Here is a 131,730-nt window from a genome sequence, read left to right as displayed (position 1 = left end):
TCTAGGCCCGTATATAATTGTGTTTTCCGCTTCAAAACCACCCGAAATATAAATATTTTTTCTTGAAAATTGACATGCACACGTAAATTTATATTTTTAATAAAAGCTTAAAATGATTTTTAAAAATATTCATTAGTTTAAATTTTATGTCTAGATTTTGCCTGCCACTTGAAATTTCTGCCCATATAAACTCTGGCGAAATCATCACCCGTATACGTTTTTCGTTTCAAAACCACCTTATATATAAATATTTTTTCTTGAAAATTGACATGCAAACTAATAAATATATTCTTAATAAAAACCTAAAAAGATTTAGAAAGAAAATTCATCACTTTAGATTTTATATCTTGATTTTGCCCGACACTTGAGATTTCCGCACATGTAGAATCGGGCGAAATCTAGACCGGTATACGTTTTTGCTTCAAAAAAACGCTAAATATAAATATTTTTTCTTGAAAATTGACATGCACACGTAAATTTATATTTTAATAAAGCTTAAAATGATTTTTTAAAAATATTCATTAGTTTAAATTTTATGTCTAGATTTTGCCTGCCACTTGAAATTTCTGCCCATATAAACTCTGGCGAAATCATCACCCGTTACGTTTTTCGTTTCAAAACCGCCTTATATATAAATATTTTTTCTTGAAAATTGACATGCAAACTTATAAATATATTCTTAATGAAAACCTAAAAAGATTTAGAAAGAAAATTCATCACTTTAGATTTTATATCTTGATTTTGCCTGACACTTGAGATTTCCGCGCATGTAGAATCGGACGAAATCTAGACCGGTATACGTTTTCGCTTCAAAAAAAACGCTAAATATAAATATTTTTTCTTGAAAATTGGCATGCAAACGTAGATTTACACTTTTAACAAAAGCTTAAAAGGATTTTTAAAAATATTCATTAGTTTACATTTTATGTCTAGATTTCGCTAAATTGATTAGATTTCGCGAAATCTACTAGATTTCGCTATTCAGTCATACCCTCACAAGCAGGCACATATGGTATGTAAATCACTGGTCCATAGCTTGAACTTTTGACTGCACCATAGCTCAACATGGGTTTACTGGGCTATTTAAAGCAAAAAGTGAGAGAAAAAAACTTTGTAAAGAAGGGATATTTTAGGCAATCACTGATCAGACACCTGATTAAAGTGATTTTTTTAGTTCAGAATGAACAAAAAATATTAAACTTCTTCCGAACTTACAGTTCTTCCTTTTGGTCAATATGAATTGTTTTGATGCTGCTACTTGATCCCGAACCCATTTTAATTAAAGGCAGTCACAACAAAAGAGAAATCAAATGTTTTTTTTACACATATTTGGCCGCCATTTTTGTATACTTAGTAACGAGACTGTGCCTAGTGTTTTGTATGTAAAACAGAATGCAGACTTTGAAAATAATTTCAGACAGTCAAGCACTTTGCTTTCTTTTTTAAAATCCAGTAGTCGGTCTAATCCGTACCAGTTTGAAAACAAATCCACCTATGGTGGCATATTTCTCCCAACCACATATCCACTTATTTATGTAGACAATTTTCTCTAAAAATTCACATATCCAGTTACCTGTTAGTGCCCACTACTGCCATCCACATATTCACATAGAAAAGTTGTCAAAAGGGTAGCGGTGGTCTACTGGTTACGTTCAACCCGGGGGTCTTGGGTTCAAGCCCCACTGGGGTCACGACCATGACTTCTCATATGACTGTCAGACACCAGTACTGTTTTTTTCCAGGAAGCGGACTCGAGAGTGGTTCAAATAAGCTTAAAGCTTTCATCACAACCGAGCTAAAATAAATAGTATAAACTAAACTAAAGAAGTGGATATTGTGAAAATTTTCCTTGGCAATTAACAGTTAGACTTTTAGTCCCCTATAAGTAATGAATGAGTGTATATTCATCTCGTCCCAAACCAACATCCCTAATGGTTTGTGCAACTTATAGATATGATTTATAACATTCAGAAGGAATGATAAATTTGCATATTTATAATACCCCTTATGCAATTTCATTCATTCCGTAATGATAGGGGACAATTACGGAATACTGCCAATTATAACTGACTAAGTGAAAATAATCAAGATACAAGATACATGTACCTAGTTAACGTAAGTGAATATGTGGATGGCTGATAAAGGTGATAAAGATAAACGATATATAAAGAATTGGCGGCCCATTTCCTTACTAAATGTATCTTATAAAATTGCTTCAGGCAGCATTGCCCAACGTTTGAAAACAGTATTAGGTAAACTCATAAGCGAAGAACAAACTGGCTTTTTATCAGGAAGGTATATGGGTGATAATATAAGGTTAGTGTATGATGTTATGCAATATACAGAAGAACACCAGTTACCAGGAATGCTCTTGCTAATTGACTTCTCAACGGCTTTTGACTCTGTTTCTTGGACATTTATGTACACGGTCCTAAGATTTTTCAATTTTGGAGAAAATATTATAAAATGGATTAAATTATTTTATACTGATATTGTATCAAGTGTAACCATTAATGGGCATTTATCAGATTGGTTCAGGGTCCAACGTGGCTGCCGTCAGGGAGATCCCCTTTCCCCTTATATTTTTATACTTTGTGCTGAGATACTAGCAATTTTAATTGAACAAAATGAAAATATTAAAGGAATCAGATTAAACAACATCGAATTTTACTCTCCCAATATGCTGATGACACTACTATAATGTTAGATGGAACTGAAAAGTCTTTGAAAAATACAATGCAAACTTTAAATGTGTATGCTAAACTTTCAGGTCTTAAAATCAATGTAGAAAAAACTAAAGCTATATGGATTGGTTCAATGAAAAAAAAGCAACTTAAGCATTTGCCCTGAACTCAATTTACAGTGGGAATCAGAATCTTTTAAGTTACTTGGAGTTATTTTCACTGTTGACCTGAACAACATTATTGAAACTAATTATTTGTTGAAAATGGAAGAAATTAAGAGATTATTTATTCAGTGGTCAAAAAGAAAAATCACTCCAATTGGCAAAAATGTGGTGATTAAGACTTTAGCATTACCAAAAATAAACCACCTCATTATGAGTCTACCAAACCCTAGTGATGAAATTGTCAAGACAATTCAAAATATGTTTTTCAAATATTTGTGGTCTGGGGGCCCAGACAAAATAAAACGTAATATCATAACTCAGTCATATGAATATGGAGGTCTCCGAATGGTAAATCTGGAGGTTTTCATGTCAGCTTTGAAGATAACATGGCTTAGAAGATACCTTAATTACAATACTAAATATTTTAATCTAGTGAAAGATATATACCCTTTCCTGGAAGATTTGACAAAATATGGAAATGATTTTTTGAAAAATAAAATAACTACTGTCAAAAACATGTTCTGGAAAGATGTGTTCATAGGTTTCACACAATTGAGCTTACAATGCCCAAACTCATGGAGTAAATTTTGCTCCATACCTGTCTGGTATAACAGTATGTTTAAAGTTGGAAGAACAAGTATTTGTTTTCCAAGATTTGTAAGAAATGGCATTATTTTAGTTAATGATTTCTTAGATGGAAATGGAAATTTTTTGTTCTTTAATGACTTTATTAATAAGCATAATATAAACACAAATTTCCTACAATATCAAAATATTGTAGAATCTATTAGAAGTTTTCTTAACAGTCTGAGAATTCCTCATCATGCAAAAAAAAGAAGACAGTCCTGTACAACCTTTGTCAGACAAAATTGTCAATAGTAAGAAGAAAGGTTGTAGATTTATTTATGACTCACTGCTAAAATCTAGTAAATTTCCATGTTCTAATAAGAAAAATGGTGTGAAGAATTAAACCTGAATGTTAACTTTAATTGGTCATCTATATATAGACTCCCATTTATTGTCACTAAGAATTCAAAGTTGCAGTGGTTCCAGTACAGAATAAACCATAGAATACTAGGAACAAACTCTTTGTTAGAAAAAATGGGCATTAAAAACAATAATTTGTGCAGTTTTTGTAACAGACAAAGTGAAACTATAAAACATTTGCTATGGGACTGTGAATTTACTACTGCTTTTTGGAATGATGTAAAAAGATGGCTAAGGGAAAAATGTTCCAATTTAAATACAAACTGGTCTATTGTGGATGTGATTTTGGGAAATGAAAAATTTAGTCAAGCTACAACAAATCTAATTTTAGTGGCTAAATATACAATATTTAAATGTAGAATGAATAATATATTTCCAAATACAGTGATGTTCAGAACCGAAGTGGAATTTCTATTGAAGACAGAGATGTTTAATGCCAAAAAAAGATAATAAATTAAATAAATTCAGAGAAGTATGGAGTGAATATGCTTCTTTGCTTTTGAATAGAGATTAATTACATATTTAGAGTCTATTATCTTTTTCCAGCGCTGCACTGAACTTTTTCTGTTCATCTATTTTTTTCTCTCCCTTTTTTTCACCTCCAGTACTTATAGTTTGCTTTTTGTTTTCCACCTTGTTCAAGGCTCCATTTTACTTTGTAAATGAGTCTTGCAACAGACTCTCACTGATCTTGTCTCCTTTATAACATGTTTTTTTATGTGTTTTTTTTTCGCCCTTATATGTCTTCCTATATCATAAATTGCCAGAAGTAGTGGTATCCTTTTACTGTTGTAGTGTACTGTCTTGTTTATGTGTGTATGTATGTTGTCCGTTCTTTTTTGTGTAAAAATTGGGTAGACATTTATTCATAAAAAATTAACATTAAGATCTGTCAAAAGTAACATGGAAATTGCCTAGTTTGAAATGCTTTACTATTATCTCTTAGATAAAAGCAACTTTAATGTTTATCATTCTCCTTTCACCATTTATAACAAATTAATGTCTAATAGTAAAGAACTTATTTTATAATTTAGTATCTCCCTTACTGGTTGCTTGAAAATACATATTTTTGGTTTACATCTTAACCATTGCCTAGCTTGGCGCGGTTGGTTTTTACCTTTGCTGGCTGTGTAGAGCATTGTCGGACTGCATGGATGTGCAGGCTGATGGTGATCTACACTGGTTGCGGGTGTGGAGCCAACAGCGTCCAGCATGGTGCAATCTGATGGGCGTTTGCATTGATCTCTATTCAGCCAGTACCTTTTTTTTTGGTAAATACCCCTTAGAATATGGTGCAGTCTGATGGTTATTTGCATTGATGTCTATTCAGCCAGTACCTTTTTTGGTAAATACTCCTTAGAATATGATGCAGTCTGATGGTTATTTGCATTTATCTCTATTCAGCCAGTACCTTTTTTGGTAAATACCCCTTAGAATATGGTGCAATCTGATGGTTATTTGCATTGATCTCTATTCAGTTAGTACTTTTTTGGTAAATACCCCTTAGAATATGGTGCAGTCTGATGGTTATTTGCGTTGATCTCTATTCAGCTAGTCCCTTTTTAGGTAAATACCCCTTAGAATATGGTGCAGTCAGATGGTTATTTGCATTGATCTCTATTCAGCCAGTACCTTTTTTGGTAAATACCCCTTAGAATATGGTGCAGTCTGATGGGTGTTTGCATTGATCTCTATTCAGCCAATACCTTTTTTGGTTAATTACCCATTAGAATACTTATTAATATGGTACTCCGCCCAAGATTGGAGAATTACGTCTATATAGAAATTTAGTTGTCTTTATATAAAAGGTTATGATATTTTAAGTAGTTCCATAACAAACATTGTTAATGTAGTCTTTTCAAAAGCCATAGAGCTTGTATGTTATTATATGTGTGTGATTTGTGGAATAAAATATATGCCCATAAAAAAAAAAAAAAAAAAAAAAAAAAGAATATGTGGATGGCAGTAATGGGCACCAACAGTCAGTTTTGTCCTATTAAGATGCTTATGTGGATAGCACGACGTTTTGTCACTTGCCAGATAATAACTGAATAAGTAACATTTTCGAGATAAATAAGTGGATATGTGGTTGGTAGAAATATGCCTACATGGTTATTCCAACCGAAGGCAGAGGGATATATAGGGTATACAGAAGTAAATTAATTTGCGATATGTTCTATATAATATCAACAATATTCTGGGCGCTGTAACACATAGCCAGGCCAATTTAGAAAAGGATTATACTAGCCTTACGTTCTGAAATGACATGAAAACCACGAAAAAGACCAAAAAGGTATGGGTCATTTATCTCCAAAGGGAATGGATTGTTTATATGACAGGTCAACACTGTAGAATATCTTTCAAACAAATAGCTAAAATTTGGGAATGAACACATGCCAAAAATAAGGTTTGTTAGCATTTTTATAAATGCAAAATATCTTGAAAATGCTGCGGATATGTCTAGAACAGTACAACATTACCTGGAAAAAATGAGGATTCCGTCTTTCCGCCATTACCTGGAAGTGCTGCTTGATAACTTTTTTCGTACTATTGTACCTATATTGTACAGTCTGTTCGTCCGTCCGAAACCATTTCAAGAAGTGGAGTATTAAATAAAACATTGTAGAAATGCTAAATGCTCTAGGGAAATGCAGATTACATGAGTAAGACAAAAGTTATGGCTCTTTGTACAGACACAATATTATGTTTTATAAAGTAAAAAAAAGTCGAAAACCATAGGTCGTAACACGACGTAAACAAAAATGTAGCAGTTTCGGTCACAAAAATTAGCACACATTATATAGTACAAAGTAAAATAATTTTAACAAATAAAATAGATTAGATAGACATTTGAATAAAATAACAGAATTTCTACTGCACGGATTAAATTTGATATATTGCAATGTCAGCATTCTTAAAAGCAAAAGTGATAAATAAGAGCATAACTTTTTAAGAGCAATAATTAGGTTAAGAACATATTTTCGTATTGAGTTTACAAAACTTAGGTAATATAAATATGATCTATGGTTGCATGGATAACTCATTAAGCCCGAAAGCTTATTTCCAATGGGGTACAGTTTACCAAAAAAGAAATAAGATGGAACCAGAGAAGTAACGAAAACTAATTTAGTAATTCATAAATCATATTCCTTTGACAATGAAAGCCATATAAAACTAAAAAGATTTATATATAAAAAATATGCTCTCTATATAGGTATAAGATGTTTAAATACTACATACTAGTAACACTATCACCAAATGTTTATATTATATCACAATTAAGTTAAAAAGCTAGTGTCAACAGCCATAAAATTAGAAATATAAAAAGCAATCTTCAGTTTGTGACTTCCATTTAGTTGCAAGGTGGCTTTTGACAGAAGATTTAAACAAGGACGGATTTCTTATGCACTTAACACTATCTGGCAAATTATTCCAGTCTTTTGTACCATTGACAAAGAAAGTACCAGTACAAGAACTATTGCAGTGTGTGCATGAAGGAAAAATTAAACTTATTTGATCTAGTGCCATAATTATGAACATCAGACTGTCGAACAAAATTTTGTTTCATATACATAGGACACTTGTTGTAAAAATTTATGCATGTGATTTAGTCTTAATTGTTTAACTCTGTTTTCCATATTTAGAATATTAACATCTAAGAGATCTGAAGGAGTTTGATTGAGCCTGTTTATGGACGGTTGTGGAAATGCAAGCTACTGTCTGCGCCCTATAGTCCCGGGTTGAGCAGAACCCAACATTTACACATGTTATAAGTACCGGACTGAAATTTAGAGAACCAGCAGATGTAATTCCATTGTAACCGGCAGTGCACATGGGACCTTCAATGATAACAGAGTGCAATTCAATGTAAAGCGGCGTATGATCCTCAATTAAACTAATGGCTTTGCGCTAAACGAGTCAACAATGGGTAGAACTTAACAAATTGGACTTTAGGTAGGGGATCTGAGGTTATGGAGCCTGCATATAACAGCAACTCCCCCGCACCCCACCAAAAAAATAATTAAAAAGCAGGTACCATATCCAGTGAGTCATTAAACGGTACCCAAAGCTAAAATTTTAAAGCTGAAAAACAGTAAAGTAACACAAAATAAATGTCGTGCTCAACGACCTGAAGAGGTCGAAATATAACAGCTCTGATTAAAGGGTACGGGGAGACTTTATACAGCCGCCACACGGCACAAACAACGCTGTTGTAATAATAGCATAGAAAAAAAGTGGAAATCCACAGTGCCTCTTCAATGGTAAAATCTTTTATCCCATTCGGCGGGGTAAACCAATTCACTGAATTTGCATGTTTTTCTATCATTGTTGCACAATCAAGATAGAGTTATTTTAACATAATTTTATAGACATATATATGGATACTTACCGGTACAATAGACTACTCAAATGGTTGCACTTTGCCAAACCATATTGCAAACATTACAAAGGCCTAACAAAAAAAAAAAAAAAAACAACAACAACAGTGTTTGCCGCATTAGTGAACATCATCTAGAATATGGCTCATTCATATGGAACCCATATTTAAAGAAATATGTTGATTTACTGTGCAGAATTCAACGATCGACTTGGTTCCCGTTTTGTTCTAAATAACTACAGGTCCACAGAATCCCGCAACTTTCCACCTCAAATATCTTTGATAGTCATATCAACTAATTCTTGTACAACATAATCCCAAGACTCTCAAACTTAACAATATAAACACTCTTTTTGGCAGAAAATATTTGTTATTTGCACTTAACAGAAACACTGCTGAACTGGAACCATCTGGGACATTGTATCGTGAATGCATCGACAACAGAAGATTTTAAGCAAGCACTTTCATATAGTTTCCAGACACGTCAACTTAGGAAATATACGTACACAAGCTATCCTACTACGTAAACGAACAGTTACATAGATGGTGTTTCCAAGCACCATTGAAGATACAAGTATTGGAAAATCCATGTCTGGTATGAGTAAACTTGGTATAATGTGTAAATATTTCTCATTCCGTAAGACATATTTTACAAACAAAAATTATACATTTACACTGCAGGTGATGAAACGAAGGCAGCACTTGATCTTGTTTGTTTTCGAAATGTCGTGACGTCTTCCGAAAGTTTATTTCCCGTGCTTTGTTTGAATAAGGAAGAAATGAAATAGAGTTGCCAATTAAATCATTCGTTTGATTTTTTTTCTACTGTTATTTGTTGATGTCGACATGCAAGGAAAATATTATGTCGGTTGTTGCGGGTGCAGATGGTAATACTTGAAATAATCTGAACTAAGATGAACTGGATGGAGACTGAGAATGTACATGTGCCCGATTTGCCTATAGTCATGGCTTCTAAATATTTAAGAAGGCAGAAAGACACAAAATGACGGTATATCTTGTCAGGTAGGTTCCTGGCAAACTGAACAGAAAATGGGCCATATATGTATCTTGTAGAATATGAAAATTAATTTTGGAAGCTTAATCTCTGTTCTCAAGGATACGTCAGTAAAGGGCGTTTTGCAATGTGTTACACTTGTGAGTGTATGTTTATGTTTTCCTGTCTGTGTGGTGTCAATGCAGATAAAGCATATTCTATCTAAGGTCTGACAAGTGTTTTTTTTATGAAAGCGATCTGGCATTTTCAAGTGATATATTTTGATATAGCATTTGAAGAAACCTAGTGTTCTGTTCTTTATCAAGATACATTTGTTATAAATATATACCTTTTTTCATGACATTCATGTTGATGCTAGTAAAAGTTTAACTTTTTGGGGCTTTGTTTTGTTGACTCCTGAGGCATAAGCAGTCAGTCAAGTCCAAAAGTCATATAAATTAATATATTAATTAAGCTTGGAAGGACTGGTCTATTGCATATATAAAAGGAATTTATTGTCCTTTTTTATAGTGGTCCCTTAGTTTAATATATTTTATTGCATATCTTAACTACATACAAAATATAACATATCTAATACAAACGTATGAAAATTAGTAAATGGGTTGGACTTTAAGTCATACCAACATTATAAACACCCTTCCCACAGTGGTCCCTTTGTTGCCACTTAGTGGTCCTTATTGGTGCTGAATGAACTGAAAACTATAACACCCAACTTTCACTATTTAGAATAATCAAAATAATCTATGACCAATATTAGTCCTTAGTGCCTCTTTAGTGGCCCTTTGTACCCTACTAGTGCTTGGTGCCCACCGCTTCGCCTTGGTCTTTTACCGGTAACGTTAACCGTAATTTATTACCTCCAGTAAAAACAATAACAATAAAAATGGCATCAGTCATCATCTGCGACCGAATCTCTCAGGGAAACACTGGCAGAAAAGAGTTGACTGGGGTTAGATTAGACCAGGATGTTAAAATTTTAAAAGAGAAAATAGCAGCGGACTTAAAAATTACAGAAAATTTATTTGGTATGGTACATTTATTTTGGAAACAGGCTGATTCGGACCGTGGCTGATTCGGCCCATGGCTGATTCGGACCAAATATTTTGGCTGATTCGGACCACATACTTTGAATAAAAGTACATAATGACCATATATTTTGGCTGATTCAGACCACAAACTTTTATTTAACAGTCAATAATGACCATAAATTTTGGATGGTTCAGCAATTTTCAGAAAATAATGTTGATTAGCTTATATAGATGTTTAACTTGAAGTAAGGACATAAAATATACACCATACAAACAGGTAAGAAGTTTTGACAAACTAAAATGCATCATTTATGCATTTTGATAAGGACTTTAATTGTTCTTTGCATCAGACATTAAACTTAATACTCATAAGTATTACTTTTACTCATGACATTAGTGTCAGGAAAACTTAAACAATTTGGGCCGAATAAGCCAAGTAAATTTGGTCCGAATCAGCCATGGTCCGAATCAGCCTGTATTCATTTATTTTGAATGCTAGATAGATCTAGTTCGATCCCGACCCAAGACACTTCGACCCCAAGATACTTCGAACCCGTTCGCTTAGCTCAATAGGGAGAACGCAGATCTACGGATCGCGGGGTCGTGAATTCAATCCCCAGACGGGCTGTATGTTCTCCATGACGATTTGATAAAGGGAGTGTCTAGTTGTCCGGTAACCGGACGCCTAGCCTGCGTTCTAGCCGTCCGGTTACCGGACGACTAGCAAATCCTCAATTGATTTTCTAGCCGCCCGGTGATAGATTTCCTAATGAATAAGTAATGATTTTTATATAGTTTTAATGTTATTTACTTAAGATATGACTCATTACCTGCAAACAAAATTCTGTGTCAATACATACATTTTGTACTAAAGATAAACAACAAATCACTGCATTATTCAGTTTGCCGAAATTACTTAATGGCGAGATCGCCGTGACGTCACCCATTAAAATCTATACATCAAGTGGTTTTTATGGATCGGAATTTTTATATTTTAACAACTTTTTCACTGGATTTTCAATATCAAAACTGTAAATTTACAGTTTAAAAATACTTACAATTTTCATATTTTAGTATTCAAATATTATTTAATGAATAACTGTTTTGAATGACATCTAATTTCAATAGCGGCAGTATGATGTTCAACACTTTTAGAAATAATTAATCCATTTTTATTTCGAAAAAATAGTCAAAAAAAATTAATGAATGGTTTGTTTTATAAGCTTTCCATTCTTCAAAAATAAATAAATAAAATATAAATTTGTGTTTTAAGAATTAAAGTTTAGGCCGTAAGAATAACATTACTTTTTAAACAAAGTAACATAGACGTTCGGCGATCAATGTTTTATCATTTAAAAAAAAAAGTAGAATATCAACGGATTTATATTCAAGCACGATCTCATTCGTTTTATCGATTGGAAAATCAGGTAAGTATTTATATCTTAAGTAAATAACATTTAAAACTATATAAATTCATTACTTATTTATTAAGAAATCAATTACCGGACGGCTAGAAAATCCCCTGAGGATTTGCTAGTCGTCCGGTAACCGGACGGCTAGAATGCAGGCTAGGCGTCCGGTTACCGGACGGCTAGACACTTCCTTTGATAAAAGACATTGTGTCTGAAATCATTTGTCCTCCACCTCTGATTCATGTGGGGAAGTTGGCAGTTACTTGCGGAGAACAGGTTTGTAGTGGTACAGAATCCAGGAACACTGGTTAGGTTAACTGCCCGCCATTACATAACTGAAATACTGTTAAAAAACGGCGTAAAACCCAAAACAAACAAATTTCGGACCCAAAATTGAAATTACTTGGTTAATTCGACGCAAATACATTTCGTCCTGGCAGAAATATTTATGTGTTTTTGATCCCATGTTACTATGCATTTGTTTCAGAGGGTTAGTATGCATTTTTTACAGTTAGAAACAATATCCAGGATATTCAAGTTCTTGGCAAAGCAAAATTATGTTCCAACAGCTTTCAACAGAATAGGAAATTACCACATTTAATTGGTAATTAAGCATAATCAAATTTGTAGATTAAAAATAAAATCTTTAAGAAGGTCAACAAACATGACAAAATTATATTGCATTTTCGTAAATTTAATTCTAGTGATAAATCCACATTTATATCATATTTTTTAATTAAAATAAATACCAAGTTATTAAATAAATAAACATCATTAAGTTTTTAGCTCGACTATTCAAAGAATAGTAGAGCTATTGGGCTCACCCGTGCATCCGTGCCGGCGTCGGCGTCCCGATTTGGTTAAGTTTTTTGTATGTAAGCTGGTATCTTAGTAACCACTTGTGAAAATGGATTGAAACTTCACACACTTATTCACTGTGATAAATTGACTTACATTGCATAGGTTCCATAAATCTGTTTTGCTTTTTTACAAAATTATGCCCTTTTATTGACTTAGAACTTTTTAGTTACGGTTTTGTCTGTAAGATGGTACATGTATCTCTGTACTCACTAATGGGAATGGATTGAAACTTCACACACTTGTTCACTGTCGTGATCTTACATGCACTAAGCAGGTCCCATAACTCTACTTTGTTGTTTTTTACAAAATTATGCCCCTTTTTCCACTTAGCAGTTTTTAGCTCATCTGATTTTTTGAAAAAAAATGATGAGTTATTGTCATCACTTGAGCGGTTGTCGGCGTCGGCGTCGGCGTCGGCGTCGGCGTCTGCGTCGGCGTTGCCTGGTTAAGTTTTATGTTTAGGTCAGCTTTTCTCCTAAACTATCAAAGCTATTGCTTTGAAACTTGGAATACTTGTTCACCATCATAAGCTGACCCTGTATAGCAAGAAACAGAACTCCATCTCGCTTTTTGCAAGATTTATGGCCCCTTTTGTACTTAGAAAATACCAGATTTCTTGGTTAAGTTTTATGTTTAGGTCAACTTTTCTCCTAAACTATCAAAGCTATTGCTTTGAAACTTGGAATACTGTTCACCATCATAAGCAGACCCTGTACATCAAGAAACATAACTCCATCTTGCTTTTTGCAAGATTTATGGCCCCTTTTGTACTTAGAAAATATCAGATTTCTTGGTTAAGTTTTATGTTTAGGTCAACTTTTCTCCTAAACTATCAAAGCTATTGCTTTGAAACTTGGAATACTTGTTCACCATCATAAGCAGACCCTGTACATCAAGAAACATAACTCCGTCTTGCTTTTTGCAAGATTTATTGCCCCTTTTGGACTTAGAAACTTTTTTTTTTATGGTTAAGTTTTATGTTTAGGTCAGCTTTTATCCTAAACTATCAAAGCTATTGCTTTAAAACTTGCAACACTTGTTCACCATCATAAGTTGACCCTGTACAGCAAGAAACATAACTCCATCCTGCTTTTTGCAAGATTTATGGCCCCTTTTGGACTTAGAAAATATCAGATTTCTTGGTTAAGTTTTATGTTTAGGTCAACTTTTCTCCTAAACTATCAAAGCTATTGCTTTGAAACTTGGAATACTTGTTCACCATCATAAGCAGACCCTGTACATCAAGAAACATAACTCCATCTTGCTTTTTGCAAGATTTATTGCCCCTTTTGGACTTAGAAACTTTTTTTTTTTATGGTTAAGTTTTATGTTTAGGTCAGCTTTTATCCTAAACTATCAAAGCTATTGCTTTAAAACTTGCAACACTTGTTCACCATCATAAGCTGACCCTGTACAGCAAGCAACATAACTCCATCCGGCTTTTTGCAATAATTATTGCCCCTTTTGGACTTAGAAAATCATTTTCTTGGTTGAGTATTATGTTTAAGTCAACTTTTCTCATAAACTATCAAAGCTATTGCTTTAAAACTTGCAACAGTTTTTCACCATCATAAGTGGACACTGAACATTAAGAAACATAACTCTATCCTGCTTTTTGCAAGAATGATGGCCCTTTTTAGACTTAGAAAATCATGGGTAGGACAATATTTCTATTACACAAAAAAAATCAGATGAGCGTCAGCACCCGCAAGGCGGTGCTCTTGTTGGTTAAGTTTTTGTATGTAAGCTGGTATCTCAGTATCCACTAATGGGAATGAATTGAAACTTCACACGCTTGTTCACTGCCATGATCTGACATGCACTGTGCAGGTCCCATAACTCTACTTTGATTTTTTTAAAAATTATGCCCCTTTTTCGACAGCAGTTTTTGGTTAAGTTCTTGTATGTAAGCTGTTATCTCAGTACCCACTAATGGGAATGGATTGAAACTTCACACACTTGTCTGCTGTCATGAGCTGATAAGCACTGTGCAGGTTCCATAACCCTGTTTTGCATTTTTACAAAAGTATGCCCCTTTTTCGACTTTTGTATTCATTCAGTTGACAAGGCTTTTGAATAGTCCAGCATTGCTGTCCTCTGACAGCTCTTGTTAATAATGATATTTGTAATGAATTAATACTGACTTTCTCATGGGGCTTTGTCACCTTTGTGTGATGCATGTCACATATTAGGGTCGAAATGTCTTTGGGTTGAATTGTCTCTTGTGGTCAAAATGTCTTGCTAGTACCATTTGCATTTTAACCGACTGACAATTTTTTGTATGACTGATTTGGTAGAGAAAACAAATCTGGACTGTATGTTGAATTATGGATAACCAGGACCATCAGACAACACTGACCATAGGGACCACCTGGACCATGTTTAAAGATGACTTGGGCCATATATCTGAATGCTCTAGAACACTGTTTATTACTAAATGTGTTTTATTTTGATATTTTACTAAAGCTTTAGAATGAATAGAATTTTCTTGTATTTCTGAGCAACAATCATAGTTTGGGATGAAAGTTTTTCATACTTCACTAAATCACTGCATTTCATGACAGAGTGTTTCATGACATATATATTTAAGGTCAAAGTAAGGTGAGTGCCTTTAGGGTCATTATGAGCCTCTTGTTTAAAAACAAAGTAGTAAAAACTTAAAAAATTATTCTGAATTTCCTCATTTGTAATTTCAGATGTTATATATTGTGGCCAATGTTTGAAGGAGGGTGCTAGTCTTGAGTCAAATGGTGTCCATCAAGGATCAACTGTTCATGTTGTAGCCAGACCAGTGCAAGACCAAAACTCACCTGGTAAAGGTAATAACTTCATTGCCCTCACAGATGTGGGTTCTTTGCTTGGGTGTTGAATTCTTCATGTGAGGAAGTCATTCTGTAGACTTGGGGGTGGTCAGGGGTTCTGACCAAGTCTTCGGGTTATCAAAAGCTGGAAAAGTCGGTATTTAAAGTAAAATGTGTCAGTGTTACATTTGTACTTTAAACCTAGCAAAAAAGAAACAAAAAGTCAATGAGGCCCCAAAAGCTCTGTTTTGGTTTTGAGGGCCCATTATAGCCTAACCACCATTGTCAGTTATTGTTGAATTAGTGTAAAACATGTATATTTATGGTTGACTTTATTTAGCAGGTTTTAACCGATAATTTGATTCAGTTTTGTTGTATTAATAGGTGAGATAGCAAATACAGAGGTGAAACAGTTGCTAAGTCTTCTACAAACAACACTGAAGAGTCCAGCGTATAAATCTACTGTAGGTTATAACATCAATTTATCAGCTTCTTTAATAGATATATTAACGAAAACTTTATGATTATTTATAATAATACACTTATATTTGTGTAATTATGGGGTACCATTAATTGTATATTCATACTTTGGTGCATCTTTTGCCTTGTTGCGACTTTGTCGAAAAGTCAGTACTAAACATTAGTAGGGTACACATTTTATTATCCACCTTCAGGGTGTTGATATTCTCCAGTTTTGGCAGCTTGTGTTTACTAAATTTTGTACCCTTTGTGATTAATTTTGAGATGGTGCAACTTGCTTTTAGGTAGAGAATATAGTAAATTCACCGGACCTGTTACATGACATAGTGAAAGATGTTCCTGGATTAGACAGCTCCCCGTCAACAATCAGTGAGTAACCACTTTCAAGGATATAATTTTCTTAATGTGATCTTTCAGAAGAAATATCTAGGCTCTACATGTATGTGTAATTTCTTAGTACATTGTATCTTTGAAAATTGTAAATAAAGGGTATAAACAAAGCAATTTAATGAGTACCAGAAAACATATACATTAAACACAACACTTGTTTAGTATGCAAAGGGAACAGAAAAGCTATATTCTTTGTTCACATATTAAACATTTGATGTTAAAAAAAGAAGAAATTTAGCTGTACCTTACAATATACCCTGTTTTGCAGCATATATCTTGTACCATTGTAGGAATGTGTTAAAAGACACTTGAGAGAGTATATGTATTTTAGATGCAATAATATGGTACTGAATTTACTTTATTTGAAAGAAGATTTAATAAAGTTGTAAGAGGATCAGTTGCAAGCAAAGAATGCAGCCAAGCAAAATACTTGTAATTCTGTTTGCCTCTGTTTATGAGAGGTAATGAGAATTTCAGCATCTCTTACAACCCTCTAGCATAGGCTTAAGTCAAATTATATTATCACATTGAATGGAATCTATGACTCGAAACATTCAGAAATGGCAATAACAAAAGTACATTTCTAATACAGAATGGTATGTGTCACCACATATCATACAGTTCTGCAAACCTTTTGCACTACAAGAGATAGTTGTAAGTTAAAATACCCATAAATTATTATATATTTACAGCACTGTTTATGGATCATGAATTATTGACTGTCCTTGCACACCCTGGAAATATCCGGAGGTAAGATTTTATCGAAACAGACGTTACTGAAAAACATCAAAGTTGATAGTGGTTAATATCTAACTAATTATCCATTGTGACTCTTGTTGCAGAACATTTTTATGTCCCCCTGCTCTTGAAGATCAGGGAGGCATGTAGTGTTTGAACTGTCTGTCAGTCTGTCTATAAATAGTGTGCACTCAACTCCTCCAGCCAGTTGAAATGAAGCTTGGTATACATCGTCATCATGGAATGGACATGCCCACATTTTGGTGATTTTTATGTCTGATTATCTTTTCTTGAATTGTGCTCCATTTTTAATGGCCAGTTTTGAAAATAACAGGATGTGTTATGGAATAGCATTGCGTGTCCATCATTTTCTTTTTCTGGAGTTAAAACGTTATGATAGCTGCAGATGACGATTTTAAGTACTACTAGAGAAGGATGCCTGTTGTTTTGGGGATCAACATAGAGTGATATGGTTCCTGGATATTAGTAATAAAATATACAGCTACTGCTTTTGAAATTGACTAATGACTAAATACTACTAGAGGCAGATTCATATTGATTTTGAAGTCAATGGCTGAAAGTTCAGTTACAGGGATCTTACTTAATTTTTAGCTCACCTGTCACAAAGTGACAAGGTGAGTTTTTGTGATCGTGCGGTGTCCGTCGTCCGTCAGTGCGTCCATGCGTCCGTAAACTTTTGCTTGTGACCACTCTAGAGGTCACATTTTTTGTGGGATCTTTATGAAAGTTGGTCAGAATGTTCATCTTGATGATGTCTAGGTCAAGTTCGAAACTGGGTCACGTGCCATCAAAAACTAGGTCAGTAGGTCTAAAAATAGAAAAACCTCGTGACCTCTCTAGAGGCCATATATTTCACAAGATCTTCATGAAAATTGGTCAGAATGTTCACCTTGATGATATCTAGGTCAAGTTTGAAACTGGGTCACGTGCCATCAAAAACTAGGTCAGTAGGTCTTAAAATAGAAAAACCTTGTGACCTCTCTAGAGGCCATATATTTCATGTAATCTTCATGAAAATTGGTCAGAATGTTCATCTTGATGATATCTAGGTCATGTTCGAAACAGGGTCACATGCCATCAAAAACTAGGTCAGTAGGTCAAATAATAGAAAAACCTTGTGACCTCTCTAGAGGCCATATTTTTCATGGGATCTGTATGAAAGTTGGTCTAAATGTTCATCTTGATGATATCTAGATCAAGTTCGAAAGTTGGTCACGTGCCATCAAAAACTAGGTCAGTAGGTCAAATAATAGAAAAACATTGTGACCTCTCTAAAGGCCATATTTTTCATGGGATCTGTATGAAAGTTGGTCTGAATGTTCATCTTGATGATGTCTAGGTCAGGTTCGAAACAGGGTCATGTGCGGTCAAAAACTAGGTCAGTAGGTCTTAAAATAGAAAAACCTTGTGACCTCTCTCTAGAGGCCATACTTGTGAATGGATCTCCATAAAAATTGGTCAGATTGTTCATCTTGATGATATCTAGGTCAAGTTCGAAAGTGGGTCACGTGCCATCAAAAAGTAGGTCAGTAGGTCAAATAATGAAAAAACGTTGTGACCTCTGTAGAGGCCATATTTTTCATGGGATCTGTATGAAAGTTGGTCTGAATGTTTATCTTGATGATATGTAGGTCAAATTTGAAACTGGGTCAACTGTGATCAAAAACTAGGTCAGTAGGTCTTGAAATAGAAAAACCTTGTGACCTCTCTAGAGGCCATACCCTAGAATGGATCATCATGAAAATTGGTCAGAATGTTCCCCTTGATGATATCTAGGTCAAGTTTGAAACTGGGTCACTTGCCATAAAAAACTAGGGCAGTAGGTCAAATAATAAAAAAACCTTGTGACCTCTCTAGAGGCCATACTTTTCATGGGATCTGTATGAAAGTTGGTCTGAATGTTCATCTTGATGATATCTAGGTCAAGTTTGAAACTGGGTCAACTGCGGTCAAAAACTAGGTCAGTAGGTCTAAAATTAGAAAAATCTTTGAGAATGTTTACCTTGATGATATCTAGTTAAAGTTCAAAACAGTGTCACGTACCTTTGAAAACTAGGACAATAGGTGAAATAATAGAAAAACCTTGGGACCTCTCTAGAGACCATATTTTTCAATGGATCTTCATGAAAATTGGTCAGAATTTTTATCTTGATAATATCTAGGTCAAGTTCAAAATTGGGTCACATGAGCTCAAAAACTAGGTCACTATGTCAAATAATAGAAAAAACGATGTCATACACAAAACTGGGTCATGTGGGAAGAGGTGAGCGATTCAGGACCATCATGGTCCTCTTGTTTGTAACTGTCAGACTGAACATTTTTCCAGACTGTGTAATAGCCACGCCTTTCAAACTTTACACAATGTCTAAGTGCCACTAAAGGAATTGCAATGGCAACAAACAGTCCACAAATATGATAAGAAGTCAATAGATCTTTTTATGAAATTTGGTCAATAGGTCGAAGACAATGTGGTGAACATAGATACCGTTTTTTCTCTCCATTTGACCACCTGTTTGTCAGTCTGTTTATCCTGTAATTCACAAATGGTGGATTCTGTCATAACAAAATACAAGAGATTTTTTCCTGAAACCTTGGATATTGATAGAAAGCAATATGTTAAATATACAGATGATTTTATTTTGGCATTTTCACTGTCTGTTCATCTGTCTGCCTGTTCATCCATCAGTCACATAAGATAGATCCTATGTTCAATGTAGCTTGACTTACAGGTGGTAGGTTATTTGGAAAATATACAGGTTCTTCAGTTAAATTTCAATATTAAAATGTGGTTTCTATGGCAGCAAATATGAAAAGTGCCCCTTCTGGTAGGAGGCTGTTATTGCTGGGCAAGTCTTTTTTCTCAGTGGGCCTGCTATTTGGACTTCTTTCAGGCATTTTCAGGGAGCATGTGTCTTGTAGTCTTTACTTCATTCTTGCTTTGTAGTATAAGCTGAAGCTCTGTAATCACAAAAGGTAAATTTTCTCTGCAATTTCTACCAAGAGGTTAATATCATTCCCATTGCTAGTATCTTCTAAGAATTGAACCAGCCCTTATGGATCAAGTGCAGCTATTTCTAATAACCAGTTTAACACTACTGTTGATAATTGCTCTCTCTCTGTCATAATTTAACAGTGTAAACTGTCCAGACTGTTTGTGCAACACCACTTAAAAATTTAGATCAAATTTGGGATTGTATATATATAGGGTTATAGAAGCACATGCCTGTTTTCCTCAAGTGGCCAAGAAGATAGCAGAAGCTGTGAAAGAGGCTGATAGTATTGGAGAGTATACACGCAGTTCAACAGGAGCATACTCACTAGATCAAATGTCTGATGATGAAGACGAAATGCCAGGACCAGTGAGTATTTTATAATTTTGTTTATCAAAGTTAAAACTTTGAGAACCTAATGGTAGTTAAAACTTTACCAACAGCTCACCAAGAGCATACTGCATAGAGCAGATGTCATATGGTGTGTATATACTAGAATTACTGCTGTGCTAGTTTTTTTCTTCAGTTTAGTTATTCATAGCCTTCCTAAATTCAGGTGTTTATCTTATTTAATTGCTCATTACCTTACTGATGTTGGTTTGTCTGTTTCAGAGTGGAGGACAAGCTATTACATCATCTCAGTTAGCAGCAGCACTTGCAGCAGCAACAGGCTCCTCAGGACAGGTAACTTATGTACTTGCTTTTAGGTCAAGGTAAACTGTTGTTACCACTTCCCATCTGTCATCATTTCTTATTTCTAAATTGGTTATTCAAAGAATAGTGAGATATTGTATTCACCTGATAGTAGGCATTGTGTCAACATTGGCGTCACATCTAAACTGATCTCTGGTCACCTTTCCCTATGTGTATGAAGTTTGAATTTTAAAAATCATTTTGTCAGAAACTCAGACACAATTTCCAGGTGTTCCTTTACCAAGACTTTTTAGATTATTCCAATTTAAATCAAAATATGGCAACCAGAGGGTGTGGCTAACATTCCCTATTTGTATGTATTAGAAACTCAAAAATCCTATTTTTCAGAAATTTCTGGCCTGATTTTGAAATAATATCACGCAAGTGTATCTTTTGTGGCCCTCTCCTGCTCAAACCATCTCAGATAAAATGGTTACCAGGGGTAGGACAAGTTTTCCCCAGATTGCTACACTGAAAATCTCTGAATCTGCTTTCAGAGTAATTTGGCGGAAATGTTTCTCGGATGACTTCTTTCCAAATTTGTTCAAGCTGTTTCGAGGGGGTGGTTCTCTTCTTTTTCTTTTTATACATTAATTGAATAACTTCTTGTTATGCCCCCACACATGACATTCACAGATGAACATGCTTGATGTGCTGATGACCATAAAGGAAGGAATTTTTTTTGTGACTATTTTTAGCTCGACTTTTCGAAGAAAAAGTAGAGCTATTGTAGTCGCCCCGGCGTCGGCGTCGCCGTTGGTTAAAGTTTTGATAAAGTCAAATATCTCTGTTACTATCAAGCTATTGACTTGAAACTTAAAATTATTATTTACTATCAAAGTCTACATCAGGAGAAACAACCCCCATAACTCTGATTTGAATTTTGACAGAATTATGCCCCTTTTTAACTTAGAATTTTTGGTTAAAGTTTTTGATAAAGTCAAATATCTCTGTTACTATCAAAGCTATTGACTTTAAACTTAAAATATTATTGTACCCCCCGACAACAAAGTTGTAAGGGGGGGTATACTGGTTTCAGGTTGTCTGTCTGTCTGTCCGTCTGTCCGTCTGGCCGTCTGTCCGTCTGTCAATTACACAATTTAATGAAACTTCACACAAGTGATCAGTAACAACAGTAGTTGTGCATGGGGCATGTTAGGTTCTTTCAGCGACAAAAATTGCAGAGTTATGGGACTTTGTTTCTTGTTAACATACTATGTACATACAGTCTGCATATGCAATCTTGTGCGTGCCTAATGTACCAAACCCTTACACACAATTTAATGAAACTTCACACAAGTGATCAGTACCAACCCTAGTTGTGCATGGTGCATGTTACATTCTTTTAGATAAATATTCTGCATAGTTATGGGACTTTGTTTTTTGTTACTAAACTGTATACATACAGTCTATATACATACAGTCCACATAATTATGCAATCTTGTGTGCATCAAATTGCAATGTACTGTGTCAGTGCATGCGGGGGGTACATTCATCACCTTTAGTGATAGCTCTAGTTTACTATGAAAGTCTACACCAGGAGAAACAATCCCCATACCTCTGATTTGAATTTTGACAGAATTATGCCCCTTTTTAACTTAGAATTTTTGGTTAATGTTTTTGATAAAGTCAAATATCTCTGTTACTATTAAAGCTTTTGACTTGAAACTCAAATAGATATTTACTAACAAAATCTACACCAGGAGACACAATTTCCATAACTCTGATTTGAATTTTGACAGAATTATGCCCCTTTTTAACTTAGAATTTTTGGTTAAAGTTTTTGATAAAGTCAAATATCTCTGTTACTATTAAAGCTTTTGACTTGAAACTCAAATAGATATTTACTAACAAAATCTACACCAGGAGACACAATTTCCATAACTCTGATTTGAATTTTGACAGAATTATGCCCCTTTTTAACTTAGAATTTTTGGTTAAATTTTTTTATAAATTCTAATATCTCTGTTACTATCAAAGCTTTTGACTTGAAACTTAAAATACTTGTTTACCATCAAAGTCTACACCAGGGGAAACAATCCTTATAACTCTGATTTGAATTTTGACAGAATTATGTCCCTTTTTAACTTAGATTTTTTTGTTGATTTTTTTGATAAAGTCAGATATCTCTGTTACTATTAAAGCTTTTGACTTGAAACTCAAAATAGTTATTTAGTATCAAAGTCTGCACCAGGAGACACAATTCCCATAACTCTGATTTGAATTTTGACAGAGTTATGTCCCTTTTTAACTTGGAATTTTTTTTTACTGGCAAAGCTCTAATTCAGAGTCAAGCACTGAGAAAAGTCGAGTGCGCTGTCTTACGGACAGCTCTTTTTAGCTCATCTGATTTTTTGAAAAAAAATGATGAGTTATTGTCATCACTTGAGCGGTTGTCGGCGTCGGCGTCGGCGTTGCCTGGTTAAGTTTTATGTTTAGGTCAGCTTTTCTCCTAAACTATCAAAGCTATTGCTTTGAAACTTGGAAGACTTGTTCACCATCATGAGCTGACCCTGTATAGCAAGAAACATAACTCCATCTTGCTTTTTGCAAGATTTATGGCCCCTTTTGTACTTAGAAAATATCAGATTTCTTGGTTAAGTTTTATGTTTAGGTCAACTTTTCTCCTAAACTATCAAAGCTATTGCTTTGAAACTTGGAATACTTGTTCACCATCATAAGCAGACCCTGTACATCAAGAAACATAACTCCATCTTGCTTTTTGCAAGAATTATTGCCCCTTTTGGACTTAGAAAATCAGTTTTCTTGGTTAAGTTTTATGTTTAGGTCAGCTTTTATCCTAAACTATCAAAGCTATTGCTTTAAAACTTGCAACACTTTTTCACCATCATAAGCTGACCCTGTACAGCAAGAAACATAACTCCATCCTGCTTTTTGCAAGATTTATGGCCCCTTTTGGACTTAGAAAATATCAGATTTCTTGGTTAAGTTTTATGTTTAGGTCAACTTTTTCTCTTAAACTATCAAAGCTATTGCTTTGAAACTTGCAACACTTGTTCACCATCATAAGCTGACCCTGTACAGCAAGCAACATAACTCCATCCTGATTTTTGCAATAATTATTGCCCCTTTTGGACTTAGAAAATCATTTTCTTGGTTGAGTATTATGTTTAAGGCAACTTTTCTCATAAACTATCAAAGCTATTGCTTTAAAACTTGCAACAGTTTTTCACAATCATAAGTGGACACTGTACATCAAGAAACATAACTCTATCCTGCTTTTTGCAAGAATGATGGCCCTTTTTAGACTTAGAAAATCATGGGTAGGACAATATTTCTATTATACAAAAAAAAATCAGATGAGCGTCAGCACCCGCAAGGCGGTGCTCTTGTTTTACTGCAGTTCTGGCCCTTTGATAGTTTTTGCTATATGGAATTTAGAGAAAATCTTGTGTCCAACTCCTCCCACACTGTTAGCTTGATTTGCTTCAGACTTTCACAGATCAAAAAGCTTGAAGTGCAGATGACCATAAAGGAAGTAACTTTTCTGTGAATATTTTTACTGCAGGCATGGCCCATTTATAGCTTTTGCTATGTAGAAGATGGCACAATATGGGACATCCGTGTCCTATGGACACAACTCTGATTTTAAACTGTTGGACAATCCATATAATATTTTGTTTTTACACTAATTTGAGCTGTGAAGCTAAGGTGAGTGATCTGTCTAGGGCCATCATGGATCACCTGTTATTACCAATTTTATATTGCATATGTAAGAATTTTTGCCTCTTCTTAGCGACATTTCCTTTAAACTGCATTCAGTATTTTTATAAATAATGGCAATTTTAATTGTCTTGCACTATTTACAGAGTAATCAGAGTGAACCTATAGGCGGTGGTGTGATATCCTCGGATTTCTTTCAACAGGCTATTTTGGCAGCTCAGAGGGACTCTTTGTCTGTAAGTGCAATCTGCATTTGCTCAAGGTACTAAATGCAAACAATGCTCTTATAGTATCAAGGTGGTGTATGTGTTCATTATCGTATTGATTTATGTTCTATCCATTTTCTCAGTAGAGCATAAAATAACAAGGAATACATATCAATAGTACAAATAAGTGTTGGTTAAAAATTTATTCATAGTTACGATATGTGACTGTTATGTAGTTTCAAATTGATTAATTTCATTTCACCAATGTCCTGCAAGAAGATCGTTTATTGATAGTGTTACACTTACAAGCTGTAGCACCTCATTTAAATTACAGGATTATACCTAACAAAATACTTAGCATGAAATATGTAGAAATAATTTGCACTTAATCATTCATTATATATTTAGTAGATTGTTACATTTTGTTAGACATGGTCATGTGTGCATTTATTGCAGAGTCAAGTTCAGCAGATGCGGGAGATGGGTATTACAGATGAGAATGTAGCTAGGCAGGCCCTTCAGGCTACCAATGGAGACTTACAAGCAGCACTTGATCTACTGTTTGGGGGAGGAGTCTCATAATTAACAGTAACTTATGGTCCATACTTGTGATTGTGATATTTCTGTTTAAAGTCTGAGCATGAATATGAGGTACATTTCCAGAGGTAGTCGTTAAAGTTGTTCAGAGTTGACAAATAATGATGACTTAACTGCAACATTTAATGTGTTGTTTGCAGGCAGATTCTTGGGATATTTTATGAATTAATTTGGTGTTCATATTTGTGATAATGATTTTTCTGTGTTAACCTGGAGCAAAAATTTGGAACAAGACTGGATTAAATTTTCTGAAGGTTGTTAATAACCTAAGATTTAGTTGTCTGAGCTTATATGTGGAGCTCGGTGTAAAGATATTCAACTGACTTCAAGACTTTACATGTTTCAGCTCAATGTTTTGCACCATACTTTTGCATTATAAGGAAAGAGTAAAGCAAAAAAATTGTGAACCATGCTTTTTGTGCTATTTGTCTAGTTTAGGCCATGAGTAGGACCTTTATGAAATTCATTATGTAAGGTCAATATATGGAGACCCAGAAGGTATACAGTGTTTGAACTGCCCATCCACTTGTCATTCTGTCAGTCCACAACTATGCTTTCATCCAGTTCAAATGAAACTTGGTATCTGTCATCAACATGAATTGGACATGCTCACTGTTTCAGGGCTTTCATGTTTAATTATCATTTTATTACAACTACATCTGTACCTTTTGTTCAAAACTCATACAGTTTCCATGGAATTCAAATGAAACTTGATATAAATGGTCAATATGATGTGCACATGCATTGTATTGTCTTTCATGTGCAAACTGAGCCAAAGGCTCATGGTGAGCTTTTGTGACTGCACAATGTCCATCATGTGTCGTCCATCTGTCAACATTTTCTAAAAAGATCTTCTTGAAAACCACAGGGCAGAATTACACCAGACTTCACAGGAATGGTCCTTGGGTGGTCCCCTTTCAAAATTGTTCAAAAAATTGAATTCTATGCATAACTCTGGTTGCCATGGCAACCGAAAGGAAAAACTTTAAAAATCTTCTTGTCCAAAACTGCAAGGCATAGAGCCTGATATTTGGCATGTGACATCATCTAATGGTCCTTTATGAAGATTATTCATATTGTGTCCCTGGGGTGAATAGAGGCCCTGCCCCAGGGTCACATATTTTACATAGCCTTATATAGGAAAAATCTTTAAAAATCTTCTTGTCTTAATCCACATGACCTAGGCCTTTGATATTTGGTATGTAGTATTGCCTTGTGGTCCTCTCCCAAAATTGTTCAAATTATGCCCCTGGGGTGAAAAGAGACCCTGCCCCGGGGGGTCTCAAGTTTTACATAGACTTATATAGGAAAAAAACTTTAAAAACCTTCTTGCCTGAAATTGCAAGGCATAGGCTTTTGATATTTGGTATGTTGCATTGCCTTGTGGTCCTCTACCAAAATTATTCAAATTATGTCCCTGGGATGAAAAGAGGCCCTGCCCTTGGGGCCCCAAATTTAACATAGACTTATATAGCGGAAAAAAATAAATCTTCTTGTCTGAAAGTTCAAAGCCAAGGCCTTTGATATTTAGTATGTCGCATTGCCTAGTGGATCTCTAACAAGATTGTTCAAATTATGTCCGTAGGATAAAAAAGAGGCCCCGCCCAGGGGGTCACGTGTTATATGAGTTATATAGGAATAAATATTTCAAAAATTATCAGATCATATTTCCTAGACTGTTTAATTATAATTACCTGATGACCACAAGCGATTAGGGGTCACTTGACTGTGACCTTAACCTACTGACCTACTTTCTTCTTTTTTTAAGATACAGCCTTGAAATTTGGATGACATGTACAGTTTTGCACACCGATCTTAAAACTGACTTTTAGTGACCATAAATTTGACCTACTGACCTACTTTCTAATATTTTAGCATCAGTTTGCCATTTTAAACATGTGGTTCATATTACTTAGGTGAGCGATTCAGGGTCATTATGACCCTCTTGTTGAGTTATGCCTCTTCACTAGACTTGGTGATGTTAGAAATGCAGCAGTGGTACCTAGTGTATTCCTACGGTTGCAATCCAATGCAAATGAATTATGTTATACATTCTCTAAATGAAGTGGACATTGGCATTTTGTTGGGTCATGTGACTGATTATTTTTTGAGTTATGCCCCTTTTTAGCTCACCTGGACCAAAGGCTCATGATGAGCTTTTGTGACTGCTGAATATCCGTTGTGCGACTTGGGTCGTGCGTCCGTCAACATTTTCTAAAAAATCTTCTTGAAAACCACTGGGCAGAATTACACCAAACTTCACAGGAATGATCCTTGGGTGGTCCCTTTCAAAATTATTCAAAGAATTGAATTCCATGCAGAACTGTGGTTGCCATGGCAACCGAAAGGAAAAAACTTTAAAAATCTTCTTGTCCAAAACCGCATGGCATAGAGCCTTGATCTTTGGCTTGTAACATCATCTAATGGTCCTCTTTGAAGATTGTTCAAATTGTGCCCCGGTGTGAAAAGAGGCCCTGCCCCGGGGGTCTCAAGTTTTACATAGACTTATATAGGAAAAAACTTCAAAAATCTTCTTGTCTAAAACCACAAGACCTAGGCCTTTGATATTTGGTATGTAGCATTGCCTTGTGGTCCTCTACCAAAATTGTTCAAATTATGCCCCTGGGATGAAAAGGGGCCCTGCCCCGGGGGGTCTCAAGTTTAACATAGACTTTTATGGGAAAAAACTTTAAAAATCTTCTTGTCTGTATCTGCAAGGTCTAGGCTTTTGATTGTTTTGATGTTGCATTGCCTTGTGGTCCTCTACCAAAATTGTTCAAATTTTTTTAAGGTAGACATATATAGGGGAAAAAAATCTTCTTGTCATAAAGCTCAAGGCCTAGGCCTTTGATATTTAGCATTGCCTAGTGGATCTCTTAAACAAGATTGTTCAAATTATGCCCCTTGGGTGAAAAGAGGCCCCGCCCAGGGAGTCACATGTTATATGAGTTATATAGGAATAAATACTTGAAAAATTATCAGACCATACTTCCTAGACTGTTTAATTATAATTACCTGATGACCCCAAGTGATTAGGGGTCACTTGACAGTGACCTTGACCTACTGACCTACTTTCTTGTTTTTAAGATACAGCCTTGAAATTTGGATGACATGTACAGTTTTACACACTGATTTTAAGACTGACTTTCATTGACTATGAATGTGACCTACAGACCTACAATGTAATATTTAAGCATCAATTTGCCATTTTAAACATGTGGCTCATATTACTGTGTGATTCAGGGTCATCATGACCCTCTTGTTGGATTAAACTTTTAGCACTAAACTGCATCTGTACTTGGTTTTTAAGGGGACGCATACTTTGAAATTAGAAAAAAGTGGGTGGGGTATTATAAAATTTACCTGCAAAAAAGTACAAGGTTTTGGTAAATGAAATGAATACTGTTTCAACTGTTATAAGTACACAAAGGATTGCTCACTAAAATAAAAATGAGAAAAACTGAAACAAGAAAGTTATTGTTGAATTACATAAGACTTCTTGTGTACATTCAAAGTCAACAATTAAGACTTTTTGGTGCAAAAATAATAGTGCTTCACTTTGTCCAAACATTTATCAATGTCCTACAGATTCTAATTTAAAGAAAGAATGTGAAATAAGTTCACTGTCTTGCTTTTCATTTGGCATATGTGAGCTAAAACACATTATTTAGTTTGTTTACTGTGTGACAAAGTAGTGCATAAGAAAAGATACGGTGGTCAAGGAATGCCACATTACAAAACTAAAAGAGTATATTCCCCTTAATACATTAAACATTTATCATTACAGAAGTCTAGTGGCTTACAATAAAGGCCTAGAAATGTTGCCATTATTAATTTTTAACTTGGTATTCATGAATTGCAATGCACTTAAATATCAAAACACATTCAACAAACTTTTGAAAATGTACTGTCTTAAAAATCCCTAAAATAAGGTATGAAATTTGGTTGAGAGGTCCAATCAATGTGTATATGTGCAAAAGCAACATTCTAATCTTGTTCACAAAAGTTACTAATACATAGCAGGAATGTCAATGATCAAAACTGGACGAATATACAGTTATCCTCATTTTAATGTCATTTATAATTTGTCCTTGAATTCTCCACCATACTTTTCATAACTCTGTTTGCACGAGTTGCACGAGAATGCTGTCATTCACGTAAAAAAATGGGGTCAAATAAGTTGTAAATGCAATATCATGTAAACGTAGTTAATGGATTATGCAGTTCAAGATAAACTTTATCTCATAACGTAACGAACATTTATAATGTTGTAACAACAACTTTACTTGCACTGATTTAAGTAGAAGTCGGTTTATAAGTGACTTTATTGATTCATTTTGTGTTTTGTTATTGTTGTCAAAAGTATAACGGAAGTGCCTCACGACTGAAGCGGAAACCAGTTTGATGCGCAAAGTAGTCCACTGTAGGTAATGTTTTTTGACAAATGTCCACAGAAATTAATAATTTTCTAATATTAAAGACGAATATCTGAATAGGATTCATTATTTGATAAGAAATTATAAGCATCGACATGTTTTTTTTTAAAAATCGTACACGTGCTACCACCTAAGTTGTCTCCCGTTGTTTATTAGAGTTACCTTTCGTCCGGCGCAGTAATACATTTGCAGTGAATCGCCGAGAAGTCGTGGGAAAATTAAAAACCATGTAAACAAACTAAAATTAACCACCTTTTCAAGATGAATTTCAAGTGATCGACATTATGCATTTAACCCGCCTGACCTGTGTAGCATCTTAGATATCTGTTCTAAGGTATTCATTGTGTAGAATGTCATGTTATGCCCTTGCAATGTTAATCCCACTCTGATTTTTTTGTTTACATTTTTTATCAATGAGAAATATGGCGTCCATCCCGAGATGAACTGACGTGGCGTTAAATTTTTACATGTTTAAGCAAACCTGGTGTGTTAGAAAGAAAATCTCATCCCTTCAACATTATTTGGAACACTGTTATTGTAAAAAACCTGTTTTTTCCTTATACAAAAGCTTAATATTTTGTGTTGAATGTACTTTCACAAACACCTCTGTTTTCCTATTACATTCATAGTACCACATCCTTATCCACAAAATACTGAATATTACAGGTGTCCATCAGTATTATATCAGTTTAGGAATATGTTTTTTATTTTCCCACCATCGTTTTCTTGAATATGCACCCCTTCCGCATTGCTGTATGAACTGTGAATGTAGCAATATGCGTCCCCTTAAAATTTCCATCCAGTTCAAATTGGACTTTGTATCTATCATTAAAATGAAGTAGAGGTGCACATTTGACAGGATGAACGTGATTTTGGTTTAAACCATGTACAGTCAAACTTTGTTCGCTCGAACTTGGATAATTCGAATACTGCTTTTGCTCAAACTCACCGTCAGGTCCCAGCAAATTTAAATTATATAATGGTTAGAACTACTGATAACTTGAACAAATTTTACTGGTCTGGTCAAGTTTGAGCAAACGAAGTTTGATTGTATTCCATTTATCCTGTTATTGCCAAATTCACTGTTGGGCACAGGAGTATATGAACAATGACTGGATAAACCTAAGCATGTTGCATATGGTACGGACATCAGCAAGTTTATTCAGATACCCATTTATTAGGTAAAAAAAATGAAAATAGACAAATGATAAAACTGGTGAACACAGGCTTGAATAATGCATATATTGGGTTAATTTATGCAGTATGAAGCACTTTTTTAGCTCACCTATCACATAGTGACAAGGTGAGCTTTTGTGATCGCGCCGTGTCCGTCGTCCGTCCGTGCGTGCGTCCGTAAACTTTTGCTTGTGACCACTCTAGAGGTCACATTTTTCATGGGATCTTTATGAAAGTTGGTCAGAATGTTCATCTTGATGATAATTGCAGTTAAATGAGTTCATTATTATGTAGATAATTGTAATTTCCGGTTATTGGCACTGCATATAGTGTTCCAATAAACCATCGTTAAATAACTATTATGCAAACTTACGGTTATTTGCATGAGTTACAAGATTATGTCAAGTACAATGTTGTTACTATCTATGTTAAGTAATATAATTAAATAATATTCAAGCCTGAATATAAAGATTTTGACGCTAGTTACACTAGTGTATCTTGTTATAAATAAACAAGATTATAAAACAGTTTCCCAATTTGACAACTGAAATATGGACGACAAATTAATGTCAGTTTGACCATCATTTCAAATATTTAAGGATATTATGTTTTTACTGTGTGCACGTGTGTGTGGTTATAAAGACCCTGTGACTGAAAGTCAAGGGGATAGTGGTAATGGTCTTGGTTTGTCTGTCATTAACATTTTGTTTGGCTCATTATTCCAAAACTGTTTAAAAGATTTTGTTAATTCTTTTCACAAAAACGTAGGACATTATGAGGAAGTTTGGCTTTACAAAAAATGTAACTACATCATCTTGGCCTTTTGAATTATCTCTTCTTTAGCTCCTCTGAGTTTGAAAAAAAATCTACGAGGTATTGTCATCACTTGTACGTCAGCAATGGCGTTGGTTAAAATTTTTGTTTAAGTCCTCCTTTTCTTAAACACTGTAAGAGCTACAGATTTGAAACTTTGCATACTTGTGTATCATCATTAGGGGACTATGTAGGCCAAGAACCATAACTCTGATATGCATTTTGTCAGAATTATGGCCCTTTTTGTAATTAGAAAATTTGAGTTTGTTGGTTAAACTTTTTGTTAAGGTCCGCCATTTCTTAAAAACTATAAGAGCTACAGCTTTGAAACTTTGCACACTTGTTGTGCCCCCCCCCCCCCCCCCCCCCCCCCCCCCGTGAGTGGTGAAGGCAGATTGATTTGCTCTTGTCCGTGCTTCCGTCCATCCGTTCGTCCATCTGTGCATCCAAAGTTTTTGACGCACCTAGCTCATAAAATATTTGATATAAATCGATGAAACCTTGCATGAGTATTTATCATGATATGAAGGTGAGCTTTTGTGATCGCGCTGCGTCCGTCGTCCATGCGTGCGTGCGTCGTACGTAAACTTTTGCTTGTGACCACTCTAGAGGTCACATTTTTAATGGGATCTTTATGAAAGTTGGTCAGAATGTTCACCTTGATGATATCTAGGTCAAGTTCGAAACTGGGTCACTGCCATCAAAAACTAGGTCAGTAGGTCTGAAAATAGAAAAACCTTGTGACCACTTTTGAGGCCATATTTTTCACAAGATCTTCATGAAAGTTGGTCTGAATGTTCACCTTGATGATATCTAGGTCAAGTTCGAAACTGGGTCACGTGCCATCAAAAACTAGGTCAGTAGGTCAAATAATAGAAAATCCTTGTGACCTCTCTGGAGGTCATATTTTTCATGGGATCTGCATGAAAATTGGTCAGAATGTTCATCTTGATGATATCTAGGTCAGGTTCGAAACTGGGTCACGTCCGGTCCAAAACTAGGTCAGTAGGTCAAATAATAGAAAAACCTTGTGACCTCTGTAGAGGCCGTATTTTTCATTGGACTGCATGAAAATTGATCAGAATGTCCATCTTGATGATATCTAGATCAAGTTTGAAACTGGGCCAACTGCAGTCAAAAACTACGTCAGTAGGTCAAATAATAGAAAATCCTTGTGACCTCTCTAGAGGTCATATTTTTCATGGGATCTGCATGAAAATTGATCAGAACGTTCATCTTGATGATATTTAGGTCAAGTTCGAAACTGGGTCACGTCCGATCCAAAACTAGGTCAGTAGGTCAAATAATAGAAAAACCTTGTGACCTCTGTAGAGGCCATATTTTTCATGGGATCTGCATGAAAACTGGTCAGAATGTTCATCTTGATAATATCTAGGTCAAGATCGAAATTGGGTCAACTGCGGTCCAAAACTAGGTCAGTAGGTCTAAAAATAGAAAATTCTTGTGACCTCCCTAGAGGCCATATTTTTCATGGGATCTTCATGAAAATTGGTCAGAATGTTCACCTTGATGATATCTAAGTCAAATTTGAAACTGGGTCACGTGCGGTCCAAAACTAGGTCATTAGGTCAAATAATAGAAAAACCTTGTGACCTATATGGAGGTCATATTTTTCATGGGATCTATATGAAAATTGGTAAGAATGTTCATCTTGATGATATGTAGGTCAAGTTCGAAACTGGGTCACTTGCGTTCAAAAACTAGGTCAGTAGGCCAAATAATAGAAAAACCTTGTGACCTCTGTAGAGGCCATATTTTTTATGGGATCTGCATGAAAATTGGTCAGAATGTTCATCTTGATAATATCTAGGTCAAGTTTGAAACTGGGTCACATGCCTTCAAAAACTAGGTCAGTAGGTCAAATAATAGAAAAACCTTGTGACCACTCTAGAGGTCATATTTTTCATGGGATCTGTATGAAAGTGTGTCTGAATGTTCATCTTGATGATATCTAGGTCAAGTTTGAAACCGTGTCAACTGCGGTCAAAAACTAGGTCACTAGGTCTCAACATAGAAAGACCTTTTGACCTCTCTAGAGGCCATATTTTTCAATGGATCTTCATGAAAATTGGTCAGAATTTTTATCTTGATGATATCTAGGTCAAGTTCAGAAGTAGGTCACACGAGCTCAAAAGCTAGATCACTATGTCAAATAATAGAAAAAAACGACGTCATACTCAGTTCATGTGGGGGCAGGTGAGCAATTCAGGACCATCATGGTCCTCTTGTTAGAGTTATGGCCCCTGAAATAGTCAAAAATGCACATTTTCATCTGTGACATGCCTAGCTCAAAAAGTATTTCATATACTATTAGATCCATGAAACCTTGCATGAGTCTTAATCATGATATGAACTTAAGCACATTCTATTTTTCATCTTGGTCTGCCCACTATTTCAAGAGTTATGGCTCCTGAAATAGTAAAAAATGCACATTTTCACCTTGTGACACACCTAGCTCAAAAAGTATTTGATATAAATTGATGAAACCTTACAGAGTCTTTATCATGATATGAACTTGTGCACCTCCTATTTTTTGTCTGGCTCCGGCCCTATTTTTAGAGTTATGGCCCCTGAAATAGTCAAAAATGCCATTTTCACCTTGTGACACGCCTAGCTCAAAAAGTATTTGGGATAGATTCATGAAACCTTGCATGAGTCTTAATCATGATATGAACTTGCGCACCTCCTATTTTTCATCTGGGTCTACCCCTATTTCTAGAGTTATGGCTCCTGAAATAGTAAAAAATGCACATTTTCACCTTGTGACATGCCTAGCTCAAAAAGTATTTGAAATAAATTGATGAAACCTTGCATGAGTCTTTTTCATGATATAAACTTGCGCACCTCCTATTTTTCATCTGGGTCCACCCCCTATTTCCAGAGTTATGGCCCCTGAAATAGTAAAAAAATGCACATTTTCACCTAATTATGTGCCTCACTCATAAAGTATTTAATGTAAATTCATGAAACCTTGCTTGAGTCTTTATCATAATGTGACCTCAGGGGTGTGGAAATCCCAATACTTTTCACTTGTCCACGGACAAATGAGACTTAAAAATCTACTTGTCCGCAGTCAAAACTTACTTGCCTGGATTTTCAATGAAACCAATGATAATTCTTTACTTTGGGCACTAATCTACAGGGAGTAACAACAGCAATCATAGTAAAGTGTAATAGTGTAACTGTTTAAAACAAGAGATCACAGAGTGATCTTGGCACCCACAAATGAGCCATTTTTGAATGTTCCAAATTTCAAGACTAGCTCAAGGTCAAAATCAAGGTCAAATTTCATTTCGGTACTCAACACTGTGTTTGTGGTCCATGCTAATGGTCTAAATTTAAAAGCTGTAGCTTGAGAAATGTGAAAGAAGGTCACTAGATCAATTTCAAGGTCAAAGTTCATTTCGGTACACAAAACTATGCATGGGCTTCAGGTTTGAAGGCTGTAGCTTGAGAAATATTAAAGTATGTATTAGGTAAAAATCAATGTCAAATTTCAATTCAGAACACAAAACTATGCATGTGGTCCAAATTTGAAGCCTGTAGCTTCAGAAATGTGAAAGTAGGTCACTAGGTCAATGTCAAGGTCAAAGTTTGTTACGGTACACAAACCTATGCATGTGGTCCAAATTTGAAGGCTGTAGTTACAGAAATGTGAAAGTAGGTCACTTGGTCAAGATCAAGGTCAACTCATGTCAAGGTTCATCTTGCCACTCAAAACAATACATTTGGTCCAAATTTGAATGTTGTAAGTTATGGGCAAGAAGTCTATATGAACCATGTGACCCCTGGGGCGGGGCCATATTTGACCCTAGGGAGATAATTTGAACAAACTTGGTAGAGAACCACTAGATGATGCTACATTACACACATCAAAGCCCTAGGCTTTGTGGTTTGTACAAGAAGATTTTCAAAATTTTTCCCTATGTAAGTCTATGTAAACCATGTGACCCCCAGGGCGGAGCCATATTTGACCCCAGGGAAATAATTTGAACAATCTTGGTAGAGGACCACTGGATGATGCTACATACCAAATATCAAAGCCCTAGGCCCTGTGGTATTGGACAAGAAGAGTTTCAAAGTTTTTCCCTATTTTAATCTAATATATGTAAATTATAAAAATAAACAAAGGGCCATAACTGACTCAAAAATTATAGAACAAGTCTGATTTTCAGGGTGACACAACTAGGATACCAGTACATCATTCTGACAGAGTTTGGTCACAATCCCCTCAGTAGTTTTTCAGGAGATGCGATAACGAGAAATTGTTAATGGACGGACGGAAAGACGGACCACAGACGCAAAGTGATTTGAATAGCCCACCATCTGATGATGGTGGGCTAAAAATAAGCTTACAACACTTTTGCTTGTGTTTGTCCGTGAGGCAGTCGAACATTTAACAGAAATGCCTAGAAGACTGCCCATCATACCATGCAAAGCCATAATAGGACACGGGAAACTTTCTGACTTGTACTAGCGAACTCTTTGTGCTTTGGCTGTTGCCTTCCATTTTTGTCAGCGGACAAAGTTGCAACAACGAATTTGTCCCAAACTTTGTGAATCACTGATGATTGTTTACGTTTCCAGTTTCTATTCACCGAGATACCATGTGCAAAATCACGCAAGACCGTGACAGGGAACCAATCAGAGCGCAGAAAAATAGATGCTAAATTTAGACGCAGTATGATTTTCCCAAATTGCAGAAATTGAGAGGGCCCCGGTGGGTGAAACATCCGTTTTATACGTCAAATTCGTTTATAGACTTCATAAACTCGAAGCAATTTGTTCAGTATTTCTAAATTATTCTTTCCTTTTCTCATTTCAAACCAGAAAATTTGTGCTTGTCCTCGGACAAACGGAATGCAAAAACTCACTTGTCCGCCATCAAAAAGTCCCGAGTCGGACAAGTCGGACATAGGAATTTCACACACCTGACCTTGCCCACTTAGCATTCTTCTTGAGAATTTTAGCATTTATTACAGAGTTATGGCTCTTGAAATAGCCAAAATAGTGGATTTATAGCTCAACAAGAGCTGTCTCCGTAGGATGACACATGCCCCCGATGGCACTTTGAATGAATAGTTTTGGCCGATGTTAGAGTTTAGGACCTTTGACCTATGGACCTGGGTCTTGCGCGCGACACGGCGTCTTACTGTGGTACACATTCATGCCCAATAATTTTAAAATCCATGCATGAATGACAAAGATATGGACCGGACATGCCCATCAATGCACTATCATGAAAAATGATCTTTAACGTCTAAGTGTGACCTTGACCTTTGAGCTACGGACCTGGGTCTTGCGCACTGCACGTCGTCTTACTGTGGTACACATTCATGCCAAGTTATTTGAAAATCCATCCATCTATGACAAAGATATGGACCGGACACGCCATCAATGCACTATCCTTTAACGTCTAAGTGTGACCTTGACCTTTGAGCTACTGACCTGGGTCTTGCGCACTGCACGTAGTCTTACTGTGGTACACATTCATGCCAAGTTATTTGAAAATCCATCCATCGATGACAAAGATATGGACTGGACACGCCCATCAATGCACTATCCTTTAATGTCTAAGTGTGACCTTGACCTTTGAGCTACGGACCTGGGTCTTGTGCACTGCACGTCGTCTTACTGTGGTACACATTCATGCCAAGTTATTTGAAAATCCATCCATCGATGACAAAGATATGGACCGGACACGAAAATTGCGGACAGACCGACAGACTGACAGACGGTTCAAAAACTATATGCCTCCCTTCGGGGGCATAAAAAGTATATGGTATAGAATAATGAATCCTTTTCATATTTTTTTTTGAGGCTATACCCCATTAAGAATGCAAACATTTGAATTATTTCCCCTTATTTGTGACAAATGTACCAGTGGGGGGCACACCTTGTGTCCTACAGACACATTCAAGTTTATCAACATTGGATGGTGGGGGGTATTTTTATCAAGAACCATAACTCTAACCTGCATTTTTAGCTCGACTATTCATAGAATAGTAGAGCTATTGGACTCGCCCATGCGTCGACATCCACATCCCGATTTGGATAAGTTTTTATGCCCCCGAAGGGAGGCATATAGTTTTTGAACCGTCTGTCTGTCTGTCGGTCTGTCCGCAATTTTCGTGTCCGGTCCATATCTTTGTCATCGATGGATGGATTTTCAAATAACTTGGCATGAATGTGTACCACAGTAAGACGACGTGCAGTGCGCAAGACCCAGGTCCGTAGCTCAAAGGTCAAGGTCACACTTAGACGTTAAAGGATAGTGCATTGATGGGCGTGTCCGGTCCATATCTTTGTCATCGATGGATGGATTTTCAAATAACTTGGCATGAATGTGTACCACAGTAAGACCACGTGCAGTGCGCAAGACCCAGGTCCGTAGCTCAAAGGTCAAGGTCACACTTAGACGTTAAAGGATAGTGCATTGATGGGCGTGTCCGGTCCATATCTTTGTCATCGATGGATGGATTTTCAAATAACTTGACATAAATGTGTACCACAGTAAGACGATGTGTCATGCGCAAGACCCAGGTTCGTAGCTCAAAGGTCAAGGTCACACTTAGATGTTAAAGGATAATGCATTGATGGGCGTGTCCGGTCCATATCTTTGTCATCGATGGATGGATTTTCAAATAACTTGGCATGAATGTGTACCACAGTAAGACGACGTGTCACACGCAAGACCCAGGTCCGTAGCTCAAAGGTCAAGGTCACACTTAGACGTTAAAGATCATTTTTCATGATAGTGCATTGATGGGCATGTCCGGTCCATATCTTTGTCATTCATGCATGGATTTTAAAATAACTATGCATGAATGTGTGACACAGTAAGACGATGTGTCACGCGCAAGACCCAGCTCTGTAGGTCAAAGGTCCTAAACTCTAACATCGGCCATAACTATTCATTCAAAGTGCCATCGGGGGCATGTGTCATCCTACGGAGACAGCTCTTGTTGTATGTAAGTTGGTATCTCAGCAACCACTTGCGGGAATGGATTGAAACTTCACACACTTATTCACTGTGATAAACTGACTTACATTGCACAGGTTCCATAACTCTATTTTGCTTTTTTACAAAATTATGCCCCTTTTTCGACTTAAAAATTTTTGGTTAAGGTTTTGTATGTAAGCTGGTATCTCAGTACTCACTAATGGGAATGGATTGAAACTTCACACACTTATTAACTGTGATAAACTGACTTACATTGCACAGGTTCCATAACTCTGTTTTGCTTTATTACAAAAGTATGCCCCTTTTTCGACTTGGTTAAGGTTTTGTATGTAAGCTGATATCTCAGTACTCACTAATGGGAATGGATTGAAACTTCACACACTTATTAACTGTGATAAACTGACTTACATTGCACAGGTTCCATAACTCTATTTTGCTTTATTACAAAATTATGCCCCTTTTTCGACTTGGTTAAGGTTTTATATGTAAGCTGATATCTCAGTACTCACTAATGGGAATGGATTGAAACTTCACACACTTGTTCACTGTCATGATCTGACATGCACAAAGTAGGTCCCATAACTCTATTTTGCTTTTTTACAAAATTATGCCCCTTTATCAACATAGAAATTTTTGGTTAAGTTTTTGTATATAAGCTGGTATCTCAGTATCCACTAATGGGAAAGGATTGAAACTTCACACACTTGTTCACTGTCATGATATGACATGCTGTGCAAAGGGTCAATAAATCAACTTTGCATTTTACAAAATTATGCCCCTTTTTCAACTTAGGAGTTTTTAGTTAAATTCTTACATGTAAGCTGGTATCTCAGTACCCACTTATTGGAATGGATTGAAACTTCACACACTTGTCCACTGTCATGAGCTGAGAAGCACTATGCAGGTTCCATAACCCTATTTTGCATTTTATACTGAATTATGCCGCTTTTTCGACTTCCTTATTCATTCAGTCGACAAGGCTGTTGAATAGTCGAGGTTGCTGTCCTCCGAAAGCTCTTGTTCAGAATTACAGCCCTTTTTGTACTTAGAAAATCTGAACTATAACTGTTTTCTTACATATTGTCCAGCACTTGCAAATGTGTGATGGCACCTGTAGGTGGTGCTCTTGTTATTAAATTAACTTATTAGGGGAAAACCTAAATGGTGAATAGAAGTAATAGCTTTACCATCTTAATTTCACTGCAAACTATTCAACACCCCTTTTTTAGCTCACCTGAACCAAAGGTTCAGGGTGAGCTATAAGTATAGGGTGGATGGTCCGGTGTCAGGCGTCCACACTTTTACTTAAATATCTTCTCCTCTGAAACTGTGAGGTCCTCTATCAGTTTTGTTCAAATGGGGGCACTTGGCCCCTTTTAGGGCCGCTTGAGCTAAAAAAAGAAATATCTTTAAATGACTTCTTCTCATGAACCGCTTGATGGATCTTCATCAAACTTGGTCTGTAGTATCATCATATGGTCCTCTCCCAGTTTTGTTCAAATGGGGGCACTTTGCCCCTTTTAGGGGCCGCTAGAGCTAAAAATAGAAATATCTTTTAACAACTTCTTCTCATGAACTGCTTGATGGATCTTCATCAAACTTGGTCTGTAGCATCATTATAAGGTCCTCTTCCAAATTTGTTCAAATGGGGGCACTTGGCCCCTCTTAGGGGCCGCTAGAGCTAAAAATAAAAATACCTTTAAATGACTTCTTCTCATGAACAGCTTGATGGGTCTTCATCAAACTTGGTCTGTAAGCATCATTATATGGTCCTCTCCCAGATTTGTTCAAATGGGGGTACTTGGCCCCTTTTAGGGGCTGCTAGAGCTAAAAATAGAAACACCTTTGAATAACTTCTTCTCATGAACCGCTTGATGGATCTTCATCAAACTTGGTCTGTAGAATCATTATATGGTCCTCTCCCAAATTTGTTCAAACGGGGGCACTTGGCCCCTTCTATGGGCCTCTAGAGCATAAGATAGAAATACCTTTAAAATTACTTCTTCTCATGACCCGCTTGATGGATCTTCATCAAACTTGGTCTGTTTCATTATTATTATGGTTCTCTCCCAAGTTTGTTCAAATGGGGGCACTTAGCCTCTTTTAGAGGCCACTGGAGCTAAAAATAGAAAACACTTTAAAGGACATGGAAAGCCTGACAATAGGTTAATTTCATATGAAAGCCATACCCATGTCTTTCATAACACTGAAAGAATTTTTAAAATTAAACGTAAAAAAGTAAATACAATTCAAATATGTGTCTAGAAATGTAATAAACCTGTCTTTTTAGCTCACCTGTCACATAGTTCCTTTCTTGAACTGGCCAGATCCCATTATGGGTTCCAGAGTTATGGCCCCTGAAAAGGCCAAAATTATCTATTTTGACCTTGTCTGCACAATAACAGCTTTATTATGTCTCCCCCAGGAGACATATTGTTTTTGCCCTGTCCGTCCTTCCGTCCGTCCGTCCGTATGTCCGTACGTCACACTTCATTTCCGAGCAATAACTGGAGAACCATTTGACCTAGAACTTTCAAACTTCATAGGGTTGTAGGGCTGCTGGAGTAGACGACCCCTATTGTTTTTGGGGTCACTCCATCAAAGGTCAAGGTCACAGGGGCCTGAACATTGAAAACCATTTCCGATCAATAACTAGAGAACCACTTGACCCAGAGTGTTGAAACTTCATAGGATGATTGGTCATGAAGAGTAGACGACCCCTATTGATTTTGGGGTCACTCCGTCAAAGGTCAAGGTCACAAGGGCCTGAACATTGAAAACCATTTCCGATCAATAACTAGAGAACCACTTGACCCAGAATGTTGAAACTTCATAGGATGATTGGTCATGAAGAGTAGATGACCCCTATTGATTTTGGGGTCACTCCGTCAAAGGTCAAGGTCACAGGGGCCTGAACATTAAAAACCATTTCCGATCAATAACTAGAGAACCACTTGACCCAGAATGTTGAAACTTCATAGGATGATTGGTCATGAAGAGTAGATGACCCCTATTGATTTTTGGGTCACTCCATCAAAGGTCAAGGTCACAGGGGCTTGAACATTGAAAACCATTTCCAATCAATAACTAGAGAACCACTTGACCCAGAATGTTGAAACTTCATAGGATGATTGATCATGAAGAGTAGATGACCCCTATTGATTTTGGGGTCACTCCGTCAAAGGTCAAGGTCACAGGGGCCTGAACATTGAAAACCATTTCCAATCAATAACTAGAGAACCACCTGACCCAGAATGTTGAAACTTCATAGGATGATTGGTCATAAGGAGTAGATGACCCTTATTGATTAGGGGATCACTCCGTCAAAGGTCAAGGTCACAGGGGCCTGAACATTAAAAAACCATTTCCAATCAATAACTAGAGAACCACTTGACCCAGAATGTTGAAATTTTCATAGGATGATTGGTCATAAAGAGTAGATGACCCCTTTTGATTTTGGGGTCACTGTGAAAGGTCAAGGTCACAGGGGCCCGCACATTGAAAACCTTTCCGGTCAGTAACTTGAGAACCACTTGCCCCAGAATGATGAAACTTTGTAGGATGATTGGTCATGCAGAGTAGATGAACCCTAACGATTTTAGGGTCACTCTGTTAAAGGTCAAGGCCACAGGGGCCTGAACATGGAAAACCATTTCCAATCAATAACTTGAGAACCTCTTGACCCAAATGTTGAAACTTCAAGATGATTGTTCATGCAGAGTAAATGACCCTTATTGTTTTTGGGTCACTCCGTTAAAGGTCCAAGGTCACAGGGGCCTGAACATTGATAACCAGTTCCGATCAATAACTTGAGAACCACTTGACCCAGAATGTTGAAACTTCATAGGATGATTGAACATGCAGAGTAGATGACCCCTATTGATTTTGGGTCAGTCTATTAAGGTCAAGGTCACAGTGGCTGTTCATGTAAAATCATTTTTTGGAAATAACTTGAGAACCACTTGACCTACATGTTGAAACTTAATAGATGATTGGACATGCAGATACATGACCCCTATTTATTTTGAGGTCACTTGATCAAAGGTCAGGGTCACAGGAGCCTGAACAGTGACTTGAGAACCTAGGCCGAGTGTTGAAATTTAGCGGGATGACTGGACATGCCAAGTAGATGATCCCTATTGCAGCCAACCATCAGTGTCTCTTTGACTTTCGCTCCTGACCCCTATTGACTTCTTGCCTATAGGACTTTGCATTGGGGGAGACATGTGCTTTTTTACAAAAGCATTTTCTAGTTTATGATTTGATTTTTACAGAACTGGCACACAACTTGTATCACCACGAGATCTTGGTTCCTTTCTTGAACTGGCCAGATTCCATTATGGGTTCCAGAGTTATGGCCCCTTAAAGGGCCAGAATTAGCTATTTCGACCTTGTCTGCACAATAGCAGCTTCATTTATGATTTGAATTTAACCAAACTTGCACACAACTTGTATCACCATAAAATCTTGGTTCCTTTCTTAAACTGGCCAGATTCCATTATGGGTTCCAGAGTGATGGCCCCTCAAAGGGCCAAAATTAGCTATTTTGACTTTGTCTGCACAATAGCAGCTTCATTTATGATTTGAATTTAATCAAACTTGCACAAAACTTGTGTCACCATAAGATCTTGGTTCCTTTCTTGATCCTGCTAGATCCCACAATGGGTTCCAGAGTTATGGCCCCTGAAAGGGCCAAAATTAGCTATTTTGACCTTGTCTGCACAATAGCAGCTGCATTTATGATTTGATTTTAACCAAACTTGCACACAACTTGTATCACCACGAGATCTTGCTTCCTTTCTTAAACTGGCCAGATTTCATCATGGGTTCCAGAGTTATGGCCCCTTAAAGGTCCAAAATTGGCTATTTTGGCTTTTGCAGCCATATAGAGACTTCATTTATGGTTTTATTTGATACAAACTTCCAAAATATCTTCAACAACAATAAATCTTGGATTCCATGACAAATCAGATCCAATCGTAGGTTCCGGAGTTATTTTATATCTGATTACCTCCCCTGATTGTAATCAAAATGGATTTATATCAGTAAGTACTTATAGGACTTATTTGAAATTTCATTATTGTTATTAGTTGGACAGAGACAATCAGGGTAGATAACTATAGACTGGTTTTATGTCAAATTACCTCCATTTATTTTAAATTAAAATGGGTATATCTCCATAACTAATGAAGATACTGATCTGAAATTTCATTTATGTCATCAGATTTATTTGGCAGATCCTTTTTTTGTTCACTTACAATATTTATTTTTTTAATTACTTCCCTTTTACGTTACTATCAATAGCTTATTTTTAGTAACTTTTTAGCCCACCATCATCAGATGGTGGGCTATTCAAATCACTCTGCGTCGGTGGTCCGACGTCCTTCCGTCCGTCCGTCCGTCCATCCGTCCGTCCTTCCGTTAACAATTTCTCGTTATCGCATCTCCTCAGAAACTACCAGGGGCATTTTGACCAAACTTTGTCAGAATGATGTTTTGGTACTCTCGTTGTGTCCCCCTGAAAATCAGACTGGTTCAACAATTTTTTAGTGAGTTATGGCCCTTTGTTTATTTCTATAATTTACATAGATTTATATAGGGAAAAACTTTGAAAATCTTCTTGTCCAAAACCACAGAGCCTAGGGCTTTGATATTTGGTATGAAGCATCATCTAGTGGTCCTCTACCAAGATGATTCAAATTATTTCCCCGGGGTCTAATATGGCCCCGCCCCGGGGGTCACATGGTTTATATAGACTTATATAGGGAAAAAAATAGGGCCTAGGGCTTTGATATTTTGTATGTGACATCATCTAGTGGTCTTCTACTAAGATTTTCCAAATTATCCCCCTAGGGTCAAATATGGCCCCGCCCCGGGGGTCACATGGTTTACAGAGACTTATATAGGGAAAAACTTTGAATATCTCCTTGCCCAAACCACAAAACCTAGGGCTTTGATATTTGTTATGTAGCATCATCTAGTGGTTCTCTACCAAGTTTGGTCAAATTATCCCCCTAGGGTCAAATATGGCCCCGCCCTGGGGGTCACATGGTTCATATAGACTTATATAGGGAAAAGCTTTTAAATCTTCTTGTCAGTAACCTACAATATTCAAATTTGGACCACATGTATGGTTTTGAGGGGCCCAAGATGAATCTTGACATGAGTTGACTTGGTATTGACCTAGTGACCTACTTTCACATTTCTGTAGCTACAGCCTTCAAATTTGGACCATGTGCATAGTTTTGAGCACTGAAAAAACTTTGACCTTGACATTGACCTAGTGACCTACTTTCACATTTTTGAAGGTACAGGCTTCAAATTTTGACCACATGCATAGTTTTGTGTTCCGAAATGAAATTTGACCTTGATTTTGACCTAGTGACCTACTTTCACATTTCTGTAGCTACAGCCTTCAAATTTGGACCACGTGCATAGTTTTGTGTTCCGAAATGAAATTTGACCTTGATTTTGACCTAGTGACCTACTTTCACATTTCTGTAGCTACAGCCTTCAAATTTGGACCACGTGCATAGTTTTGAGCACTGAAAAAACTTTGACCTTGACATTGACCTAGTGACCTACTTTCACATTTTTGAAGGTACAGGCTTCAAATTTGGACCACATGCATAGTTCTGTGTTCCGAAATAAAATTTGACCTTGATTTTGACCTAGTGACCTACTTTCACATTTCTCGAGCTACAGCCTTCAAATTTGGACCATTTGCTTAGTTTTGTTTACCGAAATGAACTTTGATCTTAAGATTGACCTAGTGACCTACTTTCACATTTCTGTAGCTACAGGCTTCAAATTTAGACCACATGCATAGGATTGTGTACCAAAACAAACTTTGACATTGACCTAGTGACCTACTTTCACATTTCTCAAGCTACAGCCTTCAAATTTGGACCACTTGCATAGTTTTTTGTACCAAAATAAACTGTGACCTTAAGATTGACCTAGTGACCTACTTTCAAATTTCTCAAACTACAGCCTTCAAACTTGATGCACATGCATAGTTTTGTGTACAAAGAACTTTGTCCTTGAAATTGATCTAGTGACCTACTTTCACATTTTTCAAGCTACAGCTTTTGAATTTGGACCACATGCACAGTGTTGTGTACGGAAATGAAATTTGACCTTGAGCTCGTCAGTAAGTCTTGAAATTTGGAACACTCAGAAATGGCACATTGGTGGGCGCCAAGATCACTCTGTGATCTCTTGTTTATTATTGGCCGTAGGGGAAAACCGAGACCACTTTTCTGTGGTACAACATGGATGGTACCTCCAATTTTTAGGTGTATTTTGACATATCTATACCTTGTAAGAATTTTTTTTTCTTTTTGGTTAAGTTTGTTCCCTTTGTTGTTCCTGTCCTTTGGACTTTGATATTTTACTGAGAACCTTCTTGTCCTCAAGTGCAATGATAACAGGTGAGCGATATAGGGCCATCATGGCCCTCTTGTTGTTTTTTATTGCCATGGAAACAAAATGGCCACCATTTTGATCAAATATTTAAATGCTTATAACTTTTTAAGTCGCTTTTGAAAATTCTTTCACTTCTTTAAATGATTGAAGAAATTCCAGCAGATGGAATTAACATCAAAACAACATTGCCTTTCCCTTTAAACAACTTCTAATGATGCACCGCTTGATGGATCTTCATTAAACTTTGTGTGTAGCATCATTATAATAATGGTCCTCTTATAAGTTAGCTCAAATGAGCTAAAAATAAATTATTTCTCCTTATTAAATTTACTCATAACATTTTCATCTGGAGCATAACTCCAAAACTGAGAAGTCAGTTGGTCAAAAGTCAAGTTCACAAATTGAGCTCAAAGGTAAGTTTGATTATAGGCAGATAATGATGAGACGATGTACAGACTATAACAATGTACATTACGCCCCGCCACCCCCTCCCCCCTCTTTATTTTAGCTCACCTGAGCAATGCTCAGGTGAGTTTTTCTGATCGCTCGATGTCCGGCGTCCGTCGTCTGTCTGTCGTCTGTCGTCCGTCAACATTTAGCTTGTGTATGCGATAGAGGCTGTATTGCTCACCTGAGCAATGCTCAGGTGAGTTTTTCTGATTGCTTGATGTCTGTCGCGTCTGTCTTTCGTCTGTCGTCCGTCAACATTTAGCTTGTGTATGCGATAGAGGCTGTATTTTTCAACTGATCTTCATGAAATTTGGTCAGAATGATAACCTTGATAAATTCTAGGCCGAGTTCGAAAATGGGTCATCTGGGATCAAAAACTAGGTCACTAGGTCAAATCAAGGAAAAACCTTGTGTATGCGATAGAGGCTGTATTTTTCAATTGATCTTCATGAATTTTTGTCAGAATGGTAACCTTCATGAAATCTAGGCTGAGTTTGAAAATGGGTCATCTGGGGTCAAAAACTAGGTCACTAGGTCAAATCAAGGAAAAACCTTGTGTATGTAATAGAGGCTGTATTTTTCAATTGATCTTCATGAATTTTAGTCAGAATGATTACCTTGATGAAATCTAGGCCGGATTCGAAAACGGGTCATCTGGGGTCAAAAACTAGGTCACTAGGTCAAATCAAAGAAAAACTTTGTGTATGCGATAGAGGCTGTATTTTTCAATTGATTTTCATTAAAATTGGTCAGAATGATTACCTTGATGAAATCTAGGCCGAGTTTGAAAACGGGTCATCTGGGGTCAAAAACTAGGTCACTAGGTCAAATCAAAGAAAAAACCTTGTGTATGCGATAGAGGCTGTATTTTTCAATTGATCTTCATGAAAATTGGTCAGAATGATAACCTTGATGAAATCTAGGCTGAGTTCGGAAATGGGTCATCTAGGGTCGAAAACTAGGTCACTAGGTCAAATGAAGGAAAAACCTTGTGTATGCGATAGAGGTTGTATTTTTCAATTGATCTTCATGAATTTTGGTCAGAATGACGACCTTGATGAAATCTAGGCCGAGTTTGAAAATGTGACATCTGGGGTCAAAAACAAGGTCACTAGGTCAAATCAAAGAAAAACTTTGTGTATGCAATAGAGGCTGTATTTTTCAATTGATCTTCATGAAAATTGGTCAGAATGATAACCTTGATGAAATTTAGGCCGAGATCGAAAATGGGTCATCTGGGGTCAAAAACTAGGTCACTAGGTCAAATCAAGGAAAAACCTTGTGTATGCGATAGAGGCTGTATTTTTCAATTGATCTTCATGAGTTTTGGTAAGAGTGATTACCTTGATGAAATTTAGGCGGAGTTTGAAAACGGGTCATCTGGGGTCAAAAACTAGGTCACTAGGTCAAATCAAAGAAAAACTTTGAGTATGCGATAGAGGCTGTATTTTTCAATTGATCTTCATGAAAATTGGTCAGAATGATTACCTTGATGAAATCTAGGCCGAGTTTGAAAACGGGTCATCTGGGGTCAAAAACTAGGTCACTAGGTCAAATCAAAGAAAAAACCTTGTGTATGCGATAGAGGCTGTATTTTTCATTTGATCTTCATGAAAGTTGGTCAGAATGATAACCTTGATGAAATCTAGGCCGAGTTCGGAAATGGGTCATCTAGGGTCAAAAACTAGGTCACTAGGTCAAATGAAGGAAAAACCTTGTGTATGCGATAGAGGTTGTATTTTTCAATTGATCTTCATGAATTTTGGTCAAAATGATGACCTTGATGAAATCTAGGCCGAGTTTGAAAATGTGACATCTGGGGTCAAAAACAAGGTCACTAGGTCAAATCAAAGAAAAACTTTGTGTATGCGATAGAGGCTGTATTTTTCAATTGATCTTCATGAAAATTGGTCAGAATGATAACCTTGATGAAATTTAGGCCGAGATCGAAAATGGGTCATCTGGGGTCAAAAACTAGGTCACTAGGTCAAATCAAGGAAAAACCTTGTGTATGCGATAGAGGCTGTATTTTTAGCTCACCTGAGCAATGCTCAGGTGAGTTTTTCTGATCGCTCGATGTCCGGCGTCTGTCGTCCGTCGTCTGTCGTCTGTCGTCTGTCGTCCGTCGTCTGTCAACATTTAGCTTGTGTATGCGATAGAGGCTGTATTTTTCAATTGATCTTCATGAATTTTGGTCAGAATGATTGCCTTGATGAAATCTAGGCCGAGTTCGAAAATGGGTCATCTCGGGTCAAAAACTAGGGCACTAGGTCAAATCAAAGAAAAACCTTGTGTATGCGATAGAGGCTGTATTTTTCAATTGATCTTCATGAATATTGGTCAGAATGATTTCCTTGATGAAATCTAGGCCGAGTTTGAAAATGGGTCATCTCGGGTCAAAAACTAGGTCACTAGGTCAAATCAAAGAAAAACCTTGTGTATGCGATAGAGGCGGTATTTTTCAATTGATCTTTATGAATTTTTGGGCGAATGATTACCTTGATGAAATCTAGGCCGAGTTCGAAAATGGGTCATCTGGGGTCAAAAACTAGGTCACTAGGTTTATATCACGTAAAAACCTTGTGTATGCAATAGAGGCTGTATTTTTCAATTGATCTTCATGAATTTTGGTCAGAATGATTACCTTGATGAAATTTAGACCAAGTTCGAAAATGGGTCATCTGGGTCAAAAACTAGGTCACTAGGTCAAATCAAAGAAAAAACCTTGTGTATGCAATAGAGGCTGTATTTTTCAACTGATCTTCATGAAGTTTAGCCAGAATGATTACCTTGATAAAATCTAGGCCGAGTTCCAAAAATGGGTCATCTGGGGTCAAAAACTAGGTCACTAGGTCAAATCGAAGAAAAACATTGTGTATGCAATAGAGGATGTATTTTTTCAATTGATCTTCATGAAATTTGGTCAGAGTGATTGCCTTGATGAAATCTAGGTCGATTTTGAATATGGGTTATCTGAGGTCAAAAACTAGGTCACTAGGTCAAATCAAGAAAAACCTTGTGTATGCGATAGAGGCTGTATATTTTTCAATTGATCTTCATGAATTTTGGTCAGAATGAAATTCCTTGAATGAAATCTAGGCCGAGTTTGAAAATGGGTCATCTCGGGTCAAAAACTAGGTCACTAGGTCAAATCAAAGAAAAACCTTGTGTATGCAATAGAGGCGGTATTTTTCAATTGATCTTTATGAATTTTGGTCAGAATGATTACCTTGATGAAATCTAGGTCGAGATCGAAAATGGGTCATCTGGGATCAAAAACTAGGTCACTAGGTCATATCACGTAAAAACCTTGTGTATGCAATAGAGGCTGTATTTTTCAATTGATCTTCATGAATTTTGGTCAGAATGATTACCTTGATGAAATTTAGAACAAGTTCGAAAATGGGTCATCTGGGGTCAAAAACTAGGTCACTAGGTCAAATCAAAGAAAAACCTTGTGTATGCAATAGAGGCTGTATTTTTCAACTGATCTTCATGAATTTAGCCAGAATGATTACCTTGATAAAATCTAGGCCGAGTTCAAAATGGGTCATCTGGGGTCAAAAACTAGGTCACTAGGTCAAATCGAAGAAAAACATTGTGTATGCAATAGAGGATGTATTTTTCAATTGATCTTCATGAAATTTGGTCAGAGTGATTGCCTTGATGAAATCTAGGTCGATTTTGAATATGGGTTATCTGAGGTCAAAAACTAGGTCACTAGGTCAAATTAAAGAAAAATCTTGTGTTGCGATAGAGACTGTTTTTTTCAATTGATTTTTATGAAATTTTGGGCAGGTTGATTGCCTTAATGAAATCTAGGTCGAATTTGAATATGGGTCATCTGAGGTCAAAAACTAGGTCACTTGGTCAAATCAAAGAAAAAACTTCTGTATGTGATAGAGGCTGTATTTTTCAGTTGATCTTCATGAATTTTGGTCAGAATGATTGCCTTGATAAAATCTAGGTCGAGTTTGAACATGGGTCATCTGGGGTCAATACTAGGTCATATCTAAGAAAATGCTTGTTTTATCGCAAGAGACCAATTTTTTGGTCCAATCTTAATGAAAATTGGTCAGAATATTTGTTTCCATGAAATCACTAGGTCAAACGTGTTTTACACTGTTATGGAGTGTTTCTTAGGTGAGCGACCTAGGGCCATCTTGGCCCTCTTGTTCAATTGATCTTCATGAATTTTGGTAAGAGTGATTACCTTGATGAAATTTAGGTCAGTTTCGAAAATGGGTCATCTGGGATCAAAAACTAGGTCAAATCAAAGAAAAACCTTGTGTATGCGATAGAGGCTATATTTTTCAACTGATCTTCATGAAAGTTTGTCAGAATGATAGCCTTGATGAAATCTAGGTCAAGTTCGAATATTGATCATCTGTGTTCAAAAACTAGGTCACTAGGTCAAATCAAGGCAAAACCTTGTGTATGCAATAGGGGCTGCATTTTACACTGGATTTTCATGAAATTTAGTCAGAATGGTTGCCTTGATGAAATCTAGGTCAAGTTCGAATATGGGTCATCTGGGATCATAAACTAGGTCACTAGGTCAAATCAAAGAAAATACTTGTTTATACTCAAGGTTTTTGCTCCAATTTTAATGATAATTTGTGAGAATATTAATTTCCATGAAATCACTAGGTCAAACATGTTTACACTGTTACAGTGTTTTATGGTGTATTTTTCAGGTGAGAGACCTAGGGCCATCTTGGCCCTCTTGTTTTAATTTAGTTTCTTGCCCTTTAGGATCCTTTCACCACCACCTCACACACACAAACCCTGCTTCACACCAAAAAAAGATCTTAAAATTTTGCTTCCATCCTCCTCTGATATAACCCTTTGGGCGTATATTGCCCCACTTGATAGAGCTCTTGTTGAGATATCTGCCTTTACTTGATTTACTAAATGCTTTTGTCAGGAGCAATACCTCAAAACTGAATGATACTATGGTAATACTACAAACAATGACAGAAGACATTAATAGGAATGTCATTTGTACAAGAACCATAATTATTATCGTGTTTCAGATATGAATTATTTCCCTTTGTTACTTATCCAGACCAGAATTAATTTGCCTAAGGGCATTTATTCAGACTGTTTATAATAGATAGGGGAAATTATTTAATAAACAACAGTTTGAAGATTGAGCATGAACAATGCATTGTGTAAAACATTGATGTGTAGTTTCGTTTGGATGGGACTTAAATAGTTAAGGATTAGGAATTTGGGTACTGATGACAAATATTGAAACACAGTGATCCAAAGGCAAGTATTATATCCAATAAAACATTGCAAACTGTAATCCGGCTTAAATATCAATTTGTGCTTTACTGCAGGATTTCTAAGTCTTTACTGTCAAATAATACACTATTCACCCTCTGAATAAGAATTTAAATTAACAAAAAATTATAGCTTATATAATTTACAAGTTGGTGTAATTTTTGTGTGTGAAGAATACAGTGTTTGTCAAAAAAAACCCTGCAAGGATTAAAGGATTAAATGCTAATACACTTTACATCCTGTGAAATATTTTGTGTTATTTCATCAAATGACTAAGTACTTGAAATATGCAAATTAAGAATCTAGGTGTTGATGAAATGTACAAAATCTCTGTCTTTAAAACTTAAATTGTCCATGTTTGTAAATTAAGTCTGTGTCCTGTCAGAACGCTGTTAGGTATGCAATAGGAAAATAAGGACAGTTAGCATGGAAAAGAAAAATTGTCTGTAAAAACTTTTTTGATTTTCCATGCCAGTGTCATTTTCACAGGGAATATTGCAGTTCCTTTTTAATTCCTGCCCATTGACATGCCATATTCAGGTGGATTCTGTTTTGAATTTTCTTACAGGAATAGGGAAAGCACAGTGTCTGAGAACCATAACACTTTGTTTTTGTACTTTACAGTTCTCTCCCTTTGTCCTTTTATGCTTGTCATAAAGATGGTAGTGATATGTGGACGCATTGGTCGAGAGGGCTAAGATGCTTTCCTACGGAGGTGAAGGCCCTTGGTTCGAATCCTGACTACTCCCATTGCGGTGTGTCCTTGGGCAAGGCACTTTATCATGACTGCCTCAATCGACCCAGCTGTAAATGGGTACCAGCAAATTGCTGGGGGTAAGGTATAAATGGTTTTAACTGTTCTTAAAATAGGGTCGCTCAAAAGCTCTACAGAGCTTATGTTAATTGTTTCACAAAGCGACGGTAAATAAAATTTACTGTTTTTGTATTGTACATAAACCATATCATAAGTCTACCTTATATGCCAATAAATTGATCAAATTTCTCTTACCACTGTGCCTGGGATTCACTGTTACAAACACTTTGCTCACTTTCACCACCTTTTATGGAAATATTTGTCTGGGTAGAAGATGGTCATGTCCATCATGGTTCTGGTTGATTTAATTTGAATATACCCAGGTAAAATATTTCTAAGAAGACTGTCCATATGGTGTGATGAAAAACAAATGGCTTTGTGTATACAATTCATAAAAAATGCTTGCTACATAACTATTTAACTGCTGCTGTAAGACATATGCTGTTAAATTAACAACAGAAATCATTAAAAATTATAATCAGATTGAAAGATTTTTAATAACATTTTCTAAAAATGTTGAAATTTTAATATATCTGCAGATACATAATGCAAAATATATGTTAACAAAATTGATTTTTATGTTTTAAAGTGAGTGTATAATATATACGGTCAAAGAAAATTGACCAAACACACTATTGTTTATAATGCAGTTTCCACAGCCAATATATTTGGACAGTTCTTATCACACTCCATATACTGATTTGAAACATTTGTTTCTCTTAATTCATAAATCCATAAGCTATGTAGAACAAATGGTTTTATACTGCACAAGATGGTGATGGTGTTTATATCCATGTTCTTCCTGGTGGTGGAGGTGGAAAATTCTCTTAGACATGTAGGATTATTGTAGTGATCAGGTGGATTTAAGAAATATAGTCCACTGATATCACCAAATTAAAATGGCAAGCTTAATTAAGCTTGCATTAAGGTCACAGCAAGATTGCATTTGCAATCTTGACAAGTGTGCGGCAAACTTGTTTCAACGTGCAACAAGATTGTGATTGGAACCATCGCAACCATTATTTAAGCTTGTGCAAACTAATTCGCGCACTTTCTGCAACCTATAAAAAAATTTGCAACCTTTTATGGTGGCACAAGCATGTGATTGGAAGTTGGAACCCTAGCGATCTTAATTGTGACCTTGCAAGTTTGCACAATTATAATAAGATTGCAAGCTTGTGCAATCTTGCAAGCTTACACAATCATAAGATTGCAAGCAATCTTGCAAGCTCACACACACATATGACTGTGAACAAAAAAACTTGCGGGGTCTCTCACAACCTTGTTATGATCGCGCAAGCTTGCAACACTTATCTTTCTCATCCTTATTTAAGTTTGTGAGAGAGTTAAAATAACATGAGAGTCTAAAAATTTAATGATATATGTACTTACTTTAATTTGACAAAATGCACAGTTTATAAAACTTTGGCACTTGTATGAAACAATATTTGAGCCTAGCCATGAGAAAATCAACATAATGGGTTTGCGACCAGCAAGGATCCAGAGCGCAGTCTTGTCAGGATCCATGCGGTTCGCTTTTTAAGCCTACTGCAATTAGAGAAACCATTAACAAACAGCATGGATCCTGACCAGACTGCGCGGATGCGCATGCTGGTCTGGATCCATGCTGGTCGCAGACCCACTATGTTGGTTTTCTCCTGGCGCGGCTCATTTTTAGTGATCAGTAGATAAAAACTTCAAAATCAGGGACCAACATGTATTGACATAAAAAAATAATATTTGGTTAAATATATTACCTCCCTTTTATACGTATCATTGAACTATGACTTTTAAAAAGGTTACAGGATTGCAAGCTAATCGCAGTCTTAAATAGTATTAAGATTGCAGGATGCCCGCTACAAGCTTGTGAAGCAAGACTAATCTGCAAACTTAATTTATATGCCAGCATCTGCAAGGACTGCAATCTTTTTAAGATTGCAATAAGCTTGCGCAAGCTTATGGCAAAGTTCTCACAAGCTTGTTGCATGCTTGTAATTTGGTTTACACTTTCAAAAAGCCTTTTTAGTTAGTTTTTCTGATCGCTCGATGTCCGGCGTCCAGCGTCTGTCGTCTGTTGTCTGTCAACATTTAGCTTGTGTATGCGATAGAGGCTGTATTTTTCAATTAATCTTCATGAATTTTGGTCAGAATGATTATCTTGACGAAATCTAGGCTGATTTCGAATATGGGTCATCTGGGGTCAAAAACTAGGTCACCAGGTCAAATCAAAGAAAAACCTTGTGTATGCGATAGAGGCTGTATTTTTCAATTATTCTTCATGAATTTTTGTCAGAATGGTTGCCTTGATGAAATATAGGTCAAGTTGGAATATGGGTAGTCTGTGGTCAAAAACTAGGTCTCTAGGTCAAATCAAAGGAAAACCTTGTGTATGCCATAGAGGCTGTATTTTTCAATTGATCTTCATGAAATTTGGTCAGAATGATAGCCTTGATGAAATCTAGGTCAAGTTCGAATATGGGTATCTGGGATCATAAACTAGATCACTAGGTCAAATCAAAGAAAATACTTATTTATACTCAAGATTTTTGCTCCAATTTTAATGATAATTGGTCAGAATATTTTTTTCCTTGAAATCACTAGGTCAAACATGTTTACACTGTTATGGTGTGTTATGGTGTGCTTCTCAGGTGAGCGACCTAGGGCTATCTTGGCCCTCTTGTTTCATGTTGTCATCCATGTTGTAGCTCAAATAACCACTACATAAAACAAAAGAACTTTGTAGGAATTTGACAACATTATGATTTAATTAATCAATTTATTTTTGTATAGAACAGTGGTTAATGATACTGATAAGTTAATAAGAAGTAAGTTTATAATTAAGATATATAAAAAGTTTTCATTCCATTACTGACCCTTCATTTCATGTGTTGGGTGTATGAGGATTTATATTCAGAATAAGCTAAGGGCTAAATAGGTCTATTTAGTATGTGTGTTTGATCAGCTGACTGGTCAGTAAAGCTGCTTAAATAGAATTATTTTCTGTAATAAATATAAATGAAATATCAGAGAATGTATAAAATATGGTAAAAAACCTTCAGCATAGATAATTTGTGTTGATGTAATGGATATGTAAAAATGTTGCCTGTTTGTGGAGAAATCTGCAGAAAACCAGACAGAGCAGACACATTGTCATTTAACCACCAAAAAGTGACAGAAACCCATGGACTCAATGTAACAAAATTGTTGACTTTGTATGTATCTGAGTTTGCTTTGCAAAATGAAGTGCATGGCAAAACTAAATAGAGTTCTTATAGTCATAGTGACTCAAAACATTAAACAGTGTATCAAAATTATACAAAGAGAGTCAACTCTAACTTAAACTGTCTATTTCAAAATGGCTTTTGTCTCCCTTTAGTTGTATTTTTCTGCAATATTTGAAGAAAAAACGATTTAAATAGAATATTGTTATTAAAAAAACTACATTTGTCTAGGGAAGTTTAGTTTCCCTATACTGAAAGAAAGTTAGAGATACTGAAAGTAATAAACCACGCAAGAAGACTTCTAATTGTGAAAAGGCGCAGACTTACAACGAGTTGGAACGAACCACTTGATAAATACAATACATATTAAATCAGGATCATTTCACTGTTAATCCCATACCTGAGAAGGTTATAGCAATTATGAAATTTATGACCCACCTAGGTGAGTAATTATAGGAAACGAGAGCGGCACTTGTCACATTCAACGGTTGCATGTTGGAGGTAATTTCACCAAAAAAAAACAAACTTGCAAGACGTATACGTGCCTTGTAGCTGCAGATTTGGAGCAGAAATGAATTAGGTTCTGGGTGAGGGTCCCTGAAATATAATGTTATTACCATTAAATTTATACACAATAATAGTGTTTGCTATGTAAATAAAACATAAGGATCTAATATGCCTGTCTTTGTAAATTACTTTTTTTATAACAGAACGTTAGCGAGTATGTAGATATTGTCCGCTCGTGATATGCACGTGTTTTATCTTTACCTAGGGAAAGAAAAGAAAGATGATAAAAACCTTAACATCCTTTTCTTTCCCCGCCAGGTCCATAGGATTGGTAGGAACATAATTACTTTAAAAAAACATTGCCGACTGAAAAGATAATTATGTAATCAACAAATACATAAAATAAAAGCAGGGAAGTTGCAGTAAGTTTGCTATGATTTATTCTTGCGCAACAAATCAGGGCCTCATTTGTATCCTGCATCCATATTAAGAAGTGTTACGTTTCACCGTAAATGTAAAGTTTGTGCAGGTTCTCATTGTATATCTGCCAGTATTCAATATGCGTGAAAATATGTCATTTAACAGGGCTATGAATGTGTCTGCTACGTGACATATACCTATAAAACTTCACCCGGCTAGGTTAGGTCACAAATGTACTACTGCAGTTACATGTATCAGTTACAGGTAGACAACTAATGCACAGATTATATAATACCTTGCCCCGCAGTCCTCAGTGGTATGTTAAAAATTGAAATTGTTGAACATACTCGTTTGTCATCTACTTGGCGGAAAATCTTAGCAGAAATTAAGTTATGTCGTTATCTATTGCAAGTAAAGTTGTTTATGCAGTTAATTTTAAAATGTTGGAAAGTTATCCATTTGTAAATTCAGTCCGACCCAAATGAAAAAAAAATGTTTTAATACAGAATAGTATAATGGTATATGCTTACTCCAAAATAGGTTAAGATGGTCGTGATGCTTAAAGATTCATTTTCTAACTTTTCGCCTTCCTTAATTCAAGAACAATTTCAAATAAATTAATTCAACAAATTTAATCATAAAATCATTCAAAGGACGAAACTGATTCCGCTAAAGTGCCACTTTCATATTTACGAGGAGCAAACCGCCTTGGCGGTTGACACAATGAAGAAGATGGCATTGTCTGATTTTCAAGATGAAGTAGAATGTCGTATAGTTCAAAATGACATCGTTTCATTATGGCGAATATTTTCTTCAACGCAGATTGCTTAAAAAAGGTTATTTATTTAGTTTTAGTAATTACTCGCATTATTTGTAAGAGGTTAGGAAATAATATTTAGTAAAATAACACAGATTTGACCTACATTTTATGCCAGTTTTATATACGATATTGCTTCGGTTTAATCTACTGTAAAAAGAACGTCTTCTTTGCGACATAAGATCACCTATAAATTTAAAATCACACTTCAAACCTTTTATTTAAACCTGGGTTATTACGCAGCACTCATTATACAGTGTAGAATTTCTCTTAAAATGTTGACCTGCTTTTTAAATGCATTCGATTGTACAACGACTGGATTATGCACAGATGAAAGGTTTTCTGTGCACCTAAAGTCAAATGTAATCAGTTAAAAGCTTTATTTTGCGTGTGTGGATTAATTATTTGTCTAACCTCTGCACTCCTAGACACCCGTCTGTAAGGCCAGGTCGGCCAAACAACATGATATATGTGATAAGTTAGACTACGACTGAAAGTTTTAGCTTTCTAATATTGCATTGTTAACCGTTGAAAGAAAATGTAAATATTGAAGGCTAGAAACGTGCTATTGTGGATGGAAGTCGATTTAATGTTTAAATTTCTAGTTTTATTATAAAACTTTAAAGAAAAATAAACATATAAAGGAACAGGGTGTTACAAAATTGAGTATTGAATTTATCTAATTATATTAATGAAAATTGAACATACTTTTTTGCACATTTTAAGTTTTAGTAAAACTATATTTGTTTTTGACCATATTATAATATATATTGTCGAAGTAAATAAACCATTTGTTTTGCTGATATGATATTTATATGTTAATAGATATTTTTCAATTTTTTTTTTCATAAAAAAAATCAGATAAAGAAATAATATTATTTTATTCTAAAATTAACCTTTTATCCATAGGAAAAGATTTTTTTTTTTAAATTTTAAAATTAGTGTTAATTCATTTCGAAAATCATCCCTTAACATTGTTCTTAGAAATATTTTCAAGAAAAAATACAATCATGACTGGTTGTTTCCATGACAATTTTCATAAATCTTAATTCCTATCCTGTTTCCCAAGCCTAATGACGATCAGTTTTATTTTTTTACCACAAGGCAAGTTAAAGGACCATTATGGCTGTGTAATTAGAGAAAACAAGAAGAGTAGACAGTCCTTTAATTTACATTGTGTCGTGGCCACCTGTCACACTACATCTCTTACATTTTCATGTTTTGTGTAGCAAAAATAATTTCAAAGACTTTATTAACAAATTAAGCTGGCCATGAAATGATTAAGTGGACTATTGATTTCTGAACATTCTGTAGGGGAAACAAGAAATTGGTCATATTCTTGCTTTAATGAATTATATTTAGTTGCTATTTTATGAAAAAAGATATGTAGAATGGAATACTGGGATAGGAAAAATAAAAGAAAAATAAATGAATAGGAGAAATTTAAATGTTTATTTTTTAAAGGTTATTTGATATGAGAGATGATTCTTTCTATTAAAAATGTAACAGAATGTAACACTTGCTGTATTTAAATGTGTTCTGTTTTATCCGTGTTTCGTTTATTTTAATAGGAAATTTAGAGATCTATTTTCTTGCATATTAGTATTTGTGACAGATTCTTTTGTTTTGTTTCTGTATAATATTTTTAATGATAACTTACATGAAAGTCGTTTGTATTTCTATCATAATTTCTTTATTCTGAAGGAAATAGCCTTTTGAAGGCTGCAAGCCCGTAACAGAATTAATTCTTTCAATATATTTTAATGCACTCAGTCAAATATTGCTTTGTCTTGTACATCAGGTTGATATTGGATATTATTACAAATATTTGAGATTTTCTCTATTTACTATTCAAACTTATGAAAGCGAAAACATTTTCGGTTCATTTATGGAGACGGATATTTCATTTTAAACTAGAAAAAATGTTGTTTTTTTACCTGCGATTTAAACAACAGCGATAAAAATACAGATGATGCATTGGAATTAAATTAGGGTTTTAATGAATCTTGATCAAGGACAGTTAAGTTAATAAAGTGTAAATAAACACAGACTTCTATTGTCATTTTGCATGTCGTAAGGTTTTATTATCGAGTTTATTTTTGATCTTTATAGTGCCTCGTTCGGGTTATTTTTTAGTTTTTTTTATTGTTAGTTTGTTTGTACATGTACATTACTTGGTTTCAAATATATAGCATTCTTTGCCGTTGTTTTATTGTTGGAATTACCGAAATTTATTGACTTTTGTTTGTTTGTTTACAAGTTATTGTATATAACGAAAATATTGTAACTGTATATAAACAAAGAACAAAATACAATAGTTCCGCGCTCAGCCCTCGATATGCCATGAACTTTTTGACTTAGCTATGCGAATTTCTGTTTATGTAAATAATTCAGAAGTATTTATATAGAACAGAACAGAACAGAACAGTAATTTATTGATATAACTTGAACATGTCCAGTTCATTGCTATAAGAACAAAATATACTAAAACATACATAGCAATGCGAGAGTGAACAAAACAAAAGAACATTCAGTTAAAATTCATTCAGTATTGTTTGCAATGTGACTTTTATAGATGCCGTTAAAAGGGGAAAAAGCTGTGTATATGTTTCTTATACTAATACTGTTTATTTATAATCATTTTATTGTAATTAATTTAACCAGAATTAATACGAAGGACATATAAAATATTTATACATGTAGTATAGAAATTCATTTTGTTCAGAATATAGAAGAGAAAAATGGCATACATGTATATACCAAAAAAAAAAGGAAGCTGTTTTATATTTAAAAAACGTATGAACAGAAGAGCTGTTAACCCCAAGATCAAAGGCAATCAGAGTTCCTGACAGTAACAGATTATTATTGACATAGAGTTCTTGCCCCGAGGGTTATGCAGGGCAAATATCCAATGACATCAACAAGGTGAAATAACCAGTCAATTGGAAGAATCATGGAGAGGTTGTGCTTAATTCATACACCATACTTGAGTTAATGGACCGTTTTCTTTCCGCATATTTTGTAAATTTTCCTAAAAAAGCTACATTGTTTTATATCCTGTAATTTTTAAAAGAAACTCAGAAAAATGTTTCCTTACTGTAATTTGTGCGGTATAAAAAGGAATGAAAAACATCTCTTCAACTGAAATTATAATTTTAAATATTGTCACACTGTTATGACACTGTTCACAAGTAACTGTTATATGTTCAAACAATTTCCAAATTTTATGTAAAATGCCAAAACTGAAAATTGCGAGAATGACGTCCGACACTATTGTAAACAAACGATATTTTGTGCGAGGGATACATGTGACGGCTGAAGCAACTTCGAAATTAAAATGTGCTGATTTTAACAGCAGAACGAAAGTACCAAAACATTGAAAAGCTTCATATAGGAGGTCATACGTTTTGATATTTTCTGTGTAATGAATTTGACGCCATGTTATTATACAATGAATAATTTAGAATATAAACATGTATTTTTGTTGATGAGTTTCGGAAATGAGCACATTCTCTTGAGTATTTTATTCAAATTCGTATGCGAAAAAAGGCCCGAGTTTACTGCATATTTCATTTTACTGCTTGTAGTTGAAATGTTTGATAATGCATGTTCATGACCTAGCCTATCCTCCGATGCAACATTTGCCATGCCATTTCGACAAAAATGTCAAGGACTGCCTTTACCATAGCGCATGATATTTGTGCATTCTAATTGTTTGATTTGCCGCACTGAAGGAGGTAAACCAACACTTGATAGGCTAGTCTTTTCAAAATTATTATTGAAAAATATAATACTTCATCAACGACTATTTGCTCTGTTTGAACTATTTAAAGTATATAAATATTCAAGTACTTGTGAGACGACTGATTTGGGAGAGGACCGTACTCAAATGCAACTGCACGTAACGCCTAGCGATCAAGTCCGTTAATAATACTTCAGTGTGTATGTGCATTTATGAATCAAGAACGAGCTTCTTGACAAAAGAGAGGTGCGTTTAAAGGAAGTTAGTTTAGAAATTTTTTTTTAAAAGTTTTTAGTCAAAAAGTAGTTCTTTTTGCCTTAAAATGACTATTCTCAAAGTGTAAAACGCGGATATATTTACTTAACATACACTCACCTCAGTGCGAATAGTGTATAACGGCTTCTTCATGATCAATGCAGATATTCTCTTTTTAGCATTTGGTGGCGATATATGCAACCAGATGACTTAACTAAGTTATTGCTCATCAAACAGTTGCATTTAACAATAAGGGAATACATGATAATGTTAGCGATCTACCCAAGTGCTTAACCTGTCTAGAAATGGTGAGAATGAAAGGTGATGCAATGATAATCCTTGAATCAAGATGTCTGGTATATAAAGTAAACATTACGAGGCTTTGACAGTAAACAGCTGCATTATGCATGAAGTGCATGCTTTCAGTATACAAGAACGTAATATAGACACAAGTGTTTGTTCAAAATATACAAACGCAGCTGCGTATACTAACAAAGGATTAGAAAAAACATTACTACAGACATGTTTATTGTTCTACATAGATCCAACTTTCTTTTATGTATGTTAGCTTTTTCCAGACAATGATAAGTGCTTATCATAGTCTTTTATATCATTTCTGATATTTCAAAGCAATTGAAACATTCTTTGCAGAAAGATTAAATTAATAGTGTTTTTGGTAAATGTTTTTGTTAATTGTATGTGCTTTTTGGTAATATATAACTTCAGACTGGAAGATGCATTTTTATCGATAAAACAAGGGAATAATATATAAAATGTATGTTTGGACAATGTCTGTATACTTGTAATAAATGCTACATGGATACACTACATATATATTACGCTAGATAACCACTCTGTTCCATAAAGACGTTGTGTGACAAAACTGTAACAGTATCTGTCCGACAACTTTCAAGCGATTCTTATGGGAAGGAATCACTTCACCAGGCTGCTGATAGGCCATTTACTGCGGATTAGCCATCGTTACACGGTCTACTGTACTGATTAAGGGATTTGTTGGAGTTTGCCGTCCTTGTTAATTACCAATAGCAAAATATCCAAATAAATTTTGGCCGCTATTTTGATGCTATCACCTGCTTAAAATGAATATAATCACACGTAAGCTTGATCATCACTAGCACAACTAATTGAAGGGTTTATCTAATTAACTTAAAACTAGAACAACAGAAAAAATAATGTTCATCAAACCAACAAATCCATATACTCACCTGTAATAGTTAAAACAACAATTGGAAACTTACCACGTAAACAGTGGTTTTTAGGAAGATTTATTTTTAAAAGGTGTATTCAACTGATGTAATTATGCTAAATTAATAGAAGGACGTTTGGTAAACGCTGCGCAACATGGACACAATTTTTACTAAAAAATTGTTATGTCACATCTGTTTTCAAATATAACATCAGTTTCAGAGTAAAATTCAGAAGTTTTTGAAAGCAGGATATTTACGTTTGAAGGTAAGTTCGTGCATATTCTGCTTTATGCTTAATTTCAGATTTGTTAATTAATAAATACCTTTTTTCATTCAACACCGGTGTCTCGTCTGTCACGAAGTGTTTTTTATTGAATATCTCTGGAACCGATACAGATCTTCAAAGTTCCATAGCTTTGACTTGTCTTTTTGGAAAATTACGTCCCCTTTTGCATTTCGAAAATGCCCTATCCCGACTCGAATTGTTTTTCTTGAATACCAGTTTTTATTAGCTCATCTGATTTTTTGAAAAAAAGAAGATGAGTTATTGTCATCACTTGATCGGCGTCGGCGTTGCCTGGTTAATGTTTATGTTTAGGTCAGCTTTTCTCCTAAACTATCAAAGCTATTGCTTTGAAACTTGGAACACTTGTTCACCATCAATAGCTGACCTTGTACAGCAAGAAACATAACTGCTTTTTGCAAGAATTATGGCCCCTTTTGGACTTAGAAAATATCAGATTTCTTGGTTAAGTTTTATGTTTAGGTCAACTTTTTCTCTTAGACTATCAAAGCTATTGCTTTGAAACTTGCAACACTTGTTCACCATCATAAGCTGACCCTGTACATCAAGAAACGTAACTCCATCCTGCTTTTTGCAAGAAATATTGCCCCTTTTGGACTTAGAAAATCAGTTTTCTTGGTTAAGTTTTATGTTTAGGTCAGCTTTTCTCATAAACTATCAAAGCTATTGCTTTAAAACTTGCAACACTTGTTCACCATCATACGCTGACCCTGTACAGCAAGAAACATAACTCCATCCTGCTTTTTGCAGGATTTATGGCCCCTTTTGGACTTAGAAAATATCAGATTTCTTGGTTAAGTTTTATGTTTAGGTCAATATTTTCTCTTAGACTACCAAAGCTATTGCTTTGAAACTTGCAACACTTGTTCACCATCATAAGCTGACCCACTACATCAAGGAACATAACTCCATCCTGCTTTTTTCAAGAATTATTGCCCCTTTTGGACTTAGAAAATCAGTTTGTCAGCTTTTCTCATAAACTGTCAAAGCTATTGCTTTAAAACTTGCAACACTTGTTCACCATCATAAGCTGACCATGTACAGCAAGAAACATAACTCTGTCCTGCTTTTTGCAAGACTTATGGCCCCTTTTGGACTTAGAAAATACCAGATTTATTGGTTAAGTTTTATGTTTAGGTCAGCTTTTCTCCTAAACTATTCAAGCTATTGCTTTGAAACTTGCAACAGTTGTTCACCATCATAAGCTGACTATGTACATCAAGAAACATAACTCCATCCTGCTTTTTGCAAGAATTATGGCCCTTTTTGGACTTAGAAAATCATGGGTAGGACAATTTTTCTTTTATACAAAAAAAATCAGATGAGCGTCAGCACCCGCAAGGTGGTGCTCTTGTTTTGAAACTTAAAACAAAACCTGTTTTAAGGGTTCACATACCAAATCTTGTAACTCAGATTTCTGCTAAGAATTTCTGCACTTTAAAAATGTCCCGCCCGTCCCGTCCCATCCCGTTCCGAATAGTTCTCCTTAAATATCTCCGGAACAGATATAAATATCATTTTGAAACTTAAAACAGGGCTTTTAGGATCGTAAGACAAGTTCACATGCCAAGTTCCATACATATGACTTTTTTTTTTGTGACAAATATTTCCCGTTTTTTTTTCACTTTGGAAATACACCGTCCACTTCATTTCCGAATACTTTTCCTTGAATTTTGTAAGTTCAATATTTTGAAAACTGTGTATGCATTTGATTGAGACTTCACATTATGCTGCAAGATTAGTTCCAAGTGGTTCAGGAACAACTCCGGAAACACTATCTTACCCTTGCATAATTATGACAGACGACATATTGGATCTACATATTTGTTTTTTCTGTATTTCTGTGATTCCATCAGGTATGAAAGCTTTGATTCCGTACCTCATATGTTTATTTCGATCTTAATAATATATATTTAAATCTTGTACTATATTGGTGCGCCGTAAAACCTAAATCAACAAATCAACATAATACTGCAAGATAACACATCTCGTTCCATATTATACTTTTAGTTTTACCAAATGGTTACCCTTTTGGAAATAATTGTTGTTTCCCTTGAATATCTTTGATATATTACGGGTTTTATGGTTGAATTATTTTTCACCGAGTTATGGCCCTTTGATACTTTTACGTAATAGGTTCGCTTCTTGGGCACGTCATACAGAAGACTTAAAAATGGTATTAGTAGCTTCCTCGCTTGTCGCTCAGTACTAAGAGGACAGTACTAGGACTGATCAGCCAGTAACGTGACTGGGTGGGGTATCCTGTCACGTACCTACGGCGTAATATTTGAGTGAGTGGCATTGTGCTCAATGCAGCAGGTAACCACCATCGTTTTTGTGACTGAAGTGTTTTTTGAAAAAGACGCAAATCCGAACACACACTTAATGCATAAAGTCGACATAGCCCCATTTATAATTTTCAGTATATAATGTGTGGAGAGACACATGTTTAAAAAAAAAACAACACACCCAGCAAACTTTAAGGTGTTTTCCTAAAATCATCTAATTCACGCATTTACGCGGAATTCCCTGCACATACTGTTCAAAACCCATAACTTCATTTTTGTCCTCCATTTCGCGAGGGTTTGGACGGGGATTGGGGCCTAGATTTGCCGATGTTTACATCGTGCATATCTGAAAAAGAATTTGGTCTAGAGTCATCAAATGTCATCAGGTTTATTATTCAATATAAGAAGTTGTGCACCTATTTTTTCGGGGATTCCTTTCAGACAGACTAGAGTTATAGCCCTTGACGTAGTCAAAAATAAGCATGAAGGGTATCGCGCATATCTAAAAAGTATTTGACTTAGTGTCATGAACTTTGTTCAACATGTGAAGTTGTGGACCTGCGGTTTTGTTTTGGATTTACATCAGCTTCCATCTCGTACCACCCATAATATATATGTAAGTAGTGTTTTTACTCTTTCAGTTTCGTTTATTTTTTTGTCTTTTGTTTTCTGATAATGTTATGCAGTATCCATATCTCAACTCCCTCACCCCAAGAGTCACGCTAGCCCAAGGTAATATGAAGCGTTGCATTGTCAACAAGTATCATGTGACCACACAGTGACTAAGTAGGGCCCCCAGTGTCCTTTGGAAACGCATCTATTTTCTGACTCGGATAAAATATAAATTCAAACGTAAGTGTGTTTCCCCATAACGGTACAGTTTAGAATGAAAGAAATTGATTTAATTGATCAAAGGTTTGTACAATACGACAATCCTTTTCACACAGTTTAGGGTTGAATCAAGTTCACAAGACCTCTAATTAAAATATTAACAGGTTATGCTGTTTTTTTTTTGTACCGCTAAATGAGTTAACCTTTTGTTTTAAAACGAGTCAATAGATAAAAAAGTAATCAAGCTGAAAGTCTGAGTCAATCTACAGATAGAAATGAGATGAATTCGTCAACACTGATACCACACATGAAATTTAATCAAAACATAGTCCAACCAGGCCGTTTGACATTGTGATAGACAGCTGTATTCAAACGTCATAGCAACGGAAATGGGTACCCGTACTATACCAGAGTTGATAGTTCACGGGGCGGGACTAGCCAGAGTGCTACTGTGCTTTTATTTCCTGTCGTTACCCGTAGTATTTTGAACAACACTAAATGATGAAAACAGGAATTCAGAATGTACCTGCGTAAGTTTTGACAAAAAAAATGGGCGAGACCCAGATGGAATTGTGAACAATTGTCACAACCTTACTGAAGAATCTTTCCATTTCAGTTTCTGTTAGTGGTTTGTCTTCTTTGCGATGTTTGGCTTTGGCTGAATCTGCTGTGCTCAATATTTCCAGGAAGTCTACAGTTAACTTGTAAGTTTTTAAGGAAAACAACCTGTTTATAGGTGAATACAGTTTCAAATTCGATTCAAGTTATTTCAGTGCAATGGAAAGAATTCTATCTATGTAAACTGCAATACAAATGAACACAGTGGCATCTAACTGTCGTCAAACTGTTTTCATTTATTTCTTTATGCAGCAGTTTATTCTCTTTCTATCAGCAGCTTTATCAACACATTTCTCCCCGGGTTTTAACTTTAAAAAATATTGACTTTCTCTTCAAAAGTTTTACGATTTCTGCAGGTCATTTCTTTGTTTGATATTTCCAGACCTATGATCATTTACTAATTAAGTGTCAGATCAAATATTTTTCTCGGGATATTTTTTTTTGCTCCAATTACCATTTTTAGAGACTGATGCTTTAATATTTTATTTTCAGATTGAGAACTTTGATGACGCAGTTAACTACATATGTAGTGGCTACTTGAAGTTTTTTATTAAGCTGCCGGTAAGAGAAATCATTCAGATTTTTTTCTAAAAGAATTATACAATGATTTAAGATACTAGTTTCCTTTAACAGAAAGGACTGAAAATAAAATGTCGGGAACCTTATTGGCAATTATACACTAAAGTAAAAGAAATACTTACGTGACTTCAGTGGGATAAAAAAACACTCGCATTCATAACTATTTGTATCAAAGTACTACAATGCCGTACTAAATTCTTTTAGGACAGTAAATTGAGTATACTCGGCGCTGGTCGACAACGGCGTCCACGTGTCATTGCTTGTATCTTCGCACTAGTGATGAAAAACCAACAATATTTTTAAATAATGGAAAACCATTCAGTTCACTTCAGAGTTGCACGGATATTTGAGTTTTACTTATTTCATTGTCTTTGGAAAAGGAGAACAAATGTGATTTTTTTCGCAAACGTTTATGAAGCATTTTCTTTCTAAATTTAAACGAAGCCGTACTTTGCAATTTAATTGTTCGAGAAACATGTTACTTTTTTGTTTCACACAAAAGCATATTGCACATGCAAATCAACGTAACGGTTTTAGTGTTGGTTCTGCAATCCGGTTAAATCACTTCGTATGAACAATAATACTAAATATGCACTTGTCAGTTAAATACATGACATTCCTTGCAAACTTAAATGTAACCGTTGATTTTTTTCCGTGCAGTTAAAATAAATGACCGGTTTGCAAGACAGACTCATGAACATATGCATCAAATTTTAGTGCTAAACAGAGGGAAAATAACATTGGATACTCTTTTGCAAGAGGGTATATTTTACCCTGCTTCTATATAAGCTTATCGTATAATTTTGATTTGAAGATTATAATATTGTTTAAATATCAGTTGTCACAGATTTGAACTTAGTGTAAACATAAGTTGAACAAAATAAAAAAAAATGAAATGTCTATGTGTGTGGGATTCAGGTTTGCTTTAAGGATGTACGAGCGTTTTTTTTTTTCAGGATATCCGTCATTTTGAAAAATGTTCCTTCGAAGATTTCTTAATTACAAAATATATGCCAAAAATTTATGCTAAATAATTAAAATAAGGCTAATAACGTACCATTTGACAAAACAGATTCTACTTGTTACGAATTTTTTTCACCCTCATTTTTGGCTGGAATTTGCCTAAAATTGATGTAAGATGTACAGTGGGGTAGGGGTCGTTAATTTATCTATTAAAGTAAATTAGTTTTGGTTCTGATATATTTCTGACTGATATATATTATAATGATAAGCTACAACTGAAATAAAAGTTTTCAGCATAGCACTTTATTCATCTAGGAAGTATAAATTAGAACCAAAAGAACTAAAAATATCAAAATTCACCAGTTTTTAAAGATTTATTTCTAAATATATCTCTTAGATGCACGGTGATCCCAACATTTTTCTTTCCATTTTGAAGCAGTTTTGTGTGTCAAAGCAGCAAATATTTTTAAAATATTAATTATTTTTTAGATTTAAATACTTTTTTTTCCATTCAAAAGGTGGGTGGGGTACTTACGCCAACAATAAAAAACGAACGAGATTTGTTAGTGACGTTTATGCTTGTATAATACTGATGTTACCTTGTATTCATAGTAACCTGTATGACTTGAAATCCCTATTACATTAAGTGCGATATTATATGTTTTATAAAATACCTCAATTTTTTTTAATTTACTTAATTACAGAAATGCTTAAACAGCCGATGAAGAAAATGCCCTTTTAATATTCTTCAAGCTCACATAGTATGAAAAAAATTTAACGGTAGAAAAAAGTTGATCCTACATCCTTCTAAACGGTAGGTATTGCTGTAGTTATTCAGTTCGAGATTCATGAATCATTATGTTTTCAACTATTACGTGCATTTAAAGTTGCCAATACAAAAACAGTTGGCTTATAGAGTTCTTTAAAATAATTTGATGGACTGAAACATACTAAAACCCTTTTCGAAAACTTGATAATGTTCTGTTACTTTTTTGTATCGCTTGTGGTATAGAATTATTTCTTGTTCCACCAAGATTCCTGTACGTACCTGATATAGTTCCCGGAAGGACACCTGTGGGCTGGACCTACTCCGTCATCAAAACTAGAAGATCAAGAGATATTAGTTTCAGTTTTTACAGCATTTCTATGACATTGAAACCATATACAAATTATTAATATGTCTGCTTATTTAAAAATATTGAGACGTTATGCATACTGAGCTAAGAATATGGCAGGAATAATGTGTTTTCTAAAACAGTTGAATAGGGTTTAGATTTCCTTTACTTTCTAAACCAACATGTTTTAGCGACTTTGATGCTTGTAAGAAGTTTGTTGCTTTTGAGAGGATGCAATGACCAATAAAGTTATGTGCATCTGATACAAAAAATGTGCAAACATTTGTTTGTCACGGTTTAACTGTAAATGATATAATTAGAAGGAATTAGAAAAAAATACATAACCTTTTCTTTTGTCTTTTAATTTATATAATAACTCAAAATAATAGTATTTCAATAGATCTGTAACACTTGTTTGCTTTCTTTTTCTACAGTATCACTTTCTTTTAAAATAAAAGGTATTCCATATGAATGCTTACAATTAATAGTTTACGTTCTTGAGCTATGATTATTTTAATCCAAAGGCAACCATTGAAATAAGAACCATAGTACTTAACTTAACTGTATGTTCAACATAACTGTATAATAATGCGGCCAGGAATTCTAGCTTGATGCAAAAGTATTTAATACGCCGAAAAGCGCTAACATTGCGTTACTTCAAATCGGTATCGAATTCATAAGCGCAGCGAAGCGCCGGAAACGTAAGTTATTAGGTCGTGTCTGGTTAACAATATATCTGTCATTTGACATGATTTACAACCGGGACTGTTCCATCAATTGCATTGCATTGTGCAGTTAGAGAGCGATCAGCTTACTTAATTTTGATAAACACAACCCTTAGGACTTAAAATAAGAAGTATTGTTAATGGTCCAAACTGCATAAAAGTGTACTGGCACAGAGCATGCGTACAGGTCTTGATGACTTTTTAATTGGATAATATTTGGCAGGTACATTAAAAACGTATAGAGGATGATGGGTTTCAGATTTATATCATTAGTTGTGTTAGTTTTATTGTTTAAATGTTGATATACTATGGTGTCTTTTATATCGGCGAGGTCAATTTGAGTAATATCATAATGAAATCGTTGGAAGAAAGCAACATAATAGCAGAGTCTTTTCAGTGTGCAACATCCGTCGGCTTAAAGCGAAATTCTGTTATAGTAAAATTGAATGTTCTCCATGATCCCAAATCTGAAAATGTAACAACACTGAGTCAATCCAAATATTATATGAAATTAAATGAAAATGTAAATCATTACAAGAGGTATTGTGGTTTCAGTAGGGTTCTGGGTCGCACATACTGTACAGATTATGCAGCAAAACTACAATTATCTCTGTGATAATACCAGTCTTTAACGTTTGGAGAATTGTCTGAAAAGCATGCTAGTGCCAATCATCTAATATCTTTTAAAAGCATGTTTTGTCGCTTTGAAGGAAAATAACATGTTGACTCTGTTTAAATGATAAAAGTTATTTTGTGCTTATTTACACAGCCTATTTAAAGCCCACAGTGGTGTTTATACCACTATTTTTGAAATTTTGAAAGGCGACACCCCACTGTATGTATTATATTTTCACAATTGTCTATTTACCTTGTCTATATATTTTGTGTAAGTATCTATATTTATATACATATTAATACATATACTTTTGTAGGATTTGGCTTTAAGAGGTGTATATGTGTGTAAAGTACAAAATACTTTATGGCTTTAAACGTATTTTTTGAATATTTATTGGGTACTGAACTAGAAAAGTTTCTGTTTATTTTCTAGCTAAGGGTTAAGTTATTATTAGACTATGTAATGTAATCATTGCCATCTGGTGACATGTAATAAATTTGGTCCGGCTTAAACTGAATTGGGCTCCGCTTTTTATACCAAACAGTAAAACAACGGACCGCGTTTTTTAATTGCCTGTCAAAATGAAGTGAATGATTCTTAAAGGTGGTTAATTAGATTTTGGTCAATATGGTCAAGTAATATATTTATTCCTAACTTTAGCAACTGATTGTTTACTCATACTTCTGTTCACTGAGTGTTAAATATATGTTAGATTTTCTCTGGAGTTTGCTTTTGTGACCGCTCAGTGACCGTCGTGTGTCGTGCGTCGTGCGTCCGTCAACATTTTCTAAAAAAAATCTTCTTCTTGAAAACCACTGGGCAGAATTACACCAAACGTCATAGGAATGATCCTTTGGTGGTCCCCTTTCAAAATTTTTCAAAGAATTGAATTCTATGCAGAACTGTGGTTGCCATGGCAACCGAAAGGGAAAACTTTAAAAATCTTCTTGTCCAAAACCGCAAGTCCTAGAGCCTTGAGTTATTTTAGCATAAGCATATATTTAATTAACATTATTTACCCAAAGAATGATAAAAAGATAAGAACTGTTGTATTATATTTGTCAAACATTTGCATTGATAACTATATATTTAGCCGAAATACCTCCGAAATGCAAGTTTGTAAAATTATTGCGACCTCCCTTTGCCTATGTGGCCGAGTGGTTAAGGTCGCTGACTCCAAATCACTTGCCCCTCACCGATGTGGGTTCGAGCCTCACTCGGGGCGTTGATTTCCTTGTGTGAGGAAGCCATCCAGCTGAATTACGGAAGGTCGATGGTTCTACCCAGGTGCCCGCTTGTGATGAAATAATGCACGGAGGGGCACCCGGGGTCATCCTCCACCATCAAAGCTGGAAAGTCGCCATATGACCGATAAATGTGTTGGTGCGACGTTAAACAAAATAAATAAATAAATATCTTGGTTGCGCAACAAGATAGATTGGAAATAAATGAATCAGAAACTGACTGTTTTAAAACTTTCCTATTAATTCCCAAGGTTGAAACATCCAATTATCTATCAAAGCAAAATTGAAACTAGAAATTATATTATAATCAAAAGAAATGGTCCACTTTTTAGATTCTTTTATATTAAAGGGGAGTAATTACAAAGTTTCATTAAAATAGTAAAATATACGTTTCAAATAGAGGCCTAACTTCATACAATGGGTGTTTTTGTTCCTTAAATATATCTCTAACAAAATATATGAAAAGTGGAAAATGTCATAAAATGATGCTTAAATGTGACTGACCACCTTTAAATTATTACACGAACTGTCACCTGAAACGAAATATACTATAAATAAAGTAAGATAAAAGAGAAAAAATACGAGTTCAACATTTTTCACTTTAAAAATAAAAAAAAACCCTGAAAATTAAAAAAAACCCAACTCGATAGCTGCAATGAACTTCTGTCATATGCCACAGTTTGTTGAAGAAATGATTTGTGTTACATGAAAATCTAAAGGTATTTGTTAATTTGTTTGGGCAAAATATGTTGAAAATGTCTATGTACCGTAAGAAATTATAATATATGTTTTCTGAATCTTTATGCCATGTCAAGTTCCCTCTTGTATCAGGTCTGCGATATGATCAGTCCTATGCAGGTCAAATACCATTTCAGATTGCTCTATACAATAATAACACAAACATGAATTTCTAAAATATTATACATTTTGATAAGAAATGTGCAGTTTATTTTTCATAAATAGGCCTTTTCATTTAGATTTCAAGTAATCGAATGTGTGCATTCTAGTTATTATGGCATACTTACCAGTTTATTATTGTATGAAGTAGGCTGGGCAAACATGTTGTGTTGTAATTTTGCGGTATTCCAGAACATACCTGGGAGTAATGTTTAACAATAATAGGTTATTAGTAAGATACCAGATTGATTGCAATATTTTTTTCAGTGTTGTATTGGACTATGATTTCAGCGTACAGATAATTTGTAAATACATAATTTTCGAAGAATTATGTCTCTAAATTATAAAACTAAATCGCAACAATCAAATGAAGCAAACTCGGGTAAAGTTGTTATGAGATCATGATGTCGCGGTATGTAAAATTCCGGAACAGACTACATTTGATTTGTATAATATTACTATTATTTTAACGTTATTTTGTTGGGTGGGATCTATGGTACAGTCAATCTCCCAGTCTGTTCTCACCGCCACATTTAAGACAATAACGAAAGATTGAAAAAAAAGAGAAATTATTGTGAAAATAAGCAAAAGAATCATTACTCTATCTTGAATTACTTTTGATTTTTCCCCCTTTCTGCTCTTGGTTTTTCCTTCTTTTTTCTTAACACAGTTACGACTCTGATTTAAGGGTTTAGAAAGACAATTTAATGTTTCTTGATACAATAAGATATGAAAGAAAGTGTACAACACAAGGGCTATTACTCTATCTTGAATAATTTTAGCATCATCTCCCTTGTTTGTACTTTCACCCCTTTCTTTATCATTCTAGATCGTGTTCTTAAATTCTCTGTAAAGCGTTTAATTATACACCTACTTGAATCATTATTAGATGGCAATGAGATGAAGTGTAGATCATATTTAGAACTATAACTCCATTTTTAAATATTTTTTAAAATTATATCCATTTTTACTTCATTTATCACATTTTTATATTCAAGACAGTCATTTTCTTTCCACATAAACGAATCTAAAGCAACTATTTGTGGTCGGTGATACTGCTTGCTTGTCTTGGTCACGTTTTTGATGGTTTGACGTATACAAACATTGGAACAAATTTACTAATGGATCTTTAAAATGAGTTAACAACTTAACACCATCTCCACTTCTTTGTTTTGTTCTTTATAGCTTTTGCTATAAGGATATGCCTGATAACTTAGGAGTGGTACTGGAAGTTCTACTTTTTCAGCACTTGCTTATCAGCAAGTGAACTCGCTTCTTTATCCAAAAATCTGTACTTTCTTTGCCTGGCTGTGGTGATCTTTCATGTCTGTGCCAGGTGCTTTGAGAGATTGTGCTAGTACAACTGGCATGTTTGTTTTAAAATTGTTTATCGAAAACGAGAGAAAATTCGTCCAGAACGTCTGTTTAAGAGATGCACATTTGCAAATGTTGATACCAAACATGATGTAATGTAAATTAGATTAGATTTGTGCATAGTTGGTGATAGATTTATATGTAATCAAATAGGTCACATCTGTGCATAGGTTAGAACACGTGTGGTATGATAGAGATAACCTTGGAATGATATATGCACACCAGCAACGAGGGGCATGATAATTTCCTTGCAAATCAGCATGCATTTGATTGATGCTGTGGATATATCTTCACCAAACAGTTTCATCATAAAGGAAATTGCAGGCATTTAAAAATGCACATTTAAATGTAGAATGATTTCGAATGTTTCGGACATTTTGTATTTTTTTCAAGAAGTACGCAAAATTAATTCAGTACCGAAGCAGCACATAACATAGACAGTTGTTTATAACATCAAATGATAGAAAATCAAAATCTATTTACATATTGTTTTGAACACTGGCCTCGATGTTAAATCATGTATGGATACGTCTAAACTTGTTTTGACGGAATGAAATAGTAAATCTTTACGAAAAACTTGTGTCCTCTTAGATATTGTTTTAATTTTCGGTGTTACTCGCATTTTTATCACCCCTTATTGATAAGATGAAAGAATCTGTCATTTCTTTCATCTGTTTGTTCCAACCTTGCACGTATTACCACATCTACAGGCAGGCTTTCATCAAACTTTCTTAGATATATTGTTTTGAACGGCGCCCAGATTTTTACGTTGCAATAAATGCTGCATAAGTTATGGTCCTTTTGAAGTTAAACATCATAAATGGAAAGTGGTTTCTCACCCATGAGACATTATTATTCCGGAATGAATTAAACTTATCACTTATTGTTTGTCTTACATCGGTTACGAGCGACTTCATTATTGGCGGGTGCACGATTTTGGCTAAATAATGGCAAACAGAACAATCTAGCACGCAAATTTAATTGCGAATGAGGGAATCCTACCTTTTGCTCTAGATATATTCCAAAACGAGGCTTTACCGAGTTCACTTTATCTTGTGTAGGTTATCACTCACCGAGTTTTGGGGTTATCTTCCTTGTTAACATATTTCCACCTGAACCCATCCATCACATATCTCATTTGTGTTACAAACTCCTTATATAATACCAATTTATATGGGCATCTTTTGAATTTGTCAAATTATAAAAAAAATGATTTCTCAGTTATGACATAAAAGAATTGACTAATGTAATTACATCCAAACTAAATGAATGTATACTTCCAGTCTGAGGTAAATAGTTTACAGTTATTCAACTTTATCTAGAGGTACATAAGTTTTCATCCTGGTATTCAGTTTTGAAACAATGCTCAGTATAAGAAATCACAGGAAAACACAACTGTTACGATAAAAAATGGCCACCTTCTTGTATAAGCTGATCAAGGTCAAACTAAGGTGTCAGTGTTTTGATGCTTGAATGCCTTCAATAAAAATGACAATACCCGGATGAAACTGAATAATAAGGAATAATAGTAAGGAACAGACCTGTCAACTGAACAAGTAGGATATACTGTATCTTCTAGTGTATGAAATACAAACTTGGTAAAGAGAGTGTGATGAATATCAGATTATTTTCATATTTATCATTTTGAATGTCAAGGCAGATACTTATTTTGTTTTCTATTTTAGATATTTACACATTCCTTTTATTTCCGGGAGCAAGAGCTTAATCGATGCTTTAGAAGGGTGCCAACGATTTTTGCACGTTGAAACGTTCTTGCGCGCACGTCTACATTAGTCTTGGCCTCATAAATTTAACCAAGTAGATAGCAGAATTTCATACTTTTTAATGTATATTCTGTAAAACTTCTTATCATAGAAACATGATAGAACACGATCCTTTGAAAGCATGGAATGCAACCTAGCAAAATACGAATGTAATTGCAAAACACACAAATGCGTGTTGTTTTGGGCTTTACAGGCAGTATGGATTCTGCTGTTAAGGCTACTGCTTTTCTTACTAAATAAATGATATTTCTCAGACGTTTGTAGGTTATGAAGCATATGCAGATGATGTCATGTGCATTACATTAATTGATTATTGCTTGATGAGGATTTGGCCGCCCTGAAGTTTAATGAAATTGTTACCATCAAAGTCATCTAAAAACCCCAAGTTTATAATAGTTTTTCCACAACGTCTAGCGCCGTTCAAATAACGTGCAAGAATTAAATTGCAGATATTCTTACACTTCCGTTTTCAGACAGGGACTAAGAAGCGATAAAACCTTTTGACTGATACCTCTGATCGTTTTCTGTTTCACCATATATCTCTTTTATTTTAGTTATACAAAATAACAAAAATGTTTATCATTAATTCGGAGATTGATACTTCTAAATCCAACCTAAACTGGACAGAGGGACTCTAGTTTCCACGTCGTGCCCTTAAAGTTTGAACTCTTGTTGCTCAAAACCAAGTCTAATGAGCACATTCTTAGAGGCATCTAGACGGGCATCATGTGTTTCCTAAACCTTACATATCGATAGTTTTATTCGTTTTTGTAAATATTTCAAACATAGAAAACACTATAGTATATATATCCAACACTTATCCCAACCCCGATGCAACCGGCAGAACTATCTAACCTTTTTTTTCTGTGCAAGAGTTGCATAATATTGAAGTTACATCCACAATAATGTCGATACTATCTAGATATGTTCTGTGCCATTGGTATACTGGTATACTCAGTGTTCTCCTACCATTATATGTTGTTTTATTCTTTTTTGTATTGAAGTAACACAAAGCACATTTATCTATTTTGCTAGCCATTATAAAAGTACATGTATATAGTATATTACTCTCACTATAATACCCGGTCAGTATTTTACATTTGTACTGCATGTGTCAATACAATATAACAACAGATGTATAGAAAACAAACAATAGGCTATGATCAATGCATCAGTTATCATGGGCACTCGGGTGAAAGAACTGAAGTACAGTTGTGTGACCAAAAGTTTTGTTCCACTTTTATTTTTTGCTTTTCAGTTATTTTTAAAAAATATTAATAAAACTGATAATATGCATTGTAAAAGTTTATTTATTGTTTTAAAACATTTTTAAAAGACATACCTTAAATGCATATGCTTATTTCACTGAAAATACACATTGCACATTTTACAGAAAATATGACCCTTAATCGCAAAATGCTAGAATTTCAACAAAACAAATATAAAATAAAATTATTTTTTTGTGACAGTTTGATAGGAATATAACTTATTTATGAGTATTTGAAGTTATTATATCAAATTATCTGTTATTGAAATCATTAGGCAAACTCCCTAGAATTTTGTCCGATGTCCTTAGTAAATCGTAATTAGTATATTATGCAACTATAAACTATAATTGGTTTTAATTATTTTTTACTAAAAAGGCAGACTTTGTTATTGGCCATCCTGATAAAGTACTTTTTATTTATAACGATTTCATAAAGTCAAACTAGCGATTTCAAAAACAATTTTAATGATGTTACAATAAAAACATGAACTCCGGTCATATTGCTTACAATTATGTAAACAACTAAAAAAATATTTTTAAGGACGTGAAAGTTAAAAAACAATTCAGCATCAGCTATTCAGCAATATAAATGCGCTTAAACATAATACCTCATAAATCACAATTGCTCTGTTAAAAGTTTAATCCATTTTATATATCAATATGAGACATGCTTAGGATATGTTATAACTCTCAGAATTTCACTAACTGAATGTTTTAATAATAATCTAGACATTCTTTAGACTGAAATTACTATTTCAAGAGAACTATATTATAATTTTAATGTCTTTTAAGCTAAATTAGATAATATTTTGTTTGAATTGATCAAAGACCACAAATACATTCACAAATGCAGCGTTTCCGTTACAAGACCAATTATTGCATCGTCTTTGAATTCATTATATCATGCTAATTGCCATTCACGTATACAACCGTGGGATGCCGACAAACCGCACACGTGACCTTCTTCACGCACGGGCATTAATAAAATAATAATGACTATTTAGCACGTAACTCGCTGCCAGTTGAGAAACTAGCGTGTCGTAATTACATGATTATTCTTATAGGAATATGTGCTTACTCCAGAGACGTAAACATATTTTTAGACAAAAACTGCAAAACCATCTGAATTATGACGATACCTTTCGAATTTTTTTTTATAACAAATTGCCAAGGAGAGGAGTATTTACCGGTATCAGGTTTAGAACAAGTCTTAATTCGTAATAAAGAAGGGAGCATTACTTCTAATGACGTGATTTTATGGTCAATATGGCAGAGGTCTCATGCAAATCTCAAATTTAACATTATCTACGCACGATGCATGGCACTGGTCTTTGTTCACATTTCTAATATGTTTGAACCATGGAATATTATACTGAGGGTATTTGTTATAGCTGACGTTAGTTCCCTATATTTTATATTTATTATTGTTTACACAAAGGCATCCATCACAATCACAGAATATTAAGAGCCACTAACCGCTGGAAAGACTGAATTTGTATCTCCTTCGCATTTCAATTCTAAAAAACGAAACTAAAATACGATTTTTATGGTCAATATGGCAGGTTTTCATGCGTACACTATGCCAGGGCCGGTACTGCGGTTCGACAAGTCAACAGGGTGACTGCCTTAAATGAAAACAATCTTTACTCCTTGCATACAGACGTAGTTTATGCCACCAAAAGTTGACATAACTATCTTACTGTAAAAAGAACTGTTAGTATGCACTCAGGCTTATTAACATCTCCCCATCCATTCCATTGAAAATTAAGACATCCATGTTGCTTGAACCGCAAGAGGGAGAGTGCCAGAAGTACGAAAACGTTACACAGTGATGACGCCCGAACGTTCCTTGGATGACGTCTAGTAATCTGAATGACATGGCAGCCATACAACAAAATATGTACAATTCTGAAAAACAAACATTGTTCACAAATGTAAGGAAATACAATACATGTATATGAAATGATATTAATGGAGTTCAGGCTATATGAACGACAGAATATGATCAAATTAATACATTTGTTAAATGAAGGCTGCGCTTAAACATTGCTGCTTCATGTGAATGCTAACATAATATCAACAAGGGCACAAATGAAGGAAAGCAGTTTATGTAAAATTCTGCGGATTTCTATACCATAATAGATTTGTTTTGCCATCTACTTGCATTTATAAAACTTTTCGGAATGATATGACTTAATAACAACCAGTCTGATGGTGTTATTTGACTCTTTCAAACTCAGTGATTTGACACTGGCTTGTATTTGGCAACTGATTCGAGTTGTGGGTGACATAACTACAGCAAGCATCCAGCTTTAATTACGGTTAAAGTGAATAAAGTAAAAGTAAGTGTAAGCACGTAAGTGTAAACGAATCAATGACCACCGTCGGTATTACCGATGAAAACATGAATATTAAGTTAGTTGTCCTTTGTTTCATATTTGAAGTGATTGATTTAAAGACTATATTGTCGTATTATTTCCTGAACTGTGTATGAATTAGACATATTTGACAATGATTTATATCTAATACAACACGGTTAATTGACATCTACGTTCAGTCTTTGTGGCAAATATCCCTATGTTCACCATCTGGTAGGCACTGTAGTTGAATATATAAAGTTACTACATGTATATTAAGTAAACGGCGTCAAAGTTGACCATTTGAAAACAAAATGATGAAAAATCATTTTTTCTGGAGAGAAATAAGAGTTATTTGAGCAAAAAAATGTGATCCTGTATAAAATATTTGGGATAAATATAGACAACTCCGCTAAGACTTTATCGTATGATTAGATGATAATAGTTTCTTCTTCACTTTCTGCAAACTTTGCACTTTTTATCTATATACATGGGAACCCATGCATAATTATTACAGATGGAGTTGTGAAGACGGGAAAATGTCCCTAGTGCAATTTATCAACAATCAGTATAGAAATTCTTTTTCTTTTTAATTTAAAATCTCAGGATTTCACCAAATGAATTCCTTTTATAAAGGCTTAATTAAAGCTACCAATGAAAGAGAAACGTCCCTGCTGTCTATATGTATGCATCAAACTATGCAACAAGTGCCTAGAAATATGAGAGAAGAAAACAATTTAGTTTAAACATATTTATTTCGTAATGTACATTTGACAAATATTCACACAATGGGAAAAGGATTGGAACGGTAGAGTAAACTAAAATAGTTCCTCTCCTTACAGATGAGTTACAATAATGGCAGGCATTGAATATACGATCTTAAATACATTACATTTCAATAAGCTGTTTTATTAAACTGTGAAATTAAAGAAAATGGTGGACAAAAAGATTTGAAATGTTGTGAACCTGAGTACGTAAAAATTGTCTAGTAATAATTTAAAATTTACTTAGCATAACACATACAAGAATTGAATTAATACATAGGATTAAGATTGGCTAACTTTGTTCACACAACAATTTCTGTTTTGTAGACAGGTTGTTTACCTAGAATAAGGAGGGTTTAGAATAATTATGTATATCGGAGTATATTTTAGGATCTACATATTATCATACAAGATACCACACCAGTACACCAGAACAAAAAAAATGAATAATACTGTCACTGTGATAATTGCTATTATACATTACAAAACTGCGAAGTAATAGACCATTAAATCTGTTGCATGTATTCAGGTCAAGACTGTAGGTTTGTTGCATTAATGTGCTTTTATCAGTTTTACAGGTCCCAAACTGCCTATCTTCATCAGTCTGATGAGTACATTGAAGAACGACAACTCTGTAGCAGAGAATGGAGAGTGCGAGGAGCTGCAAGTACGAGTCGACTACTAGAGCTTTCTGAGTATCAGACCAAAAATTAAGATGTTAGATGCAAACAGTAAAAAGGTTTTCCTTTTTAGCTCGACTATTCATAGAATAGTGAGCTATTGCACTCGCCCATGCGTCGGCGTCGGCGTCGGCGTCGGCGTCCGCGTCCCGATTTTGGTTAAGGTTTAGTATGTAAGCTGGTATCTCAGTAACCACTTGTGGGAATGGATTGAAACTTCACACACTTATTCACTGTGACAAACTGACTTACATTGCACAGGTTCCAGAACTCTATTTTGCTTTTTTACAAAATTATGCCCCTTTTTCGACTTAGAAATTTTTGGTTAAGGTTTTGTATGTAAGCTGGTATCTCAGTACTTACTAATGGGAATGGATTGAAACTTCACATACCTGTTCACTATCATGATCTGACATGCACTAAGCAAGTCCCATAACTCTACTCTCTTTTTTTTTCAAAATTATGCCCCTTTTTCGACTTAGCAGTTTTTGTTTAAATTTTTGTATGTAATCTGATATCTCAGTATACACTAATTGGAATGGATTGAAACTTCAAACACTTGTTCACTGTCATGATCTAACATGCACTGTGAAGGTTCCATAACTCTACTCGGCATTTTTACAAAATTATGCCCCTTTGACTTAGCAGTTTTTTGTTAAGTTTTTGTATGTAAGCTGGTATCTCAGTATCCACAAATTGGAAAGGATTGAAACTTCACACACTTGTTCACTGTCATGATATGACATGCAGTACAGAGGTTCAATACCTCTACTTTGCATTTTACAAAATTATGCCCCTTTTTCAACTTTTGTATTCATTCAATTGACAAGGCTGTTGAATAGTCGAGCGTTGCTGTCCTCCGACAGCTCTAGTTTGTTATATTCAGCTCTGAATCTGTATATACTATATACATTTAGGATGATCGAATTCTTCTGACCTATTCATCAAATGTTTCCAGTTCGTAATTTACTAAGAATGCAACCTGTCGATGCTACTCTTAATGCATTTTGATTGCACAATATGTTTTGAAATAAGACACAAACGCGTATTTTATAGCTCCTATATTGTAGAGTCATCGACATTTCCGTCAGAAAGGTTTCTAACATAAATTAAGGTTATACATTTGTATGTGGGTTATACATTTGTATGTGGTAAGAGTAGAACTTTTAAATCCATTTAACAAAACGGTTGTACTTGCACACAGTCGACACCAAAACCCAACTAACACTATAAAAAAGTGTTTGTATTTACTTGTATTTTGGTAGAACGCCATTTTCAGCAATGATCTGCCATACTAGTATCCATAATTATGTGCCTTACCTTGTATTCGGTAAGGACTTGAACTCTGTATTGTATTTATTAGAAGAGGCAGATGAATGACATAAGACTCACTTTATCAGTCATATTATTTTGGAGACATTTTGCCTCTTTCCTCTGTAGATCATTTGGCAGTTTCCCCCTTTTACACTGCTATCCCTTCCTTTTTGATACTGATATCTCGATATTTTCAGCAGCGTCAATACGGTTTTATATAAAATGTAGTAGATGCCCTCCTCTATAAATGCATAAATGTATAACGTGTTTTACACTCCCTTCCATTTTTAAGGTTTATGAGTAATATTTTTTTCTCTGCAATTAATCTATGTATAATGATCAAGTTTAAATAATATAGCATTATTAAAAAGAGATAGATTCTGGTGGATGAGTGGACGAAAAATGAAAATCCTTTTGAATATTCTTGGACCTTTATGTCTGTGCGCTCTCGACTTACATACTCTGAAAATGTTATATCATTCATTTTCTTTCTAAACTTTTCACCCCTTTTATGCCGATTTAATAAGGTGAAAATAATAACATTTATGGTTAGATTTTTATTGCTCAGTTCGTCAGATAACGGTTTTTGATCGTAAAATGACTTTATTTCAGTTTTATTCATTCAACGAAGTAAAAATGGTACAGACATATTATGGATCTATTTAGGGACGATAACAAACAAAGCAAACACCTGTATCACCCGTTTAATAAATGTTCTCTAAAGAAAATTAATATTACCCCGTTTCGTAAGACATTCATTCTCATAAAATGTTGATCATATTCTGTGTCATTGTCTATGTTTTGTCAGTATCCAGTTTTAGCGCTGTTTTCAACTTTATTGCGTAACATCACATAGGCAGTATTAATAAGAAAATATCTAAAAATGAACTTTATCCGATAATAAAAAATGCAGTTTTCTTTTGTGTTTTTCAAACGTTTCGGGCCATGAATTTTATGTAAAATTTTTTTTGTTTAATTCAGTGTTTGTTGTCAGATGTTCATACAATGTTCAGACCTTCGTAATTTGCATACTAATATCATTATGATACGAAACAGAATTATAAAAGGAAAAGCTGAATTTTTATATGGAGGATGCTGCACTTTCTAATGGTTTAAGATTAAAGATAAAAATCTTGCGTTTTTTGTGAAAGGCCTGTGTAGCAAGTTTTTATCAAATGTCGATCTAGTCTAGACGTAATTTTTAATTAATAAAATACACTCTTTACAAGAAATTAAAACAGAAGGAAACGAAAAGAAAACAAATATGTTAAACAAAAAGTTACCAAAGTAACCCGATTTGTATAGGTAAACCATATTACGTAAAGGAATGCTTTGAGACATATTGTCACATTTAAACCCTCTTAATGAACAGTATTTAAACTCATGAATTAGCCTTAGGAATGTTTCTAAAGCAGGGATATTTTGTATAATAATCCACAATTATATAATGTGTGTTTAAATGTAAAAGTTAAAAATTGGATAACGATGTTTAAGCATCAGGTAAAGGAAAGTGATTTTTAACATTTGTTACCGCGGTAATATTACCGCAACAGTACCATTTCCCTCCACAATACCGCTTTTACACCTGGCTGAAAGTGAGATGTATTAGTTTTAAAGGGCCATTAAAGAAGCCATGAACTTCATGCTATTCGCATAAAAGTAACAAATGGAACGATCTTGAGCGCGAGAATGAAAGTAAAATTTGCATTTTTATCCTACTAAGGTTACTGTTTGCAAAGATTGCACCCTCCATTGACATAAAGTTAAATAGGTCAATTGACATGTCGTCTTTTGTCGTACAGAGGGGAAGCCTTTTAACATATAAATCTCACAACGGGGGTTTCCGGGGCATAGCGGCTAAGTGATCATATCACACTGTATGCAAATTGATACAAAATGTCTTTGGCAGTATTACATAAAGGTTTTTCGGCTGAATAAATCATGACGGACTCCTTTTTTGTTATTCCTACACATTTGCATGTGACGCAGTAATAATAGTGCACAGGAGTCATCTCAATGGTTTTCTCCTTTAGAACCCTTACGCAATAGCGAGGTTAGAGTATATTGACAGAGGTTAAAGTTTCCCCTGGTATGTCAGCAGAGCACATGGTAGGGCGAACCTGGGATCAACCCCGCAGGTGATGGTAGTTGAATGCATTGAGAATGTATTGTATTGCAGAGCTTGATTAAAATGCAGTTAGATTTGTTGGAATATTATGCAATATTGTGTTTCATTCTTTTCTTCGCTTGCCAATGCAAGATGTCACTTATTGGGGATTTGAATTCACAGTTTTCTAAAACTTGGCGTTATTTTTCAAAGTAGTGTTTTGAAACCGGTTTAAAATTAGACTCTTTTCAATTTAAAAGGCGATATATTACGCATGATATAGCTGATATTAACTAGATGGTTAATTAATCATAATGTTTACATCCAGAGTGCCAGGCGGGTGTTTGTGTAGCTCCTTCAGATAAAGTAAAACAGATCCGTTCATGAATTTGAAATTGCATTTCAGATGATATTGAATTATCTCTAATGTTTAGATAGGCCTATTTGAAAAAAAGAGTACTTAAACGCAAAGCATTTTACAGTGAGTGTTTTGAATGTTTAATGTTATTAGTCTTACCAACAGAAATAACTATAAAATCTTTAAAATTCAGCACTTTTTATAGTAAATAGACTTTAATTTTTAATAGGTCATGTCTTTGAGATCATGGACAGACGTAGCTACATACCTAAACTTTTGTCCAGCTCAGGTTATGATCTAATGTACATGTACAGTTTTGTAGTATGAAAAGGGTCAGACTTAAATTTCGTATTCTTACGGCCTTAACTGTTTCCAAAGAAACAAGCAAAACGATTCAAGGTCTAGAATTGTTTTACGAAACGTTCTACTTACACGGTGGCCTATCAAATTGAATCATTTTGTTTACAATTTGATTTTTTCATGTATAAATATGGAAAGTACAAATATGGAAAGTATAATGCATTTATTTAAAATGGAAGATATATTTTTTTTTCATTAGAAAACTGTTATTAGAGATGCTTTTCATTTACATGTACATGTTATCAGATTTGGTATATAATTTAACTCAAAGAAACAAGAGCAATCAAAACTTAAAACAGAACGTTAAGAAACTCTTATACAATGTATATACAACGCGTTTTGAAATAAATAACGTTAAGTGAAATGACGTCATGGTAATGATGTTATATTTTGGCACAAAATTCAATTTTTGTCGTACCAATTTCTACAAATTTAACTTATTAAAACATCCAGATGCAAAAATAGTAGATGGTTTACATGTAAATGAGAACATAGCACATGATCTTACTGTTCATCTGTTGTAGATTAAAGTCGAAAATTCTGCCAATCACATCTATACAGTATTCCGTTTGGACCACCGCGTTTATTTTTCTCTCTCTCAAACAACGATGCTCAAAACAACGATGATGAAAGTCGAAATCACGATAATGAAAGTCAACACCACAATGGCGAAGACGCGAAAACTGTTTTCAGTCATCATGATTTTGTGTTTTCATCCTTGTATTTCCACTTTCATTTGTTCGACTTTCACCATAGTTGTTACGACTTTCGACTTCTTTGTTTTCTCCGTTATACTTCGACTTTCAAAATTTCACCATTGTAGTTTCGACTTCCATCTTCATCGTTTGACTTCCACCATAAGGACCACAATAGAAATAGTTTTTGTGTGTTATTCTTAATATATTGATATGTAGATTGACATTGCTATATTAACTCGCACATATTGTTTATTGTGTTTTAATATAAATTGCAATGTAACGGACAATTAATAAATCTATCTTTCTACAGTCGTGATTTCGATTTTCATCATCGTTCTTTCGAATTTACACTTTCATTATCGTAGATTCACCTTCTTGTTGCGCATGTGCAATGCAATCTCAGCAAAATAATTATTATTGCGTGCGACATCAATCTGTCCAAGGCGGGATGATTATCGGTATGCTGTACTATTGCAAACGCAACTAAAACTGATTTCATCGCCATACATGGCCGCCTATACCAACGAGAAAGCGACAGAGAGAGTTAAATAACAATCACTATCTTCGTTCCCAGAAAGTGACATTTCCATATATCTATAGGCAAAATCCTATCAAGTAAGTTTAACGAATAGCCTAACTAAATGGTGTTCAACCTATGAGTGTAGATGGCTGAATACACCCAAGCAATACTGGTTTCCTTATCACTTCGCACGTCTATTTGATTAAAACAATTTTGAATGACCTGCACAGCGAGAAGACGAAAGTCGAAAGTCGGTACCAATATGCTGAAAGTCGTATTACAAAGGCCAAAGTCAAAATTATGACTATGTATATTGAAACCATGGTGACGAAAACATGACGGTATGATGGTAAAAATGCGAAATTATATTGCGGTTTCATCGTGATTTCTTGATTTCGACTTTCATCATCGTACTTGCAAGTTTTCATCATTGCGATATCGAGTTTCTCCGTCCTTTCGACTTTCATCAGTGTAGTTTCGTAGATTAGGCTTTAGAGATATGGTGTTCAGAAACAGAAATCTCCATAGTCCAAACAGAGCAATATACACTTAGGCAACATTTACATTATTCTCTAACATAGTCATACATTGATACTCCAGAAAATGAGTAAGGGTGGTGAGGGGACGGGGGAGGGTGGCTATACTGTATTTATCTTGCTGTCTGTTGATCAGTCAGTCGGTCCGAGACTTTATACAAATGATCACCATGATATGTAGATATTTTTCTCGGATGGAGAAAGGTATGGGTTCCTGAAGCCCTCATACCCCTCAAGTTTCTTGCGTTTCACCATGCTGTAGTAGTCTGTAGCCCCGGCTGATAGACCATCAGACTATTTTTAAACTTCCGCCACGAGCGGCAGGGGGTTTTAGGAATGGTATCCGTCCTTCCGTGCTTCCGTTTGTCCGTACCATTTTGTGTCCGCCCTGTATCTCCTTAACCCCTAGGATTTTCATAAACCTTGGGTCAAATGATCACCTCATCAAGACGATATGCAGAACTCATGAGTCAGCCATGTCAGCTCAATGTCAAGGTCACATCTCAAGGTCAAAGACTTTAGCCTTCCATTTCGTGTCCGCTCTGTATCTCTTAAACTCCTTGAGGGATTTTCATGAAACTTGGGTCAAGTAATCACCTCATCAAGACGATGTGCAGAACTCATGAGTCAGCCGTGTCGGCTCAAGGTCAAGGTCACAACTCAAGGTAAAATATTTGAGCCTTCCATTTAGTGTCCGCACAGTATCTCCTAAACCCCTTGAAGGATTTTCATCAAATTTGGCTCAAATGATCACCTCATCAAGACGATGTGCACAACTTATGAGTCAGCCGCGTTGGCTCAAGGTCAAGGTCACAACTCAAGGTCAAAAGTTTGAGCTCTGTATCTCCTAAACCTCTTGAAGAATTTTCATGAAATTTTGGTCAAATTATCACCTCATCAAGACGATGTGCAGAACTCATGAGTCAGCCATGTTGGCTCAAGGTCAAGGTCACATCTCAAGGTCAAAGTTTGAGACTTCCATTTTGTGTCCGCTCTTTATCTCCTAAACCCTTTGAAGTATTTTCAAATTCATTGATGTCGTCATACATGAACTATAAAATATACTTAACAACGTCAATGCTTCCACCCAAAATCATCAACCCTTTCTCTATCCATAACAGCGGCGGGGGATATAGCTGTCTTTCAGACTGCCATGTCCACTTTGTAACATCTACCATCAACTTAAATAGTTTATGAAACCCCTGTTTTTATACGAATGCATACTTCATTCACATAAGTTTAATAAATATTCTTACTCCCACTTGGTTTGCGTTGGAAGCATAGAACGCAACAAAGCAAAAGTCTCCTCCGAAAACATAGTAAGTAATGTCGTTGGTATCACACGTGCAAGAGCATATTCAAAACTTTGAAAGTTGTATGAAGGTAAGAGATAACTTTTTTCAGGGAATATTCATGAAAAACTGTTAAATATTTAAATAAAATAGAAATCGTCTCAAGTATACCATTCGTCTCAAATATATCATTCTTGTCTTCTTCCGATTCAAATCAAGTTTTTATAGAACAGCTTTGCCGATAGCTCCATCGGCTGCTGGTAATGATAGGTAATGTTGCACATACGACGTTGATACGGTTTCATCTAAAATAACTTGCACGTCTAGCAACACGTTTTGCACGGTGTGGTTTACAATTTGTAATAGTTGTAGGCTCTTAAAACACCGTCCATGTCATAACTGGACCACATCTGCATCCGTTATATCTCTCGATCTCTGTAGAGGTTTCGGCTATATCTATTTTACTATCCAAATTCAGTCTGAGCTCACGAAACGTATATGGTCACAGCGTATTTTTAAACATTTGCATAGATATGATCTACGTACTGAGCCTGAATTGTGCATTCATAGTTCACAGAAACCAACAGTCTGAAAATTACTTATGTATAACCAATGTACATCTAAGACCGCCATTTCCGAATAAAAAACATACGTGGTTGAGTCTGATCGTAATAGCTTGGTTTAACGCCGTTTTTCAACAGTATTTCAGTTATGTAACGGCGGGGAGTTAACCTAACCAGTGTTCCTGCATTCTGTATCAGTCCGCAAGTAACTGCTAACTTCCCCACATGAATAAGAGGTGGAGGACGAATGATTTCAGACACAATGCCTTTTATCAAATCGTCATGGAGAACACACAGCCCGCCCGAGGATCGAACTAACGACCCCGCGTAGAAAAGCAGTTATTTACGTTATCTCCCGTCTTTGCGCACGTTTTATAAAAAAGAAAATTTCGGATGAAATTTTAGTCAAATTCTGTAAATTAAGGCAAAATTTATTGACTTGAGAACTAGATAATGTTTTATTATACGCATGATTTCAATGTTAGTGAAAATAGGGCGGACTTTCCTCCACTTTAATAGCACCTCTTCAAATACTATATTATCTTCACCGCAGACGGGGTCTTTGTTAGGATAAGGTAGGAAGCCTTTAAGACACATAATGATGCAAATATAAAATTAAAGGTTATGGGGCATATATGGTATTCAAAAGACACTATTATAACGCTCAATGTCAATAATATTAGGGTTACAACAGTGTATAATACTCCGGTCCGTATAAAAGGTATCATTTCATCTGAGTAGAGACTTGAATTGCTAGTGTTGTTATTACATAGGGTTGCATGGCACAATGCATTTCTTCTATCCCTTTTGTATAGCTGCTATCGAATTTTTAATCAGACGCACGATTACATAAAATCATTTCATTGAAATCTTATTTAATTTTAGAGGAATGCGCTAAATGGGATCGCATTTCAAAATGCAAACAGACGAATGGCATAGGTTATTCGGGTTCGAATTTTTTGAAAAGGCGAAGATAAACACATTTCTTATCTTTTTTAAAAGAAATATTTAAGATAATAATAATTTATTATACGGGATCAATTTCAACATTAAATTGAGTGATGGTTTGTTAAAAATGTCTATAAGCTATATAATGCTATATTTTCAACGATTCAATGGTATTCCATCTGGTTGCATCCTCGGCCTACTTGAGATGAAACAAGTAATTTTGGTTTGATATTCCAAGGGCATGAGAGGGTTAGACCAGAATTTTAATTTTCCTCATCTATGGACAGATTTAAACTGAGCAAAGGAAACAGTCTGTTTAATCGTTCTTTGTTCTATTTTATTATCAATGACTAAACGATTTGAAATAAATGGTTATAAATTAGAATACTTTTTTCTTAGGATTATTGTTTATTTTGCACTGTTTATAATAAAAATGTTTATATGTAGTTCCTGCTAAAATTCTAATGACCACACCTGTAACTTTCGAAAAGAGATTGAGCTGTATAATGTTACTGGAATGCTAACCTTTACATTCTTAAGGCAGTTATTTGTCAATTTGTGAGGAAGTCTGCATGTTTTTTTTTAGAAACTTACACGCATAAACATTTCCTGTTTTATTCTTTTCGAGGTATTTCTTTGCAGATATAGATTAAATGATATAGATTACATTTTAAAGGCATTGACAATTGAGCAAAATTAGCAAAAATGGCGTTAGCCTGAATTAGTAAAAGAACTTCATTTTCCTTTATCAGGATATTTTTTCGTAAATGGTAATATAAATTTCTTTCAAACGATGACAAATTTTCCATTGTGGTGCTGTGAATGAATCTGATCAAAAATAATTCTAGTTGCTTAACTTTAGTAAAACATGAAATAACCCGCCTAAAGAGGAAATAAAATATTCAATTTGAAAAGTACGCAGACGACAAAAATAAACAGCTCTTGTCTTTTCTAATGTGTGTTGAAACATCTTCGTGCATCTATTGATTCTCAAACGAAAATTAATTTTCTTAACGCCTTCAGCGTTAAACGAGAAACATGTTCTTCTTTTAGAGAGCTTCAACGTTTTGCATTGCATGAATTAATGATATATTCATTCAAAAACCGGCAAACTTTGGAATCCCATGATAATGCTTTAGATGGCTATAAATAACATTATTACATACCATATATAAGGAGTGAACATTTTCCCATACATATTTCAGCTTTGTTTTTATAAGACAAATTTCAATTTTCCCAAAAGACCCACAGGCGAGACGTGGGAAAATTATTATTTATGTCCCTGAAATGTCCTATATATTTGAAAATTATTCATAAATGAGTATTTGTAATAAAGTTGGCACAATGAAGTTTGCGAAAAGTGTCTTTTGTTAATACACCTATGGCGAAACCGATTCTAGTTTTTAATCAATTTACTTTAGCATTATTGCATATGGCCAACACTTGCAATACATCTTGTCTGCTAGTCTTGTTCAACAATGCGTTTTTACTGTTAATACTTGTCAGAAACCTAAAAATACCAGTTAACAATTTGTAATGCCCGCTGGCACTAGATTTTGATATTAAAACACTATTTTTAACACTTCAATATATATATTATCGTATGTCACGTAACATCCCTTTAATCACAAAATTTCACGTCACGGGAGTGAAACATTTACAGTCGTGTTATTATTTTGGTATAAACGATTTTAGTGATATCTTGACGTTGATGGCTGACGCTTTCCTTTTAATCACATAATTTCACGTCGCTGGAGTGAAATATCTACAATCATGTCATTATTTTGGTATTAACGACTGTGATGACATTTTGACGTTGACGGCGTTTCAGCTATAGTAGACGCTGGTCGAATTGACTTTGGGTATGATAACGGTAAAGAAAAAAAGTCCGATGTTTCACCAAAAAAAAAAGACAAAAACGATAACATATGATAAAAAAGAATAACACATTTGTGAAAAGCCTCGCACCGACTCATTTGATAAATTCAGTATGAAAAGACAAACATGTAATATCGTTTACTCAAAACCCAGTCATTATGTATCGGGTGCGTTATGTTTTAATAAAACTGAAATTATGTCTGTAATTGTTTTTTGTGTCTTTTTTAGTTGTTTATAAGTTTGTACATTGTAATATTATGTATGAAAACGATGATTAAACTCACGCCCAATTTGTGAAAGAACGGAACGTTTTCTTCTTTATGTTCAATGATCACGACCCCTTCATAAGACCAACCGGTGTTCGCTGAAAGCACCACTTGTTTCTGTCCTAATAGTGCAATTTCTTGACTACGCTGTCTGAGGTAAATAATAGGAATTAATTTATGTGTATTGTAAAATAGCGTCATAATTGTGTTAAACACACAAACAATCAGCTAGAATTATAATGAAAGAACTTCTTATACTTCCCTACAGTCATGTAGGAGGCGTGGCTCTCATATACTCTTCGTGTTTTTGTATCTAGTTATGACAAAGATTTTAAATAATTTGAATACATGGATTACAATTTGACAATCAATGGATTTCAGCACGAGTGACAGTGATATATGGATCACCACCAACAAAACGCTTTAAAGACCAGTGTGTTTCTAAAGAAGATTGGTCTGCTTTCCTGGGCAGATATGCTACAGTTGTTAAAGGTATCATCATTGTAGGAGACATGAATTTCCATTTCGATATTCCATCAGATCGATCGGGGCAATGCCAGATTTACCAGTGTTATGCAGCCTTGTGGTATGCATCAACATATGAATGGACCTACCCATTTCCGTGGTCATACACTAGAGGTTGTTATATCTATAACCAGGGACTAAAGCGGAATTCATTCTAGTGACTTTTTCATCAGTAAAATTGAAAACATTAGAAATGACATCATGTTGCATAGCCAGACTGTGATTCAACAGACTTAAATTGTACAGAGCATCGGGAGGTAGTCAACTGTCTTGTTGATTTAATTCCTGAACGACAGAAGAGGTAAAACAAATCATACATAAAATCCAATCTAATCCTGCGAACTCGATCCTATACCAACATGGCTTTTTAAAGAAATGTTTTGATACAAACATTATAAATACATCAGTGGAATTAGGTTATGTACCAAAGGAGATTAAAAGTGTGATAAAACCTCATCGCCTCGACATCATTTCGGAGCCACAGACAAAGCACCTGCATGGATGTCGATATATCTAAGTGACCGCTATCAAACTGTGTGCATTGATGGTAAGTTGTCAGCGCTTATGTTGACGAAGTACCGTGTGCCCCAGGGATCAGTACTGGGTCCAAAGAACTAAATCATATACATTAAACCCATCGGTGACATATGCAGACATCATGGACTACTTCTTCATGTCTATGCCGATGACACTCAGTTGTATCTGTCCTTTAGGCCAAAAGAGGCAGTGGCTAGAAGTGAGACATTGCGCCACATTGTGGGTTGTCTAGTTAAAATGGCTCGTGGATGCATAGCAACATGCTTAAGCTTAATGCTGATGAAACAGAGATAATATCATTCACATCAAAGCATAACTGCATGTACATTGCGTACGTCTCTGTGAAGGTCGGTGGCTCTGTTATGCAATCAACAAAACGCGTTATCGTGGTGCACTATTAGGCAACAATATGGATATGGTAGAAAATCAACTCTATGTGCCTGGCTGGATATGCACAACTATGCAAAATAGGTCACATCAGACGGTATCTTACCAGCGAGGGCACAACAGTTGCCTGGTTACTTCACGGTTAGACTACTGTAATGCCTTAAGTGGTATTCCAAACAGCACACTCGACAAATTGCAACATGTCTAGAACACGGCAGCTCACCACTAAGACGTCCCGTCATGGTACTGAAAGAGCTCCACTGGTTAACAGTGAAATACAGGCTACAGTTCAAGGTTCTGACTCGTACTACCTTTTTTAAAAGGCTTTACACGATAAGTCCCTGCCTGTATACAGGGCTTGATAAAAGCGTATAGACCGGTTAGAAACCTAAAATCACAAGAAACGCTATCACTGGTTGTGCTAAAGATTAAAACCGTGCTGTATGGCAATCGGAGCTTTTCGTTTACTGCTCCCAAGCTTTGGAACTCCTTACCCATCAAGATTAGGGGAGCTGAAACGCTGGCTGCTTTCAGAAGCCTGTTTAAATCCCACTTCTTTGTACATCATGTCACAAACTGACCGATTCATTTTTTTGCAAAGCATAGGACAGTATTTTATCCTAAAATCACTTATTGTATTTAATATACATATTATGTTTGTCTTGTTTGCTTACGTCTATGTATATACTTTTATATTCGTGCATAGGTCTGTGCTTTGTTAATGTAAAAAGACAATTTTTATGTTTTGTGCTGAATTTGTAATTGTATTTCTGCAATGTATTTTGTAAAGCACTTTTGAACGTGTACATGTACATTCACGAAGTGAGTGTTATGATGATGTTGATGATGATAATAATAATAATTATATTATCATTACCTTTGAAATTGCAAAGAACAAAGAAAAATATTAGATAAAAAGATTTACAGACAGATTATAGACTATAACAATATAAATCATGTTTTCAGTTGTTTATAATTTTGTTCCGTTGTACTGAACACGATGAAGTTATATGTACAATGCACATTATATTCCATACATCTGAAAGATCTCTGTAAGTCGGTCTTTTATAGTAAACGGAATGTTTAAAGTGCTTGTCGCATATTTGCGCATGTTGCTTTTTTTCAAATTGCGTGATATTAATTTTTCACTAATTTCTGACTGTTCGTCTTGCAATTTTGTCTACTTTCGGCGGGTATCACAAATTTGTTTGTAAGATTTCTATCCATTATTCCTTTCTCTGCTGTACCCTTAAAGGTCCATTACTAAGGGAAAGTGAGTTGGCAATTTTTTTCATAGCCAGTGCATAGACTTCTGCAAGACACTAAATAATGAAGATTGACAGGTCAAAATTTACAGAAGGTCTTTGGAACTCAAAGAAATGTATGTGTATTATGTTGAAAATTCAATGAATCGACAGAATGACCCCCCCCAGGTCTTTTTAACTTTCTTCATACTTCATAGAAAAATAATTGTACATATACTGCGATTTATTTCGAATTTCTACATACCAACTTTCATTTTCCAATAAAATGAAATAGTTTCTGTGCTTTTTAAAAGAAATTAAAATGTTCACTTTCCTTAGTATTGGACCTTTAATTCCTTTGTCATTCTAAAAGTCCGCAAGGAAAGCACAGATCTGCGTATCGCGGGGTCGTGAGTGGGATCCCGAGCGAGGCGTATGTTCTTGCTGATGATTTATCAATGACATTGTGTCTAAATCATTCGTTCTCCACCTCTGACTCTTGTGAAGAAATAGCCAGTTACTTGCGGAGAACAGGTTAGTACTGGTTAAGTAACCTTTCTGCCACTGCATAATTGAAATACTTTTGAAAAATGGCGCTTAGCCCAAAACAAACAATTGTCATTCTAAAATATCGAAAAGAATAGAAAAGAATTTCCGCGGAAAGTACCGAAAGGAGGAAACTGAAAAGCGCTCTGCCACGGAAGTCGTAATGATTCCACATGATAAGATTTCTCCCCCGAACAGCGTTATATTTCATTATTAAAAATCCCAAAGTACAAAGGATAACTAGGGAATGTTTCAGACCGAGAAATAATTGTAAGATGCGTTTCAGGGTCTCTGCACTGGCTACGTAAAAGGATCCATGTCCTATTATTTACTTTACTCAATCTGCATTTGCACAAATTTTGTATCTATGTCTTATGATGCACACTAGTGTAAGCAAATAAAATAACCCTTAGAAGTATAGGACACCACAATACACGACTAAATTATATCAATTTAGATGCACAAAAGCCTCTTAAATATCGCTAGTTTCCAAATGGTTTTTAAAAAAACTATGTTTGAATATACCGAGTTCAATTTGATTCAGCAATTATTAAGGGGTAGGTTTCGATCCTTGCACTTAGTGCGGTTGTATTATGTAAGCTTGCCTTTGATGTCCCGTTCACCACTTGTTTTGAATTGAAAAGACTCTGACATAAATGACATGGGGCGGACTGAGCAAAATTTCAATAACTTTCTAAATACAGATTTTGCAGTCTACAGGAGAGGATTAATTGAGGATTCATTTGTTACGCGGAGTCGTCTTTAAAAACTGTTTGTTTACCCTTCATGCGATGGTAATTGAGACTTTAGATGCAACCGGCTTCTCAAAAAAACAGTTAATACTTAAACTTGAAAATTATTGAACAGACTCTTACATTCGAAATTTAAAATGTTTTTCGATCGAATAAAGTGAAATACAATAAAAGTTTTTTTTCCTTGGGTTGAGCTGAGTGGGATAACAAATGAAAAACCGTATCCTGTGCAAAATGTTTGGTGTGGCATTATCTTGGAAAATTTGTTTCTATCGGATCGGTTACAAATTTATTTGCTGTATTGTCTTTGAATATTTTTCTTTCTTTATTAGCTTTTATATTCAAAACTAAAATTCAAACAATTATTTTAGAATAAAATAATATATATTTCAGGGAACATTTAGTGGAAGTTGTTTAGGGGAAGAGACTACCAATATGTCCTCAGGTGTTCAAGGTTATAACACACTAAATAGTTGTTGTTCTTTATTCTATATAAAACTGACCTATTTCCAATGGCCGCAGCACACATCAGGACCCATTTTAAATGTATGTAACCTACATTTTCTTGAAGAATATTGTCAGTTCAAAATAAAAATCAGAAGAAAAGTGGGGGTCATGTTTGATGCAAGAAAAATAATTTCAGTCAAACACACAAATTGCAAAATCAGCTAATAAATGAAACCCCAAATTATACCGGTGGTGTATGATCTAGTTTTCCACGAAAAATTTTGTCATGTTATTTCATTATGAAAATGCTACCTACATGTCAAGCATAGATCTGTCATGTGATTTTAGCAAAAAAAATGCAAAGAAAATAAGGAAAATAGCTCTACAGAGCAAAAAAAAACAACTGAGAATTATTTGTATCCGCCATTATGCGACTACTATTTTTTTCGCGCCATTTTTCTATTTAGTGTCTGTATGCCTCAAACAATCTTTTGTTGTTTTACTTCTCTAGGCGTTTGACGTAGTTGTTAAGAATTATCACATAATTTCCTTACAGATGGGTAGAGATCTTCAATTTGTGTTGCAATTCACTGCGTATTTGTGTTGCAACAGGTTAATTGAATATTCAGTTTTATTATTTTTCAACGGGATTACTTTATAGGAAAAAAAGGTAGAATAGTCTGTACAAAATATTAGAGTTAAAGTAATTCGTATACTTGTTTATATGTGTGAATAAAGTTGCTAAATGAATTTCTTTTCCGTCTGCTCTGCTTTTACTCGATTGGTCAGTGTGCTGTATGACAATGTTAACATGCAGTCAAAACAGTTTACTATCATATTCTTTGTGTTCAAATTATGGGAACAAGTTGCCAAAAAACATACATAGATAATTAGTCTTAATTACACTGCAGTGACGCAACGCTATTGCAACCGTTGTTCCAAATATTTTGTTTGAGATCAATATCTGCTTTGTTTCAATGAAATAAATCATAAGTCATTCTTCTAACTGTCTCTCATGTGATCGGTTTCATAATTTAATCTAACAATCTCTCCAAAGAAATAACGACCTGGTAATTTAGAATAATTTGCGTATTTTCTTCTTCTAGATCCCGTGATTATATAGGAAATTGTGAGACCAATTACGAACTGAGATTTTACACTTTAACTCTATTATCAAGACACTACCGATTTTTCATAATTCCGACACTGCCATTATTATCTGTGACCTGTTCAAGATTCACCATGAGTAATACCAAGTTATATATCAAGAAAACCGTAGGCTTAAATATTTTATCAGTGTATATAGAATCTCCAAAATTGTCTCTATTGCTAGAATATCCTTTACTCCGATCTCTGCTTCGTTCAAGGCACTTAATCTGGTCAAGAAAGATATATAAAAGTAAATAAAAAATCACTTTCGTTTTTATAAATATGAAGTTTAATTAGTTAGAGGCCTCACACAAATTAACCCGCAATATGCATTTTGTGCCATCATCCAATGCCTTTCTTTTACTTGTACATTGTACACTGGGTCATTCTTCTGCGACGTAGTAGAATATTTTTAAAATACATTAAGGAATTCATGAGTCAACAATTCATTATTAAAATTACAGTTATGTTATTCTAAATTGTTCGTTTTTCATGTTGTTTCGTTTTCAAGCTAATAGGTTATCTAGGTCACACTGGTCAGTTTACTTGAAAAAAGTGTAATTGTATTAATGTACTCAATATTAGATCCACCAAAAGCGTAATAAGATTTTGGGGGTTTTGCGTCTTTATTTCATCCAGATCATAAATTATACATAATTCATATGGTACTAGGATCGTTTTCTTTTAAGGTATCTGTATTAGTGTAAATAAATCATCAAAATGTATTTTCCCGTTGTTTCTATTACCACCAAAGATTCTGAGGCCAGAAAAAAAACGTTTGTATTAGAATTGAAACAATTTCCTCAAATTGCACTTGCTTTCAATGTTTTATCATTATTACTCATCATTGCTCATAGAGAGCGTGGCACTTCATTTTGCTAGTTTATGCGACAAAAACGGTAAATGCGAATGCATCTGGAATCTAAAATCCGGATCATTAGAACCATTATCTAACATTTTACAAACATTATTATTGCAATAACAACTTGCTGTTTAAAACGATATTATAGCCCTGTGACTTGAGAATGGCTTTGCACCTAAGCAGAACGCCCATTTAAGCGCTGACACGGTGGTATTGGAAGAGAGGCCTGAATTTCTCTGCTTTTGTAAACTTGGGTGACTACAGGTATGCTTTAGATTTAATGGATCTGGCATGTCTACCAGGAGGGTTCTTGTATATATGCTTACAGAATGTTGAACATAACCTGGGTGGTTTTGTAACAAAAACATCGTATCCGGTGTGTTTTTTATAAACAACAGTTGTACAAAACAGAAGACTTTTATATTATAATAAGTATCTTTTCAGAGACCGCCTACTGTTACAAACAATGTATTCGTTTTTGTTTCATAGCATTCGACAGAAATTGTTTGGTTCCATGTTAGATTTTTATACTAATAGTAACCATTCAGTGCTGAACCATTCATTGTTATTGGTATATGCTTGAATTAAGCAGCCAGTGAGCTTACAGTGCTGATGTCTGGTTTCTTCCTTATCATTTATTTAAAACATAGGTACATTAGCTTTAACATTTGATGCAGTTTTAGGATCCCTTCACTTGCGTTTTAGTTTAACATTTATTTTGTATTTATCACCAGGTACACAATAGCATCGATGTATAAAATCATGATGTCGACCCTGAAAATTATATTTGAAAAATAAAGTCATGCTTTTATTTAGTTTCCATTTTAATTCTATAGATTATTGGATTACAAAATTGAGCAGACACTCATTATAAAGAGATAATCGCCTATCAATAATCCCACAAATGTCGGCGTATAAAGCTATTGATCTTCAACTATACCTCTAACAGATTGTATTATCTATATACCCGGTGTCATATGAAAAACATTTCGGTCTATGTCTATTTAACCTTTTTGCCTCATTTGTTCTTCTATTCAAAGAATCCTTTAATCTTTCGAGCATATCTAGGTTAGACTATCAAACCTGCAAAAATATGTGCAAAGTAATACACTGCTGCATAATTATTTTAATGATACAAAAATAAGCAAAGAATAGGGAAGCCAAGGTCTAACATGCGATCAAAGAAAATCACAAGAAAATAATTGAAGTGGTTTTAATATTTTTGCATATCTTAGAAGTATTCTAACAATTTCATAACTTGTTTTAGGTATCTTGTTTCCCTTGCAATGCACGACATTGTTCATTATTAGATAAGTGACTTGGGCGGTGACTATTTTAATGAAAATATTGAATTACTTTAATATTTATATTTAAAGTTTCCTACTAATGTTTGCATTAAAAATGTTTTTTAGTTCAAACGTTATCCAAGAAAATAATTCGGGTTCCCATTTCATACTTTAATAAGACTTTGAAAACTTTTCAGAGTGTTCAAGAACAGAAGATGGCACGGTCCAGTTTATCTTTCAACTAAATTTCAGTAATATGAACAGGCGAGCGATTTATAAGAAAAAAGATGTAGAGTGGGTGGGGATATGCATGTAACCTTATTAGATTATAAAGCCGTGAAAGAGAACAAAACTTCCATTTTTCATTAAACGGTTTTATTGTATTTGTTTTCTTGGCCATATAACATAATGATGCTTTTTGACCAGCAGTTATTTGAAAGTCATTACTTACAGAACTATTATTCCTCGTATGAAGAAAATTATTCAGTTAAGTATTAGACGTATATTGGCACATGAAACAAATATCTGTGATAAGGTTTAGCTCACATGTAGATCAGTACATATGTAGTAATATAATTTATCAAAAGTGACCTTTTGACCCAAGTTTCGACGAAACGCATCTGTAATTGCACTGTTATTGTCAACAAAATTACAGACAGACACATTAATTTAATTTACTTCAAATTTAATAAAACATCAACCTTTTCGAACTTTAAAATATGAAATGTTTTTTTTTATTCTTGGCCATTTAACATAATAATGCCTTTTTGACTAATGGTCTATAACATTACAGGTATCATAATGCCAGTTAACATTTTTTGAAACGGTTGAATCTTTTCTTTTTTTGAAATCATGACTTTTGCCAAATTACCTATCTAGATATTGGAACTCCTTCAAAGCGGGAACAAAAGGTGTTTTCAGTGTTAGATATCTTCCAATTCAGAGTTAATGACCTATAACGACCATTCGACCCACTCCTTTACTAAGTGTTGAGGGTCATGTAATTATCAAATTACGTTTCACACGCAGGATAAAGAATATGTTACACATAAGCGTTGGGTCTTGTTAACGAGGCGGGGATACCTTGGACAAGATAATGGTTTCTTATCAGGAGATCGTATGGCCAAAACGTAAAACTTAACTTGGAGCAGGAGGGCAATTATTAAAGAGATAACTATTATGACAAACAATAATCTTTGCCGGTTATTCTTCTACTGTCAAATAAATTATAACAGCCACACAATATTTATCAGTCTGTGGGACGCAGTTTGTCTTAGCTGAATAATCGCCAAAATTGGTATACATTTCTTACGTGGGCAGACGACAGACAAATGGATTGACTATTTAAAAGTATTTGATATCAATTTTTAATTGGAATAATTGATAATTATCTGAAAATCTGACTTTGTCTGCATAATTGTAGACGATATCTATGGAAAACTGTTTGCGACATTGTTTTACAGAACTTTATATATTTGTTCAGCCCATATACTATGTTAGAATAACACGAAACATAGTCGAAAGTTCAAAAGCAGATGAAATACATTTCTGATTTTTTTTTTATTTGAAACGGCAATCAATACCAGATCCATCTTATACTGTTTTGTCCTTTTCAAGATTCGTGAAAAAGGTTGTTACATGATGCCTGCTATAATTCTATTGAAAGTGAGTAAATTAGCTAAATGTTAGTTGTCAATATAACAAGGCAGTCTGAAAGACAGCTATATCCCCCGCCGCTGTTATGGATAGTGAAAAGGTTGATGGTACTGGTTGGAAGCATTGATTCTGTTAATTAAATATATTTTATAGTCCATGTATGAGGAAATCAATGAATTTGAAAATACCTCAAGCGGTTTAGAAGATACAGAGCAGACAAAATGGAAGGCTCAAACTTTTGACCTTGAGTTGTGACCTTGACCTTGAGTCAACATGGCTGACTCATGAGTTCTGTACATCGTCTTGATGAGGTGATCATTTGACTGAAGTATCATGAAAATCCATCAAGGGGTTTAGGAGGCACAGAGTGGACACGAAATGGAAGGCTCAAACATTTGACCTTAAGTTGCGACCTTGACCTTATGCCGACATGGCTGATCCATAAGTTCTGCACATCGTATTGATGAGGCGATCATTTGACGCAAGTTTCATGAAAATCCTTCAAGGGGTTTAGGAGATACAGAGCGGACACAAAATGGAAGGCTCAAACATTTGACCTTGCGTTGTGACCTTGACCTTGAGCGGACACAAATTGTTACGGAAGGACGGAAGGACGGACGGAGACAATTCCTATAACCCCCACCACTCGTTGCAGTGATTAACATTTGATACTGACCCTCCGCGGAAATATATGTATATATGTTATCATAATAATCCTATATATAATCGGTGGAGGGTTATTATCGACCCAGTTATTAATGTCGAAAGTGTCATCAGGCCATAGGCCTACCAAATAAAGTTGTTTCTCTGATTGTTTTTAAAGAGAAAAAAATGAGACAGCAAGCGAAAAATAAATTCAAATTTGGGGAAAACAGAAATAAGTGTACTTAAAGAAAACCCTACATTAGAAAGTATAACCTTTTACATTAACAATAATTCTGTCCCGTGATACTATGAAAATACAAGAAAATAACAAAATGAAATAACAAAGTAGATGTAAACTATAACCAAATAATATGTTTGAAAATGTTTTTTTTTTTTTTTTTTTTTTTTTTTTTTTTTGAAATATGAAATATCCAACAATTCATAATCTTTATGATGGCACAAATATATAACTTGATTTTTTTTCTGAAACATTAGGCGTAAAATTGGTTAACGTCTCCAAAATTTATAGATAGGAAAGGTAGGTCAATTTTTGGATAGAACTTAAGGCATATGTTAATAGCTATAATTGTTAGTGTTAATATAGTTAATTTAAACAAACCGTAAGAGATCGCATTTTGACAATTTAAAACCTCCGCTTTAGCTAACTAAACTTTTGCTTTATACTGACAAAAAAAAAAAAAAAAAAAAAAAAGCATTTGGCAAATGATGTAAACTGTACAAAGGGGAGGTAACTATATGCAACGACAAAACGACAAATATATATCAATTGTGTATACGTAGTAAGTGTTTATTTCGATTAAGGTCCATTTCAAGACGATTTGGACTGCAGTTGTGGTCATTTGTACATTGTAACGACCGCAAAAAGTAGCAAACCCAAAAATTTTAACCAGAATTTTGTCAGTGGTGCGAGCGCAAGCAAACAAAAAAAGTGCACTCACGCTAAAATACGAGTGATATGACGAACACATTTTAATTTGATGAAGCTTAGTGTGTAAAACATGACTGTTTTTTGAAACTATAATTCAAGTCATCAATGAACGAGTAAGGACAATTTCACAAATAAAAGTTTGGCTAAATTAAATATCGACTACTGAGAGATAGGATTCAATACTAATTTCTAAGCCGATCTTATATTTTATAAACACATACGAAATATAAATTCTAATACAACAAACCAGACACATATATTCCATTTAGGTGAGACGATATTTTTGTCATTTTAGTGTCTGGAATATCACTGACAAATTGAAGATTATTTTTAAAAGAAACTCTCACGAAATTTAAACAGGCATATCAGAAGTTTTTTGTTAATATTATTCGTTTTATTGAGATTTAGCACGCAAATACTTACAGGTTGTCCCCGTCGCCCGTAAAACTAAAAGTAAAGTAAAAGCCGAGGTTATCTATCAGTTAAATGTTTAAATGTTTAATTGCACAAATAGGTAGATGTTCATCTTTTTAGACAAATAGTTAAATCTGAGAACTCAAATCGATTTATGTAAATTGCTTATTGTTTTCAAATTTGTTGGCAGTAAATGAACTAAAGGTGTTGAAAGAAATATAAAACACACACTTTTCTGAATAAGGAAGGCGAAAAAAAAAGCTATAGACGGAATAGGAGGCACCCAAAATATGCATTTGCTTGTATAGGTAAGCACTTGTGAATAGGAGTCTTGTTACGTTGAAAACACCAGCATTAAGTCACATTTTTGTATGTAAGTTGTAAGTTCTTTTCTAGTTTTAATCATTTAATCTAATTTCGTGCAGTTTGGCCTGGATGTCGGACGGCAATGGGAAACGATTTTAGAAAATTCAGACAGCCGGAGAAGTTATCCCCATCTGCTCCACGCCACACCACATGTCCAGAGGGCTGGTAATTTAAGGTACTCATTGTTCGGTAATCAGTAAAATACTTTGACTTTCTCTGTCTTGTGTGATCAATTGATTTATTCGATGCGTGGATTAGATGTACTGCGATGTATATAGGTGTAATACGTCTAGCTTAGAAAAGCTTTGAAATCATAGAAGGTTCTTGGTCAGAGAATCTCTGCTATTTAAAGTCGTTAAAGCTTGAGAAATGTTGCTCTTATGATTATCATGTTTTATATGTTTTTCTAAGAATTATGATATAGACGATTGTTTGATATTTAACGGTTCTCACGTTGAGTCGGTTCGAGGAGAGTTCAGTAGGCAATGAAATTGTTAAAGGGCTTCTGATTACACACCTCTGTCTCTTATGTAATGGTGCAAATTTCGAACAATCCCAATTATAATTATTAGACTGGTTTTGGTAGATCCATCAGAAATTTCAAAATACCTCGCAATATGTCCTTAATGTGTAACAGTCTGATACGTTACAAATATTGATATCAAACGGAAACACGATAACCACTATTTTACCATTTTACAAATAAACATATAGGTTAGTCTTTCGGGAGAGGCTGCTTGCTTATAAATATTTCTTTGACTTTTATACACTCCAACTGTCCATTGCCGATTTCGTAGAGAACATCAAAATTTCTTTTTCTTTTTCACTTTGTTTGAAATATCTGTGTGTCCAACACAGTTTGTAATTGTGACAGTTGAAGAGACCTTTGATGTGATCTGGAAAAAAATATATTCTTAGACATGAAGACTTTCCTAGCTTCTATAGATTTGGAATAATACGAAGATCAATAACCTATAAAGTGAACACACAAAAAAGAAAAAACAAAGAAAAGAAAACTGGCACGAGGGGAGGAAAGCAAACATCTGAAAAATAACCCTTACCCCTATTATTTCTGAGCACGTCCTCTTATTCAATAACGCCCCCATCACACCAGACTAGTTCTCAAAACATCCCAACTCGTCCTAAAAAATCGTAAAACGGGCTAGCTAGAACGTTTGTATTTTGGCCGGATAACATCCGTAATGTGATCGTAGTTGTCCGTTCACCTCATGTGGACACCGTTTGTAAACAGTCGAAGCCCGTATGTAGTCAGATTAAAGCAGTTCGTAACTAGTCGTACTCCGTTGAAGTACGTTCTAACTAGTTTGTAACTCGACAAACTCGTTCACAGACAGTTTAACTTGTTCTGATTAGGTCCTCATCTCGTCCCTAGTACATTCAGAACGTAAACTGCGATTACGTTCTGGCACAACGGCTACAAAAGCTATCACTTTTCGTCTAGTTCTCATTTTCGTTTGTCTCTTTAACCTCTTCAAAAATCCACAGCAATTGGCAAGTATTATGCCTCCAAAGAAAAGTGATGCCAAACAGAGACAGGATGTTAAAGCATTAAAGACCCAACGTCTCAAAGCTCCTGCACATCAGATGCCAATACAGAGCCTCCTGAGCCAGCCCCTGAACGTGAAAGTGGAGAGGATGAGCGCTGCACCTTCTGATGACTGTCTCAAAGTCTAAAAATGACGGAGGACATTGTCTTCTCTCTTGTGTTATCATCATATTGTATTGCTTAGCTTCCAGCAAAAATTACTTGAAACCAACATTTAATATGTTCAGAGCTACAATATTATCCATGGTTAATACTACTGCAATCTCTTAGAACTGATTAGGAACGTATTGCGAACTTAGTATTTTATTTTGATTGTATTCAGATGGAACAACGACGCACTAAGGATGTAATGCGGTCGAGTTTAGTCTGTCTGTGAACGGGCTGAACGAGCTACAAGCGGATCCGGTCGGCGTGCACACGTTCTGAAGTTGACGCCCGATCGCAGTACGTTATACCACGTCTCTAGTACGATCGAAGTACGGTAGTTCAGTTCTTAGTTGTCAGTCCGTCTAACTGCAGGACGGGATGATCGGCAGAAAATTTCGAGCACTCTCAAAGTTCTGGAACACCATTCCCGTTCAAACCCGTTAGAGCCAGTCCATAAAGTTCTTAGACAGACAGTAGAACGTCGTTAGTCTGTTCCGTTGGCACACAGTTTGAGCGGCTACATTTTTAGAACGTATTGAAAACGAGCTTAGTGTGACGGGGTATTAGTAGATTCCGATCACGTATATACTTCAAACATCGATATCAAAGTCAAGTAAAGGACATTTGTACATTACTTGTCCTCTATAAACCCTATATATTTTGAATACGAATTAGGAACATTTGGAGGTTTGGGGCTGCGTGTTCCAGTGGTTAGCAGGTTTGAATTGAGTGCTAGCGATCCATGATCAATACCATAATGCGACTGGTATCCCATTTAGCAGAATCGAGCAGTATCGGCTTAGGTTTGATGCTAAGGAGATCAATATGACGCATGTCGTATACTCGGTATTTTTAAAGTTGTTCTATAAATTCTAGACGGGGAATTTCCTTGAGTAGCAAACATTACAAGAAATTTCATTTATAAACTGGCCAGATCACCATGACCATGAATTCCCAAGATCTGTTTACAAGCTCATGTCGGTCACTTAAAATATATTTCACGCACGCACGCACGCATACACTTTTTTCCAGATGACACACGTATATATGCCCATACATATATAAATAAAATATTTTCAGACATTGATATTACCCTATTGACGGAAATATAAACAGTTGTAGTACAACACTTATTCTAGTAAAAAACGTACCTAAAATATTATTTAAAATTTACGGCATAACTTTGATTCCGAGATATTTTCAACTTTAAACGTACCCAACATGTATATGTAATGTAAAACTGCTATGTCACAACCTGTATAGCTCCCTTCGGATATAGCTCCCCAGGAAGCTGTATTCGGGACACGTTTTTGGTATATAGCTCCTTGGGACAGAGGAGCTGTATGCGAACGCAAGCATGTACAAACCCGAATATGACTCCCTATACATGGAAAAATCAAAATGCAATAACAGTACTGTTCGAGTAATACAAAAGCATGATTATTTGGCAGTGTCAGAGCGAAAGTGCGTAGGTACATAGTCCCGAAAACGAATACAATTAGATCAAGACTCACCAACCTTTACAAAAAGATAATAACTGGCAATTGAATTTAGGAACTTTTTTATCTGGTCTGGCAGTTATGACCCTCGTGTCCAAACACATACTTGATCATACTGTGACAGGCACTCATCTTCTGTACTGTGTGACAGAATTATCAAATTTGGAACAAATGTTAATTAGGTGTATCTGAAGATTTTAGTTATTTTGCCGGACTTGAGGAAATAAGGTGACCTTAGCCCCAGGGTTACGTTTACAGTGTATTAAGATGATCCTCTATGACCCCAGGTGAAACTGACTTCAGTTGTCATTTAACATGATAAACCTTCATAAGTATACATCATCGATCAACTACTTGAATCGTTTTCATCAACATTTTTATTTGCCATTCATCCTTAATCATCATTCTCAATCATCAGTATCATCATCATCTGTCATTTTCATAAATATTCTTTACCAACGGCTTCATTCATCTATCTTGATTCTAAATTATCGTCGATTATGATTATCAATATTCATCATTAATCATCAGTAACATCATTATCGTCATCATCATCATCATCATCATTATCAAACAGTAAAAACATTTTCAGGTTAGACAGAGCAGTTTGAAATATTTACCTGTTTTACAAAATAACAGAATATAATGTTTTGCTCTTTCTCGTTCTTCGTTTCGTTATCGTGGATTGGTATCTTTTTTATGTCGCAGTGGCGCGCATTCCAAGATGACATAATGAAATTACCAAAATTCTTAACGGCGCGAGCAAGGACGACACAACGAAAATGTTCAACATAAGTTGCGCGCACGCCAACGCGACATAACGAACCACGTGGTCAATGTTGCATAAAAACACCGAGGAGCTATATACGAAAAAAACTACAGGTATTCCGTTTATAGCACAAGTTTTAGCAAGGAAGCTATATACGAAAAGGTGCCCCGAATATAGATCCCCGAGGAGCTATGTCCGTAGGGAGAGCGTCGGTCTACGGATCGCGGAGTCGCGAGTTCGATCCTCGGGCGGGGCATATGTTCTCCGTGACGATTTGATAAAAGACATTGTGTCTGAAATCATTCGTCCTCCACCGCTGATAATTCATGTGGGGAAGTTGCAGTTACTTGCGGAGAACAGGTTTGTACTGGTGAAGAATCCAGGAACACTGTTTAGGTTTACTGCTCGCCGTTACAAGACTGAAATACTATTGAAAAACGGCGTTAACCCCCCCCCCCCCCACCTCCCCACCCACGACACACACAAAACAAAATTCCGAAGGGAGCTATATATGGTGTGACACTGCTAAACTACCCCGTGAAACAAGCAGAAATATGCACGTGTATGAAAGAAATAGCAATGTTGATATTGATGAATAATCATGTGCTGTCGTTTTGTACCGTCTTACAGAAGAAGGACATAACATATGCCAAGTGACCTAAGGTCATAGTAGTATTTTTCTCGGGTCATACCTGCGCGTTGTGACCTCTCTTTATAAAAAATTGAATAATGCTGTTAAAACCATCATCATGATTATTATTAAACTCGTATAACAAGAAAGCTTATTATCAAACACAGATTTAAATTTTTTACAGCTTTGCCAGGAACTATAAACAGAAAGTGAGGTTGCGCGATCAAGCAATATTGCTCGGAAATCGCACGTGTTTTCCGTGAAACTTGGTATGAAAATGGCCGCCTGGGATTCAAGCCTACTACCCCCTGATGGAATGTTTGTTTTAATGTTAGTCTAAAATCTAACACTTTTCTAAAAATTAATGTTAAAATAATTTTCTTGTGTTTGATATAACATTAAACTTTAAATTGTATTATTATATGTTTTTTTTTGATATCTCAATACAGAAATTCTGCCTGATACGCATTCATATGTAGAAAAGAGGTATATTTTAATTCACAAATGGTATGCAGTAACCTTAAGAATATTTATTACTTTTCGAACGTTAAGGTTCTCACCCACAAAGCAACCAGGCCAAAGAGATCATATTTAGATGAAATGTAAAGGTAAATTGCAGACATTAATAATACAAAAATCATATAATACTGTGCATGAGTATTATTTCTATTAAAATGCATTATAATGCAAAGTTTATATATCACCTATCAAATTTAAATTCAATCTAAATTACTTAATTGACAAAAGGTGCAGCCAGGCAAACAAGTTTACAAAGCGACCTCATAATTTTGAGTGACAGTCTTGCATTTTTAATCACAAGCTAACAATCGCTATAAGGTCACGCTTTAGACTTCTGCAAAGAAATTAACTTACAGTAGTCGATAAATTCTACAATAATTCAGACACATAAATTTTCCCAATCCAGTCTTAACTGTCTTTTTTTCTTCATTATGTATGTCTGAAAATCTCCACGGTCATTAGTTATTTTAATGTACACCTTACATAAATATTATGTTTATAAGTACGTACAATGTGTATAAAGAGAGTGGTGCATTTGCTATTATTTAGTGTAAGAAACTGGTTAAAATATACCATTTAAGTTGTATTCACCGTAAATCATTCAATGTAAAATAAATGATAAGAGTAGTATCCCTAAAAGAACAACCAGAATCAGAATTTGAGCCGTGCCATGAGAAAACCAACAAAGTGGGTTTGCGACCAGCATGGATCCAGACCAGCCTGCGCATCCGCGCAGTCTGGTCAGGATCCATGCTGTTCGCTATTAGTTTCTTCAATTCCATTAGGCTTTGAAAGCGAACAGCATGGATCCTGGCCAGACTGCGCGGATGCGCAGGCTGGTCTGGATCCATGCTGGTCGCAAACCCACTATGTTGGTTTTCTCATGGCACGGCTCATTTATGTATTAAGAATTATAATACTGCATGTTGTGTGTTTTCGACAAAAGACATTTTTCATTGGAAAATACCTTTACTTCTTTTAAACGTAAGATATATTTAAGTTCTCTAATGTATTCTTCTAAATTCCGGAAAATTGACAGTTCTTTCTAAGAACATGATATTATCTTACTGTGTTTAACCACAGATTTGCATTAAAATCCCCAATCATTATATTGGTTAATTACGGTAAAAGCAGAGATTGCCATAAAATCAAGTCCATCATGAGCCAATTGACAATTTGATCGCAATATTTCGTGTTTTCATATTAGATGGCAATTTGTCATAGCGAAAGTGAAATGAACATTTTTCATTTGTTTTGTTACTAAATGTACAAATTTGATTAAATCTTTGTCTTCGATTCATCCCGATCTTTGATGTGGAACATTTGCCGATCGTAACAATGGTAAATAACAGAGGGATTCTAATTAATGGAAAACCGCCAAGTCCTTTGACATTGGTTCCCGCCATTATAAATCCGGGTTATGCTTTTTGCCCATTTTCCTTCAGTTTGTGTGTTATGAAGCGACGTTGAGGTTCTTTTCATCCATTGTGTGCATATTGCCCTGCAGTCCCCACATAACGGGAAATGTGTGACCCAGGGGAACAGAGTCATCTAACTTCTGACGTCTATCCGGAATTAATTAAAGAACAAAAACAGAGAAAAATACAATGAAGCAGAGAAAGGGAGAGGGGGTTGATTGTTACAAACCTTTATTTTGTCAAAAACACATAACAGTTACTGTCATAAAATGAACTCTGAAGTATTTTTAATGCGTATGATATGGAAGCATTTTGAACAGCACACACGTATATAGGACTGAGTTTAGTTGCGGCTTGTAAGTTGTATGTAGTATAGCAAATAAACATTTCAAATTGGAACTAAATCTTTTAGTTACAGCTGCGACAGTATGCAACAGTCGTATACATCTTGGTGAAGCAAACTCATATAATCAGTATTAAAGAAAAACGATATAATTAAAGTTTTTTATAATTATACTAGTAAGGACAGATTATTTCTAATCAAGGACATAAAGAATCATGCGAATTTCACTGTAAACGTCCCATTCAACATAAAATTATATAAAAAAATCAATTTACTTTTTTAACATTTTATTAAATCAGGTAAAAGAAGACAGATGATTAAAGAGAAACATTTAGTTGTTCAGATAGCCCCTTGCTGATGTGAACTCAGGTTGTTTTGTTGTTGTTGTTTTTTGTTAATCTGGAAAGCATAACCAGAGGTCATCCTAGATGTATGTCAAAGATACTATTGAAAAGAACTTAATTTCTCTTCAAGTCGTTACCAGCGAGAAATATACAATCCTGATGCACGCACCGACACAGTACTTATTTTAATATCTCCTTATCTCATTAACAATGAAAAGAGCATGAAACATGTGTATTACAAAATTCTTTCAATTATTCATTCAAACCTTTTAATGGAATTATGAATGCAAAATGTTTACCAGCTTTGTCGTGGATGCATGCATACACTTACCTTTCTCATTTGTGCAGAACTACTATTTGCTAGACTAACAGTAAAATATTTCATGCTCAACTTCATGAATTTCAAATCTTTTATTGCAGAGTTATTTTTTGCAAATCGACTAAAATACAAAATATGCTTAGTTGTTATTGATGACTTCGTCTAACTCCATGAAATTGGGCCAGGAGCTAGTTTTTCTTTAATCAATTAGTTTTTGTGTAACAATTTTATTATTCTGATTTCGACACTAGCTTTTAGAAACTGAACTTGTTACACAATAAAAATTGCCCTGATGAATACAGTTTTTTTTTTAAATTGAAATTTGCTTTGAACATCCGCACCAAGTTAAGCCTCTTTTCTAGAATCCGCGAAGAGAATCTGTAAACCACTAACCACAATATTGACTTTCAATTCCTGTCAGTTAATTTTCTTCAAGAAGATCTTCGGAGACCACAATGTGTTTTATTATCAGAAGATGTGGTTTAAACATGGAGAAGCAAAATCGATGCAAACGCCTCACAAATCGCGCCAGCGGTAATAAACAATTCAATTCTACGTAGAACAATAAATTTTGAGTTTTCGGTGAAATTGCAATGAAATGTTCAACACGAAAATATACAGTAACGGAGTATAACCATTCCCAAAGGTTTATGTTGAAATATATTACCAGTCAATAACGACCAAATGTTTCTTTATGTTTTACTATAAATGAATACGTTACTTTTGTTATAGAAACTATATAAACGTCACGCTTTTCACTGCGTTATGATCTTATTGTCAATTTCTATTTACTATTTTGTCGAATGTCGCACTATATTATTTTTTACCGTAGACTACCCTACCATGCCATAGACAGAAGATGCACATGGGATGACTGCCGTGTACATGAAACAGTCTCGTTGAGTATTTTAAACAATATATTTAAAGGTATGATTTTAATTGTTTTTGCCCATAATGTTACAAATCTGGCCATAAGCGCAAATGACAGTCTCTGTTATAAAAAGCGCATGTAACATTACCTTCGGAAACGTTGTTGATGTTTATACCTTGATGTTTTAATTTTATAAAGCAAAAAAATCTGTCAATGCAATTATAATTAAGCCAAAACTTGTTTTTGTAATAAAATTTTTACATGCTTTAAATTTGAAAAAAAAAAAGACGTGTCGGTATGTACAGTAGGTAAATTACAGCGTTCGTGGAGGAAATGATAGTTTGTATTCAGTCGCGATTCTTGAGTTCCTTCCTACAATAAAGCACATTAAAGCCAGACTCTTAGATGAAGTCTTGGAAATTGGAAGCCTAAATTAGGACATTTCTTTTCGCTAATCAAGCTTGAGATCTCTAACGCAACCTTATATCTTCCTTGCAAATCTAATTTTCTGGTGAAATAGGCAGCCCTTGGACATCAATTTAAAACACAAAATAAATAACATGTCAGTCACCGAGTGGTCGGGAGCAAGAAGGTCTGAAATTTAATTTTCCATAATATTCCATCATACCGAAAAAATCTAATTACGTTCGTGGGCACGGAGAGGTAACGATGTTGGAATTCGTTTGTTCCTTAAAGGTCTGCAACGGCTCTCTGATGTTAATCTATATTCACAAATAATACGCCGCAAATGAATTGGGTTATACAAATTATCCGAAATCTTGCTCTCATGAAATGGCTATATTGGAAATATCGAACCAAAAAACAACTTGGCCTTTAAAGATAATGCACTTCTTTTTACCATCTGTGGTTGTATTAAATTACTCATTTACGCATGCGCAGATAGTCTTAATTATACCAAATCTGAACAAGTTTTATTTTGAAAGCACTAATGAGACAGGTCTAAGAAATGTGCTCATGCTGGTTTTCTTTCTCTAATGGCGAATCCCATTTGAGGTTTCTCAATCTTATTACACAATGTGTCAAGGGAATAATTAATTTTTGTCCGGGAGATGTTCGAATTTCACATTACGAAACGTGGTATCGAGACACCAAAGTCAAAAAATAATCAGTATGATTATAAAGACTGCCACGCAATCATAACCATGGTGATAGTTCAATGTTCAAAAAGAGCTCATATCTAAGCTGTTGTTTGGTCTATTGTTTATATTTCAGAAAAAAAGTTAATTAGATTTCATGTGAAAGAAGGGCTTGGCAAATGGTGTTATTTTTGTTTTGTTTTAGAGAACGCGAGGTGATATGGAAAGATAAAAGTGCTGCAACGGCTAAGCCGTTCCCCGTGATTTCCAACACTTGAAGCAGCCTTTCAGAAGCCAACTGATAGAAAGCACAAAACAGTATACTTATGTATTACTTGAAAACATGACATACGAATTTTACTCCTGTGAAAATGAATGGACTTCAGTCATAACATGCCGAATCTCAATGTGGATGAAACAAATGTTGACATAGCTCCAGATAACTTGCTAACGTATTGTTGAAGCTCGGCGACTCTAATAAAGCCAACAGACTGTGCGAGGAGCTCAGGACTAGTGACGCTTATATTGAAGATGGAACAACGAGTCTATTCTGTGAGTAAATCTGGATATGCTTGATTATGCAGAATAGGTAACATCAGTAACATCAGATGAAGCATAAACAGTGATTGAAATTTTATAACGCGTTGTTGAGTGGTATTCAAGAACCGCTGGCTTGCATTTTACCTTCCGTCCGTCGTAGCATCCAGGTATTGAAGGAGCTACGTTGCCGTAGAGTACAGTACTAAATATAGACCACACAGGTACAAGGCTCTACTGGATAATTTCCAAGCCCATATAAGGGATATGATAGAAAAACACGGACAACCCTACTGCAGGGAATATATACATAGACACAATGAAAAATACACAACAGTGTCAAAATAGACACATCATGGACCTCAGTGGGGCACCGCCATAGAACTGTCAGTGGCAAAAACAACAGTGGGAATCCTACACCTGCGCACAAAAACTTAACTGACTCTTTATACCTGTTATGTTCCAAAGTTACAGGACAGTGTAATAGAACTTTTCACATCCAAACGAATCCATCACACACGTACTTTACGAAATTTGCATGTTAGATCAAATGACAACATGATACTAGTTGTACCAAAGACTCGAACCGTGATGTATAACAAGAGCTTCGGGCACACAGCTCCCAAACTACAGAGCTCTCTCCTTGCCGATACACATCTTCTAACCTTATATCTGACAGTGTCTATGCATGAAATATCTTTATGCACAAAACCAGACCTAAAGGAGGAATAGAATTCTTCTTAAGCCAGTGCTACGCGTGTCATGGATGTTGCATTTTTCATTACCACTAATTAACAGACTCAGTCAAACGGTTGGTTGCGCTCTATGCTTCCAAAAGATCTTCTTATAAATTTTATAGATCTATCTAGAAAAGAAAAACAAAGTTAAAGAAATTTTAATGTTCTCTTGATAAGTCTACATTCTGTTTTTAAAATATTTTCTCAGTTCAAAAAAAAAGAAGAAAATCATTTAAAGAACGCACTGCAATTTATCTGCGTATTCTTTGCTATTAAAATGCAGAATAGTCCTATTGTTTTGTTGACCACATCAAAGGCAGTGTAATATATACATATTATGCTGAAATAGAATAAAATTATTTAAATGTTCCTATTAAAATATTTGATTGACATGGACATAAATGAATAATCGCAGATAACCCCTTTAAATCACTGTAGAGACACGTATTTCTGATCGTAAATTTCTCTTTTTTTCAGGTAAAAGTATTGGCATAACGTCGAAGCATACTTCGATTGTTAACTAGTATCAAACGAACGTGATACACTTGATTTTGCTGCAAATTTGGATGTTTTTATTTCAGTGTATATGTGATGTGAAACCCAAATTTTAGCCCTGTTAGGCGCCATATAACCTGCACTGTTTGTTGCGCCGTTAAACACAAATCAAGGTCAAAATCAAATATTATTTTACATATCTGCAATGAGACATGAAATAAAAGATCTTAAAAATGTTTCTCTGCTTGGTACTTGGTAAGGTATATGAAGAAACAAATAAAGATCTCTTTAGGACACTCCGACATGCATATACTTTTGTTTGGTTAGGAATGAAAATATATTCAATACATTTTAAACTTTGTCAATATGTCATATAAAGTTACATGATATTAATTAACATGAACTTCTACTAAACTTAGAGCATGGCGGAAACCGACAAAAGTTTTGACATACATTCATTATTATGCTGATGGTTTTAAAAGTTAAAGTTAATTTCCAGCCAGGTCTATTTGATTTGCACATATAAATAAATGGACTTGACACAAACATTCCTAAGTGAAGGATATGTGTACAGACGTTATTCTACTATGTAATCCAGACGTTAAGCAATACAGAAAACAGTTGACATCTTTAAATCTTAGTAAGGTCTAATAAGCACAGCGTTTGCCGTGTTTATAAGCAATATTTTATTCAAAATGATATTTCTTCTTTACTATTTTGTTCTTACATAATCGAAGTATTTTGAAGATGCGAGGGATGGTTTGCTTCGTTATTTTCAAATTTGTCTCTGTGTACTGTTTTATCTTTTGTCTTTTACAGATGTCTATGCATATTAATATAAAGAAGACAAAAGAGAAATGCTTTGTGGGACTGGAGCAGAAAATTACAATCTGCTGCAGTTATAAGATTAAAATGTTGGAACGGTGGTTATTTTTCAGAACTAATAGAAATTTATTATGAAACTTTTACTTTCTTGTAAATCTGAGGGGATTGCAATAAATCTAATTATACGTATCTACTTCTCTGTTTCGTGTTAGGAAACTGTCTTTACTTTTATTGTTTTGACAGTAGGAACAAAGTTTGGTTGATTAACTGTCATCGAAGAGCTAATATCAGCGTTTATGGTATTTCATGATTTGCATATTGTCTATATTTCTTACATAAAACGTTTGTGTTACACTTTGCTACTTCTATATCACCATTAAAATTTGCATTTCAAACGGTGATGTATTTCATAAATTTAGCAGATATCACATAACGATGAATTAACTAGATCATAACTTTCTTAACACAAACCTGCAATTTTATTTTTGTCTTTTTTATTTTGGGATATAAAAGGAAATTCCATAAGTGGACAAGAAAACGTCTTTGTCAAAACCTTTTCTCGTATTTATAATTTTCCAACACCAATATGTTTTCGTCTAATCTTACGAAGTTTGATTTTAAATGTATTCAGCACCATTCTACATCATTTATAAGATAAAAATCATCTAAACGTTTATGAAATGAAATCATAACTTAATAGCTCCTATTGTTTCTAATGCAATTTGCGAGTAAATACATGGTATCTTTACGATGTTCAAACATGGTAAAATTGCTTTATCTTGTATGAGCCACAGCAGAACTTGTCTATAAAGCTCTCAGCGGCATAGGTTAATAGGGTTTCTCTGTAAGCGCTGTGATTGGCCAATAGATAGAATTCTCTACGCGCGCTGTGATACGCTTTTCTAAGAATTTGTACAAATATGGACATAAAATGTTTAAAGATAACACTTCAGAAACAGCTATAATAAATGGTACAACATTTTGTACTGTCAGATCTGAAAGCGATACGCGGGAAATTGATCTTTTTGGCGGAGAAAGTAGACACATTATCTTAAGTACCGCCTATATGTGGATTCTTAAAATGCAGAAATGTGCGTTTTGAATAGGATTTCTCGTTTTGGTAATAGTGAAATCCCTAAATGAAAAATATTATATGACAATCGACTGCATGTATGTGATATAAGTTACATATTTTCTAAGAAAAACATATCCTATGTCCATGTTTATGTATACCATATTCCTGTATAATATCTACATTCTGAAATCTTTTAAAAAATCACGTGTCCAAAGATATAGAATGAAACTGGTATTTATATGTACAACACTAAACAAAGAATATTTGTGTAGTTCCGAACATTTCTAAATTTCTTAAAATGTCTAAGTCTGATATTGCAGACTCTTTAATATCATTAAAGATACTCATAAAAAACAAGCTTGTGTTTCTACCTTTTTGCAGCTATATACAATGTACATTTTTCTAAATGATTTCAATATATCAGTAATATCACATGATTGCTAATGTTGCTGCTACTTAAAAACTTCACCATATTTAGTCTAATGTAACTGTGCCATTGTTGGATGCTAAAATATATGTATACTTTTGGATATCGTGGGCATCCGTTTCAGCTTAAGGTATTTCATACACCGATATGCCACTAAATCTGAAACTACTAATGAATTAATATACTTGCAATGTCAAGCTGGTTTGTACAGTACCCGACTGAGGTGTATTTTCTACTTTCATATTCAACAGAGTTAGTAAGGAGCTCTAAACACTATAGTACAACCGAAGTAATGTTCCATATATTACAGCAGCAAACAAGATTTAAAGAAACAGACTAAAACGACATACATGAGAAAAAGCGGTGCATTGTTACTCTGAAGGCGCATGTGCACGAAGACTATCTAAAATTTAGTGGCCATAAAGAAATGATGCTATTAGTAAAATTATAACAACTCGAAGGAATGTCATATCCGCCCCTTCAAAGACGGCAAGAAATATTTCCGCCATGTTTCATTTATTCTAAACTTGTAACATGTTCATCCAACTGTATGTTAATGTAATATTCACGAATTAAATATTACGCTCTACCTTGTTCATTTGATATGTTGATGTTGCATTAAGTCATTATTAATTACCGTCTTTGACCGGCAATTTATTGCCGACTGATATAGTGGTATATTTTTCAAATGCGTGAGCGTTTATTTAAATGCCCTTTGTTTAGATGCATCTGAAAAAATGCATGAACCATAAATTGTGCCTAATGCGTTTATGCAACGGGAATATTAATGACACTTTTAAGATTTTTTTCATATCCAAAAAGGATCAAGCAAAAATTTTGTCGAAAGGTTGCGCAAAAATGTAGAGGAGTATGTGTATCTATATCGCTTGTCAGATTACATTGTACCTGTGCAAGCTACATGGCTGTGTTTTGCATGTCCCCAAATAATGAAGTGAAAAGCTTTACAACTTGAAATATATATTTCATCTACGATCGTTATGATATTCAGTTACATTTGGAACATATTTTTCTATTTTTGTTTTGCATGGTCGTAACATACAACTGGAAATCGAACTGTCAATGTATGATTAAATTCAAAACCTTCCAAGTAGCCAAAATCTTCAAAGCAGTCCGACATTTCCGTCAGAATCTCTTGCATTTTCTCCGAAGATATACAATTTAAACTTCAGGCATTATATATATTATATATTTCATTTTATATGAATATATGCTAAATATATGTGTAAACGGTTGACGTTTTTCAGTATTGATTTCTTTTAATTAATATTATACACGTATTGAATAGCTTGTCGGTTTGCTATTTTAATAATGCCCCGAAAAAGCAAAAGAACAAATTGTAGATGTCATGATATATATTTATATACCAATGATAATTTCGAACGTTTCATTTCTACAAGTTTATATTAATTTACTTGCCAGCTACGATATTGTGACAGGGTAAAAAGAGTCCGTCATAAATAGGGTGAAAATGTAGTTTATGTAGAATTTCACCGATAATCACTGAAAGATTCAACTGAGATAAATACTGGGTGATATATTTGAAACTATTCAGTATAATTTAAACATTAAATGGTTAATGTATACAATCAATAACGGAAAGTGTAAAAGACCATATTACGAAATGTTTGAACGAACGTTAGTATAAAATATATTGTATTTAAAGAGAATTAGTATCAACTTGACCAGTCCCACTAAAAGTATTACTAGAATTTAGTAATACCAAAAGTTCAAATTACGATGTAAGTCTAACATTATTTGTTTTTGTTCTGTCAAAACGCATCATTTGTTTTTGTTCTGTCAAAAATGCATAAAATCTAATATCGTTGACAAAGTATTAGTAACGTTGACTTGTGTTACGTAAGTAACCTAATTTTAATCATTTTAATCTTATTAATTTATTGATGAACGTGTAAAGGATTTTCAGAACTATTGCGTTATACTTAGACACTGTTATAAAACAGATTTAAACAAAAACTTACTGATCTTCCCCAAGCAAATGAAATGCAAAATTGGTATCATTCCTATTAAATACATGACGTATCTCTTTTAATCGCAGTATATCACTTCAAATTTGCACATTCACTTATAAATTTGCTTGCACAATGAATGTGTAGTAATTGATGCAGACAGGTGAGAATTACCAGCAGCAGGTAGTTACGAATGGTGAACAAAATTGCGTTTTGCAGGTTTTGACAACGTTTGTCAACACTACGTTACCGTTCTATTTCACAAAAGAAAATGAGCGCGAGGCCATTTGTCCATTCATCCATTTTTGTTTTGCCATTTAGATTCGCAGAACATGTTAGGACTGGTGTGGAATAAACGATTTCAGTGGTCAATTTAGTCATAACGTGTTTTGCGCAAGAAAGTCACGAAAAAGGTGGTTATTGAATGACTTTGCGCGTATTTATGCTGCTAATTAGCCACGTGCAATCTCCAGCTCTGGATTTGCACTCGTGTGGCCTTTTTCTGAGATAAACCAAAGGTGATAAACGTAAATAATCAGAGCATTTGGCAACACAATTTTAATCTGCGAGACAGCCAATTAAAAGGTCATGTGATGGTTCAAATATATGAAATCGTTCTTTTGTTCACTTCTGTCGAGCATCTGAAACATAAAATAATATTTTCAATCAAATTGCCAAATTAGTTTTACACGAACCTACCTTAAGGCGAGCACATACATCAACATATTAGATATTAATTGCAGACTACAAAAAAACAGACATTTATGAAATGTTACAGTATTTTATAAACTTAACAAATTACCGGTGTCATAAAATAACAACGTTTTATGGCATGCAATTAGTTATTTGACCCCTTACACACCTGCACTGCATTTAATTAAGTCATTATATGTCTTTCTTCAACATTTTCAGATATTTCACAGTTTTCATGAAAAAGACACCTTTAAGTGCTTGCCTATCACCAAGATTAAACTAACTTGCCTGTACCTGACTAGTTTCTTTTTGTAATTAAATTAACGTTTAGATCTTTTGATAGTTATCATATTATGTATATACTTTTGGTGGTTGACAAATATTACCACACTGTTTATGAGATGCTTGTGAGTTTTGTTTTAGCAATCAGTCTGTACAAATTTGTTGTGACGCACCAGTTGGTTGGATTAGTAAAAACTACCCATAGAATTCCTGTCTTCAGCTTATACATAAATCATTTATTAAGACCGAAGCCAGTATTAGAGCCCATTTTCTCGCATCAGTATCCCTCACATCAAGCTTGGAGCGATCAGTACAACAACAGGTGTAAAATCTATTTACTATTGTTAGCTGAAATAGAAAAAGAACATAAGTGCAAAATACAAATAGTTATTTATCAAATATAATAGGTGCTGAAAATTCCTACGTATGTCAAGAGTGAGTGCTATGCTGTGACATATTTCTCATAGGTATAACGTTCTTCAAACAGTCCAAAGGTTTTTTCGACCGATATAAGACTTATTATAAAATGCCCTTGCAGTCATTAAATTCTTTTTCTCGTCATCGCGAAATTTTGAGGCCGTTTAAATTTTACAACCTACCTTGGCAAAATAAATTATTTTGCAAGGCCTATACAGATCGGAATTAAGTGACATTCAGGCTAGACATCAGTTATGTTTATAAAAAAAATCGTGTTAAAAGGGCAGACAGAAAGAGCCTTTTTTCAATGAATAGGTTACTTGAGGTGACAACCTTTTCTTTCAATCCAGGTTTCATCCGTTTAGCGCCAAGTGGCAATTTTTGTGTACACTAACCTCACATTTAATCACTAATGATACATCGAGTGTTTTACCATATTTGTTTTGAAAATACTTAGTCCAAGCAACCAGCTCAAATTGCATACGTCACACTGTGTATACAAATCGTTTGACCTTAGGCCGTTTCAAACAAGTATTTAACAAAAAGGTGTTAAGCCAAGACGTTCACACGATTAGCTTTGGTTTCAAGTATCACACATTATCTCCCTTTTGAATACGAAATAAGATGTACAAGAACACGAGGATATTGTATTTGATTTTTTACAGAGCTGTAGTAGAAAATAATGAACAGCTATAGCAGAGATGAAAATAAGCTGACACGAGCCATATCGCAAATACATAACTAAAAATCTGTTGTTTTTTTTTCCAAAATAAGAGTTTAGTATTTTACTTCTAGCTATTGTCATCTGGGTCATCTCCCCAGGCATTTTTTCTACATGTAGTAAAATGTACGCTTTCCCTGTAATGACTTTTATAATATAAGTCCAAATTACCATGCAAAACCAGAGTCGTATGGAGTTACTGCAATTGTCTGTTGTGGTGAGGACTTTAAATAAAGATATATATGTATTTTCATAACTTGTTATCAAAGAGGAATCTGTGCCAGTTTGAACGGTTGGACCAAAACAAGCTTGGGCTGATAGTGAAAAAAATTATGTTGGCATCTAGGTTGAAATACTATGGAGAGCGACAATGCTTAAATATATCTGTGAAAAAACACATCAGTATAAAATTCAAACCTTCATAGACTTAATATATTTGCACAGATATGTATTTTCTAGAATTGTATAATGTAGTCTCAGAACCTTTAATGTATTCTTCGTGCCATATGCCGCCTCAGTGTACTGTCACTGTCAGCTTAATGTACTCTCCGCGTAACAAAACCTAAAAACAGCGTGTACACGTGCTAAACGTGTGTTCCTGCGGTCTTTCAATGGCAGATTTTATGGTTTCGTAAACTGTATTGAAATCATGCGAAAACCAAAGTCGGTATTTCGTTTCCAGTTGTTCAAGAAAAACAAACGTGTCGTGTAATCTATTGATATTGTCTTCCTCCAAGAGTTCATGTATTACCGAATGGCATGATTGTGAACAATGTTTTAAAATACAGGTTCGTTTAACAGTTTCCGGTTCTGCGCAATGTCTAAAACTATTACATGATGTTGCATCCGTTTTCTGACTGCTTGTGCGATGCTAAATTGTAATTAACAGAGGAACATTAACGAGCTTACTAGCATCAAATGTCAGGATATGATAAATGTATGATTCGCTCGTTCTTAATTCTTTTGAAATATTTCGTTCCAATTAGAAATCACGCGTCTAGTATTGTCATTAATATGAAGAAAAGAATCTTGCTTCAGGCCAATAAAATGTCTTTCGTTTCCTAAAACCATCAACTCGAAAGGACCTGACATAATTTTGATAGTGTTCCAACAAAGGGAACATTCAGAATAATATTACTTACCGAGCCAGCAGGCTATTTTATAAATCAATGTAGTTGAAATAAAAGCCTCTTTAATAGCAGTTTCTAAAAACGTTTAAATGATCTCTGAAAGTAATAAAGTAAAAAATGAAGAACTCTTGATATAAGTAATTCCGTAAATGGCATTTGAGTATTGGTGTGGATAAAATTATATACTAAAAAAAATAACTTTTGCAGTATAAAAACATGTTGAATAGACGATATGTATGTCTAAATCGTTCCAGTTAAGAAATCAGCTGTATTATTTTAATGCGATGTACAAGACACTGTGAAAGGTCCGTACTATTCACTGAAAGACTACATATGATCACATACTAGGTTTTATTACCAGATAAGTTCAGATGAATTTTGTTTAAAGTCTGCATTTTCTGCGTTATCGAAAATGGTATCATTCACTGAATTCTAAAGGGGTTGTCAAACTGTTTTAGGTCATTTTTTCTACTTTACTTTAAAGGTTCTTTTTGCTGGACTTGAGTTGAAATTATGATGAGAACAAGCGTAGCCACATATAAATAATTCTTGCCTGATAGAGCGGAAATATATCTTTACCTTCTTTAACTCTACCTACTATGAGTACTTTATGCTTTGTCTTCATTACTCAAACTGGTCAGCAAAGCCAAAACATTGTAATTATAAATGTTTTTTGTTGTTTTATTGTCTTTCATATCTGTTTATAAACCATCAAATTTTATGGTGCTAGTTTGTGCTTTTTTATATCAAAGTTCTGGTCAGTTGGTATAGATTGCAGACACAACCACCTTGACCTATATTTAATTACTCGTGTTTTAATTTAGTTGGCTGTCTGCATGCGAAGGAATAATTAACGTTAATTATCTATCAGGAACCCTGGCATTGGATGTTGCTGAAAAAAAAACATACAGGCTTAATTAATGCAGAAATTGTAACTGAAAGTCTGAATATGACAAGAAAGGATGTCATGACCATTTTGTCTAGAAAATGTCTTCATTTAAATAAGCTAGCTCTATTTTAAGAGAGAAGTCACTTACAGTATATGAATATATAGTTGAAAAAATAATACGACATATATTTTTTATGCATGTATATGCGCTTTTACTACAAATTCTGCTTTTTTAAATTGAAGAGACAAAGGGAATCTTCATTAAAAGTGCTGAAAGCCTAAACATTTTACTTAATATGAAAGGGTCTTGCGCAGAGCTTATCTGCTACATTTTGTAAACAGCGCTGGGCCTTTAGAATTTCAAAGTCGAATATATTTTGTATTAAGATGATTGACATTTAATTTATAATAAAATCTTTAAGAAACTCCTTTGGAATCATAGGAATGTAACCAAACAAAATAACAGCAGACTCGGTTTGTTTGGGTATGTGCATGAGAGGTAATGGAAAGTGCAACATCCCTAAGGCTTATCTGGGATTCTATTACATAGACATTGATGGACTTCATAATCACAAAGGACCAGAAAATATAACAACAGTAACTATGCCATGACTAGCACTATGCTCTTCCTATGTTCTTGTACACTATTTAGAGTGTGTGCACTTAACAACGGTTCGGTGTCTTCGCGTCATTAGAGTTGAAGGTTCAGAAAAGGTAGGATGTTCGTGAACACACTTTAGCCCCGGTCAAATGTCGGACAGCAAGACAATATTACTTTTGTTATTAAAACATCATATTCTTTTTAAACCGAAAGAACGAATTGTGAAGGCAATTCTAAGCTAACTGCACTCGATCTTGCGACGGCACAGTACCTTATCGCTCTCTAGCGAACTCGGGCACTTAGTCTTTGCTACTGCCACCAGTCGTACACATATCTCATAACTTTTTTCTCCAATATGCACACTTGTTGTGTTTCATTGCTTTCTTTTGTTTTGGAATCTTCTTTTTAGTCATCTAATCGTATTTATTTTCGCATATTGAGTTATTTTATCATGAAACAATAGAAAAGAACTGGTACATATATTTCCATAACAATAGATTTTCTAGAATAATTAAAGTTTTCAAATTGCGATTTTCGAATACGAATGGGAAAAAGACAAGCCAAACAAGAAAACCTAAAAGCAAGCGTCTTAATCTTTAGACAAGACAAGACTGTGTGAGACGTTCTCGTCAGATATTAGTTAACCACTAGACTTCAGAAAAATAATTACGTGTGACTTGAGTGAAATAATTTGAAATTCGAATCTTAAATTGGAACCGGCATGTCAAGTCCTCAGAATTTTCTGTAATTATGTTTTTGTTAATAACATCATACGTTTACGTCACTCCTCGACAGCGCCGGTGGTAGGTCGTATTTCTTTTTTGACATTTTTGATGGCATATCGGCGTGAAAACGGGATATGGTATTGTCTTAAATTCAACTATGTGGTTATTAGTGGTTCTGACAAACCAGACTTAACAAGGTAAAGAAAAGAGATTGGTATTTAGCTCCTTCTGTCTTACAGAATGACAGACGAAGGAACTGTTGAGAGATGCTTTCCTTTTTCAGATCAATTAATTGCAGTTAAGAGATAGGCGTGTAGCTTTTAAAGCCGACCGAAGTATTATGTATTAAGATAAATAAGTATGTTTTTGAAGGCACAGAATGCAACTGCAGAATCGGTTAAATTGAGTCTGTCCATCAGAACACTCATCACGTCCGTAGCATTGGCTTAAGCGGAATGGTTTAATACAACTACATTTAATGGATCGCATGATCCCAAAGGAACAGATGTAACAGCACCAAGACAATGTTGGGGGCGACTTTATACAACCGGTTTTAAATCCGTGAAATCTTTCAGACCAGGTTGAAGATTCATTTGAATGTCACTGCAAAAACGGCACACACAGGTTACAAAAAAGAAAACACAAGAAGCTATTAATAGTTACAATATGTATTTTTGTCCACGTGAAACTTACTTGTTAGTGTACATTTCATGTAACTGGTACCTTAATGCACTTATGGATGCATTTCACAAACTGGTGAATTAACTCAACTCTTTTCTTTCTTTGATTGAAACAGCTATGTATCTTTCGCTACTTAAGTTATGCACTTGCTAAAATACAAATGCATTTTCTCTATCTGTAATTTCATTTCTTAAATTTTAATATTGACGGGTTAATGAAAGCGTGATTGGTCACTTATATACCCGCTGACCCACGTATACTTTGTGTTCATATACTGAACTAAATTGCATACGATATACATGCAATAACAAACCATTTACTTAATTTACATTTACCTCACTTTACACTTTTTACTTTACTTAGCACTTTTTTTATTTTACTCTTTACTGTACACTCTTTACTTAAGAAATAAGTTATAGCAAAAGAGTGTTTTAACACTATTGATACACGATGGGTGATTATACGTCGGGCGTAATAATATCACGAAAGCGCAGTCCCGAGTGAAATTATTTGTACGACGTATTACCGCCCGAGTGTATGAATAGTGTTAAAACACGGTTTTGCTGTAATTATTTCGCTTCCAATATGCCCTTAATCTAAAACAGTAGATAAAATATAGAAGCGCTCTTTCTTTGTCGCAACAAAAACTTTGACGTCATTCTAGCGTAAGAGTGTTTTTTACAGAGACAAACATATTAGAATTTACAATATTTACTTTTCTAGTGCATTTCCCAAGAAGGGATAAAATCATGAATTTAGTTTCGCTTAAATAATTTTGAAACAAAAAATAAATCTAAAAACAATAATGATAAAAAACACATTCGCAAACATATTAATTGCAAAAGTATATTTTATGCTGTAAAAAACAAGAACATTTCTTACACTTTTAATTCAGTCTAAAGTTTAATAATGATTAGGTGCAAGCCAATTCGTCATATTGTCAAATTTGCAGCGAATGATAAGGCGGTAAAAACCTGTCCCGCTCGTTTTTGCTAAAATCATGCAAGTTTTTGTTGTAGAAAATGTAGGAAAAACATACAAGACAAATAATGTCAAATGACGAGCCTTTATTATCTGAACAGAAAAACATATTGCTGACAGAGGTTAATACTGTTGTATAATGTCGTAAAGATGCTTGAACGTGTATTATAAAGCACGTGGTAAGTATATTATCTCTTGAAATTACAAGTACATTTTGCACATGGCTCATATGTCAGTGGTAAAAAAGTTCCAAAAATAAGATAAATGTCGTAGTTTATAATGCATGTTATAATTTTTTTGACACTTGTCGTAACGAAAGGTCGGTGATTAAGTGGCATGTTTATTGTTTTGTTCTAATTGCATATAATACAACAGTATAATACTAACGAGTCATCGACCACCTACCACCTCAGACCAGGAGAAAAACATATTCAGCAATTGTTCTAAATGCGGGAGGAATGTATAACTTGACTAATTAGCGCTCTCTGGTCATATGTTGATTCCCCTGTTACAGTGTCTCAATAGTTGAGATTAGTGGCAGTATGCATCCATAACCCAATTCAAAATACTGCAATCGCAATTTACTCCTTTTTTCTCTTTTTGTCGATGTTTAAATATAGGAAATATTTTAAATATATTAAAATTGTTTGCAGACCGCAGCTCTTTTGGATAGAAACACGTTTGGCATTCACAACAACGCAAAATTTCAACGGTTACCGTGTTTCATTTGGAAGTACGTGTGTGTGTTCGGGTTTAACGTCTTTCTCAACAATTTTTCATTCATATGAACGACGGGCATCATTTGGAAGTAAGTTTTCCGACGAAATACGAACCAATAATACAGCTATAAGACATAGTTTAGGTGTTTACCAGTTGTATGTCAAGGGTATAATATATCGACCTCATTAGGGGCCTGCAATTCATTGGTCTTTATTTTAAGGACCATCTTTAAAATGCATTTTGAAATTGCTTGTTAGCATATTTTGTGTTACCTATAAATGTGTTTTCATGAACAGACTCTGCAGTTATTCTTCTTGGTTGCATTCTTCGCTTCCAAAGGATCTTTTTACAGATTTTATTAGTAATTATCAATAATTTCGCCATAACATTTAAAGTGCAAAACTTTTTGTTAATCATATATGATCGGTTACATAACTCTTTTTGTTTATAGGTAGACACAAAATACAATAAATTTAAAATCAGAGTTTTAAAATTGATAAAAAAAAATCTGTGTTTTCTGTAATGATATGTAATTGTATATTTTTGTTTGAGTTTGATTGTACGCAAAAGATTTTGTTGTAAAATGCGGACAAGAAGGGTTTTACAGTATAATATTATATAGTCTTGTCGAATCCACTTTCAAATGTTAACTACACAAGTAAAGTTATTCTATCTATTAAACTTACAATTTTCTTCCAATATTTTTGTTTAAAAAATGTAGGGAGATATTTGTTTATAATTATATTCCACCTAGATACGACTGTAATTTGATTAATTAAAACACTATCTTTTAGAATCAGCGGTAATGTGATATAGGGTTTTAGCCCTTATAAACAAGCGCTTTATATCCTCCAGGTTGAGGTTGTAAGTCAATACGAGTCGCTCACTTAACATACCTAATACAACCTTATGCAGCCGTTCCCGCTTTTATCACTTAACAAACAAAGATTTATTCCGATCCTTTTATGCTTCCTGAATTATTGGTAAAACAGTGTGAACATTTTTTTTTTCAGAATACCGTATATATTATAAATGGCGATCACGATCTTATATATAAGTCCTATATTTAAGACAGCCATCGGACAAGTAGGGGGGTAAGATTCTGTGTAGTAAAAGGTTATTGTCTGTATCATTCACCATAACACATGTACAAATATGTGTACACTAAAGCTTTACAAATTCAAGTGCCATAATTGTGACTATATTCGAGCAATTGTGTTCATTACATGTCTGTGTACATATGTGAGTTGTATGAATATTGTGGACTAACAATGTTACATATGGGAAACTTTGCTAAGTCAAAAAAGGTTAGGGTAGATTTCCCGGAAGCACAGAGCACCCCAAACACAGCCATAGAGAAAAGTATTGACTCGGAGGCATTATCGAACGTCGCTAACATCTTGTGGTTATGGGCATTCTTTCTTGTAGATTTCTGCTAATGTGAAAACAATGTAAAAATACGACACTTTTAAGTACTTAGTAATTCAAGAGACACAACTCTACAAGAATCCGGAGCAATCTTGCTAATCATTACACTGGCCAGATATCTTATTGTCATGTAAGTTTCATGAAAATAACTAAAAGATATGGTCTCTAATGTGTCGAATATTTGGTCGTATACCTGAACATTTTAGAGCTCTCATTGCAGGGCAAGATCTTAGGTGCACCGGCAAACACCTTGGTAGACAATAGGTTTGGTGTTAATACAATTGATCAAATACTTGGATCACAAAGTCACATCTTTGAGGTTTTATTATTATTATCTACAAATGATTTGAATTTATGTGACAAGTTCATGTCGACCTTTCATACTTTGAAGATAAACATTAAAATGCAACTTTTATGCACATTTTATGAAGAGTTTCTTGATTTGAAATGCCGATTTACTTGTTCGAGGGGTGTTTGGAAAGTTCATGATCTGAGACGATTTATATAAGTTAGTTTTTCTTAGTTTTCTAAGATCTGTTATTCTAAAAATTAACCAGTTTAACTATATATAATTGTCACGCAGTTGTACATGGATCACCATGACGTGACAGAAGACAGAAAAACAAAAATCATAGAGTTGATATACTTAAAATTGTAACGACCACCAGCCTCCGGAAACCGCTCGTAAACTGTGCCATTTTATGTGAACCATATAGGCTCAACCATATAAGGTACCGTGTTATTTCGATGTAGGTAATCTAAATGTATCTTTCTGGAGTACAATCACAAGAATACATATCATAAGCATTAATTTACTTGAACCTTTGGCATTTGTTTCAAAAGTGTCATTTTATGAGTGCAAGCTTCATTGATTGGATATTTGACTATATTAAAATGTCACCATGTCAATAATATGAATAAGTAGATCGACTGTGACGTACAATACATCCATCGTGAGGTTAAAAATATTATATAGGTCATCATTTAAGTATATATGGTAATTTGATCCTCGCTTGAGAGTGTTTAAATTTACGACCCCTTATCAACAGCAGATTGTGCAGCGAGGTCGCCCGGTATGACATTTTTTCTGCAGACGACAACTAAAGGTCACGTTATCAGACGAAACAAAATTCCACTCACGTCGTCTCGTAACCAGGTTTTACAGCTAGGCAGTGAGGTCATTTAAGGATAAGAGCCTTGATGAAGTTAAGTTATGATCCATAGTTTTATTGCGGTAAAGGAAATGGAATATTTAACGAATGATACCACAATTGATCTTGATGTAAAACTGTCCTGGCATTGCATATATGCGTCTTGTGTGCATGTAAATTGAGTTATAAATAATATTATTAAGGTGAAAAGGTGTGTCATGAATTTGTCTCAACTGTTTCATCATCAATTTTCATAGGGCGACACATTTATTACTTTTTTTATTAAATAACTGAATAATTAATATGTGAATGTTTAATCATACTGAAAATAGGAATGTTTTTGTTTTTTTCACAGCATTACTTAACAGACATTCACTAACAAGCAGTTTCAAGGTATCTATACGATACTTAAATATATTTAAAACGCTTACTTCTGTTGTGTATATGTAGCTTATCATGATCTTGTGTTTATAAAGTACCGTCATATTCATCTTAAGTCACCTAACAATAGCCCATACTTGAAATACATTCTTTTTCCTCACTTTTACATTTGAGGAAGAATCATATCTTGTCTACTCACATGTATTCAAATATCTGACATAAAATACCCTGTTATTGACACATCAGATGTTCAAGTGTCCTCTTAGTAGGATTACTTGTAGAGAATAACAATTTTAAGAAAGTACGAGTTTTTCTACAAAGGAAACGTATGTCAAGTAACAGAGTTAACATTGTTATCAAGACAAAATTCAAAATAATAATTATATTTCATTTCTACACAAAGTAGACAGATGATTAAATGTTGTTGTTAAAGTGGACTATTACTATTGCAAAAGCTATATCACATGAAATGTAACAAAATTGCTAGCTTACAATAAAAGTATCACTTAGAATATATAATTACGTTTCCTACATAGACAATAGAAGAAACCGAAACTTCGCCCAGTTAAAATTAATTGAAATGAAGGATAATGTATACTAGCACTTTATTCTGGACTTTAACATAAGTAGTGTATAGCGTATATAATGATGTGAAATAATTTGTTCACAGTAAGTACGTACATTGTCAGGGTCGAAGTTTCACACATTTTCCCATAATTACTGCACATATGTGAACAAGATTACATCATACAATACGACCTCATCTTAATCCTGTACTCGTGATTAATCGGTGCACTCTTGTAGGTCGGAAGTCTCTCCTCTTGGCCCTCTTGTGTCGATGGTCTTCAATTATGTCTTATAAAAGTTTTCCCACTATATGATTGTAATGAACATGTTTCCATAATTGGCTATGAAAATACGCAATTTTCCTTACTTTGAATTTAAAGTTACTGTAGTTTATTTTATTGTTTTGTCACGAGTGTTTCATTACCTTTGATAAAATGTTACATTTTGAAGTGATTTATATCTAATGGAGCACCTAATCCGCGGCGTCTCTTTTCATTGCTTTCTTTATTCTCTTGTTAAAAGACATTATTTCGATGAGTTTCCATTAATTTTTCTGCGGAGGTTTCATTATTATTATTTCATACATTAGATTTCATTCTAAACTTTTTGTGTATTTTGTCTTATCAGACTGGATCTATAATTTTGAAACCGTATAATAATGACAACAGTACATTACAGAAATAAAGTAAATATATCAGTTTTTAAAACCTTAACATACTGATAATATTTATAAGTGTATAGTTTGTATTACATATTTTTTGTTTTACCCGATTCCTAGGTTATAACAAGAAAATATTACTTGTAACTATAAATGAAGTAACCAAAAAGTAGCATCAAATACTTATTTCCAAATAGAAGGTAAGAACTGTATAAAATAAACTCATTTAATGTGATGTTAGAATGCTTTAAAGGCAGATATATCTAAACGAACTAGTTAAACTAGTCAATTAAAGCAATACAAAACAATGACCATCTCTCTCAGTAAATGTTTGCGATACCAGTCAAGCCTGAAATTCTGAATTTTTATTCATATTCTGAGAAGATGTGTCATAG

The 131,730-nt window shown here is 34.7% G+C and overlaps 2 protein-coding genes and 1 long non-coding RNA gene across 15 annotated transcripts in view; 2 read left to right on the top strand and 1 right to left on the bottom strand.

Moving 5' to 3' along the window:
• Positions 1-1,372, bottom strand: part of LOC123566536 (uncharacterized protein PF3D7_1120000-like) — a 17,417-nt gene extending 16,045 nt beyond the window's left edge. For all 4 annotated transcript variants that reach the window (XM_045360730.2, XM_045360731.2, XM_045360732.2 and 1 more), the window contains exon 1: positions 1,216-1,372. In XM_045360730.2, coding sequence (XP_045216665.2) covers positions 1,216-1,274 — 59 coding nt within the window. In that variant the 5' untranslated portion in view covers positions 1,275-1,372. The remainder of the gene's footprint in view (positions 1-1,215) is intronic.
• Positions 1,373-10,081: 8,709 nt separating this feature from the next.
• LOC123566537 (ubiquitin-like protein 7) lies at positions 10,082-25,537 on the top strand. 2 transcript variants are annotated; one of them, XM_053549758.1, is made up of 9 exons: positions 10,082-10,253; positions 15,226-15,342; positions 15,715-15,798; positions 16,099-16,179; positions 16,893-16,950; positions 20,165-20,318; positions 20,562-20,633; positions 24,474-24,563; positions 24,990-25,537. In XM_053549758.1, the coding sequence occupies exons 1-9, from the start codon at positions 10,112-10,114 to the stop codon at positions 25,113-25,115; spliced, it is 924 nt and encodes a 307-aa protein (XP_053405733.1). In that variant the 5' UTR covers positions 10,082-10,111; the 3' UTR covers positions 25,116-25,537. The 2 variants fall into 2 exon arrangements, with proteins under 2 accessions (XP_053405733.1, XP_053405732.1); XM_053549757.1 differs by having other exon boundaries at positions 15,226-15,348.
• Positions 25,538-52,259: 26,722 nt separating this feature from the next.
• Positions 52,260-121,699, top strand: LOC123566538 (uncharacterized). 9 transcript variants are annotated; one of them, XR_008372025.1, is made up of 9 exons: positions 59,809-62,956; positions 66,731-66,850; positions 67,225-67,293; positions 68,979-69,088; positions 80,988-81,156; positions 103,762-103,877; positions 112,091-112,185; positions 113,432-114,574; positions 114,978-121,699. It is a non-coding gene; the product is annotated as an uncharacterized LOC123566538 (long non-coding RNA). The 9 variants fall into 9 exon arrangements; XR_008372027.1 differs by lacking the exon at positions 59,809-62,956 and adding an exon at positions 52,260-52,546 and having other exon boundaries at positions 66,731-66,818; positions 113,432-121,699; XR_008372023.1 differs by lacking the exon at positions 59,809-62,956 and adding an exon at positions 52,260-52,546 and having other exon boundaries at positions 113,432-121,699.
• Positions 121,700-131,730: the final 10,031 nt, after the last annotated feature.

The sequence above is a fragment of the Mercenaria mercenaria genome, chromosome 8 (genome assembly GCF_021730395.1).
Source record: "Mercenaria mercenaria strain notata chromosome 8, MADL_Memer_1, whole genome shotgun sequence".
NCBI lineage: Eukaryota > Metazoa > Mollusca > Bivalvia > Venerida > Veneridae > Mercenaria > Mercenaria mercenaria.
This window is presented reverse-complemented; position numbering and strand designations above follow the sequence as displayed.

What these genes read in the sequence shown, in the direction of transcription:
- LOC123566537 (XM_053549757.1), top strand. Translation starts at nt 10,112, where the DNA reads ATGGCATCAGTCATCATCTGCGACCGAATCTCTCAGGGAAACACTGGC. An exon ending in CCAAAACTCACCTGGTAAAG is followed by an intron (nt 15,349 to 15,714) that starts GTAATAACTTCA and finishes TTGTATTAATAG; the next exon opens with GTGAGATAGCAAATACAGAG. An exon ending in AGCGTATAAATCTACTGTAG is followed by an intron (nt 15,799 to 16,098) that starts GTTATAACATCA and finishes GCTTTTAGGTAG; the next exon opens with AGAATATAGTAAATTCACCG.